The sequence below is a fragment of the Lithobates pipiens genome, unplaced genomic scaffold, assembly GCF_037356315.1.
Source record: "Lithobates pipiens isolate NorthernLeopardFrog02 unplaced genomic scaffold, aLitPip1_a1.2 Scaffold_18, whole genome shotgun sequence".
Classification (NCBI taxonomy): Eukaryota; Metazoa; Chordata; class Amphibia; order Anura; family Ranidae; genus Lithobates; species Lithobates pipiens.
Window position 1 is genome coordinate 644,737,961 of NW_027507758.1, and position 144,179 is coordinate 644,882,139.

At 46.5% G+C, this 144,179-nt stretch overlaps 4 protein-coding genes across 5 annotated transcripts; 1 reads left to right on the plus strand and 3 right to left on the minus strand.

Annotated features, from left to right (window-relative positions):
- Positions 1–14,327: 14,327 nt before the first annotated feature.
- On the minus strand, positions 14,328–17,211 carry LOC143989769 (uncharacterized). The gene is made up of 2 exons (XM_077490039.1): positions 17,016–17,211; positions 14,328–15,672 (listed from the first exon to the last, which is right to left on the minus strand). The coding sequence occupies exons 1-2, from the start codon at positions 17,143–17,145 to the stop codon at positions 14,678–14,680; spliced, it is 1,125 nt and encodes a 374-aa protein (XP_077346165.1). The 5' UTR covers positions 17,146–17,211; the 3' UTR covers positions 14,328–14,677.
- A 3,444-nt stretch (positions 17,212–20,655) lies between these two features.
- LOC143989840 (uncharacterized) lies at positions 20,656–71,221 on the minus strand. Its single transcript, XM_077490119.1, has 6 exons — positions 71,169–71,221; positions 21,955–22,082; positions 21,743–21,866; positions 21,529–21,626; positions 21,218–21,439; positions 20,656–21,138 (listed from the first exon to the last, which is right to left on the minus strand). Exons 3-6 carry the CDS (start codon positions 21,825–21,827, stop codon positions 20,842–20,844), a joined length of 702 nt encoding a protein of 233 aa, XP_077346245.1. The 5' UTR covers positions 21,828–21,866; positions 21,955–22,082; positions 71,169–71,221; the 3' UTR covers positions 20,656–20,841.
- On the minus strand, positions 51,290–58,264 carry LOC143989556 (uncharacterized). The gene is made up of 9 exons (XM_077489734.1): positions 58,106–58,264; positions 56,234–56,362; positions 55,973–56,107; positions 55,770–55,893; positions 55,556–55,653; positions 55,245–55,466; positions 54,959–55,165; positions 54,694–54,835; positions 51,290–52,670 (listed from the first exon to the last, which is right to left on the minus strand). Exons 1-9 carry the CDS (start codon positions 58,247–58,249, stop codon positions 51,574–51,576), a joined length of 2,298 nt encoding a protein of 765 aa, XP_077345860.1. The 5' UTR covers positions 58,250–58,264; the 3' UTR covers positions 51,290–51,573.
- A 1,525-nt stretch (positions 71,222–72,746) lies between the features above and the next one.
- Positions 72,747–81,675, plus strand: LOC143989606 (uncharacterized). Of its 2 annotated transcripts, XM_077489822.1 has the most exons (7): positions 72,747–72,819; positions 75,087–75,214; positions 75,303–75,426; positions 75,543–75,640; positions 75,940–76,149; positions 76,273–76,414; positions 80,222–81,675. In XM_077489822.1, the coding sequence occupies exons 3-7, from the start codon at positions 75,342–75,344 to the stop codon at positions 81,592–81,594; spliced, it is 1,908 nt and encodes a 635-aa protein (XP_077345948.1). In that variant the 5' UTR covers positions 72,747–72,819; positions 75,087–75,214; positions 75,303–75,341; the 3' UTR covers positions 81,595–81,675. The 2 variants fall into 2 exon arrangements, with proteins under 2 accessions (XP_077345948.1, XP_077345949.1); XM_077489823.1 differs by lacking the exon at positions 75,940–76,149.
- Positions 81,676–144,179: the final 62,504 nt, after the last annotated feature.

Here is a 144,179-nt window from a genome sequence, read left to right on the forward strand (position 1 = left end):
GTGTTCATTTCTAGAGGATTTTCTCATAAATAGGACGTCCCATGTGGTACAAAGTAGAGGAGACATTGCTGGAAGTGGCAGCAGAGGAGGTAATAAGATATTATTTTCTATTTACACCCAGTAACCCCCCCGTCATGTCCGTCCTCTTCCTCCATAGTCACTGTGATGTCTTTTATCTCCAGCAGATGATGATGCACACATATATGGTGTGGAAATGTAAAATAACCCTGTATATTACAATGAGGGAATTTATGGTCTGTACCACGAGGGGAGTTATTGATGTCAGTAAATGTCGGTTCCAGACATTGTATGTGGGGGGAATGAAATGATAATTAAAGGTTGGGATTAGGGAAGATTTCTGTAATATTTTACACCGGAATGATCAGCGCCCCTCCAGAGACACTATGATGAGTCTCGCAATAAGAGTCTGAAAAGGACTGGATTTTGGGGGATGAGATGGTGAACCCGAAGTGGGGAGTGAAAGGTATACTCCTTGGTAGGTACACTTCTGCTGGCCAGCCTCCCTTCAACCTGTAAAGAATGTACGAGCACTCGGAAATAAGACATCAAGACATGTGTGGTCTCTCAGTCTATATTCAAATTGAGACCAGTCAGGACAGCTTATATACAGTTCAAAAAGGGGATCTGACATTAGTCCCCAGACCAACTAAAAATATACATAGACTAGTTATGAGCAATGATCAATACATATATACGTCATAGAAAATAGTAGTGGGTCATAGGAAATAGTAGTGCACAAGTAATGACAATCTGAAACAATAGACAGGGTGTATGTACGTAAAAGGAAACAGATGTAAAACTAACTCAAGAAAGAGAGCCAAGAATAAGCAGAAGTAACTTGAGAACACAAATAATCTCAGGTTTTAGATAACAATTGGAGGAAGCTTACATCCTCGAAAACAGAAATGTCTGAGCTGCAAAAACAGAGCATTTCAGCAGAATTAGAAGTTAACGTCTAACTCCAAAAATTGATTAAGCATGACTATAAAACATTTAATATAAAGCATAATTTTTACAATCCCTCTCATTTGTCACAAAGTGAGAATTCTAAATCTTGTCTCCCATATGCATCATCTTGTGTTGCCTTTCTATAAATGCATTGGCCTATCTTTATCGGAAAATATATAAAGAGAAGCAATAAACATATTAAGATTAACATTCCGGCCTGTCTAATCCATGACAATATAGACTCCAAAACTTCCCAATACCTATAAAGGATTCCCACACGTCATTATCAGTTTTCCTGGCTTCTGTCTGAAGTCGTGCTACCTCCTTCCCATGCTGATTGATGACTTCATAATAATCAGGCACTTCCATACTTGTATTATGAATCCATGTAGAACACTCGTAATCCTCTGTTACTTCACAGAGACCAGTAAGTGAAGCTCCCATGGATTGAATTGCCGGCTCATGTAGCCTGAACTGTTTCCGTAAGGCCCTTTGTTCCCGATTAATCAGAGCAATGTCATCTGACGTTTTATGTAATACCTCATCCATTATAATTGAATACTTGTTTAATCTTTTCATTACTTCAATTCCCCATCCTGTCCATGATGGAAACCATGCCCATGCCATGTCTCCTTTATTAAAGAGTTCCCTCCTATTTACATGTTTAAGGGGATATTTTGGATGTTTACTTGCTTGTAATACATGGTGAGAACTCCCACTCCCAATTATCTCCATGACTGGAACCAGAGAGGCAAGATAGCACCATGTATAGGGATCCATGGGTAACATACCTTGCCATAACAGATAAACAAAAATAAAAAAAAAGGGGTTGTAAACCTTCATGTTTTTTAGGATGCATTAAGGTAAAAAAAACCTCTGACACTGACCGGCCCCCCAGCCCCCATTTTACTCACCTGACCACTTTGATCCCTCGGCGGAGATGCCAAAGGTCCTGGTAATGGATTTGGGGAGGGGGAACCCATGCTCTTTGTTTCAATGATTTTTATCTATATTGCAGAGACCCAACAATAGATTATACCCACGATCAATCTAAATGACTTTTTTTTCCTTCAGAAATGTCATTTTGCTCTCGGACTGTTCTAAACACGGGAAACATGCGCCACTTTACAGGCATACTATAGACACCCCCCAGGTACGAAATTTAAAGGAATGTTACACTTTTATTGTTTCACTTTAGGCATTATTAAAATAACTGCTCCCGAAAAAAAGTTAAAACTTTTTTTTGCATTGATAAATGTCCCCTGGGGTAGGACCCGGGTTCCCAAACACTTTTTAGGGCAATAACTTGCATATAAGCCTGTTCGCATTTTCTGGTGCAAACCGAACTGGGGGTGGGGGGGTGCTCAGCTCATCCCTAACGCTTTACACTAATCAGAAGTGACGTGATTGGAAATCTCGATGAATTCGCTATTTTGATAGAACACCGGGAAGGAGAACAAGCCGATAGGGGGAGGGGAACTCTGAAGGAAACAAGTCATTAATGGCTCCAAGAGAGATGAGGCAGAGTTGAAGTTGCTGGAATGGAAAAGTTGGGGGAATCGAATCGCTCCCCTGTCAGGCAGGAGAAGCAGCAAAAACTCCTAGTGCACCCCCATCAAAGATTTGGAGACCGCCCAGGGCAGGTGCCCCTCCCGCCCCCCTTGTAATAGCCCTGCAGCACACCACTCACATCACACACTTTAGGCAGTCTGCCCTAAATCATGTGTGCGGGGGTGGGGGGGCAGGGGAAGAAGTCATCACGCCAGGATTCATGATTGAAGGATCACTTGGGGATCCTCAGAAGTGTGTGGGGATCTCTTGTCTGCTCCACACTCCTTAGATCAAAGGGTGCCCAACCAGTGGCCCGGGGGCCCCATGTGGCCTGTGGAGCCCTCTGATGTAGCTTGTGACCTCCTGCTCTGGGATGGCAAGTCCAGATTGTGGGTTGCCGACCCACCATCCCAGAGCAAGAGTGTTATGAATGAAGCCGGTGGTAGAAGAAGCAATTGGTTGCGGAGCAGAGCCGCATAAGCTGACCTGAATGGAAGACTGTTGTTAAAGGTAAGTTTATTACTAAAATTGGTGTGTATGTGGGCATATCTGGGCTGCTTTCAAACTGATCCGCAGGTGCAGCGCAGAACACCTGCAGGTTACCTGCACTGAGCCATAGACTTCTGCTATTACTGGCGGGTTTGATGCACCTCCGAAAGTGCACCACCCCTGCAGGATATAATAAGCAGAGATAAGCCACAGATGCACTGCGCTGCCCCCTCAGTGTGGGGAAACCACAGCGCATCAGTGTGAGAGCAGCCTAAGAACATCCGTTCACTTCTATTGAACCGCAGATGTAAACGGACTTGTGGCCACTTACACCCACCTACCTCCAATCTGATAAAAAAAAAGACAGAAGGGGAGTGATCTGTCCCCTTCCATCTGGGCAGATCTCATCTGAGGGCCCATAGAGTTGAGTGGGCTGTGTCTGTGTCAGCTCTGCATATGCAGAGTGGACTTGGACCTGTCATCGGCCCGCTCATTGTGGCCCGTGACTAGTTACCAAGTTACTTAAGCGGCCCTCGCTCTTCAAAAGGTTGCGCACCCCTGCCTTAGATAGTATGAGATTGTATGAAAGACTTGTATCTGCCTGTGTGTGTCCAGACAGATAAATGTGGGAGAGTCTCCCTCCAGTGGTGGTCAGCAGTATCGCAGGCTGTGTCCACTCCACCAGAGTGAGACCTGGACGTGGCCACTCCACCACTGTGAGATCCGGATGTGTCCACTCCACCAGGGTGCGACCCGGACGTGGCCACTCCACCAGAGTGCGACCCGGACCTGTCCACTCCACCAGAGTGCGACCCGGACCTGTCCACTCCACCAGAGTGCGACCCGGACCTGTCCACTCCACCAGAGTGTGACCCGGACCTGTCCACTCCACCAGAGTGCAACCCGGATCTGTCCACTCCACCAGAGTGCGACCCAGGCGTGGCCACTCCACCAGACTGCGACCCGGACCTGTCCACTCCACCAGAGTGCGACCCGGACGTGGCCACTCCACCAGAGTGCGACCCGGACCTGTCCACTCCACCAGAGTGCGACCCGGATATGTCCACTCCACCAGAGTGCGAGAACCGTATCATAGTTGGTTTTATCTTCCCAGAGAAAGCCCTCCCCTCATCCTCCTCCACCAATCAAGACTCTCACTCCAGTTGGTAAGTCACCATGGGCATGATTTCCTTGACATCCATCATTGGTGTCAGTGTGATAAAAAAAACATTGTTGGTGTCAATGTGATACAATAAGTGCCTTTTTTTGTTGTCAGTGATATAAAATAAGCCCCAAAGTTGGTGACAGTGAGATAAAATAAGCCCCAAAGTTGGTGACAGTGAGATAAAATAAGTCCCATTGTTGGTGTCACTGAGATAAAATAAGTTCCATAGTTGGTGTCGGAGGGAGAAACAAGCTCCATTGTTGGTGTCAGTGAGATAAAATAAACCCCATTGTTGATGTCATTGAGATAAATAATATATAACATTCTCCACAATGCAGAGCAATCCCATCAGATAATGTGACAGTCCTTCATTCAAAACATTATAATGGTCCTTCAATGTCCAATAAATCGATGTTTCCTCCACCACGTGATGTGATTTATCGGTTCCTTCCTCTTCTATCAGACTCGGGGACACATGCACACACCCAGTGATAATATGTGATCTCCTTGTACATTGACCTCAATACAGATCAAGGTCACAACCCACCTGAGGCCTCCTGAGGAAGTTCTGGTACAGGAGGGAAACACGCACAGGATTTGTAGCCGCTCTGTGGGTATGAGATCCCTGGCTGTATTAATCACTATGACCCGTGTTTATTCATTCTGAGATACACTATATTACCAAAAGTATTGGGACGCCTGCCTTTACACTCTTATGAACTTTAATGACATCCCAGTCTTAGTCCGTAGGGTTCAATATTGAGTTGGCTCCGCCCTTTTTCAGCTATAACAGCTTCAACTCTTCTGGGAAGGCTGTCCACAAGGTTTAGGAGTGTGTCTATGGGAATGTTTGACCATTCCTCCAGAAGTGCATTTGTGAGGTCAGGCACTGATGTTGGACGAGAAAGCCTGGCTTGTCGTCTCCGCTCTAATTCATCCCAAAGGTGTTCTATCGGGTTGAGGTCAGGACTCTGTGAAGGTCAGTCATGGTCCTCCACCCCAAACTCGCTCATCCATGTCTTTTATGGACCTTGCTTTTGGTACTATAGCGTACATAGCACTGTGGGTACTTTTTAACCGGTTCCCTACCGGTGACCGCCAATGTACGTCGGCAGAATGGCATGGGCAGGCAAATGGGCGTACCTGTACGTCCCTTTAAATTTGCCACCCTGCCATCGCGAGCATGCCACCGGTGGTGCTCTCACGTGCTGGTCGGGATCCCCGTGAGTCCAGTCATGGGTCCTGCAGACTCGATCGCCGTGGGCATACCCGCGATCGTCTCACGGGGCGGCTGAATGGAGAGATGCCATTGTAAACAGCATCTCCCTGTTCTGCTTAGCAACTAGTGACGCTGATCTCTGCTCCATGGGATTGGAGCAGAGATCAGTGTTCACTAAATGAAAGCCCAACCCCCCCACAGTTAGTAACACACCCCTAGGAACACTTAACTAGAGGTCGACCGAGATGGGTTTTTCTCTGGCCGATGCCGATATTTAGAAATCATGGCGGCCGATAGCCGATATATGATGCCGATTTTTTGGGCCGATATGTTAGGCCGATTTTATTTTATTTATTTATTTTTAATCCCCCTTGATCTAACACACCTTTCCCACTGGGGCGTTTTTTAAGGCGCTTTTGGGCTAAAAATAGCGCCTGTAAAGCGCCTGCAAAATGGCTCCCCTGCAGTCTGTGTGAAAGACAGAGCGCTTTCACACTGAGGCGATGCGCTGGCAGGATCTTAAAAAAAAAAAGTCCTGCAAGCAGCACGTTTGGAGTGGTGTATACCGCTCCTCCACCACTCCTGCCCATTGATATGAATGGGCACCACTGCCGGAGCGCATGCAATGCGATTTGGCAGCGGTGCTTCATGGGCTCATTTAACCTCTTCCTTGGCCGCTAGCTGGGTTATATGTGCCCCACTAGCAGCCAAATAGCACCGCTAAAATGATGGTAAAGAGCCGCTAAAACTTGCGTTTTACCATCAACGCCTGCCCGCTCCAGTGTGGAAGCCGCCTTCATAAGTGATACAGAAAATTTCTTACATTTAAACATTTATTAAACAAAACAAACCTCCAATCAGTTTACTTGTATGTATGATTTAGATACAAAAAAAAAAACCTATATATTAAATAAAAACAGGTAGTCAAAACTTTTGGACAAAAAAAAATGGGCTAACTTTACTGTTTTTATTTTATTTTTATTTTTTGAATAGTGTATTTTTTTCCCAAAAAAATGCATTTGAAAGACCTCTGTGCAAATGCCGTGTGACATAAAATATTGCAACAACCGCTATTTTATTCCCTAGGGTCTCTGCTAACAAAATATATATAATTTTTGGGGGGTCTAAGTGATTTTCTGGCAGAAAATACAGCATTTTTACTTGTAAGCAACAAGTGTCAGAAAAGATTTAGTCTTTAAATGGTTAAACTGAGAACTTCTACACACTGAGATGACTTCATTCATTCAGAAGTGTAAACATTGGATCTTTATGTTCTTTTCTTGGCAGCCCAGAGAGGAGGAAAGGGTTGCTATGACGACTCAGTCAACTTGCACTGACTTCTATTACAGAAGTCATTTCAAAGTCCCGCTGTTCTAAATCGGCTTTTTATCAGCACAATCGGCCGATGCCGATTATTTAAAAAACTGCAAATATCGGCCGATATATCGGTCGACCTCTACACTTAACCCCTACACTGCCACCCACTGGTTAACCCCTTCACTGCCAGGGTCATTTACACAGGAATCACTGCATTTATATAGCAGTGATTACTGTATAAATGACAATGGTCCCAAAAATGTGTCAAAAATGTCCGATGGGTCCCCCACAATGTCGCAGTCACAATAAAAATCGCTGATCGCCGCCATTACTAGTAAAAAAAAATAATAAAAAATTATTAATAAAAATGCTATAAAACTATCCCTATTTTGTAAACGCTATAACTTTTGCGCAAACCAATCAATAATCGCTTATTGCGATTTTTTTTTACCAAAAATATGTAGAAGAATACGTATCGGCCTAAACTGAGGGAAAAAATTTTTTTTTATATTTTTGGGGGATATTTATTATAACAAAAAGTAAAAAATAATGCGTTTTTTTCAAAATTGTCGCTCAGCGTCACTAGTTGGTAGGTAGAATGGAGAAATGCTGTTTACAACGGCATTTCTTCATTCGGCCGCTCCGTGAGATGATCGCGGGTATGCCCACGGCGATCGAGCCCGCGGGTCCCGCGACAGGACTCACGGGGGTCCCGACCAGCGTGGGAGCGCGCCACCGGCGGTGCGCTCCCGATGGCAGGGCGGCAAATTTAAAGGGACGTACATGTACGCCCATTTGCCTGCCCGTGCCATTCTGTCGACGTACATCGGCGTGCGCTGGTCGGCAAGTGGTTAATCAGCCACATGCAGCTATTCCATAATTATTTGTGTATTATATATTAAGGTATATATCTATATTTAAAATTTTATTTTTTGTGTGGAGCGCAACACCATTCAACACACAAATAGGTGTAGTACAGTATATAGGGTTGAGTGCACTGCTGTGCTGGTGATTGCAGCAGCCTGTCTTTTGTCAGTGCAGGGAGGGACAGGATGCTGTGTGCAGCAGGGACAGTCAGTTTAATCACTATCTATTACTATTAGGTCCACAAAGGTCCTTTTAAGTTGTACACGTATAATATAATTTCTTCCAAATATAGAAAGAATATTATACTTGACTGCTGCCCTATTCTGCAGCAGTCCTTTATCAGTGTAGGGACTGAGGTACAGTCTGCAAATCACTAGCTACTAGGTCCACAAAGGTCCTTGTAAGGACTGGTATAGGTGTACAATATATAGGGTTGTGGTGCACTGCTGTAGATTACTGCCCTATTCTGCAGCAGTCCTTTATCAGTGTAGGGACTGAGGTACAGTCTGCAAATCACTAGCTACTAGGTCCACAAAGGTCCTTGTAAGGACTGGTATAGGTGTACAATATACAGTATAGGGTTGTGGTGCACTGCTATAGATTACTGCCCTATTCTGCAGCAGTCCTTTATCAGTGTAGGGACTGAGGTACAGTCTGCAAATCACTAGCTACAAGGTCCACAAAGGTCCTTGTAAGGACTGGTATAGGTGTACAATATATAGGGTTGTGGTGCACTGCTGTAGATTACTGTCCTATTCTGCAGCAGTCCTTTATCAGTGTAGGGACTAAGGTACAGTCTGCAAATCACTAGCTACTAGTTCCACAAAGGTCCTTGTAAGGACTGGTATAGGTGTACAATATATAGGGTTGTGGTGCACTGCTGCTGACTGCTGCCCTATTCTGCAGCAGTCCTTTATCAGTGTAGGGACTGAGGGACAGTCTGCAAATCACTAGCTACTAGGTCCACAAAGGTCCTTGTAAGGACTGGTATAGGTGTACTATTTGGTGTGCAGTATATAAGTGTGTAATACACATATATAATACTTGTACATATAGAAAGCATAGTATAGTGCATTTCCACTGTGCAGCATTGTGACTTCTGAGCGGTTCTGCAGCGATACTACAAAGAGTGACAAACGCAGTAAAAAAAGTATTATAACTGGTGTGATTGACCAGTGGCCCCCAAAAACAAGACTTTTGTCACAGGGTCATTTAAAAAATGACCGGCAGAGGAAGAGGCCACAGGGGTGGTAGGGGTAGGGCAGGAGCAACAGACTTGTGCCAAAGTGCAAATTGCGGAAGGTGCGTGCGATTACGTCAAAGGACGCTCCAGACTTGGTTGAGTGGCTCATTCAGCTTTACTCTTCTGCACCCTCCTCATTCTCTCGATCTGCATCCTCTTCTTCACTCTCTGCTATGTGCACCCCCAAAGACACTACCACCAACACCACCATATACCTTCTGCTTGAGTCACAGGAATTATTTTCTGATCCATATCAAGACATTTCTGATGCGCAGCCACTCTTGGCATTGTATCAGGAAGAGGAGGTAGCAACAACCACCACTCGGCAGTCTGACGACAGTACCCAGATCAGCCCAAGGAGGAGGTTTGTCCCCGCTGTTGCTGTCTACTCCGAGATCTCTAATTATAGTGGTGGCGAAGGTGACGTCGATGATGACATGTCTAGTGATGCCACGTGGGTGCCCACAAGAGAGGAGAGTTCAGAGGGAGATATGGATCAGCAGATAGGGAGGAGAAGCAGGAAAACTTAATTGCACAGGAGGGGCAAAGCAGAATGCGAATGTATCAGGAGCGAGTCATCGACCATGTACGGTCACATCTGGTGCTCCCAGGACGCCGGCACATGGCTCCGCAGTGTGGGCTTTTTTTAACGTGTCCAGTGCTGAAAATAGTGTTGCCATCTGCAATCTTTGCAGTCAACGCATAAGTCGCGGTAAGCCCAGCACTCACCTAGGGATGACCGCCTTAAGAAGGCACATGAGCTGCCATCACCGAGCCCAGTGGAAGCAAGGGAACACACAAAGCCACACTCCAGGCTCTCACCATCCAGCCTCGTCTTCTACTTCTCCCCTCTCCTCACAATTGTCCTCCACTCCACCTTCCATCATGCCAAGCTCACGTTTTTCTGCAAATGGCAGGCTTCCATGGGCCAAATATTTGAGCGTAAAAAAATTATGATGCCGGATAACCCTCTTGCCCAACGGTTGAAGGCTGGCTTGTCAGAACTGATAGTCTGCCAACTACTGCCATATAAACTGGTGGACTCGGAGGCCTTTCGCAAATTTGTGGCCATTGGAACACCAATGGAAGCTTCCAGGAAGGAAGTATTTCTCGCAGAAGGGCATCCCAGAGCTATATGGCCATGTTCAGCGGCAAGTGAATGTATCTCTGGCACACAGTGTCGGTGCCAAGATACATCTGACCACAGACATGTGGTCTAGCAAACACGGGCAGGGAAGGTATATCACTTTTACTGCCCACTGGGTGAACCTTCTGACAGCCATCAAGCATGTAACCCATGGCACCCGTGTAGATTTGGTTTTACTACCATGGATTGCATGCAGGCCTGGCTCTTCTTCTCCTCCTCCTCCTACTCCATCCTCCTCCCTCTCCTCCTCGGCTGACTCCTCCTTTTCCGCTGCTAACATCTCTTCCGCTGTGCCGCCCAAGCTCCCCAGAACCTATTCGACATGCTAGGTGAGACGTTGCCATGCCGTGCTGCGTCTGTTGTGCCTGGAAGCCAAGAGCCACACTGGCCCTGCACTCCTTTTAGCTTTGGATTCACAGGCAGATCAGTGGCTAACACCACTCAAATTGACAGTTGGTAAAGTGGTGTGTGATAATGGTGCCAATATGCTTAGCACATTGAAACAGGGCAAAATTCCTCACGTGCCATGCATGGCACACGTCTTAAACTTGGTCGTGCAGCAATTCGTTGTCAAATACCCTGGCGTCCAGGACATCTTGCGGCAGGCAAGCAAAATCTCGGCCCATTTCAGAAGATCTTACACGGCCATGGCTCGCTTTGCTGACATTCAGCGGCAACACAATCTGCCGGTCAGACATCTTATTTGCGATTGCCCAATGCGATGGAACTCAACCTTCTATATGCTTGATAGGCTGCTCCAGCAGAAACGTGCAGTTAACGTCTACCTGTATGAACTCTGCGGCAGAACAGGTTCCGGGGAGCTGGTTTTTTTTTCACCGCGCCAGTGGCTGCTCTTGCGCGACACATGCAGACTTCTGCGGCCATTTGATGAGATCACCAAAGTGGTCAGTCGCAGCCATGGCGCCATCAGTGACATGGTACCTTATGCCTTCTTTATGGAGCATGCATTGCGTCGTGTCATTGATCAAGCCGTGGAGGAGCAGGAGCGGGAAGATGAGGAAGTCGCAAGGCTGGATGAATTCCCAGGGGGGCTACTCTATCTGAGACAAGTCAACAACAGGAGTCTGAAGAGGAGTCAGAGGAGGATGTTGCTGGGGCGGATGAGGAGGACCAAGAAGAGCACGATTTAACCCTTTCTAGGATCCCTGTTGTTGTGCGTGGATGGGGAGAGGAGAACGAAGAGACGACATTATCCTGGATGATGAGCAGGAGCCTGGCCACCACACCGCTTCCAGTTTAGTGCAAATGGGGGCCTTCATGCTCCAGTGTTTTAACAGGGACCACGTATAAAAAGCATAAGGGTCAAGGACCTATACTGGGTGGCAACGTACTTAGACCCACGGTACAAACACAAAATGGCGGAAATGTTACCACCGTCACAGAGAGCTGTCAGAATGGAGCACTTCCAGGCCTTGCTTTGAGAAATGCTGCATTTTGCTTTTGTGTGCACTGGCAGAGGAGCAATTCCCACTGCCAGAGAAGGAGTTGCGGGTACCAATCCAACAGCGCCTGCAAGAAGAGGGCGGTTTGAAGATGTGTTGGTGACTTCTGATATGAGGTCATTCTTTCAGCTGACCCATCGACAGGTGTCATCCGGATCCAGCATCAGGGAACGCCTAGACCATCAGGTGTCCGACTACATCGGGTTAACGGCCGATGTGGACGCTCTGAGGAGTGATGAACCCCTGGACTACTGGGTGGGCAGGCTTGACCTCTGGCCAGAGCTTGCCCAATTTGCAATGGAACTGTTGGCTTGCCCCTCATCCAGTGTCCTGTCCGAAAGGACGTTCAGCGCAGCAGAGGGGATCGTGACCGATAAGCGCACTCGCCTAGCTCACGACAGTGTTGACTACCTCACATTTCTAAAAATGAATGAGGCATGGATCTCGGAGGAATTCAACACATGTGACCAGTAGACCATGTATATCTCTATAAACAATTTATTTAATCGAGCACACAGACCTTTTTTCTACATTTGGCTCACTTCCTTGTACAAAAAAAGCACACCGTACTATATGCCTGTACCCTCCTGTTTGAAGAGGTTGAGCAGTGTCATATGTTTGGGGCCCAGCAGCGAGTTGCTGGTATCAGTACTGCTGTCAGTGCTCTCTATCTTGGTGCTGGTGTCAGTGCACTCTATCACGGTGCTGGTGTCAGTGCTCTATATCACGGTGCTGATGTCAGTGCTCTCTATCTCCGTGCTGGTGTCAGTGCTCTATATCTCGGTGCTGGTGTCAGTGTTCTCTATCACGGTGCTGGTGTCAGTGCTGTCATAACATATACCTCAAAATATTATATTTTGTTATTCTTGTTTTAGTCTGGTAAAATCTAAATCAGCGATACCAAAGGAACACTTTCCCTTCCCATTGGAATTAGTTGACCAATTTATATGACCCATCGAAAAGCTGGACTGCGACAAACAAAAGTCTCAAGCTGACTCAGACTGAAGCCACAAAAACTTTTTATTCAAGGAAGGTTTAAATAAATAAATCTATTGTATCAGAGAGTGAACAGGTATCCTAAAGTCAACCTCAATATGGACTCAAATGTCAATGAGACAATGACTAAGATACGAGGTGGAGGTCTACCCCAACAGGACAGATAAGACACCTCTATTAGAAAAGTAAATGGGATTGTGTCCTGAATGTTCAAAGTTCATTTGAGACGCTGTAAGGAAACACTTAAAACTTAAAATATAGACATATATTCACATCCCCAAAATATAGAAAACACTCATTAAATAAAAAATATATATATATCCCTTCTTTTAACAAATTAAGTTGAATACACATTTGTTATCCTCAGGCACCCCCAGTGGCTGAAGATAATATTACAGTTGGTACCTGGCCGATCATAAAAATTTCCCCAACCAATGATGAATAAGCCGAACCTTCTGGGCTGAGCTCATGATAAATTTTATAGGTGTATTGCCCCAAAATGGTATAAAGGTTGGGAAAGCCCTAAGTAGAGGATCACAGACCCCACACCAGATGCACCTCCGACATCAAGAAGTCTGCTGATATTTGACCACTCCCCATCTTGCTGGGCTTTATGACTGAAACCTTTCGATGTTCGTAGATTTTGGCGGACATCTTCCCTTTTTGAGCTGATTGTTAAGATCCAGACCACACAAATTCTATTTTATATCCGCTCTTGTAAATGATAGGAATCATATTTTAGAGGTTATGTATTGATGTTTATTGACTGTCGAGGGGTGCATTATTATAACCGTGTTTTAAGGAATTTCAACAAAAATGTATATCAATTTAGATTTCTGTGATCCCAGCGAAGTTTTTTTTGCTCCATGTCATTTCTGAAGCTCTGTTGGTTTAATAATCAGTTCAAATTGGCATTATTGTTCTGCGGACTCTGAGAGATGTACTTCAAATTTCTTCCGGCCGGAGAAGTTTGGAGGACCACTCCCCTGAGCGACAAGCGATATTGTGTTCTTGAATATAAAAGGTGAATTACCACACATATTTTTCCAACAGATCAATCTGGACTCCCTTGAGTAATTCTATTAGTTTTCCTCAGTAAAAATATTGATGGTTTAATAATGTATGTGTGAAGTCTCAATCACCAGAAAATATATGTATGAAATTGTATGAATATACTCGCTAATTAATAAAGTCAAAATGATTTTACTTATTCATTTGTTGGGAGATATTATATACTTTGGTAAGAAAACCCCATAAATTAACTAACTCAGGAAAGGATTGTGATATGCACTGACAATCAGAATACAATGTATAAAATGACCGTAAGGTTGGAGGCACTGAGAATAATCGCTGAGATCTTCATTAAGATTCCATACCACACTCACAACAATATTAATTGGTTGATAAAGATGGAATAAGAATAATATACAATCCAACGACCTAAATAGAAAAGATGAGGAGAAAAAGGGGAAAGAAAAACAGGGGGGGGAGGGGTTTGGGGGTTTAGAGAGAAAGGGGGAAAGGAAAGGGAGGAAGAGAAAAAAGGAGGGAAGAGAGAGGGAAAGGGGGGAGGAAAACAAAGGGACTGATATATATTTTGGGGGTCTCTATACAGTTTTTCATTCTTTCTGTTGGATGGGCTACAGAAAATGTGACATTTTACAAAGGAAAAATTAATCAGTTTAAATTTACAGAAAATGACATTTTATTGCCGGCTTCTTTTTTTATAAGCAGCACAAAGACCCCCAAATACACAGAAGAACCTCAGGGGGGTCTGTGTGCTGCTTTGGTAACATTTCCTTTATAAATGTCACAACAACTGCACTCTTTTCTAATAAAATGTGTTTAGAATTACAAAGAAATGACCTCACAGTGGGAGGAATGAGTGCGACATTCATTCATTCATTCAACTATTTTATTTAAATATTTACAAAAGCTACAAAATGGATGAGAGGAAATGACTCCATTTTTATTTTTCTCCTGCTATCAATGGCCGACATGGTACAACACTTCATCCATGTCTTTGGTGATCTCTGATCTCCTTATCAACTGTTTCTTCCATGATGGAGATCAGCCATGGAGTATATCTGAGGTGTATATCAGGGTGTGCTTCTTCCCCACATGAGAGCTGTGATGTCCAGCAACATTCATATAGAAGACATTTCCCGCACTCAAGGCACTAATACACCTCGAGGGTTGTGTGGGATCCCTGATGTACAGGAAGACAGGACTTCAGTGAGGAACATTTCCCTCACTCAGGACACGAATACGGCTTCTCCCTCATGTGAGATCTCTGATGTTTGTAAAGACTGGACTTCTGTGAAAAACATTTCCCGCATTCAGGACAGGAATACGGCTTCTCCCCTGTGTGAGATCTCTGATGTGTATAAAGATTGGACTTCTTTGAAAAACATTTCCCACACTTAGGACACAAATGCGGCTTCTCCCCCGTATGAGATTTCCGATGTGTATAAAGATTGGACTTCTTTGAAAAACATTTCCCGCACTCAGGACACAAATGTGGCTTCTCTCCCGTGTGAGATTTCTGATGTCTGGAAAGACTGGACTTCTCTGAAAAACATTTCTCGCACACAGGACAGGAATGCGGCTTCTCCCCCGTGTGAGATCTCTGATGTGCGGAAAGAATGGACTTCTGTGAAAAACATTTCCCGCACTCAGGACAGGAATGCGGCTTCTCCCCCGTGTGAGATCTCTGATGTGTGTAAAGGTTGCACTTTTCTGAAAAACATTTACCACACTCAGGACAGGAATACGGCTTCTCCCCAGTGTGAGATCTCTGATGTATGGAAAGTTTGGACTTCACTGAAAAACATTTCCCACACTCAGGGCAGGAATACGGCTTCTCCCCCGTGTGAGATCTCTGATGTTTGGAAAGACTGGACTTCACTGAAAAGCATTTCCCGCACTCAGGACAGGAAAACGGCTTCTCTCCTGTGTGAGATCTTATATGCACATTAAGTTGGGATTTAGAAGGAAAACACTTCCCGCACTCAGTACAGGAAAAGCTCTTCTCTGTTGGAAGGACGGCCCCGTCCCGCACAGTCTGAGGTTCCTCAGGATAAGAGGAATACGATGGTCCATCTACACTGTGTGGTGCCGGATGGACATTTGAGGTAGTCGGGTTTTCTCCTGGACTATACTGTGTGATGTCCTCATCTTCTACTTTACAGTCTGGAGACAAAGTGAGACAATCCTCTGAGGTTTTCCTCATCTCCCGTCCATCTACTAAAATAGAAATACAAAGATTATTACTAGATATGAGTTGATTGGTTCCCCTAAATCAGGACTCCGCCCACATCAGGCAGCTTTGTCTCTGAGGATCTTACAATTCCCCCCTCAAGGTAACTAGTAAATGGGTCCTCTGATCTCCTACCAGATCATTTCTTTATTCATGGACCTTAGTCAGAGAGGGAGGAAACAACGAGAACTGTCTTTTATAGGAGTGACAGTGATGAGGGGATTATAGGACGAGTGTCCCCTCCCTCCTCTATCACTCATTGCCATCTTCCCAACACAAGAAGTCCTGACCTTCCTTATTTAGTCCATGATTTAGTCATGAATAACAGCGGGGCTGAGCCCCACCAGAGGTCAGAGAGTGAGGATGGGGGGAGAACAACAAAGATGAGGACTGGACTGATCCTGAAGACCCCCATCAGTGGGCTATTGACTCCTCCCCCATTATCACTTTCTGTTTAAGGTTCCAAAGTCTGAGGATGTTATCACATTATTATCACCATGTAAAAGTCTGTGCTCCAATCACATCATCCGATATAAAATGTCCAGCTGGTAGGAAATGGGTGCAAAAGAAGTCAGGACTATGTAATGTACAACATATTGTATAAGATACAACAGATAGGACTATATAGTATCAGAATGATGTAATGTACAATATAGAGTATAAAGTGCAGGGGTCAGGAGTATGTAATGTAGAATATAAAGTATATAGTGTAAGGGTCAGGAGTATGTAATGTAGAATATAAAGTATACAGTGTAAGGGTCAGGAGTATGTAATGTAGAATATAAAGTATACAGTGTAAGGGTCAGGACTCATAATATTGGTATTCAGTAATCAGTGGAAGATGAAATGATTACATGAGACAAGTTGCAGAGGTCCCACACCGCTGCCTCCCATCTCCTGAGACTGCACTCAGTGACTTGGGTCTGAGACTATACAGACATATCCCTCCACCCGGCACAGCCAGCAGACAACACAACAAGTAATCCTGGGGGGATTGTTCTGTCAGAGATCTTGTCATACCCGGGTATGGGGCAGAAGACCCAAATCACATACCCCAGGTGTCTAGATCTAGTAACATCTATGGTGAAAATGAACATTTTGCTGCCAGCTGATCCCCAGAATCTCCATAAATCCAGTCTAGATACATAAATTGTGTCGGCAGCACAGAGAAGGAAGATTATCGGAGAGAAATCCAGGAATACAGGACGGGGAACACAGCTCAGGAAAGTGACCAGGGGATTACAGGCTGATATCACCCAGCCCCCGCCCTACTCTGGACCAATCAGTGAGCAGTATGGGTGGAGGAATGTATTTAGTGTTAATGACCCACCTGTGCTGATCTCTGTAGGAGTGTCCTCGTCTATAAATGTCCCCGTTATTCCATCCTCCTCCATAGACTGCTGATCATCCCTCACATACCTCTCTTCTTCTTCTGATTTCACCTCAAATTCTATATCCATTGGATCTCCACTCTAAACCAAGAAAATGAGAGAGAATATCATCTGTAAGATAGAAGATTTATTATTGTCACATCACATAGAAAATACACACATGGGGGCTGATTTACTAAGATGAATGCGCTGTGCCGGTTCATACCGCCATTTGTACGCCAGATAAATTATCAACTGAGCGTATGAACCGGCGCAGACATAAGCACAACACATAATATGCCGGTGCAATTCATAATAGCGCGCGCCGTATCATTAACAGTCCATTCACACAGGGGCAACACGACTTCCAGAGCGACTTTGGGAGGCAACTTGGACACGACTTGAGTGTGAATCACAGGGCAACATGGGGCGACTTACAACATGAGCTTAAGTTGCCCCCAGGCCAGGCAACTTTAATTGAAAAAAAAAAAAGGCATGGGTTCCCCTCCAAGAGCATACCAGGTCCTTCAGGTCTGGTATGGATATTAACCACTTTCAGACCGGACCATTTTGCTGGTAAATGACCAGAGGTCTTTTTACAATTTGGCACTGCGCTGCTTTAACTGGTAATTGCGCGGTCATGCAATGTTGTACCCAAACAAAATTTGCGTCCTTTTTTTCCCACAAATAGAGCTTTCTTTTAAAGGTATTTGACTGACTCTGCGATTTTTATTTTTTGCGATATAATCGTAAAATGACCCCATTTTGGAAAGTAGACCCCCTAAGGAAATTGATAAGAGGCATGTTGAGCCCATTGAATATTTTATTTTTTTGCCTCAAGCGATTGAATAATGAAAAAAAAAAAAAATTTTTTTTTTTTTTTACACAAAGTTGTCACTAAATGATATATTGCTCACACATGCTATGGGCATATGTGAAATGACACCTCAAAATAAATTCTGCTGCTTCTCCTGAGTACGGGGATACCACATATGTGGTACTTTTTGGGAGCCTAGCCGCGTACGGGGCCCCGAAAACCAAGAACCGCCTTCAGGCTTTCTAAGGGCGTAAATTTTTGATTTCACTTCTCACTACCTATTACAGTTTTGAAGGCCATAAAATGCCAAGATGGCACAAACCCCCCACAAATGACCCCATTTTAGAAAGTAGACACCCCAAGCTATTTGCTGAGAGGCATGTTGAGTCCATGGAATGTGGGACTTTTTGGGAGCCTAGCCACGTACGGGGCCCCGAAAACCAAGCACCGCCTTCAGGCTTTCTAAGGGCGTTACAGTTTTGAAGGCCATAAAATGACAAGATGGCACAAACCCCCCCCCCAAATGACCCCATTTTGGAAAGTAGACACCCCTAAATTTAGGGGTACACTAGTGAGACTAGGTAATAAATGGCGGGTGCCCTGAAACTATAAAAAAATAACTAACCAACCAGCGTCACCTGTAACAGTTATATGGTGATCACTGGTGAAAGGGTTAACTAGGGGGCAATCAGGGGGCTTTATGCGGTAGTATATGGGGGTCCCTGGCACTATAAAAAGCTGCGGCGAACCTAAATACCTACCTGCCTAACTAGCGTCACCTGTGACACTAATACAGCGATTAGAAAAACTATCGCTTATTAGGCTGGGTTCACACTGGAGCGATGCGGGAACGCCACGAATCCGCGGCGGGTTCCCGCATCGCATGCCTCCCGGCGGCAGTTCACACTGCCCTATGCGAACTGCTGGGAGTGTCAGTGAAATGTTAATGACACCCCCAGATCAGTTCGCATATCGCAGTGCGATCTGCAAACTCGGATCGCATGGTGTGAACACCCATGCGATCCGATTCTGCTTCGGACCAAAAAAAGGGTCCCGTGCGAGTTTGCGGCGGGTGCGACGCAAATTCAACCATACTATCTGTATGGCTGAACTCGAATCGCACAGAGATCGGATGTGATTTGCACTGCAGTGCGAATCACATCCATTCTCATAAACTGCTGCAATGTGAACCCAGCCTTAGTGACACTGGCGACGGGGGGTGATCACGGGGTTAAACCTTTATTGGGGGGTTAGGGGGGTACATTAGAACTAAAGGGGGCTAACCCTAACTGCCCTAACAGTTATTACAGTCACAAATGACACCAATGCAAAAAAAAAAAAATGCAATTGGTGTCACTGTGACTGGGGGGGCAGGGGTAATTGGGGGGGGTGATGGGGGGGTGTGAGTGTGCCTGGCATGTTCTACTGTGAAGTGTCGTGTTGGTGCAACTCACCGATCCTCTCTCCTCGGTGCCGGAACGAAAAATACCGACACGGAGGAGAGATTACATCACTTCCTCTGCCTGTGTTTACATTACAGGAGAGGAAGTGATGCAATGCTTCACTTCCATTCGTCAAAAGCGATCGCGAGAGGGTGGCCATGAATGAATGGCCGCCTCCTCATCCCGGATCGCTCCTGCACGGATACCGACCGCCGCTGGCACCGGGGGGGGGCCCGATCGGGCCCCCCACCCGCGGGAAGGCAGGGACGTACAGGTACGCCCATATGCCTGCCCGTGCCATTCTGTCGATGTATATCGTCGTGCGGCGGTCGGCAAGTGGTTAAGGGGAACCCCATACCCAAAAAAATAAAAAATGGTGTGGGGTCCCCCTCAAAATACATACCAGACCCTTATCCGAGCACGCAACCTGGCAGGCCACAGGAAAAGAGGCGTGGACAAGAGAGCGCCCCCCCTTGAACCGTACCAGGCCACATGCCCTCAACATTGGGAGGATGCACCTTGTCTCCAAGAAGACTTTAATAAAGGAGTTGTCAAAAACTGTCTCTTGTCATTTTTAATACTTTAGTCACTTTTTTGGTGAAATGGTAGGGGTAAAGTACCCCCTTACCATTTCACACGGGCGGGCGGGATCTGGGGGTCCCCTTGTTAAAGGGGGCTTCCAGATTCCGATAACCCCCCACCCACAGACCCCCACAACCACCGGCCAGGGTTGTGGGGACGAGGCCCTTGTCCTCATCAACATGGGGACAAGGTGCTTTCGGGGGAACCCAGAGCATCCTCCCAATGTTGAGGGCATGTGGTCTGGATTGGTTGAGGACGGGGGTGCTCTCTCGTCCCCCCCTCTTTTCCTGCGGCTTGCCAGGTTGCGTACTCGGATAAGGGTCTGGTATGGATTTTGAAGGGGATCCCACACCTTTTTTTTGGCGTGGGGTTCCCCTTAATATCCACACCAGACCTGAAGGGCCTGGTATGGAATTTGCGGGGACTCCCACGCATTTCTTTTCTCTTAATGCTAACATGACCTGTGTGCAAATAACCTTAAAAAAAACCTATAGAAGTGAACCAGCGCAAAAAGAAAAAAAGTCAAGCTGAGAGGTGAGCCTGTTCAACTTTTGCAAATGAACCTACGTGGCTTGACATTTACTAAGATTTTGCCGGCGCAGTGAACCAGAGCACTTGAACGGGTGCAAATGCCACTTGCGCATGCGCAGTGCATAAATTGGCCTAGCACAGTTCCAAGTCTATTTGCAGGCGCAGCAAGCTTGCTCAGAGGAAGTTACTTTTCCGTTCTATTTTGGGCATATTTGTTACTTGGACAGTCATATCTATACTTCCTCACATCACCCCCATCATATTGGCACTTATAGCTTCTTTTAATTCTGAGTTGAAGAGGCCGTGCGCCAGGTCTATAGCGGTGCACAGATCGCGGCAACATGATAGTAAATGGGGAATTGCACTGTGTTACAGGCGCAATTGCTTTGTGAATACGAAAACGGACGTTGTGCGTCAGCGTGCGCCGCAACTCATGGCGCAAACCATTTGTAAATCAGCCCCATTGTCTCTATAAGTGTGTTTGATAACCTCCATCCCACCAACCTTGTAACAGTGGGGGATGGTGTGATCTTCCTGTGTGGAATCCCGGGAATACAGAGGACGGGGACATCTCTCTGGTGGGTTCCTGGTATTTGGTGGCTCCATCATATCCTTGTGTCCCTCTGAAAACTCCTCCATCACTCCATACTCCTCATCCTCCTCTTTATACTCTTCTTTAACATCAATATTATCATCCCCGAGGTTTCCACTCTGAATATATAATAAAACATTCATTGTAACAATCATGCTGTGTATAAATCAGAACTACCAATAATTGTCACTCATCTACCTGATGATGGTGGGGGATGGTGTGATCTTCCTGTGTGGAATCCCGGGAATACAGAGGACGGGGACATCTCTCTGGTGGGTTTCTATAGCTGGATGACTCCACCATGGTGTCCTGGTACAGATCTTTGTGTTCTTTTAGAGACTCCTCCATCACCCCATCCTCATCATCCTCCTCTTTTATCTCTTCTTTAACCTCAACTTTAGAATCTCTCAGGTTTACACTCTGAATATATAATAAAAATGACATCAATGGTAACAATGCAGATAATGTACAGATCCTAATGATACTATCAGTGATTGTTCCTCATCTACCTGATGATGGTGGGGGATGGTGTGACCTTCCTGTGTGGAATCCCGGGAATACAGAGGACGGGGACATCTCCCTGGTGGGTTCCCATTACTGGATCCATCTGTAGGAAACACACACACTGACTGAATACATTGTTTCTATGTGTTTATCAGATGATGGGGGATCTAGGTGGAGCCTCCGTACTGCTCTCTCCTTTACAATAAAGTCTCCTCTTACCCGGTGATGTGAGGGGCGGCTGATTGTCCATCATGACGTCCTTGTAGAGATCCTTGTGTCCTTCTAAATACTCCCACTCCTCCATGGAGAAATAGACAGTGACATCCTGACACCTTATAGGAACCTGACACACACAATGATACAGTCACCATCCAGACACATCCCTTGTCTGTTACTGGATAATGTCCCAGAATTCCCAGAATCCTCCTCACCTCTCCTCCATCATCTCTCTGGTGACTTCTAGAATCTTCTTTGTATTTCTCTATTCTATCAGGGAGGGAGGTGGAGGCAATGTGATGGTCATATGATCTCCAGACTTCACAGGAGGAAAACTCTAGATCTGAACACAAATAGTAAAATCAAATGATATTCCCAGAATCCTCCTCACCTCACCATTCAGGTCTCCATTTTATTAAAGCCCCACTTCAGTCTGAGATATAATTTACCCCACAGGACCCCCACACTATGCAGGACAAATCCTTGTTGCAGGCATTCTGACATCATTATATACAATGCAGGACCAACAGTCCCACTTTGCTAGTGAGGATGCCAAGAGTCCGCCCACATCCTAATGCCCCGCACACACAATCAGATATTCTGCCAGCAAAAGCCTAGAGGCGATTCAGTTCGCATTGTGCGCTATACAAGTATTTCATTCATTCAAAAGTTGGATGTGAGCTTTTGGTCAGAAATTTCGACCGTGTGTACGCTCCATCAGACTTTTGCTGGCAGAATTCCGGCCAGCAAAAAGATTGAGAGCAGGGTCACTATTTTTTCAGTATGAAAAAGTTCCTATCTGAAAATGCATTAGTCTGTATGCAATTCGGATGCGAAAATATCACGCATGCTCGGAAACAATTTGGTGCATGCTCAGAAGCATTGAACTTTCTCGGCTCGTCGTAGTGTTGTACGTCACCGCGTTCCTAATGGTCGAAAGTTCAGAGAACTTTTGTGTGACCGTGTGTATGCAAGGCAAGCTTAGCCACTTGAGACCCGCAATACGTCTATTGACGTCATGGGCTTCCGGTGGTTATATCTAAATGATGCCTGAGTCCACAGACATCATTCAGATATTGCCGTTTTCAGCCGGCGATTCCCTACACCATAAGAATGATCATAGCGGCTGTTCCGCCGCTTGATCGTTCTTACGGGCGGCGGGAGGGGACGCCCCCCCCTCCCGCCGCCCTCCGGTGCTTCTACCGACTCACTGTTTCCATCGGTGAGTCGGTCACAGGATCCGCCGGCCCCAGCATCTGATCATAGAGATTTCCGGTGGACTAGATTGTCCCCGGAGTCTCTATGATCGTTCGGAGGCCGGGCGCGATGTTATGACGTCACGCCCGACCTCGGTATTCAAATTAACGGCGCCAATCTGGCTAGGAAGCCAGGATCGTTTTTTTTTTTTTTTTTTTATTCTTTCCAGCCTAGAGGTGAGATATGGGGTCTTGTTGACCCCCCCCCCCATATTTCACTGTAAATAGGTCTGATCGTGCCATATTCCTATTACAAGGGATGTTTACATTCCTTGTAATAGGAATAAAAGTCAGCAATTTTTTTTTTTTTTTTTTTAAGTGTAAAACTAAAAAAATAAAAATAAAATTAATAAAAAAAAAAAAAAAAATTTTAAGCGCCCCTGTCCCCGTGAGCTCGCACACAGAAGCGAACGCATATGTAAGTCCCGCCCACATATGAAAACGGTGTTCAAACCACACATGTGAGGTATCGCCGCGAACGTTAGAGCGAGAGCAATAATTCTAGCCCTAGACCTCCTCTGTAACTCAAAACATGTAACCAGTAAAAATTTTTAAAGCGTCGCCTATGGCGATTTTTAAATACCAAAGTTTGGTGCCATTCCATGAGCGCGTGCAATTTTGAAGCGTGACATGTTGGGTATCTATTTACTCGGCGTATCCTCCTCTTTCATACTATGCAAAAAAATTGGGCTAACTTTACTGTTTTGGTTTTTTTTTTGAGCATGAAACTGTTTTTTTTCTGAAAAAAACGCGTTCGAAAAATTGCTGCGCAAATACCGTGCGAGATAAAAAGTTGCAATGACCGCCATTGTATTCTCTAGGGTCTTTGCTAAAAAAACATATATAATGTTTGGGGGTTCTATGTAATTTTCTAGCAAAAAAATTAGGAATTTTACATGTAGGAGAGAAATGTCAGAATTGGCCTGGGTCTCAAGTGGTTAGAGAGGAAGTAAACCCTGATGGGTGTTACTTCCTCTTTGTCTCCCTGCAAAGGTAAAGCATAATGGGCTACTATGCATCGCATCACATCACATCACATAGCATCGCATCGCATAGTTTCCCATCATGTATCACTTACCTGACACAGGAGCCGGCAATGTCACCGCTGTCCCCTTCTTCCGGGTATCACTGCTCTGGCAACTCACAGCGTCGGAGTAGCGATGGCGTCACTCCCGCGCATGCACACGGGAGCCGCCACTAACGGCATATCGTCATTAGCCATGGCATGCCCAGTGCGTCTGCGCACCGCTGTCTACTCCGCATGCATCGTAGACAGCGGTGACTGTCTTTTTGTAAATATCCCCTAAACCGTGTAGGTTTAGGAGATATTTCTTGGACCTACAGGGAAGCCTTAATCTAGGCTCACCTGTAGGTCAAAGTGGTCTCTAAAGGTTTACATGCACTTTAAGCGGAATTCCATCAGAAAAACCATCCAAGTTTTTTTCTGAAGGAAATTTCTGATTGTATGTATGGGGAATAAGAGCATCAGAGAAAAAACATAATTGGATAGAGGGACATTGGGAGGAGGAGCTGTGAGGTCAGTGTGATGTCATAGACATATAGACTCTGGATGGAGGGACATTGGGAGGAGGAGTTGTGAGGTCAGTGTGATGTCATGGTACATATAGACTCTAGATGGAGGGACATTGGGAGGAGGAGCTGTGAGGTCCGTGTGATGTCATAGGACATATAGACTCTGGATGGAGGGACATTTGGATGGGGAGATTTGTGGGGTCCTCTATATGAGGCTCCCATGAAAACCAAATCATTGTTACTGGGTGTGCCTTCCTCTCCTAAACTGAAGAGTGAACTTTGACCTTTATCATAGAGAAATCTGTTAGGAATCTGTGAAAGTAAACTCTCATGTGAGTGGGTGACGTGCGGGGTGCAGAATATGGGGTGAAGGGTGTAGGTCAACGCAGGACATGGGGTTCAGAATTCAGAACAGTAATCCAATCCCCCCTCCCCCTGTGTCCTCCTGCATGTCCTGTACATCTCCCCAGCAGTGTGTGAGAGCAGAGTGGATGGAGAGGACATCTTGTGTACATAAAGCAGCATGTCCCTCCCTGGCTGGTCTCTTAGCTGGCTGCTTTGCAGGCTTGTCCTGGTTCCTTCTGTGAGGACTCTGTAGTCCTGTTTCTCAGCACCTTGTGGGGATCTTTGTGGCAGTGCCGAGGTGGCGCCATGTTGGAGATTTGATCCAGCTTCTTCCTCTCTGTTCTGCAGGAGGGCACTGCAGACACACAGGCAGCTGTGGGTGGAAGCAGGAGCCGATGGTGACAGTAATGCAGCCACGGAAAGGAGAAAGATCGGCAGCGGGAGCTCAGTGAGATGAGTCCGCTCATGCCGCTGTCCTGTCCAGTCCACCCCCGACTTCACAGGTTGGGTGTCATCATCTCCTCCTCCCCCCCTCACCCTCCCGCCTGGCCCCTCTCCGAGCCACATTCCTGTCTGAATAATGTGTCCGAGCTTGAGGCAGAAACATTATTCAGACCAACAGTGAGAATGGGCTGACAAGAGCCCAGGGGCCAGGACGCCATTTCTAGTCACCATGGTGACCTGGGATTTGTTCAGACCTGACTTATGGTGACCATAGAGACATGGAAATTCAGCGGGTTCAGCAGGGATCGGTCACATTTCCATCCATGTGTGGTCACTGCCGGATAAAAGTCACTCCATCAGCGGCTGCAGCTAATAGCTTCATCACTGATCTGTGTATTCTGAGAGCGGAGGAGCGCCCCCCATTGTCAGAATACAATAGTGCAGCGGGGAGGATTCCCCCACCCCCCTCTAATGTGTGGATGGGGGAATCACTTCCGTTTTTTCCTCTCATCCCGCTGGATGAACGATAAAACTGAACCATGTATGGCCAGATTTGGAGGGAAGATATGAGACATTTCCTGATCTGTGTAGCTGAGGACCAGGAAATGTCTCACTGTCTGTGATTAGCGCTGTGCAGTGTCGGCTTCCTGGCGGGATCGGGAATGTGGGATTTCCAACACACCCGAGCCCATCACTATTCATCATCAACTGATCACCCTGAAGGGGTTATTCTAGGTTTCCACACTATATATGTGTATCATCATCTGCTGGAGATAAAAGACATCACAGTGACTATGGAGGAAGAGGACGGACATGACGGGGGGTTACTGGGTGTAAATAGAAAATAAGATCTTATTACCTCCTCTGCTACGTCTTCCAGCGATGTCTTCTCTCTACTTCCTCCCGACTCACCTCTCACCCGGAACTTCCTGTCTGTACCTGACATCACTTCCTGTCTGTATCTCACATCACTTCCTGTCTTCTGAGCTCCACCGTTGGCAGGAAGCATGTGGCCTCCACTCCACTTTTTTTCTTTTTTTTTTACCTGAACTTCATTGTGAATCTCTGCAGCTGGAGCTCCACTGTCACAGGAAACATGTGGCCTCCATAACTCCACTTTTTTTATTTTTAGATGAACTTTAATGTAACAACCAATAAATAGAGGATACTACAGGAAGTGGAGGTCACATGATTTCTGCGTAGAGTGGAGCTCCAGTAACTGCAGTCTGCGGATGTACTGATCCATTCTGTTGTTCTTACTCATTGAGCCGGGGATTTGCAGAAATACAAGAAGATATTTTTGGCAGGTTTTGTACTTTCTGTTAAAGTGCTGTCCTTAACCCCTTCAATACCGGGCACTTTCACCCCCTTCCCGCTCTCACACTTTGAATGACAATTGCGCGGTCATGCAACACGGTAACCATATGAATTTTTAATAATTTTCTTCACACATATAGAGCTTTCCTGATAGGCTCCATAGCTGCATATGTGTGGGTTAGCCCCGCCTCCATAACTACCCAATAGGACCCCTCTCCCATAAATCTTTGCTCCCGGCTGCTATCCGTGTTCCTTTTTTGTCCTCCTCCGTAGGACCAAGTGGTTCTCCTACCTGAAGATGACTTCACAGCGATCGATCGGCTGAATGGCGAGGTTTGTTCCTCTGATAGGCCCTGACTGTTAAGCAGGGTATGGAGTGTAAATGCAGAGTAGCGCTGAAGAAATGGTTTGACTTACCTAAAGTGCGCACGGCCTGTTTGCCTGTTGCTGTAGGTGGCCATTATCTGCTGGGAGGTCTGGTGTGTATGTTTCTGGGATCGTTCGGCCAGCTGATCGTTGGTGAAGTGGTGAGTCTGTATATTTCCATGGCAGCAGTGTTTTTGTGTTGTGCCTGTATCTGTATTTCTCCTGTGTTGTTTGCGCCGTTCCCATGCTGTTTGCTGGCGCTTCCGCGTTCCAGCAAACTACTCTCTCCAATTTACGGGCATCGCGGGCGTTCTGCGCACGTACGAACCTGATGTGAGTGCGAGGCTTGGTTTCCTGCATACGTTCGAGCGCCTTGAGTCTGACGTCGATGATGACATCATAGGTGCCACTTTTAAATCCGTTTGAGAGCTGTCAGAGCCCCGGAAATGATTGCAGAGGACACAGCAACTTCCCTGACAGCACAGCGGTTTAAGGTAGGGGCAATCCCTTATGATAGGGATATTCATATTTTCTTTATTTAAGGCTGAAATTGTATTTTTTGTTTGTCTGCTGCAGTGTCAAGTACTGGTGTTATGGATGCTTCACTGCCCCCTAGTGGCCAGCCCACTCATGTTAGGTAGGTCGCTGTGTTTTGTGTTTTTAAAATATTGGAGAGAGTTGAGCATAGGTAGCAAGTTTGACTATATCTCCCTTTCTTTCTGTCTTTCTGTTTCAGAGCCCTTCCAGGTCTGATCCACAACATAGCTCTTATAGACGCAGGGGATCCTCAAAATCACACCACCATAAATCCTCCTCAAGGTCCATCATAGGTCCGCTAGGTCTGAACAGCGTGACAGAGATTATTCTTGCCCCCTGTGGCTCATTCCAGTAAGAGGCCAGAAAAATCATGTTGGGGGTACAGGATGCCTGTTCCAACAGACAAGTCCCTATGTGATCATTGCTTCTCTAAAGCTGCAGATGAAAGAGATGGCGCAGACCAGCATTTAGAGTCAATGGTGAGGCGAGTTGTGAAGGAGTCCCTGCAGGAAAGGGAAGCTCAACAGCCATGTGAGTCCCCATCAGACCCATTAGGCCCTCCAGTGGGAGAAGGGTTGTTGCAAGAAACATGGGAATCCTCCCAAACAAGTCGCCACTCTGCTCCTGTCTCAGACAGCAAATCGGATCTGGAAGATCCAGGATTGGGTTTTGACTATGGTTTGGTTCCCTCCTTGGTCAAGGCAGTGAGAGAGGCTCTGATGTGGGAAGGCCCTATCACTTCCCCCCCAAAACAAAGCAGCTCAATAAGGAGCGACAATATTTTCCTTTTCTGTCTGAGTTGGGTGACATCATCTCGGATGAATGGAGCAAAATGGATAAAAAGAGTTCCATGCAATCAAAAATTCTGAAGCTGTGTCCTTTTAAGGAAGAGGATGTAAAGCACCTGGAGTCAGCTCCGTTGGTGGATGCAGCGCAAGGTGGATGCATTTGGTGAGATATGTAACTCTTCCCTTAGAAGATACTATGTCTTTTAAAGATCCCTTGGAAACACGGATCGACTTAGACTTGAAGAGGATTTACCTGACATCCGGAGTGGCGTGCAAGCCAGTACTTGCGATGGCAGCAGTCTCTAAGGCCATAGAATCCTGGGCTGACAATATTGAGGAATTCTTGAGAGGTATTTCTGTTGAAACAGCTAAAGATTCTCCTATCCAAGAAATTAGAATGGCTTCTGCCTTTCTGGGGGAGGCATCTATTGATATCATTTGCTTGATGTCCTGGGATATGTTAGTGGCTGTGTCAGCACGCCGTGCATTATGGCTCCGTCCATGGCTGGCGGATCCAGCATCTAAACAAGCTTGGTGCCGTATCCCCTTTGAGGGGACATCCTTATTTGGCAATAAACTCGATTCTGCTATATCCCGGGCCACAGGTGGGAAATCTGGGTTTCTCCCTCAAGACAGACGTCTTCAGAACCAAAAAAGTCCATTCCCAAGAAGGCAGAACTCTGATCTGCAATTGAGGGAAGCGAGAAGCTTCAGGCCTGGTCGGGAGTTCTCAAGATCATGGAAGTCTAGACAACCTTCCTTCAAAAAAGCCTGGCAACCAGGATTCCGCAAAGTCCTTTTGAAATTGGGCCCGCTCATGTCAGGTGGGGGCTCGTCTTCTCCCCTTCAGGCATGTTTGGGCGGCCTCAATTCTGAATTATTGGACCATCAAGACTGTATCGTCCGGTCACAAATGGATCTTCATCAACACCCCGAAGTTAAGATTTGTTCCCACAACTCTTCTTGGCTCAGAGGAGAAAAAACAGGTCCTATTGACCTACATGAGCTGTTTATTGGAGCAAGGCGCAGCTGTACCCGTTCCAGAAGATGAACGTGGTGAAGGCATGTATTCCCCTCTGTTTATGATACAGAAGAAAAACGGCACGTGGAGGCCGGTATTAGATTTGACCCATCTCAATTCCTTTATTCGCAAGGAAAAATTCAAAATGGAGTCCCTGCTTACCATTCAGCAGTCAGTGCACCTGAGAGACTGGTTAATAGCAATCAATCTGAAAGATGCATACTTCCACGTGCCCGTGGCAAAGGACTTTCAGCAGTTTCTCCTCTTTGCGGTAGGCGACCAACACCTGCAGTTTACATGTCTCCCCTTCGGGTTAACCACGTCACCCCAGCTCTTCTCCAAGGTTCTATTAGCAGTAGTGGCTCTTCTCAGAGTCAAAGGTGTTTGTCTCTATCACTATCTGGATGACTTGTTTCTGCTATCCCAGAACAGAGATCAGCTATTGGAGCACAAAAAGGTAGTCATCTCCACCCTGCAAGAGTTTGGGTGGCTCCTGAATCTGGAGAACAGCCTTCTAGATCCAACACAATCCCTTGTGTTTTTAGGGGCTCAGTTCAACACGGTGGAAGGCACTATCTCCCTCCCAGAAGAGAAGATCGGAGTGATCCTAGACAGGATTCACGCAGCCCTTGGGTCAGCTCACCTTTCTGCTCTCCAATGCCTGAAAGTAATTGGCACAATGACAGCTACCATTCCCATGGTTAAGTGGGCCCAATGGCACACTCGACCCCTACAGAAGGGGTTTCTGCAACAGTGGAATTCAACCAGCCAGACCCAGCGCATATTCCTCACCCCAACCATGAGGACATCTCTCCTCTGGTGGCTTCAAAGGAAGAATCTGTGCAATCACCATTCAATCATTCCCATTTCACGGTGACTTCAGATGCCAGCATCCAAGGTTGGGGCGCTCATTGCCTTTCGGATGTGGCTCAGGGCAGGTGGACATTCCCGTCTCAAAGGGTTGTCTCCAACATTCTGGAGTTAAGGGCAGCCTTTCAGGCACTCCTATCATTTTGCCATCTAGTGGAGAATTCGTCAGTTATGCTAAGGTTGGACAATACAACCGCGGTGGCTTATATAAGGAAGCAAGGTGGAACTCGCAGCTGGTCCCTATTACAGGAAGTGGAGCCAATAATGAAATGGTCTCAGAAGAACTTGGCCAACATCTCTGCGGTTTACATTCCGGGGATCCAGAATGTTCAAGCGGACTTTATGTCACGTGTCGAAATGGACAACAACGAGTGATCCCTCCACAGAGAAGTATTCGATTGGCTTCTGACCCTGGGAGTGTTTCCAGAGGTCGATCTGTTCGCTTCCCCGTGCAATTACAAGATGCCCAAGTATTATTCAAGGTTCAGGGACTTGCAGGCATAAGGGACAGATGCTCTCATAGATCGTTGGAAATTTCGGAAAGCCTACGCCTTCCCTCCAGTCCCGGTGACTCTGCAATTCCTTCAGAGACTCAGAAAAGAGAAGGTAGAGATTATTGCGGTAATTCCATTCTGGCCCAACAGGCCTTGGTTCCCTCTGTTGCTGCTCCTCAGCTATCAAGATCCAGTTCCCCTGCCTCTCAGGCCGGATCTATTATCCCAAGGCACGATGTTACACCCGTGCCCATCCTGTCTACACCTCAGGGCGTGGTTCATGAGAGGGGAAGGGTAAAAGCCCTTGGTTGTCCAGAAGAAGCTATTCCAACTCTTCTTAGTGCCAGGCGGAAGAGCACGAATAGAGTATACGAACGTATATGGTCTAGATTTATTGTCCACATGTCTTCATCAGGCTTAGACCACAAAGGAGACCCAGGTTCCCCAAATGGGACCTCCCTTTAGTACTGGACTTTCTGTCAAATCTTGGGAAAAATCTTGTTGAACTTTTGTCTGTAAGAGATCACACTCTCAAGGCAATTTTCCTAGTAGCTATAACTTTAGCGAAAAGAGTTTAGGAAATTAGGAATCTAGGTTCGGAGGAACCTTTTCTGAACTTCTTTGCGGATAGAGTAGTATTGATTCCCATGTTAGGGTCAAACCCGAAAGTGACCTCAGTCTTCCATGAAAATCAGGAGATTGTGCTCCCTACATTCAAGACCTCAGAAAATCAAGGTGTCCATCCTCTGGATGTAGGCCACACTCTAAAACAATATCTGGAGGTGACGGCTCCATTCAGACAAATGGAATTTCTTTTTGTCCTTCTTCATGGCAAGAACAAAGGAATGCGAGCTTCAGTCAGATCAATCTCTTATTGGATTGTGCATACTATTCAGAGGACATACAGAGCAAAGGGCTTGGCTCTAATCCTGAGGCAGTGATGGCTCATTCGATCTGAAGTATCTCGACCTCGTGGGCAGCATCTCGGCATGTCGCGCCTGAAACTATTTGCAGAGCGGCTTCTTGGTCTTCCATTACTACATTTGTTTCTCACTACTGTGTTGAACCAGATGCTCTGTCTTCTATTAATTTTGGTTTACAAGTATTGTCGGTTGACAATGTTAAATAAATTTTGGTTTTCTTTGCTCAACATTTTGCCCACCTGGGTGTGTTTGGTGAGTTATTTCCCACACGTATGCTGTCATAGAGCCTGTCAGGAAAACTGAAAATTTATGTCAAATACTTACCGTAATTTTCCTTTCCTGATAGGCTCCATGGCAGCAGGAGTTCCCTCCCAAATGTCTGGAGTAGGCTAGTTACAGAACACGGATAGCAGCCAGGAGCAAAGATTTATGGGAGAGGGGTCCTATTGGGTAGTTATGGAGGCGGGGCTAACCCACACGTATGCTGCCATGGAGCCTATCAGGAAAGGAAATTACGGTAAGTATTTGATATACATTTTTCATTTTCTTTTGGTGGTATTTAATCACTGCTGGGTTATTTATGTTTAACTTTTTAAAATAATTTCTTAGTTTCTGTCAGTACATTTTGTAAATAGGTATTTTTTCTCCTTCACTGATGTATGCTGATGAGGTTGCACTGATAGGAAGCACTGACTGGCATCACTAATGGGCACTGATTGGCGTCACTGATGGGTACTGATTAGGGTTGCCACATCATCCCTTTAATCCAGGACATACATCAATTACACAGATTCTGTGGCTGATTAAGGTGGTAATTAAACTCACTTGGTGCATTATCTGCATTAAATTAGCCTCAGAACCCGTGTATTTCATATATCCTGGATTAAAGGGATGATGTGGCAACCCTAGTACTGATTGGCGCCACTGATGGGTACTGATTGGTGATACTGATGGGCGTCACTGAAGGGGCTTTACTGTAATCAGGGCACTGATGATCAGTGCCCCTGATTACCTGTCCGGGTGTCCCCTGCGAGGAGATGCCACTGATCGGCTGTCCTCGCCACACACTCTGTCAGTGTGAGGCGATGAGAGCCGATTACCGGCACTTCAGCATTTACATTTGACCGGCTGTGATTGGACACAGCCAATCACATGGTTAAAGAGATCAGGGTCTCACAATGTCCTAGGAACACGGCGTGGCCCTGGTCACCGCGCTGCACACCCCGCTGCACACCCCGCAGGTGTGCAAGAGCAGCCATTCTGATGTGACTTCATATGACATCTACCCAGAATGAAATCCGCACCACTCCTGTCATTCGACGTTGGGTGGGCAGCAAGTGGTTAAAGCGGAGTTCCACCCAAAAATGGAACTTCCGCTTTTCCAGTTCCTCCCCCCCTCTGGTGTCACATTTGGCACCTTTCAGGGGGGAGCACATACCTAATACAGGTATTTTGCTCTCACTTCCGGGCATAGATACTTGAGTCACCCGCGGGTATCTACGCGACTTTCGGCGCCTTCTCCCTCCCCCCGCTGTCTTCTGAGAGACACACTGTTCCCAGAACACAACGGGGACCAGTGGGATAGCGCTGTGCAAGTCGCACATGCACAGTAGGGAACCAGAAAGTGAAGCCGCAAGGCTTCACTTCCTGACTCCCTTACCGAAGATGGTTGCGGCAGCACCCGAGAGCCAAGGGACAGATTGCCTTCAGATGCCGACATTGCGGGCACCCTGGACAGGTAAGTGTCCTTATTTTAAAAGTCAGCAGCTGCAGTATTTGTAGCTGCTGACTTAAAAAAAAAAATTGGCGGAACTCTGCTTTAAGTTAACTTTGTAAACTGGATTTGTTTTGTAAAAGCGATTATTTAACATTTACCAATTTACATTTTTGGTGATGATGGAAGTTCATGTTTATGTTGGAAGAAGAATAATAGGATTTTTAAAACAGCTTACATGTAAAATCCTTTTCTTCGATGTACATCAGGAGACACAGAGCCATAGTAATAACTATGTGGGTAATATCGGCATATCAGGTGCTGGACACTGGCACGCCCCTTAAGGTGTGAACTTCCCCTATATAACCCCTCCCATTACTGGGTTTTGTAGCCAAGCAATCAAAGTGTATAAGAAGAAGAAGGGAGGGACCTCTGTGTCCCCTGATGTACATCAAAGAAATGGATTTTACAGGTAAGCTGTTTTAAGAATCCTATTTTCTTTTCTTACATCAGGGGACACAGAGCCATAGTAATAACTATGTGGGATGTCCCATAGCAATGGCAACTGAAGGAGGGAGACAGAATGAAGGAAACAGGAGGCCAGAGGACTCATACTGCTGCCTGCAGTGTATGCTGTACCCAAAGGAAATATCCTCATGATCTTTAATATCAAGTTGCGGTCTTACAGACCTGAGCGGTCGCCTTTAAATAGATTCTGATCGCTCTTACTATATCAAGAGAATGTAGTGCTTTCTCTTCCCCAGATTAAGGCTTCTGGGGAGAAAGAAGGAAGAATAATATCTTGGTTTAAATGAAAACCTGTTACCACTTTTGGTAAGAGTTCAGGATGAAATATGGCTCTTAAAAGACGAAGCCGTTAGTTCTGATACTCTTCTAGCAGAAGAAATGGCAAGCAAAAAAGATTATCTTTCTGGTAAAAGAACCAAGACAATTTCTTGTAAGGTTCAAACGGCTGATTCAGCAAAGCCGAAAAGATTAATTTTAAATCCTAAGGATTTAGGGGTGCCTTGATAGGGGGAATAAACCCTGTTACCCCCTGAATAAGCTACACACCAAGAGTGGAAAGCAAGAGGCCATAGGAAAAGACATTGACACAGCCTGGATCTGGCTCTTGATAAAAGTTAAGGCCAGCTTCATTTCAGATCCCATATGCAGGAATCTGGAATCCTGCCTATTGACATACTTCCTGGGGTGCCAACCCCTGGATCCATACCAAGAAACCTATGCCTTCCAGAATCTATAGTAAGTGATTCCGGAAGCCGGCTTCCTGGCCTTAGTCAAAGTAGACACCACTGAAGGAGATCGCCCACAATCTTTTAAAGAGTGGGATTCAACAGTCAAACCTGTTAAACTCCTTGTCCGTAAAGTAGGATGAAATACCAGACCTTTGCAAGAAGGTCTGGCTATAATGGCAGAGTCCAAAGGACTTCTGCTGCCCTCTTTATGATCCTGATAAATTAAGATCTTCTAGGACCCGGCTGGGGCCACCAGAATCACCTCCTTCTGTTCCTGCTTAATCCTGCAGAGAAGGTGCAGAAGCAGCATAGCTGGAGGAAATGCATAGATCAGTGATAACTGATCCCCTGGGAAAACTAATGCGTCCATTCCGCCTGCTAGTGGACCCCTTGTTTGACAAAGTTGTCGACATTATTAATGAATCTGGACGTGAATAGGTCCATGTCCGGAGTACCCCCTCTGACATATTGCTAGGAAGATATCGGTGTGAAGAGATCATTCTCCCAGAAATAATTGTTGGCGTCTCAAGTAGTACGCCTGAAATATTAAAATTGCCGATAGGCAAGGAGTGTTGTGTTCTGCCAAAGCTAGAACATTATTCACCTCTTTTTGGGCTGCACGACTTCTTGTGCCTCCCCTGGTGATCAATATAAGCCACCGCCGTGGCTCTGTTAGACTGAATCCTGTCAGGACAGTCCCATAATCTGACTGCCAAGATTCTATGGCCAGATGGACTGCCTGAAACTTCCAACAAAGTTGATAGGCAAGGTCCTCTAGCCTGGACCATCTCCCCTGGACAGAATCTTCTTCCAGGGCTGCTCCCCAGCCTAGAAGGCTAGCATCTGTTGTTAACACCTTGCAGGATAAAGATTTTTCCTCATGCTGGATAACAACCACCAATTTGGGCTCTGACCTATGTTGGGAGCCAAGCGTTTTGGAAACAAACAAGGCCTGAATCCTCTTTATTCCAGACCGACAGGATGGTGTCTTTAAGCAGTCTTTGAATAAAACTGTGCGTAAGGGACGGCCCTGAAGGAGGCCACCATTTCCCCCAAAAATCTCCTGCAGCTGAATGAAGGAATTTTCCTTTATCCTGATAAGTTGAATTAGTCCTACAATGGAACTGATTCACGTCTGGGGTAAGAATACCTTCTTCTGTATGGTATCTATAACCAGCCCCAAGTAACCTCCTTGATGGTTTTAAGGAGAATCTTCCTAGGCTGAGAAACCAACCTAGAGATTTCAACTATCTACAGATGAGATCAGACTCTGGTTTTAGACCTGAGACTGAATGATCTATTCAAAGTAGATCTTCTAATAAAAGAAGGGAACAGGGGTGGTAGGTTGCGCTATGGAGCTTATATGTAAGTATAAATAAAATAAAGTGAAAATAGGTAGGAGCTGCCTCTATTAGTATCCACCTGGTGGGGTGGAGAATGTTAGATTGGGGGTTGCTATGAATAGATCTGGCGCTATACCTATATATAGAAGTGTGTCTCCAGGGACTTAATAGATTAAAGGTGTTATTATAGCCTGATATATAAGTGACAATGTGCAATATGCTATTCCAATAAAAAATATGTAAGTGAAAATTGAAAAATGTGTAAATAAATTATTTGTCACATTGGTAGATATTTGCCAGCGTGCTGGCTGTGAAATGAAATTATGTGCAAAGCCATAAATAAGTGATCATTTCTTATCTAAAACATATAAATACCCAAAACATATAAAGTGCTGCTGCTAAGTTTGCTTAATATATGGTGACGAGTATGAAATATAAACGCAGGTGCACAAATGTGACGGTGGAATATGCATGCAATAATAAAATACACAATAAATATATGATAGATATCAGTACATCAAATGGAACATGCCAAAAAATGGGAGTGAAAAAAGTGAAAAATTAAAAAAGGTAAAAATGGAAATGTTAAATATTAGTCCAAGAGAATAAAAATGTATAAAAAAAGTATAAAACGCATAAAAAGAATATATATGAGAAAAAAAGAGCAAGAAGTCTCTGGTGCAGTGCGATAAATGTGGTTTCTTCCGTGAATAAAAGGAGGGGATGTGGTAGATTCAAATCTATTCTTCATGCATTGTGGACACTTCTAGGTTGTACTCTCACCAGAAAAATAACCCCATCCGGGGAGGACCAGCCCCCACAGCACGAGCCACTGCGTCGCTCCCTGGCCCGCCTCCAGTGGACTGCTGGGGATCCCTCGTTATTTCCCGGTGGAGTGTGCCACAGTATGATATATGTTAAAAGAGAGGACCATCCATAGTGTGACACCGTATAAAACAATTTATTAATCAAATACTTAAAACTACTCACAATTTTCGATATAGGTAATGGCATAAAAGGTTTGCTGTATGAGAAGTCAGGAAGCTGCTGCGAGCGTTCCGTTCGGCTTCCACGCCGTTTGTGTTGAAAGTGTGTGTTCGATAAGGCGTGGCTTATCGAACACACACTTTCAACACAAACGGCGTGGAAGCCGAACGGAACGCTCGCAGCAGCTTCCTGACTTCTCATACAGCAAACCTTTTATGCCATTACCTATATCGAAAATTGTGAGTAGTTTTAAGTATTTGATTAATAAATTGTTTTATACGGTGTCACACTATGGATGGTCCTCTCTTTTAACATATATCATACTGTGGCACACTCCACCGGGAAATAACGAGGGATCCCCAGCAGTCCACTGGAGGCGGGCCAGGGAGCGACGCAGTGGCTCGTGCTGTGGGGGCTGGTCCTCCCCGGATGGGGTTATTTTTCTGGTGAGAGTACAACCTAGAAGTGTCCACAATGCATGAAGAATAGATTTGAATCTACCACATCCCCTCCTTTTATTCACGGAAGAAACCACATTTATCGCACTGCACCAGAGACTTCTTGCTCTTTTTTTCTCATATATATTCTTTTTATGCGTTTTATACTTTTTTTATACATTTTTATTCTCTTGGACTAATATTTAACATTTCCATTTTTACCTTTTTTAATTTTTCACTTTTTTCACTCCCATTTTTTGGCATGTTCCATTTGATGTACTGATATCTATCATATATTTATTGTGTATTTTATTATTGCATGCATATTCCACCGTCACATTTGTGCACCTGCGTTTATATTTCATACTCGTCACCATATATTAAGCAAACTTAGCAGCAGCACTTTATATGTTTTGGGTATTTATATGTTTTAGATAAGAAATGATCACTTATTTATGGCTTTGCACATAATTTCATTTCACAGCCAGCACGCTGGCAAATATCTACCAATGTGACAAATAATTTATTTACACATTTTTCAATTTTCACTTACATATTTTTTATTGGAATAGATCTTCTAATAGGCTAGGACCGCTATGCCTTGAGCCTTTAACCTGGCTAAAGGAGGTGCCAGAATCTTTCAGAACACTCGTAGTGCTGTGGCTAAGCCGAATGGCAGTGCCACGATTGACAAAATAATTTTATATTTCAAACCGCAGAAATTTCTGGTAAGCAGGAAACTGTGGCACATGGAGATATGCAACTCCCCTCCTTGCAGGATGGACACAGCCGATCGAATTATGAAAGGATCGGATGTTCAAGTGCCGATTGAGATCTTCAAGATCTAGAATGGGTCTTACCTCTCTGTTTGGCTCTGGAACCCTAAAAGGTTTTAGCCAAAAAAACCTGTTCCAATAAAGGAATCTCTGATATCACCGACTGGGATAACAGCTGATCCAGAAGCCAGAAAGAGAGACTTCTCTTCTTTTTTTTTTCCCCTGGAACCTTAGGAGGATTCTTTGAGGAGACGGACACTTTTGCATAAAGACTGCTGCATCAGCAGCCCCAAGGACCCCACAGGCTGCACCCAAACAGGACCCGAACCCCAAACCCTCAGATCGAAAAGCTGACTGGGCCATCCGGGCTCTTGAAACTCTAGATGTAACCTAGAGAATAAAAATTGCAGAAATCAATCTGCTTTAACATTGTTCCTGACAGACTTTGAGAATCGCAGGACCTTTCCCCTCACCCAAACGAGTGAGGGTGATCCTTCATGAGAAGGCCTTAGAATTCTGCTTTATGGGCTTTCTGCCCCCAAAATCCTGGTGCTGCCCCTGGGAACTTTCTCCTGAACCTGACGATTGAGACAGTCGATAGTGATGGACGAACTTCCGACGGGACGTTTCGCGAAAGCGAAATGCGAACGGACCCAAACGTTCGCGAAACCGAACGTTCGCCGCGGGCCCCATTGACTTCAATGGGAGGCGAACTTTGCAAACCTTCATGTCGAATTTGCGGCCACGTGGTAATTATTAGGGGGTAAAACGTAGTCCCACCATCTGGACAATGACATAATACATGTATGAGGTGAATTTGGGATCGATAACTACAAGCATTTTTATTTTATTTGGGAAATTGTTCTAACAATTCAGGACTATGGAGCTAATGAAGGCAATGGAGGAGAGGGAAGGTCAGGGACCAGGGTAGGCAAAGAAGAGGGTGCAGGAGATGATCACCAGCAGCGTGACATACCGGAATGACACATGCACCGTGATAGAGGCATCTGACAGCAGCACCGTAATACAGAGCACTGACAGCAGCACCGTGACATACAGCGCTGACAGCAGCACCGTGACATACAGCGCTGACAGCAGCACCGTGACATACAGCGCTGACAGCAGCACCGTGACATACAGCGCTGACAGCAGCACCGTGACATACAGCGCTGACAGCAGCACCGTGACATACAGCGCTGACAGCAGCACCGTGACATACAGCGCTGACAGCAGCACCGTGACATACAGCGCTGACAGCAGCACCGTGACATACAGCGCTGACAGCAGCACCGTGACATACAGCGCTGACAGCAGCACCGTGACATACAGCGCTGACAGCAGCACCGTGACATACAGCGCTGACAGCAGCACCGTGACATACAGCACTGACAGCAGCACCGTAAGCAGCCCCAGGAGGAAGTCAGCACAGCACAGGGATGGTGTGATCCCCTCATAATAAGAACCCCCAGGAGGAAGTCAGCACAGCACAGGGATAGTGTGATCCCTTCATAATAAGAACCCCCAGGAGGAAGTCAGCACAGCACAGGGATATCATAAGCAGCCCCAGTAGAAATATGACACCGCTCAACCTCTTCAAAGAGGAGGGTAGGGGCATATAGTACGGTGTGCTTTTTTGGGTCAAGGAAGTGAGCCAAATGAATTAAGAAGGTCTGTGTGCTTGATTAAAAAAATAGTTTATAGACATATACATGGTCTACTGGTCACATGTGTTGAATTCCTCCGAGATCCATGCCTCATTCATTTTTAGAAATGTGAGGTAGTTAACACTGTGGTGAGCTAGGCGAGTACGCTTATCGGTCACAATCCCCCCTGCTGCGCTGAACGTCCTTTCGGACAGGACACTGGATGAGGGGCAAGCCAACAGTTCGATTGCAAATTGGGCAAGCTCTGGCCAGAGGTCAAGCCTGCCCACCCAGTAGTCTAGGGGTTCATCACTCCTCAGAGCGTCCACATCGGCCGTTAACCCAATGTAGTCGGACACCTGACGGTCTAGGCGTTCCCTGATGCTGGATCCGGATGACACCTGTCGATGGGTCGGCTGAAAGAATGACCTCATATCCGAAGTCACCAACACATCTTCAAACCGGCCTCTTCTTGCAGGCGCTGTTGGATTGGTACCCGCAAATCCTTCTCTGGGAGTGGGAATTGCTCCTCTGCCAGCGCACGCAAAAGCAGAATGCAGCATTTCTCGAAGCAAGGCCTGGAAGTGCTGCATTCTGACAGCCCTCTGCGACGGCGGTAACATTTCCGCCATTTTGTGTTTGTACCGGGGGTCTAAGTACGTTGCCACCCAGTACTGGTCCTTGACCCTCATGCTTTTTATACGGGGGTCCCTATTAAAACACTGGAGCATGAAGGCCCCCATTTGCACTAAAGTGGAAGCGGTGTGGTGGCCTGGCTCCTGCTCATCATCCAGGATAATGTCGTCCTCTTCATTCTCCTCTCCCCATCCTCGCACAACAGGGATCCCAGAAAGGTTTAAAGCATGCTCTTCTTGCTCCTGCTCATCCGCCCCGGCACCATCCTCCTCTGACTCCTCATCAGACTCCTGTTGTTGACTTGTCTCAGATAGAGTAGCCCCCCCTGGGAATTCATCCAGCATTGCGACTTCCTCATCTTCCCGCTCCTGCTCCTCCACAGCCTGATCAATGACACGACGCAATGCACGCTCCAGAAAGAAGGCATAAGGTACCATGTCACTGATGGCGCCATGGCTGCGACTGACCAGTTTGGTGATCTCCTCAAATGGCCGCAGAAGTCTGCATGTGTCGCGCATGAGCAGCCACTGGCGCGGTGAAAAAAAACCCAGCTCCCCAGAACCGTTTCTTTCGCAGAGTTCATACAGGTAGACGTTAACTGCACGTTTCTGCTGGAGCAGCCTATCAAGCATATAGAAGGTTGAGTTCCATCGCGTCGGGCAATCGCAAATAAGACGTCTGACCGGCAGATGGTGTCGCCGCTGAATGTCAGCAAGGCGAGCCATGGCCGTGTAAGATCTTCTGAAATGGGCCGAGATTTTCCTTGCCTGCCGCAAGATGTCCTGGACCCCAGGGTATTTGACAAGGAATCGCTGCACGACCAAGTTTAAGACGTGTGCCATGCACGGCACGTGCGTGATTTTGCCCTGTTTCAATGCGCTAAGCAGATTGGCACCGTTGTCACACACCACTTTACCAACTGTCAAATTGAGCGGTGTTAGCCACTCATCTGCCTGTGAACGCAAAGCTGAAAGGAGTGCCGGGCCAGTGTGGCTCTTTGCTTCCAGGCACAACAGACGCAGCACGGCATGGCAACGTCTCACCTGGCATGTGGAATAGGTTTTGGGGAGCTTGGGCGGTGCAGTGGAAGAGACGCTAGCAGCGGAAAAGGAGGAGGCAGCTGAGGAGGAGAGGGAGGAGGATGGAGTAGGAGGAGGAGAAGAAGAGTCAGGCCTGCATGCAATCCGTGGCGGTAAAACCAAATCTACACGGGTGCCACGGGTTACATGCTTGACGGCCGTCAGAAGGTTCACCCAGTGGGCAGTAAAACTGATATACCTTCCCTGCCCGTGTTTGCTAGACCACGTGTCTGTGGTCAGATGTATCTTGGCACCGACACTGTGTGCCAGAGATACATTCACTTGCCGCTGAACATGGCCATATAGCTCTGGGATGCCCTTCTCTGAGAAATACTTCCTTCCTGGGACCTTCCATTGTGGTGTTCCAATGGCCACAAATTTGCGAAAGGCCTCCGAGTCCACCAGTTTATATGGCAGTAGTTGGCGGGCTATGAGTTCTGACAAGCCAGCCGCCAACCGTTGGGCAAGAGGGTTATCCGGCATCATCATTTTTTTACGCTCAAACATTAGGCCCACGGAAGCCTGCCTTTTTGCAGAAAAATGTGAGCTTGGCGTGATGGAAGGTGGAGTGGAGGACAATTGTGAGGAGAGAGGAGAAGGAGAAGTAGAAGACGAGGCTGGACGGTGAGAGCCTGCAGTGTGGCTTTGTGTGTTCCGTTGCTCCCACTGGGCTCGGTGATGGCTGCTCATGTGCCTTCTTAAGGCGGTCGTCCCTAGGTGAGTATTGGGCTTACCGCGACTAACGCGTTGACTGCAAAGATTGCAGATGGCAACGCTATTGTCAGCAGCGGACACGTTAAAAAAAGCCCACACTGCGGAGCCATGTGCCGGTGTCCTGGGAGCGCCAGATGTGACCGTACATGGTCGATGACTCGCTCCTGATACATTTGCAGTCTGCTTTGTCCCTGCTGTGCAATGTAAGTCATTGCTGCTTCTCCTCCCTATCTGCTGGTCCATATCTCCCTCTGAACTCCCCTCCTCTTCCTCTCTTGTGGGCACCCACGTGACATCACTAGACACGTCATCATCAACGTCACCTTCCCCACCGCTATAAGTAGAGATCTCGGAGTAGGCAGCAACACCGGGGACCAACCTCCTCCTTGGGCTGATCTGGGTACTGGCGTCAGACTGCTGAGTAGCGCTTGTTGCTACCTCCTCTTCCTGATCCAATACCAAGAGTGGCTGCGCATCAGAAATGTCCTCTTGATATGGATCGGAAAATAATTCCAGTGACTCAAGCGGAAGGTATGTGGTGGTGGTGGTGGTGGTCGTGTTGTTGGTGGTAGTGTCTTTGGGGGTGCACATAGCAGAGAGTGAAGAAGAGGGTGCAGATCGAGAGGATGAGGAGGGTGCAGAAGAGTAAGGCTGAGCGAGCCACTCAACCAAGTCTGGTGCATCCTTTAAAGTAATTGAACGCACCTTCTGCAACTTCCCACTTTGGCTCAAGCCTGTTGCTCCTGCCCTACCCCTACCACCCCTGCGGAAGGGCCTGCCTCTTCCTCTGCCTGTCATTTTTTAAATGACCCTGTGACAAAACTCTTAGTCCCTATACCGCTGAAGGACTGCTGCAGTATAGGTGAGCGGTCAGCAGTGGTGCACGTCAACCCTATCTATTGTGGACCTATAGCGGTCCTTACAGAACAGCAGACTGTACCGCACTCAAGCCTATGTACCGTAGCACCCTATACCAAGTTACCAGTCCTTATAAGAACTTTTGTGGACCAAGCAGGTTGTGTATTAGTGTTTAGCAGACTGTACGTCAGTCCCTATACCGCTGAAGGACTGCTGCAGTATAGGGCAGCGGTCAGCAGTGGTGCACGTCAACCCTATCTATTGTGGACCGATAGCGGTCCTTACAGAACAGCAGACTGTACCGCACTCAAGCCTATGTACCGTAGCACCCTATACCAAGTTACCAGTCCTTATAAGAACTTTTGTGGACCAAGCAGGTTGTGTATTAGTGTTTAGCAGACTGTACGTCAGTCCCTATACCGCTGAAGGACTGCTGCAGTATAGGGCAGCGGTCAGCAGTGGTGCACGTCAACCCTATCTATTGTGGACCGATAGCGGTCCTTACAGAACAGCAGACTGTACCGCACTCAAGCCTATGTACCGTAGCACCCTATACCAAGTTACCAGTCCTTATAAGAACTTTTGTGGACCAAGCAGGTTGTGTATTAGTGTTTAGCAGACTGTACGTCAGTCCCTATACCGCTGAAGGACTGCTGCAGTATAGGGCAGCGGTCAGCAGTGGTGCACGTCAACCCTATCTATTGTGGACCGATAGCGGTCCTTACAGAACAGCAGACTGTACCGCACTCAAGCCTATGTACCGTAGCACCCTATACCAAGTTACCAGTCCTTATAAGAACTTTTGTGGACCAAGCAGGTTGTGTATTAGTGTTTAGCAGACTGTACGTCAGTCCCTATACCGCTGAAGGACTGCTGCAGTATAGGGCAGCGGTCAGCAGTGGTGCACGTCAACCCTATCTATTGTGGACCGATAGCGGTCCTTACAGAACAGCAGACTGTACCGCACTCAAGCCTATGTACCGTAGCACCCTATACCAAGTTACCAGTCCTTATAAGAACTTTTGTGGAACAAGCAGGTTGTGTGTTAGTGATTAGCAGACTGTACGTCAGTCCCTATACCGCTGAAGGACTGCTGCAGTATAGGTGAGCGGTCAGCAGTGGTGCACGTCAACCCTATCTATTGTGGACCTATAGCGGTCCTTACAGAACAGCAGACTGTACCGCACTCAAGCCTATGTACCGTAGCACCCTATACCAAGTTACCAGTCCTTATAAGAACTTTTGTGGACCAAGCAGGTTGTGTATTAGTGTTTAGCAGACTGTACGTCAGTCCCTATACCGCTGAAGGACTGCTGCAGTATAGGGCAGCGGTCAGCAGTGGTGCACGTCAACCCTATCTATTGTGGACCGATAGCGGTCCTTACAGAACAGCAGACTGTACCGCACTCAAGCCTATGTACCGTAGCACCCTATACCAAGTTACCAGTCCTTATAAGAACTTTTGTGGACCAAGCAGGTTGTGTATTAGTGTTTAGCAGACTGTACGTCAGTCCCTATACCGCTGAAGGACTGCTGCAGTATAGGGCAGCGGTCAGCAGTGGTGCACGTCAACCCTATCTATTGTGGACCGATAGCGGTCCTTACAGAACAGCAGACTGTACCGCACTCAAGCCTATGTACCGTAGCACCCTATACCAAGTTACCAGTCCTTATAAGAACTTTTGTGGAACAAGCAGGTTGTGTGTTAGTGATTAGCAGACTGTACATCAGTCCCTATACCGCTGAAGGACTGCTGCAGTATAGGTGAGCGGTCAGCAGTGGTGCACGTCAACCCTATCTATTGTGGACCGATAGCGGTCCTTACAGAACAGCAGACTGTACCGCACTCAAGCCTATGTACCGTAGCACCCTATACCAAGTTACCAGTCCTTATAAGAACTTTTGTGGAACAAGCAGGTTGTGTGTTAGTGATTAGCAGACTGTACGTCAGTCCCTATACCGCTGAAGGACTGCTGCAGTATAGGTGAGCGGTCAGCAGTGGTGCACGTCAACCCTATCTATTGTGGACCGATAGCGGTCCTTACAGAACAGCAGACTGTACCGCACTCAAGCCTATGTACCGTAGCACCCTATACCAAGTTACCAGTCCTTATAAGAACTTTTGTGGAACAAGCAGGTTGTGTGTTAGTGATTAGCAGACTGTACGTCAGTCCCTATACCGCTGAAGGACTGCTGCAGTATAGGTGAGCGGTCAGCAGTGGTGCACGTCAACCCTATCTATTGTGGACCGATAGCGGTCCTTACAGAACAGCAGACTGTACCGCACTCAAGCCTATGTACCGTAGCACCCTATACCAAGTTACCAGTCCTTATAAGAACTTTTGTGGACCAAGCAGGTTGTGTGTTAGTGTTTAGCAGACTGTACGTCAGTCCCTATACCGCTGAAGGACTGCTGCAGTATAGGGCAGCGGTCAGCAGTGGTGCACGTCAACCCTATCTATTGTGGACCGATAGCGGTCCTTACAGAACAGCAGACTGTACCGCACTCAAGCCTATGTACCGTAGCACCCTATACCAAGTTACCAGTCCTTATAAGAACTTTTGTGGAACAAGCAGGTTGTGTGTTAGTGATTAGCAGACTGTACGTCAGTCCCTATACCGCTGAAGGACTGCTGCAGTATAGGTGAGCGGTCAGCAGTGGTGCACGTCAACCCTATCTATTGTGGACCTATAGCGGTCCTTACAGAACAGCAGACTGTACCGCACTCAAGCCTATGTACCGTAGCACCCTATACCAAGTTACCAGTCCTTATAAGAACTTTTGTGGACCAAGCAGGTTGTGTATTAGTGTTTAGCAGACTGTACGTCAGTCCCTATACCGCTGAAGGACTGCTGCAGTATAGGGCAGCGGTCAGCAGTGGTGCACGTCAACCCTATCTATTGTGGACCGATAGCGGTCCTTACAGAACAGCAGACTGTACCGCACTCAAGCCTATGTACCGTAGCACCCTATACCAAGTTACCAGTCCTTATAAGAACTTTTGTGGAACAAGCAGGTTGTGTGTTAGTGATTAGCAGACTGTACGTCAGTCCCTATACCGCTGAAGGACTGCTGCAGTATAGGGCAGCGGTCAGCAGTGGTGCACGTCAACCCTATCTATTGTGGACCGATAGCGGTCCTTACAGAACAGCAGACTGTACCGCACTCAAGCCTATGTACCGTAGCACCCTATACCAAGTTACCAGTCCTTATAAGAACTTTTGTGGAACAAGTGAGTTGTGAATGTTTAGCAGACTGCAGCAGAAGGGCAGCAGTCAAGTATAATATCCTTTCTATATTTGGAAGAAAGAATATTATACATGTACAAGCCTATTACTGTACCACTGATACCAGTCCTGAAAAGAACCTTTGTGGAACTAATAATAACAGCAAGTCTTTAAAATTACCCTCACTGCCTGACAACACTGCTTCCTTCCTGTCCCTATACAAATTGGCAAAAAAAGAGAACGATTAGTGGTTACTGGAACAGCTCTTTTGTGGACCTTGATAGTAACAGCTAATGATGATGATGATGATGATGATGATGATGAAAGACTAATCTGGCTGTCCCTGTAGCATACACCGTCCTTTCCCTTTCTCTAAACTAACAAAAGACACTCAGGCTGCTGCAAGAATCAGCAGCACAGCAAACCTATCAACACCTAACACCTATACCAGTCCTGAAAAGAACTTTTGTGTACCAAATAGCTAGTGGTTTATCTCTCCCTACTCCACACAGGAACCTGTCCCTATCGTAACAGAAGAAAGAATGTAAAATGGCCACCGGATCGGGTGTATTTATAGGTTAGGGGGAATGTCCAAGTGTCCATGTGCTGTCATGTCTCAATTGGCTGTCCTGTATCACATGATAAACGTGTCACCAAAGGTTAAAGTTCTTGTATACATTAAACACGTAAGTCCGCCGCGGCGAACGACGGAAAAAGGCGTTCGAACGTGCGGACCGCGAATGTCGGAAATTCGCCGCGAAACGACCGCCGGGCGAAACGTTCGTCCATCACTAACAGTCGAGACTGCCTAAAGGCAGATTCCCCAGGCATAGGAGAGGCTGCATGGTTAAAAGGATTAAAAGAGAGCTTTACCCCTTTTGGATGTACTTATCCACTCTAAAGAGTCGTACCCCAGGAAGGGACACAGACTGGCTCAGGGTTTTCACATGGTGCTTCGGCTGATCAATGTCTCAGCCACGGACCTCTGCAAAAATGCACCAGTCCAAGTATAAGCCAAAGAGCTTAAACGATTGAGTCCTTCATAGCATCTGTCTTTGAGACACAGTGCGTCATATACACCAGCCCCCTTGCCGGGCCTGCTGATCAGACAGAACTTTCAGGTATCTCACACCTGTTCCTTAACCCCTTGGAATCCACATTCCAATTCATTGGCGTGACTCAAAATGTGCTCCACCAAAATAGTGGAGCAGATGTTAAAGGGTTAATGGACTGAGCTACTCCAATTGCAGCCAGAACTGCAAAAGACATCTTGTCTTTAAAAGGAAAATCCAACCTTAACTTGCTGGATCCTTTAACATCAGTGCATTATCAACTGGACATGTGAGACTCTGCTCACTGAGGTGATTGCAGCATTAATAGCTGGGACCCCCCATTGCTTTCATAGAAATGTTCCCATTCAGAACACATAGCTATGCATCCATAGGAAAAACATCCCCAGGTGGAGGAGGTTCAAATGAACCATATTAGAGGTAGATACATTAAGAGCCTGTGCTGCAGGCAACAAAAGGGTTAAGTAAGGGAGTAGACAAACACCTGACTTGTGCGGCTACTCCCTCCCTGTTAGGATCCTCCGAAGAGGAAAAATAATTATCTTCCAATATTTGGGAAGATCTACCTGATCCCCAGCCTTCTGCACCTCAACAAAAGGGCCCTGAGGACCAGATAGAAATCTGCTATGTTTAGTCCTACTATGGAGAGACATCATAGCAATAATCTTTTCAATAGTAGAACAAAAACCTGTTTGTATGAAATATACAGGGACAGAAGTGTTCTACCCTTGATGGCTCATATGACTGGCCATACTTTTCTTTTTACCTCTCAGGGAGGAAGACATTTTTTTGGAAGGGTTTTTAGTTTATTGTATAACATTAACCCCTTAGAACCCTTAGCCCTTGTACACACGGTCGGAGATTCCGACGGAATGTGTCCTATTGGACCGTTTTGTCAGATATTCCGACTGTGTGTGGTCTGCATCGCACTGTTTCCATCGGAATATCCGATAGACCAAGTTTTCCAACTTGCCGGTAAAATTTTCCGACAAAATGCTCCTATCGGACATACTCCGATCATGTGTAGCCTACTCCGACGGACAAAGTGCCACACATGCTCACATCAAATTCCTAGACCAAAGCTATTGGCTACTAGCCTGAACGTAGTCCCGTCTAACGAAATAACGTCATCACATTATGTACAATCGGATTTTCCGACAACTTAGTCCGACCGTGTGTATGCAACATCACTTCTGGACCTCTTCCGGAATTAATCCGTCGGAATTACTCAGACGGATTTGGTAATCGGAATCTCCGACCGTATGTACAAGGACTTAGAGTAGTTCCTGGTCCCTTTGTCACTCATAGCTTACAGTACAAAGCAGAGGTAGTACCAGCAAAAGAATGTAATACTTGCTAGGCTATAGTACAGTATAATAACTGCTATTAATCCTAGCTATACAGTACAATGTTGTCAAAAGGGAAATGCCTGTGTCACCAAATCTGACCACCCTCCACCACCAGGCAGCAGCTTCTCTTGCAGAGCTCTAAACTACTTCCTACACGTGTGGCCGACGTCTGACGCCTTTTTGCCACGCCCCTCGTGCGAAAACGGTCCCCCTTCCTCTTTCAAACAGGGAAGTGAATCTCCTGCATGAGCACCAGCATCATGGCGGGCGGCAGGTAAATCCTCCGCTCGACAAGCGGCCGTGACTTTCCCCAAAAAAAACTTTTTTTTTAAAAGAAAAAGAGGCAGCTGGCTGGCATTCAAATAGATCAAAATTGCTAATTTGGGGGCCCAGGATGTGATCAGATCCTTCTTCTTACCTGAGGGTCTGAGCTGGCTTTAACGGAGAGGAGAGTGGAGCTTATGCTGTTTCCAGCGTCAGAATGGTGAGTGCTCAATACAGTCCCCAGTGGTGACACATAGACATGACATGACAACGCATAACAATGAGGGAGAGATTCCTTAGAAAATCTCCCCTACCTTCTTCCAGCAGCAGTGTTTATCAGAGATAAAAAAACAATCTTCACCCCTTCATGGTAGGCTCCGAGACCTTTAAAAGGAAACCTTCAGGAACCGGGGAACACTCAGGTTATCCCACAATCCTGGACCTGCGAGAAGACCCTGGCAGTAAACTTTTATTGGCCTTACTACCAAAACGTACTGGATCCCAGTGTCCAAATCTTAAAGCTGGGATCTCAAACTTGTGGCCCTCCAGCTGTTGTAAAACTACAAGTTCCATGAGGCATTGCAAGGCTGACCATTACAAGCATGACTCTCATGGGCAGAGGGATGATGGGACTTGTAGTTTCACAACAGCTGGAGGGCTGCCAGTTTGAGACCCCTGTCTTAAAGCATTCGCAAGCAAAACCTTGTGTCTTCGGGTGACAATGCCTGGGTACCATTCATTTAGTCCATTACGGAGACATCAGAACGGATGTGGTCAGGATGGCTGGCTCTCATCAAAGGACTACTGCCCGTGGAGCTCAGTACACACATCCCTACACGTGTCCAACCTTATAAGCCATAAGCTTATTAGACACTGGCAAAAAAACTGAGGACTCCCAGTAGTGGGAGGGGTTATATGGGGGAAGTTCACCTCTTAAGGGGCGTGCCAGTGTCCAGCACCTGATACGCTGATATAACCCACATAGTTATTACTATGGCTCTGTGTCCCCTGATGTAAGAAAAGAAAGACATTTTTTGCAGATTTCTTTTTTATCTTTCAAATCTCCCTCCACACGTTGTGCAGCCAGACACAGACTGAGCTAACAGTGAAGAGTAAGGTATGTGCATAGACTCCATTTGGTGGAGATTTCAAGGCATGACAACATTTTATCCTTTAATGGAAGAAATACATAGATGTTTTTAATACCCAAGTTTCTTCCCTTACCTTATCCTTGCTGCAGGATTTTGCTTAACAGAAAATCCAACCTTCACCCATCACGTCGGGCTGCATTTAGCTGTCTTCTTTTTATGGAGGAATTTAAATCCAGCATGGATCCCTCCTGGAGCTCCTCCTTCACTCGTGACCAACACCTTAGACACTGGCGAAAAAACTGATGTGCTCCTGAAGGAGAAGGGGTTATATAGGGAGTGAACTTCCTTTGATTAGATTTACTAGTTTTAACACCTGAAGGTGGCCTATAACCCATTAAGTAATTACTTAAGGCTCTGTGTCCCGTGATGTACGATAAAGAATTTTTTTTTTAAATGTGTGCAAAAAAATTAAAAAATGTCTCTGACAGTGAAAGGGTTAAAGGAAACATTCCCCTTCGGGAAGATGTCACATGTTCCTGTTCCTGCAGCAGCTCAGCGATCCGAGTCCTCTGTGTGACAGCAGTGCGGGGAGAAGTTCCCCATACCGGCTGTCACTTTATGAAAAGCCGTGCCATTCATTCACAGAGTTCTGTCCTTTGCTGATGTCGGCTTGTAGTTTTCATTGAACTCCCACACCGCTGCTGAGCTCTCTGGTAGATGGTTGATTCTTCCTGTCACTGTAACTGCCTTCCCGTATAATGTACAGACAGACAGATTACACGGACAGTCTGCAGGAGTCCTGCATAGCACCAGCCATCACCACATCATGGCTGCAATGCTTTCCAGGCTCCTAAAAAAATAGCAAATTAAAATTTCTTTACCTGCAGAAAATGTGCATTTATAATACTTTACCTTTAATGAAGAGGACACCGGAGCGTGATTTGTCTGCTCAGCATGCGCTTGTACTGAACACCCAAGATATACAATTCCCCGACATTCCTAAAAGCACCTCAGATTTATATACAGTTTTGGTTAAAATATTTTATTTTATCAGAACAAGGAGATCATCATAAGAGACGATAAGATTGTCATAAGAGACGAGGCGATTGGGACCCCAATTTAGTCCCTTAAACAAATAGTTTTGTTTTTAATTTTAAAAATAGCCCTTTAAGTGTTTGAGTACATTTTGTGGTGTAAAATTTCACAGTCAATGAAAGGTAATGACTCCATTTTTATTTTTCTCCTGCTATCAATGGCCAACACGGTACAACACTTCATCCATGTCTTTGGTGATCTCTGATCTCCTTATCAACTGTTTCTTATATGATGAAGATCAGCCATGGAGTATATCTGAGGTGTATATCAGGGTGTGCTTCTTCCCCACATGAGAGCTGTGATGTCCAGCAACATTCATATAGAAGACATTTCCCACACTCAAGGCACTAATACACCTCGAGGGTTGTGTGGGGTCCCTGATGTACAGGAAGACAGGACTTCAGTGAGGAACATTACCCTCACTCAGGACAGGAATATGGCTTCTCCCGGTGTGACATCTCTGATGTCTGGAAAGATGGGTCTTTCGTGAAAAACATTTCCCACACTCAGGACAGGAAAACGGTTTCTCCCCCGTGTGAGATCTCTGATGTGTGTACAGATTGGACTTCTGCGAAAAACATTTCCCACACTCAGGACAGGAAAACGGTTTCTCCCCTGTGTGAGATCTCTGATGTGTGTCAAGACAAAACTTCTCTGAAAAACATTTCCCGCACTCAGGACAGAAATACGGCTTCTGCCCCGTGTGAGATGTCTGATGTGCGTAAAGAAGGGACTTTCGTGAAAAACATTTCCCACACTCAGGACAAGAATATGGCTTCTCCCCCGTGTGAGATCTCTGATGTCTGGAAAGATGGGTCTTTCGTGAAAAACATTTCCCACACTCAGGACAGGAAAACGGCTTCTCCCCTGTGTGAGATCTCTGATGTGTTTCAAGACAAGCCTTCTGTGAAAAACATTTCCCGCACTCAGGACAGGAATACGGCTTCTCCCCTGTGTGAGATCTCAGATGTGTTGTAAGATTGGACTTCTGTGAAAAACATTTCCCGCAGCCAGGACATGAATATGGCTTTTCACCTGTGTGAGATCTCTGATGTTTTTCAAGACAAGACTTCTGTGAAAAACATTTCCCGCACTCAGGACAGGAATACGGCTTCTCCCCTGTGTGAGATCCCTGATGTGTTTCAAGACAAGACTTCTCTGAAAAACATTTCCCGCACTCAGGACAGGAATATGGCTTCTCCCCTGTGTGAGATCTTTTATGCACATTAAGATGGTATTTAGAACTGAAGCACTTCCCGCACTCAGTACAGGAAAAGCTCTTCTCTGTTGGAAGGACGGCAACGTCCCGCACAGTCTGACGTTCCTCAGGATAAGAGGAATACGATGGTCCATCTACACTGTGTGGTGCCGGATGGACATTTGAGGTAGTCGGGTTTTCTCCTGGACTATACTGTGTTATGTCCTCATCTTCTACTTTACAGTCTTGAGACAAAGTGAGACAATCCTCTGAGGTTTTCCTCATCTCCCGTCCATCTACTAAAATAGAAATACAAAGATTATTACTAGACATCAGCTGATTGGTTCCCCTAAACCAGGACTCCGCCCACATCAGGCAGCTTTGTCTCTGAGGATCTTACAATTCCCCCCTCAAGGTAACTAGTAAATGGGTCCTCTGATCTCCTACCAGATCATTTCTTTATTCATGGACCTTAGTCAGAGAGGGAGGAAACAACGAGAACTGTCTTTTATAGAAGTGACAGTGATGAGGGGATTATAGGACGAGTGTCCCCTCCCCCTCATTGCCATCTTCCCAACACAAGAAGTCCTGCACTTCCTTATTTAGTCCATGATTTAGTCATGAATAACAGCGGGGCTGAGCCCCACCAGAGGTCAGAGAGTGAGGATGGGGGGGAGAACAACCAAGATGAAGACTGGACTGATCCTGAAGACCCCCATCATTGGGTTATTCACTCCTCCCTCATTATCACTTTCTGTTTAAGGTTCCAAAGTCTGAGGATGTTATCACATTATTATCACCATGTAAAAGTCTGTCCTCCAATCACATCATCCGATATAAAATGTCCAGCAGGTAGGAAATGGGTGTAACAAAAGAGAATACATATTATGTGTATATATAGCAGTGGGGGGAGGGGAGAGAGCAGAAGTTAGGACTATATAATGTACAACATATTGTATAAGATACAACAGATAGGACTATATAGTATCAGAATGATGTAATATACAACATAGAGCAGGGCTCGACAAAACCCGGGCGCCAGGTCGCATTTGCGACTAGAATTAGCGAACTGGCGCCTGGGGCAGCACAGCTGGGGGTATGCTGTCTCCGCGGACCCCCCCGGCACGATCGCGTCGGGCCGCGCCGCCGGCGGCCGGTAATTTAGCTCCCGGCTTTGAGGCCTTCTACGATCCTATGGTTCCTTCTGGAATCTGGCGCCCTCTTGTGGTGGCCGTTGGAATTACAACCAGCAATGCTAATGGATGCAATGCTAATTTTCCCTGCCAGCCTATCTTCCTTCCCTTTACTCAGAACCCCTAAAAATTATATATATATTTTATTCTAACACCCTAAAGAATAAAATGGTGGTCGTTGCAATACTGTCTGTCACACCGTATTTGCAAAGCGGACTTACAAGCGCACTTTTTTGGGGAAAATGTAGTTGATAAAAAAAATAAAATAAGACAACAGTAAAGTTAGCCCAATTTTTTTTAATATTGTGAAAGATAATGTTGCGTTGAGTAAATCGATACCAAACATGTCATGCTTCAAAATTGCGCCCGCTCATGGAATGGCGACAAACTTTTACCCTTTAAAATCTCCATGGGCGACATTTAAAAAATTCTACAGGTTGCACTTTTTAAGTTACAGAGGAGGTCTGGGGCTAGAATTATTGCTCTCACTCTACCGATCGTAGCGATACCTCACATGTGTGATTTGAACACCGCTTTCATATATGCGTTCGCTTCTGCACGCAAGCTTGGCGGGACAGGGCGCGTTTAAAATATTTTTTTTTTATTTTAACTTTTATTTTTATTTTTTTCACTGTTCTTTAAAAAAAAAAAAAAAAAAAAAAAAAAATGTGTGTCACTTTTATTCCTATTACAAGGAATGTAAAAATCCCTTGTAATAGAAAAAAGCATGACAGGTCCTCTTGTATATGAGATCTGGGGTCAGAGAGACCTCGGATCTCATATTTACACTAAAATGCAATTTAAAAAAAATTTGTCATTTGAAAAAAATAAATAAAATGTCCCTGTAAGAGCTATGGGCAATGACTTGGAGACAGGTGAGGGGCTGGGGGCGCTATCTTCCCCTCACTCGTCTCCATGTCAGGCCAGGGACAGGTCCAGATCGCCGTCACGGACCCGGCTCCTAACTTTTTTAGCTGGCTCCTAGATTCCAAGCAAATTTGTCAACCCCTGACATAGAGTATATAGTGCAGGGGTCAGGAGTATGTAATGTACAATATAGAGTATATAGTGTAAGGACCAATCAGTGAGCAGTATGGGTGGAGGAATGTATTTAGTGTTAATGACCCACCTGTGCTGATCTCTGTAGGAGTGTCCTCCTCTATAAATGTCCCCGTTATTCCATCCTCCTCCATAGACTGCTGATCATCCCTCACATACCTCTCTTCTTCTTCTGATTTCACCTCAAATTCTATATCCATTGGATCTCCACTCTAAACCAAGAAAATGAGAGAGAATATCATCTGTAAGATAGAAGATTTATTATTGTGACATCACATAGAAAATCCACACATTATTTCTACAAGTCCATGTTCTAGATGCTCCATCCCACTAACCTTGTAACAGTGGGGGATAATGTGATCTTCATGTGTGGAATCCCGGGAATACAGAGGACGGGGACATCTCTCTGGTGGGTTCCTGGTATTTGGTGGCTCCATCATATCCTTGTGTCCTTCTGAAAACTCCTCCATCACTCCATACTCCTCATCCTCCTCTTTATACTCTTCTTTAACATCAATATTATCATCCCCGAGGTTTCCACTCTGAATATATAATAAAACATTCATTGTAACAATCATGCTGTGTATAAATCAGAACTACCAATAATTGTCAATCATCTACCTGATGATGGTGGGGGATGGTGTGACCTTCCTGTGTGGAATCCCGGGAATACAGAGGACGGGGACATCTCTCTGGTGGGTTTCTGTAGCTGGATGACTCCACCATGGTGTCCTGGTACAGATCTTTGTGTTCTTTTAGAGACTCCTCCATCACCCCATCCTCATCATCCTCCTCTTTTATCTCTTCTTTAACCTCAACTTTAGGATCTCTCAGGTTTCCACTCTGAATATATAATAAAAATGACATCAATGGTAACAATGCAGATAATGTACAGATCCTAATGATACTATCAGTGATTGTTCCTCATCTACCTGATGATGGTGGGGGATGGTGTGACCTTCCTGTGTGGAATCCCGGGAATACAGAGGACGGGGACATCTCTCTGGTGGGTTCCCATTACTGGATCCATCTGTAGGAAACACACACACTGACTGAATACATTGTTTCTATGTGTTTATCAGATGATGGGGGATCTAGGTGGAGCCTCCGTACTGCTCTCTCCTTTACAATAAAGTCTCCTCTTACCTGGTGATGTGAGGGGCGGCTGATTGTCCATCATGACGTCCTTGTAGAGATCCTTGTGTCCTTCTAAATACTCCCACTCCTCCATGGAGAAATAGACAGTGACATCCTGACACCTTATAGGAACCTGACACACACAATGATACAGTCACCATCCAGACACATCCCTTGTCTGTTACTGGATAATGTCCCAGAATCCTCCTCACCTCTCCTGTCAGCAGCTCCATCATCTTCTTGGTGACTTCTAGAATCTTCTCCATGTTGTGTCTCTCAGGTTTTAGGGAGTCACATGGAGGCACTGTGATGGTCATATGATCACCGGACTTCACAAGAGGAAATCTCTGTATTGGGAACCAATAGGAATATCATGTTAGACTCCCAGAATCCTCCTCACCTCTCTGGTCAGGTCTGTGTTTTATTAATAGAGATAAGAGTGATGTCATGTGACCCCCCAGAATCCTCCTCACCTCTCCGGTCAGCAGGTAGATGATCTCCAGGGTGAGGTTTAGTATCCTCTCAGTCATGTGACTCCGGTCCTCCTCCATCCTCATTGGTGCCGTCATTTGATCTATACAGGTCTCCTTGTAGATTGATAACTTTGGGAAATGAAAGTAAGAATTATTTGGATGGTGTTGGTCACACAATAATATGATGTAAATGTGAGGGGGAGGTAATAGGAGGGTTGCTGGACATTTAACAACTACTCCCCCCATGGGAACACATTTAGTTTGGACTGTTTGCTACATGTTTGAGGTGTGGGACCCTCTTGGCTGCTGGATCAGATATTGCCTTTTCTCTGTTGGGTTTGTTGGTTCCTGAACTGGATTTGTTAAATTTTAGATCTGCAGAAAAGGAATGATAAATACGATCCTTCCTTTGACTTGTTTGCTCTGAGGCAGTGCTGTGAGGACAATGTCGGGTCATCATGATGTCCAGGAAGGGGAACTTGCTGACTTTTGGTTGGAGTTGTCGGCTAATCAGGATAATTGCCAGAACTCCGGCTGCAAGGCTCCAATCTCCGGCAGCCTGCTGACTGATCGGAGTGATGTCACTGTCACTCTCTGCAGTAAGAGAAGGGATGGGATTGGATAGCAGGAGGATGCTGCTGGTGGAGTACAGAACTGTGGGGGAGGAGTTAGTTTTGTTCTCTCCAATAGCAACCCCTCTGCCATCTATGCTGATTATGAAGATTTTAACATGTAAGTGTACTATTTGTTTTTATGGAATAAATGACTTCATCATTCTAATGAGGATCTCGCTCTGTCATTTCTTTGTTGTTTGAGCTCCTTGGATCTTCCCGGATCTTTATCTGACAAGCTGCAGGACCCTTGTATGTTGGAATGAACATTTGTCCTCATCATGCTGTTACCATAGACTGCTGTCTGTTGGGCTGGACCTTGTAGTGCACATTACTGGTGTGTGTGTTTTATTTCAGTGCTGGTAGGAGGACAGCAGGGGGGAGGGGTTTGTTCTCTTGGTCTATTTTGTATCCTGTAACATATTTCTAGAACGGTGAAATGGTGAGGTGAAGGCTTCCTTCACTTGCTGGCAGAAGGTCTTTAAAAGAGAAGTATGATTTATTTTTCTTTCAGATTCATACTTACCTAGGTGGATGGAGCATCGGTCCCCCGGCGCCTCTTCACTGAGAACCGAGCGATCTAACATCTGCGATGGCTCGGTTCTCACAGCTCCGCCCCCCGCGCTCACTGGAGCTGTGGAGGGGCGGGGACTGCCCGTCTCAGTCTCTCATTGGCTCGCTGAGAGGCTGAGATGGCCATCAGTCCAGGCACCTGGAAGATCTAGACTTCATTGTCGTGATGATGCGGTGCCTGGACTGATTCCAGTGATGTCACCAGAGAGCCGACTTCAGCCCGATCTCTGCTGAAAACAGGTCACAAGAGTGCAAAACGACCTGCACTCCTGTAACCCATAGGAGAAGCCCAGCCAAGCCATCTCAGGCTGGACTTCTCCTTTATGGAGGTCAGAAAAGTATGTGCAGGTGGGTGAGAGGAGCATCAGAGACCAACAGCCTGTGTAGTGTAATAATTGTCCTTTGTAGGCCATGTATGGTCAGGATGGTCATTGTCTTGTCTATTTATTGTCAGAGATGTTTGTTTAGAGGAACATATTACTAGAATTTATCTCTGAAATGAAGAGAATGTCCCGGCCCTGTAAGTGGGGAAATGTTCTGCCCCTGAAGGGGTTAATCTAGGTCTCCACACTATATATGTGTGTATCATCATCTGCTGGAGATAAAAGACATCACAGTGACTATGGAGGAAGAGGACGGACATGATGGGGGGGTTACTGGGTGTAAATAGAAAATAAGATCTTAATACCTCCTCTGCTGCGTTTTCCAGTAATGGCTTCTCTCTACTTCCTCCTGACTCACCTCTCACCCGGAACTTCCTGTCTGTACCTGACATCACTTCCTGTCTGTATTCCATAGAGACTTCCTGTCTGGGTCGAAGTAAGATCACCATCTTGTGGATTTCAGAGGATCTGCAGCCCCAAGAAACGTCTCATAATGATCAGTCCTGTATAACAGGGCAAAGATAAAAAACATAACTCCCAAAATTGATCTTTTTGGTGAAGAAATTGCAAAACTATATCAAAAAGCATATATATATATCTCAATCAGTCCACTCATAATGAATATGTTAAACATAAATTGCAAGGATGTAATGTTTACATAGAAATGTTGGTGGAGATCTCTCCAAGTAAGAACACTTCCTCGTATATGCTAATTTAGTGATGTGATCATTTCTTTGCCCATTTACCAAGTGTATGCTCTTGTTATGCAGTGTTTGTTTGCCCTTTTCCAATATGATTGCTATGCTCTCTCTCTCACCGAGGATGAGGTCATCAAGAAGAGCAGAGGCTGGCGAGGGGTTTTGTGGGTAAGTGGGTGGAGAGAGACATGTGGAGAGAGAACAGTGAATTCCTGCTAAGAGAACATGGAATGTGTAAGTGCTGCAGATTCACCTCACTGAGACATACATAGAGACTGTTAATGATTTCATGTTCCTGTTTGGAAAATACTTTATGTTGGATGGTTCACTGAATGTTATTTCCTCAATACATGGACTTTCAAATACAACGCTGTGTGAATTACTGTCTATGTGGAGATATATTTCTCAATTGGGATTTCACTTGCTATTCACAAGCCCCAATTAAGTGGAGGCACTGTGCTTGTTAGAGATCCTGTCCTGATCACACAGATTATGAAGACTCTGCTCCTAAATACTATACAGGTGGCGCCATCATATCTCAGTAGCCGCAGAAAGAGAAAAGAATAGTGCTACATTTATATAAATAAAACAACTAATCCTGGAGTGAAAAAAGCTGTAAAGCAATAAGTAATATATAAACTGGGTCATCCACTTCATACATAAAGACATTGTGATTCCAGATCTTCTAGATCACATAGAAGGAGAACTCATCGATGATTTCATACATTTGTTTGGAAGGATAGAAGAATCCTCAGAAGGGATCATGTAGGATGACAGGAAAGTCTCCTGACTGGTGAGATCATCCAAACATACTGATTATATCCATGAACTGCTCGTAGGGGTGATAAAACCAATCTGTAAACACTTTGTAGATGTTATCCAAGACCTCAGCACACTCCAGTCAAGAAATCCTCAAGATGGTTTTATCCTGTCATTTATCATAAGTAGCCTCATCTCTTCAGGGAAGCCTAATACACCTCCAACTCTTGGATTAGCTCACAACCCAAAATCTAAGTTTTTTTCCTAAAACTTCCCTTCATGGTAATAGTGAGGCTGCATTAAGGCACTGGTGGGGCTGCATTCATGACACTTGTGAGGCTGCATTCATGGCAATGGTGAGGCTGCATTCAGAGGCTGCATTCATGTCAATGGTGAGGGTGCATTCATGCCAATGGTGAGGCTGCTTTCATGGCAATGATGAGGCTGCATTCAGAGGCTGCATTCATGGCAATGGTGAGGCTGCAAATGGGTACTGATTAGGCTGCATTGATGGCACTGACCCCTATTTTGCTTCACATTTCTTTATTTAAAATTTAATTTTTTTCCTTATACTTCCCTCTTAACCATTTGCCGACTAATGTCAGCACATATACTGTACGTCAGCAGAATGGCATGGCTGGGCAAAGTAACGTACCCGTATGCTACTTTGAATTTCCCTGCATGCACACGCACATCTGCCGCAAGCTTTGTGACCGTGCCCGCGGGTCCTGTGGACTAGATTGCTGAGGAATGGGGAGATGCTGATGTAAACAGCATGTCCCCAATCTGCCTAGTGACAGCACACTGATCGTCTGCTCCCTGTCATCGGAAACAGCGATCAGTGTGGTGTCACACACAGCCACACCCCCAGACAGTTAGAAACACTCCGCTAGGAACACTTAACTCCTCCCCCTAGTGGTTATCCCCTTCACTGCCAGTGAAATTTTTACAGTAATCAATGCAATTTTATAGCATTGATCGCTGTATTAATGCCAATGGTCCCAAAAATGTGTCAAAATTGTCTGATGTGTCCACCATAATGTTGCAGTCATGATACAAAATCGCTGATCGTCGCCATTACTAGTAAAAAAAAAATAATAAAAATGCCATAAAACTATCCCCTATTTTGAAGACGCAATAACTTTTGCGCAAACCAATCAATAAACATAGTGAAACCAGGGAAGGGAGAAAGGGGGGGAAAAAGAAAAAAGGGGGATTTTTCAGCGGTGCTAGATATAATGCAACTTAAACAGAAAATATTAAAAATTCATAATAATTTATTGATGTACATTAAAAAACACTATGACATCGCATATAGTACACAGGAATATAGAAAACAGTATACGCATTGCTAGTCGTCAAGAGGAATCCCAGATGACAGGCTGACAGCACTTGTTCCCAACATGTTTCGCAATGAGCTTCCTTGGGGGAAATGTGCGACTAACAATAAATTTAATAAAGAATTAATTAGTATACAACAGACAAAGTGTTACAAAAAACAAATTAACATATGATGAAAAAATACATATAATGACCCCAGTGTGGTGACCCCGCCCCCTTACGATGTCATAGTCCCCATGTGACATCAACCCATGTGACCAGCCCATGTGACATATACCATGTGACACCGCCCCATTGTCACTATATAAGTGGCCGCGCAGCGCGGCTCTGGCATTCCGGCCGGAGAGATCTTCGAGGCAACATCTCCTGGAGAAGAAGAAGAAGAAGAAGAACGGAAGGCGGCGGCGACAGAAGACCGGGCCACCGCCTGTAAAAGAGCTATAAGAAGGCGCGGTGGCCCGGCAGAAGAACCGAAGAGGGGGACAAGACCCCCGAAGTCGGGAGAAGAGGCCGGCGGGGAGGAAGAAAGCCGGACTCCTCCGCTAGCAAAAGAGCTACAAGAAGATAGCGGAGGAGTCCGGCGAGAAGACCCCCGAAGACGGAAGACCCCCGGAGCTGTGCAATAAAATATTTTAACCCTGTGTTGTGTTTTTTTTGTACTTTTTTTCACAGGTGAATGGGTAGGGGTACATTGTACCCCATACTCGTTCACATAGGGTGGGGGGCCGGTATCCGGGGCCCCCTTATTAAAGGGGGCTCCCGGATTCCGATAAGCCCCCCGCCCGCAGACCCCGACAACCAACGGCCAGGGTTTTCGGGAAGAGGCCCTTGACCTCATCAACATGGGGACAAGGTGCTTTGGGGGTGGGGGGGCGCGCGGCCCCCCCTTCCCCAAGGCACCCCCCATGTTGAGGGCACACGGCCTGGTACGGCTCAGGAGGGGGGGCGCTCGCTCGACAAGGGTCTGTTGTGGACTTGGGGGGCACCCCCACGCCGATTTTTTTCGGCGTTGGGGTTCCCCTTTAAGTCCATACCAGGCGGCGGGGCCAGCGACGTCTCCGTCGTAGGCCCCGCCTACCTGGATACCCGCTCGAAATGAGCGGACTTTTCTCCGGGCGGGAAAAGTCTGCTCATTTCAAAAGTAGGGCGGACTGGCACACACACGGGCGGACTGTCCGCTGAAATGCGAGTCCGACGGACAGTCTTTCCAACATTCTGAAAGACATATGCCCCGTACACACGAGAGGACTTATGTCCGACAGACCTCCAAAGGAGTTCCGCCGGAGTTCCGACGGAGTTCTGGCGGACTTTTCGACCGAACGTACTTGGACACACACCATCATACCAAACTCCGACGGAGTCGAACGTGATGACGTACGACTGGATTCGAATAAGGAAGTTCATAGCCAGTAGCCAATAGCTGCCCTAGCGTCGGTTTTAGTCCGTCAGAGTAGCATACACACGAGCGGATTTTTCGAAGGGGACCGGGTCCGGCGGAGTTCCGTCGGGAAAATTTGAAGCATGCTTCATTTCTAAAGTCCGTCAGACTTTGGCGAGTCAAAAGTCCGTTGCAGCCCACACACGATCGGATAGTCTGACGGACTCGGTCCTTCGGACTTTGGATGTTGAAAAGTCCGCTCGTGTGTACGCGGCCTTAGTCCGCCAGACTGTCCGCTGAAAAAGTCCGCTGAAGCCCACACACGAGCGGACTGTCCACTGAAATGCGAGTCCAACGGACAGTCTTTCCAACATTCCGAAAGACTTAGTCCGCCAGACTGTCCGCTGAAAAAGTCCGCTGAAGCCCACACACGAGCGGACTGTCCGCTGAAATGTGTTTCGGAGAACTAAGTTGGGCAGACAGTCCGCCCGTGTGTACGCGGCCTTAAATGTAAAAGGATATGGAGGATCTATGATGGAAAAGGACCAGGCTAACAAAGCAGACAGAATATTGGCATTAAAAAGGGATCAACTCCAGAGATAAAATGAAAATTCTCCCCTCTACAAGACTCTGGTCCAGCCGCACCTGGAGTATACTGTCAAGTTCTGGGCACCAGTCCTCAGGAAGGATGTACTGGAAATGGAGCGACTACAAAGAAGGGCAACAAAGCTAATAAAGGGTCTGGAGGATATTAGTTATGAGGAAAGGTTGTGAGCTCTGAACTTATTCTCTCTGGAGAAGAGACGCTTGAGAGGGGATATGATTTCATTATATAAATACCGGACGGGTGACCCCACAATATATAAATACCGGACTGGTGACCCCACAATATATAAATACCGGACTGGTGACCCCACAATAGGGAAAAAAAAATTCTGCAGAAGAGAGTTTAACAAGACACGTGGCCACTCGTTAAAATTAGAAGAAAAGAGGTTTAACCTTAAACTATGTAGAGGGTTCTTTAATGTAAGAGCGGCGAGGATGTGGAATTTCCTTCCACAGGTGATGGTCTCAGCGGGGGGGGGGGGGGGGGGCATCAATAGATTCAAGAAACTATTAGATAATCACCTGAACGACCGCAACATACAGGATATACAATGTAATACTGACATATAATCACACACATTTGATGGACTTGTCTTTTTTCAACCTCACCTACTATGCAAGTATATGAGGAGAGATGAGGAGGAGATCCAGGAATCAGGATAAAGGTCAGGACAAGCAACAGATGAGCGCATCCAAGAGATGAAGCCGGGGTCACTACACAGAAAATCAATCCAAGGAAACAACAGGCAGGACGAGGAATAGCAAGAAGGAGTTCAGAGACAAATGAGAATATTGCTCAGCCAATGGGAGATGATCTCAGCATGACTTACATAATGAAGGAGATGAGGGGGAGGGGAGGAAGTCACTTATGGTGACCATTAGTGATGGCCGAACGGTTCGCCCGGCGGTCGTTTCGCGGTGAATTTCGGCCGTTCGCGGTCCACTCGTTTGCTCGACTATTGGCGTTGTTCGCCCCGGCGGACTTACGTGTTTAATGTGTAAAAGAACTTTGACCTATGATGACACATCCATCATGGGGTACAGGACAGCCAATTGAGACATGACAGCACATGGACACTTGGACATTCCCCCTAACTTATAAATACACCCAATCCGGCGGCCATTTTACATTCTTTCTTCTGTCACTATAGGGAAAGGTTGCTGTTTGGAGCAGGGACAGATAAAACGCTAGATATTTGGTACACAAAAGTTCTTTTCAGGACTGGTATAGGTGTTAGGTGTATATAGGTTTGCTGTGCTACTGATTCTTGCAGCAGCCTGAGTGTCTTTTGTCAGTTTAGAGAAAGGGACAGAGCGTTGTGTCTGCTGCTATTTTAGGGACAGCCAGATTAGTCATCATCATCATCATCATCATCATTAGCTGTTACTATCAGGTCCACAAAAGAGCTATTCGAGTGACCAGTAATTGTTCCAGTCTCCTCTGTTTTGCCAGTTTGTATAGGGACAGGAAGGAAGCAGTGTGTCAGGCAGTGAGGGTCAGTTTAAAGAGTTGCTGTTACTATTAGTTCCACAAAGGTTCTTTTCAGGACTGGTATCAGTGGTACGGTAATAGGCTTGTACACGTATAATATTCTTTCTTCCAAATATAGAAAGAATATTATACTTGACTGCTGCCCTTCTGCTGCAGTCTGCTAATCATTCACAACTCACTTGTTCCACAAAGCTCTTTATCAGGACTGGTAACTTGGTCTGTGTAGGGTGCTACAGTACATAGGGTTGAGTGCGGTACAGTCTGCTGTTCTGTAAGGACCGCTATCGGTCCACAATACATAGGGTTGAGGTGCACCACTGCTGACCGCTGCCCTATACTGCAGCAGTCCTTCAGCAGTATAGGGACTGACGTACAGTCTGCTAATCAGTCACACACAACCTACTTGGTCCACAAAGGTCCTTGTAAGGACTGGTAACTTGGTGTAGGGTGCTACAGTACATAGGGTTGAGTGCGGTACAGTCTGCTGTTCTGTAAGGACCGCTATCGGTCCACAATACATAGGGTTGGGGTGTACCACTGCTGACCGCTGCCCTATACTGCAGCAGTCCTTCATCGGTATAGGGACTGACGTACAGTCTGCTAATCAGTCACACACAACCTACTTGGTCCACAAAGGTCCTTATAAGGACTGGTAACTTGGTGTAGGGTGCTACAGTACATAGGGTTGAGTGCGGTACAGTCTGCTGTTCTGTAAGGACCGCTATCGGTCCACAATACATAGGGTTGAGGTGCACCACTGCTGACCGCTACCCTATACTGCAGCAGTCCTTCATTGGTATAGGGACTGACGTACAGTCTGCTAATCAGTCACACACAACCTACTTGGTCCACAAAGGTCCTTATAAGGACTGGTAACTTGGTGTAGGGTGCTACAGTACATAGGGTTGAGTGCGGTACAGTCTGATGTTCTGTAAGGACCGCTATTGGTCCACAATACATAGGGTTGAGGTGCACCACTGCTGACCGCTGCCCTATACTGCAGCAGTCCTTCATCGGTATAGGGACTGACGTACAGTCTGCTAATCAGTCACACACAACCTACTTGGTCCACAAAGGTCCTTGTAAGGACTGGAAACTTGGTGTAGGGTGCTACAGTACACAGGGTTGAGTGCGGTACAGTCTGCTGTTCTGTAAGGACCGCTATCGGTCCACAATACATAGGGTTGAGGTGCACCACTGCTGACCGCTGCCCTATACTGCAGCAGTCCTTCATCGGTATAGGGACTGACGTACAGTCTGCTAATCAGTCACACACAACCTACTTGGTCCACAAAGGTCCTTATAAGGACTGGTAACTTGGTGTAGGGTGCTACAGTACATAGGGTTGAGTGCGGTACAGTCTGCTGTTCTGTAAGGACCGCTATCGGTCCACAATACATAGGGTTGAGGTGCACCACTGCTGACTGCTGCCCTATACTGCAGCAGTCCTTCAGCAGTATAGGGACTGACGTACAGTCTGCTAATCAGTCACACACAACCTACTTGGTCCACAAAGGTCCTTATAAAGGACTGGTAACTTGGTGTAGGGTGCTACAGTACATAGGGTTGAGTGCGGTACAGTCTGCTGTTCTGTAAGGACCCCTATCGGTCCACAATACATAGGGTTGAGGTGCACCACTGCTGACCGCTGCCCTATACTGCAGCAGTCCTTCAGCGGTATAGGGACTGACGTACAGTCTGCTAATCAGTCACACACAACCTACTTGGTCCACAAAGGTCCTTATAAGGACTGGTAACTTGGTGTATGGTGCTACAGTACATAGGGTTGAGTGCGGTACAGTCTGCTGTTCTGTAAGGACCACTATCGGTCCACAATACATAGGGTTGAGGTGCACCACTGCTGACCGCTGCCCTATACTGCAGCAGTCCTTCATCGGTATAGGGACTGACGTACAGTCTGCTAATCAGTCACACACAACCTACTTGGCCAACAAAGGTCCTTATAAGGACTGGTAACTTGGTGTAGGGTGCTACAGTACATAGGGTTGAGTGCGGTACAGTCTGCTGTTCTGTAAGGACCGCTATCGGTCCACAATACATAGGGTTGAGGTGCACCACTGCTGACCGCTGCCCTATACTGCAGCAGTCCTTCATTGGTATAGGGACTGACGTACAGTCTGCTAATCAGTCACACACAACCTACTTGGTCCACAAAGGTCCTTATAAGGACTGGTAACTTGGTGTAGGGTGCTACAGTACATAGGGTTGAGTGCGGTACAATCTGCTGTTCTGTAAGGACCGCTATCAGTCCACAATACATAGGGTTGAGGTGCACCACTGCTGACCGCTGCCCTATACTGCAGCAGTCCTTCATCGGTATAGGGACTAAGAGTTTTGTCACAGGGTGATTTAAAAAATGACAGGCAGAGGAAGAGGCAGGCCCTTCCGCAGGGGTGGTAGGGGTAGGGCAGGAGCAACAGCCTTGAGCCAAAGTGGGAAGTTGCAGAAGGTGCGTTCAATTACTTTAAAGGACGCACCAGACTTGGTAGAGTGGCTCACTTAGCCTTACTCTTCTGCACCCTCCTCATCCTCTCGATCTGCACCCTCTTCTTCACTCTCTGCTATGTGCACCCCCAAAGACACTACCACCAACACCCCCACCACCACCACCACATACCTTCTGCTTGAGTCACAGGAATTATTTTCCGATCCATATCAAGAGGACATTTGTGATGCGCAGCCACTCTTGGTATTGGATCAGGAAAAGGAGGTAGCAACAACCGCTACTCAGCAGTCTGACGACAGTACCCAGATCAGCCCAAGGAGGAGGTTGGTCCCCGGTGTTGCTGCCTACTCCGAGATCTCTACTTATAGCGGTGGGGAAGGTGACGTTGATGATGACGTGTCTAGTGATGTCACGTGGGTGCCCACAAGAGAGGAAGAGGAGGGGAGTTCAGAGGGAGATATGGACCAGCAGATAGGGAGGAGAAGCAGGACTAACTTACATTGCACAGGAGGGACAAAGCAGACTGAAAATGTATCAGGAGCGAGTCATCGACCATGTACGGTCACATCCCGCGCTCCCAGGACACCGGCACATGGCTCCACAGTGTGGGCTTTTTTTAACGTGTCCGCTGCTGACAATAGCGTTGCCATCTGCAATCTTTGCAGTCAACGCATTAGTCGCGGTAAGCCTAACACTCACCTAGGGACGACCGCCTTAAGAAGGCACATGGGCAGCCATCACCGAGCCGAGTGGGAGCAACGGAACACACAAAGCCACACTGCAGGCTCTCACCGTCCAGCCTCGTCTTCTACTTCTCCTCTCTCCTCACAATTGTCCTCCACTCCACCTTCCATCATGCCAAGTTCACATTTTCCTGCAAAAAGGCAGGCTTCCGTGGGCCTAATGTTCGAGCGTAAAAAAATGATGACGCCGGATAACCCTCTTGCCCAACGATTGATGGCTGGCTTGTCAGAACTCATAGCCTGCCAACTACTGCCATATAAACTGGTGGACTCGGAGGCCTTTCGCAAATTTGTGGCCATTGGAACTCCACAATGGAAGGTCCCAGGAAGGAAGTATTTCTCAGAGAAGGGCATCCCAGAGCTATATGGCCATGTTCAGCGGCAAGTGGATGTATCTCTGGCACACAGTGTCGGTGCCAAGATACATCTGACCACAGACACGTGGTCTAGCAAACATGGGCAGGGAAGGTATATCACTTTTACTTCCCACTGGGTGAACCTTCTGACGGCCGTCAAGCATGTAACCCGTGGCACCCGCGTAGATTTGGTTTTACCGCCACGGATTGCATGCAGGCCTGACTCTTCTTCTCCTCCTCCTCCTACTCCATCCTCCTCCCTCTCCTCCTCAGCTGCCTCCTCCTTTTCCGCTGCTAGCGTCTCTTCGGCTGCACCGCCCAAGCTCCCTAGAACCTATTCCACATGCCAGGTGAGACGTTGCCATGCCGTGCTGCGTCTGTTGTGCCTGGAAGCCAAGAGCCACACTGGCCCTGCACTCCTTTCAGCTTTGCGTTCACAGGCAGATCAGTGGCTAACACCGCTCAATTTTACAGTTGGTAAAGTGGTGTGTGACAACGGTGCCAATCTGCTTAGCGCATTGAAACAGGGCAAAATCACGCACGTGCCATGCATGGCACACGTCTTAAACTTGGTCGTGCAGCGATTCCTTGTCAAATACCCTGGGGTCCAGGACATCTTGCGGCAGGCAAGGAAAATCTCGGCACATTTCAGAAGATCTTACACGGCCATGGCTCGCCTTGCTGACATTCAGCGGCGACACCATCTGCCGGTCAGACGTCTTATTTGCGATTGCCCGACGCGATGGAACTCAACCTTCTATATGCTTGATAGGCTGCTCCAGCAGAAACGTGCAGTTAACATCTACCTGTATGAACTCTGCGAAAGAAACGGTTCTGGGGAGCTGGGTTTTTTTTCACCGCGCCAGTGGCTGCTCATGCGCGACGCATGCAGACTTCTGCGGCCATTTGAGGAGATCACCAAACTGGTCAGTCGCAGCCATGGCGCCATCGGTGACATGGTACCTTATGCCTTCTTTATGGAGCGTGCATTGCGTAGTGTCATTGATCAGGCTGTGGAGGAGCAGGAGCAGGAAGATGAGGAAGTCGCAATGCTGGATGAATTCCCAGGGGGGGCTACTCTATCTGAGACAAGTCAACAACAGGAGTCTGATGAGGAGTCAGAGGAGGATGGTGCCGGGGCGGATGAGGAGGAGCAAGAAGAGCATGCTTTAAACCTTTCTGGGATCCCTGTTGTGCGTGGATGGGGAGAGGAGAATGAAGAGGACGACATTATCCTGGATGATGAGCAGGAGCCAGGCCACCACACCGCTTCCACTTTAGTGCAAATGGGGGCCTTCATGCTCCAGTGTTTTAATAGGGACCCCCGTATAAAAAGCATAAGGGTCAAGGACCAGTACTGGGTGGCAACGTACTTAGACCCCCGGTACAAACACAAAATGGCGGAAATGTTACCGCCGTCGCAGAGGGCTGTCAGAATGCAGCACTTCCAGGCCTTGCTTCGAGAAATGCTGCATTCTGCTTTTGCGTGCGCTGGCAGAGGAGCAATTCCCACTCCCAGAGAAGGAGTTGCGGGTACCAATCCAACAGCGCCTGCAAGAAGAGGCCGGTTTGAAGATGTGTTGGTGACTTCGGATATGAGGTCATTCTTTCAGCCGACCCATCGACAGGTGTCATCCGGATCCAGCATCAGGGAACGCCTAGACCATCAGGTGTCCGACTACATTGGGTTAACGGCCGATGTGGACGCTCTGAGGAGTGATGAACCCCTGGACTACTGGGTGGGCAGGCTTGACCTCTGGCCAGAGCTTGCCCAATTTGCAATCGAACTGTTGGCTTGCCCCTCATCCAGTGTCCTGTCCGAAAGGACGTTCAGTGCAGCAGGGGGGATCGTGACCGATAAGCGTACTCGCCTAGCTCACGACAGTGTTAACTACCTCACATTTCTAAAAATGAATGAGGCATGGATCTCGGAGGAATTCAACACATGTGACCAGTAGACCATGTATATGTCTATAAACAATTTTTTTAATCAAGCACACAGACCTTCTTTCTTCATTTGGCTCACTTCCTTGTCCCAAAAAAGCACACCGTACTATATGCCCCTACCCTCCTCTTTGAAGAGGTTGAGCGGTGTCATATTTCTACTGGGGCTGCTTATGAGGGGATTACACCATCCCTGTGCTGTGCTGACTTCCTCCTGGGGGTTCTTATTATGAGGGGATCACACCATCCCTGTGCTGTGCTGAGTTTCTCCTGGGCCTGCTTATTATGAGGGGATCACACCATCCCTGTGCTGTGCTGACTTACTCCTGGGCCTGCTTATTATGAGGGGATCACACCATCCCTGTGCTGTGCTGACTTCGTCCTAGGGGTTCTTATTATGAGGGGATCACACCATCCCTGTGCTGTGCTGACTTCCTCCTGGGGCTGCTTACGGTGCTGCTGTCAGTGCTGTATATCACGGTGCTGGTGTGAGTGCTTAATGTCACGCTGCTGTCAGTGCTGTATATCACGGTGCTGATGTCAGTGCTGTATGTCACGCTTCTGATGTCAGTGCTCTCTATCACGGTGCTGCTGTCAGTGCTGTATATCACGGTGCTGATGTCAGTGCTGTATGTCACGCTTCTGATGTCAGTGCCCTCTATCGCGGTGCTGTTGTCAGATGACTCTATCACGGTGCAGGTGTCATTGCTGTATGTCACGCTTCTGATGTCAGTGCTCTCTATCACGGTGCTGCTGTCAGTGCTGTATATCACGGTGCTGGTGTTAATGCTTTATGTCACGCTGCTGATGTCAGTGCCCTCTATCACGGTGCTGTTGTCAGATGCCTCTATCACGGTGCATGTGTCATTGCTGTATGTCACGCTGCTGGTGATCATCTCCTGCACCCTCTTCTTTGCCTACCCTGGTCCCTGACCTTCCCTCTCCTCCATTGCCTTCATGCGCTTCACAGTCCTGAATTGTCAGAACAATTTCCCATATAAAAAAAGAATGCTTGTAGTTATCGATCCCAAATTCACCTCATACATGTGTTATGTCATTGGCCATGTGGTGGGACTATGTTTGCCCAGCTAATAATTATCTTGTGGCTGCAAATTTGACCTAAAGGTTTGCAAAGTTCGCCTCCCATTGAACTCAATGGGGCCCATCCCAAACGGTCGGCCTCGTTCGCGGTCCGCGTTCGCGAAACGTCCCGTCAGAAGTTCGTCCATCACTAGTGACCATAGAGACATGGAAATTCAGCTGGTTCAGCAGGGATCGGTCACATTTCCATCCATGTGTGGCCACTGCCAGATAAAAGTCACTCCATCAGCAGTTGCAGCCAATAGCTTCATCACTGATCTGTGTATTCTGAGAGCGGAGGAGCGCCCCCCATTGTCAGAATACAATAGTGCAGTGGGGAGGATTCCCCCATCCCCCTCCAATGTGTGGATGGGGGAATCACTTCAGTTTTTTCCTCTCATCCCGCTGGATGAACTATAAAACTGAACCATGTATGGCCAGATTTGGAAGGAAGATATATTCATCATCAACTGATCCCCCTGAAGGGGTTCATCTACATATTACCTCCTCTGCCACCAGATCCAACAAGGTGTCCTCTAACACATGGAACTTCCTGTCTCTAGCTGACTTTACTTCCTGTCATGCCTGACATCACTTCCTGTTTGTATTCCATAGAGACTTCCTGTCTGGGTAGAAGTGAGATCACCACCTTGTGGAGATCAGAGGAACATTCATATATAATGTGCTGGGGGCTCAAATAATATTCTCTGCAGATCTACTGCTTTCACTTTACACCTACTTCATTGATCTTATGGTGTTTATCAATAAATGAAGTAAACTGATCCATGTGCAAATTCATATACAATATAAAGGGCTTTGTGCTCAAGATGCTGTTCCCTGCAGATCTCCTGCTTCCCACTTTGCATCCACTTCTTTAATCTTATATTTGCTGCTATAATAAATAAACTGAAAATCTGTGCAAATTCATGTCAATATTTTGTGCCCAATATAGTGTTCTCTGCAAGTCCACTGCTTCCACTTTGCATCTACTTAAACAAACTGATTTTGCTAAAAAAAATCCACAAATCAATAAAAATCACCAGTAAGGGGGCGCCCTCATCATCCCGCGTGTAAGAGGGGGAAGAAGGCGTGGCTACATTACAGCTGCCACAGTTTGGTGCACCGAGAACTTTACACCTTATCAACTTTTCATTGATTGGTGGATTTATTTTGAGCTAAATAATATAATAATAATAATAATAAGTTCATTGAAGTAGATGCAAAGTGGAAGCAGTGGACTTGCAGAGAACACTTTATTGAGCACAAAATATTATATGATTACATGAACTTGCACAGATTTTTAGTCTATTTAATATAGCAGCAAATATTATACGATTAAAGAAGTAGGTGCAAAGTGAAAGCAGTGGATCTGCAGGGAACAGCATCTTGAGCACAAAGCACTTTATGTTGTATATGAATTTGCACATGGATCAGTTTACATAATTTATTGATAAACACCATAAGATCAGTGAAGTAGGCGTAAAGTGGAAGCAGTAGATCTGCAAAGAATATTATTTGAGCCCCTAGCACTTTATATATGAATGTCTCCACATATTTTAGTGTATTTGTGATGATTTATGTGCACACACAATAGGACAGCGCTGTAGTTGCTCTTCTAGTTGATATAAAGGGAATACTTACCTTTGTTACAGCAGCAGTCCGGTATAAGTTATTTCTGTAGGTATTTGAGTTGTTACACATAGTGCGGGTTTTATTCTATTTATATTGGTAACATAATTGCCCAAATCTGGGGATCAGGAGCCATTTCCACCCTTTACTCTCTGCTGGGGTTCTTTGTATCCATATAACAGATGTTCTACATGACTAAATCTGACATCAATTTTACTGCAAAATCAAAGGGGCCAAAATGTCTCCCCCCCCGAGCAGTAATATATTTCTATCCCCCTTGGTGGGAGTGGAGATGACCCATCTATAAGGATATACAGTACAAGCACAAGGCCGTGTTCACACTACCAGATGTTTCTCAGGGCTGCAGTTCCTCTGATCTCCACAAGGCTGTGATCTCACTTTTACCCAGACAGGAAGTCTCTATGGAAGACAGGAAGCGATGTCAGGTACAGACAGGAAGTTCCGGGTGAGAGGTGAGTCGGGAGGAAGTAGAGAGAAGACGTTGCTGGAAGAAGTAGTAGAGGAGGTAATAAGATCGTATTTTCTATTTACACCCAGTAACCCCCTATAATGAAGGTCAGAAGTATTAGATGTTTGTATTTAGTTTTATAAAATGGACAATCTCTAATCGGGATACAATGTATAACGCAGTCAGTGTATCGGTATAATGTGGAGTGTGAGTTCCGGGGTCCCCACAGGGGGAGGACATGAGGCTCCCTCAGTAAGAAGCACATAAATGATTGTATATTGTGTCAGGATAGAGCCAGACACCTCGGCACCACCTGAATCTGAGGGGAGGTCTCTGGCTGAATTCACAACACAAAGAAGGGGGTGAGTCTGGTGAGAGTCGCCTTCCATGATGGACACAGAGAGGAGCTGATGGCTGCAGACCTCACTGGAAGGTGCTTAGAACTGCTGAGTCTGATGGGTCAGTATGGACTGGGTGCTGCTCTCTGCACCCTGGACATATAGTTCTGTATTGTCTGTGCTGCTGAGCTGTGGTCAGACCCTCCCAACCCCCTCCAAGGGCCCATGGACTTCACCCTGCCTGCCCTGCTTCAGCTACCAGCCCCTACCCCTGTTGGCCTGGATATCTGCCCTGTTCTGGACTTCACCCTGCCTGCTCTTCTTCAGCTACCAGCCCCTACCCCTGTTGGACTTGATATCTGCCATTTCCTATACTTAACCCATCACACCCTGATCTCTGCCCTTTTTTGGACCTGGATCTCTGTCCCTGAGTCGGGCCCATTTCCCTGGCCATCCTACGTGGACTACCTGTGTGGTGTTACATTGTTATCTGGTGGAATTTTTCATTGTACTTTGTCTTGCTACCCTATGTGCCAACTCTGCTCTGCCCTGTGGACTATCACCCCTTTGCTGTCCTGAGGAGCACTCTTCATTTCTGTGCCTTCTGTTTGCCCCGTTAAAATAACAACCCTTATCTGTCCCATATTACCCCCCTGAGGATCGCTCTTCATTGCTGTGTCTATTGTGTGTTCTGTGGACTAATTCTCCTCCTGCCTGTACCCCGAGTCCCCCAATAAATGCCCCACATGTCGGGTTCCTGGTGATTCGCCTCTGTGTGCTCTCTCTCTGCACTCTTCATTCATCACACTCCCGTCATGTCCGTCCTCTTCCTCCATAGTCACTGTGATGTCTTTTATCTCCAGCAGATGATGATACACACATATATTATTATTATTATTATACAGGATTTATATAACGCCCACAGTTTACACTGCACTTTACAATATAAAAGGGAGACAATACAGTTATAATACAATAAAATACGAAAGGTTTAAGAGGGCCCTGCTCAGAAGAGCTTACAATCTAATAGGGAGGGGCAGGTGGTACAAAAGGTTGTAACTGTGGGGAGGAGCTGATGGAAGTGATAAAAGATCAGTTGGAGACGTGATCGGCTTCCCTGAAGAGATGAGTTTTCAGGGGTCACCTGAAGGTAGCAAGAGTAGGGGATAGCCGGACAGGTTGAGGTAGCAAGTTCCAGAGGATGGGAGAGGTGTATATATATATATATATATTTATATATATATATATATATATATATAGTGTGGATACCTAGATTAACCCCCTTCAGGGGGATCAGTTGGTGATGAATATATCTTCCTTCCAAATCTGGCCATACATGGTTCAGTTTTATCGTTCATCCAGTGGGATGAGAGGAAAAAACAGAAGAAAAAACAGAAGTGATTCCCCCATCCACACATTGGAGGGGGATGGGGGAAATTCTCCCCGCTGCACTATTGTATTCTGACAATGGGGGGCGCTCCTCCGCTCTCAGAATACACAGATCAGTGATGAAGCTATTGGCTGCAGCCGCTGATGGAGTGACTTTTATCCGGCAGTGACCACACATGGATGGAAATGTGACCGATCCCTGCTGAACCAGCTGAATTTCCATGTCTCTATGGTCACCATAAGTGACTTCCTCCCCTCCCCCTCATCTCCTTCATTATGTAAGTCATGCTGAGATCATCTCCCATTGGCTGAGCAATATTCTCATTTGTCTCTGAGCTCCTTCTTCCATTTTTTCAGATGTTCTTAGGATGTGGGCGGACTCTTGGCATCCTCACTAGCAAAGTGGGACTGTTGGTCCTGCATTGTATGTAATGACATCAGAATACCTGCTACAAACTTTTATCCTGCATAGTGTGGGGGTCCTGTGTGGGGTAAATTATATCTCATTCTGAAGTGGAGCTTTAATATAATGGACCCCTGAATGGTGAGGTGAGAAGGATTCTGGGAATATCATTTATTTTTTCTATTTGTGTTCAGATGTAGAGTTTTCCTCCTGTGAAGTCTGGAGATCATATGACCATCACATTGCCTCCACCTCCCTCCCTGATAGAATAGAGAAATACAAAGAAGATTCTAGAAGTCACCAGAGAGATGATGGAGGAGAGGTGAGGAGGATTCTGGGAATTCTGGGACATTATCCAGTAACAGACAAGGGATGTGTCTGGATGGTGACTGTATCATTGTGTGTGTCAGGTTCCTATAAGGTGTCAGGATGTCACTGTCTATTTCTCCATGGAGGAGTGGGAGTATTTAGAAGGACACAAGGATCTCTACAAGGACGTCATGATGGACAATCAGCCGCCCCTCACATCACCGGGTAAGAGGAGACTTTATTGTAAAGGAGAGAGCAGTACGGAGGCTCCACCTAGATCCCCCATCATCTGATAAACACATAGAAACAATGTATTCAGTCAGTGTGTGTGTTTCCTACAGATGGATCCAGTAATGGGAATCCCCCAGAGAGATGTCCCCGTCCTCTGTATTCCCGGGATTCCACACAGGAAGATCACACCATCCCCCACCATCATCAGGTAGATGAGGAACAATCACTGATAGTATCATTAGGATCTGTGCATTATCTGCATTGTTACCATTGATGTCATTTTATTATATATTCAGAGTGGAAATCTGAGAGATTCTAAAGAGATTAAAGAAGAGATAAAAGAGGAGGATGATGAGGATGGGGTGATGAAGGAGTCAGAGTTTCTAAAAGAACACAAAGATCTGTGCACCATCCCCCACCATCATCAGGTAGATGAGTGACAATTATTGGTAGTTCTGATTTATACACAGCATGATTGTTACAATGAATGTTTTATTATATATTCAGAGTGGAAACCTCGGGGGTGATAATATTGATGTTAAAGAAGAGTATAAAGAGGAGGATGAGGAGTATGGAGTGATGGAGGAGTTTTCAGAAGCACACAAGGATATGATGGAGCCACCAAATACCAGGAACCCACCAGAGAGATGTCCCCGTCCTCTGTATTCCCGGGATTCCACACAGGAAGGTCACACCATCCCCCACTGTTACCTCAAGGTTGGTGGGATGGAGCATCTAGAACATGGACTCCTAGAGATGATGTGTGGATTTTCTATGTGATGTCACAATAATAAATCTTCTATCTTACAGATGATATTCTCTCTCATTTTCTTGGTTTAGAGTGGAGATCCAATGGATATAGAATTTGAGGTGAAATCAGAAGAAGAAGAGAGGTATGTGAGGGATGATCAGCAGTCTATGGAGGAGGATGGAATAACGGGGACATTTATAGAGGAGGGCACTCCTACAGAGATCAGCACAGGTGGGTCATTAACACTAAATACATTCCTCCACCCATACTGCTCACTGATTGGTCCAGAGTAGGGCGGGGGCTGGGTGATATCAGCCTGTAATCCCCTGGTCACTTTCCTGAGCTGTGTTCCCCGTCCTGTATTCCTGGATTTCTCTCCGATAATCTTCCTTCTCTGTGCTGCCGACACAATTTATGTATCTAGACTGGATTTATGGAGATTCTGGGGATCAGCTGGCAGCAAAATGTTCATTTTCCCCATAGATGTTACTAGATCTAGGCACCTGGGGTATGTGATTTGGGTCTTCTGCCCCATACCCGGGTATGACAAGATCTCTGACAGAACAATCCCCCAGGATTACCGTATTTATCGGCATATAACACGCACTTTTTATATGCGGATCCCCACTTTCTGTGAGGCTAAAATACTGAGCGGCGCCGAAAAAGACAGAGCGCCCCCGAAAAAGACCGAGCCGTCTGCTCGGCTCCGCTCGTAGTCCCGCCTCCCTGCTGTTTCTGGAGCGAGCGCTGCCGAAACAGACCGAGCCGACTCTACTGTGTACTCAGCGCTCGCTCCAGAAACAGCAGGGAGGCGGGACTACGAGTGGAGCCGAGCAGACGGCTCGGTCTTTTTCGGCACCGCTCAGTCTTTTTCAGAGCCGCTCGGTCTTATTCGGCGGCGCTCGCTTGGTCTGTCTCAGTGGTGGGATATTTAAACATGGGCAAGGCTGCAAACGCCGCTGGGCGAGCTGGAAATGACACTGGCAAGCTGCAAATGACACTCTGCAAGGCTGCAAACAGCGGTGGGCAAGCTGCAAATGACACTGATCATTCTGCAATTATGGACAAGGCTGCAGATGCACACTGATAAGGCTGCATTGACGGGCATTTAAATGTAAGGTTTTTTTCTCCCTTAACCACTTCGGTACCGCGCTATTGCCAAATGACAGCATTAGCGCGGACCTACATTTCCGGGACTACGTCTATTGACGTCGTCCCGTGTACGAGCGGCCTGCGCGCCCCCTGAGGGGCGCGCGCGGCGCGCTCTGTGATCGGCGAGTCCATGAGACTCGCCTGATCACCGATCCGTGAAAGGGGTCGATCCCGACCCCTTATCACGTGATCAGCTGTCAGCCAATGACAGCTGATCATGTGATAGAACGGAGCCGGTAATCGGCTATTATTCCTCGCGCTGACAGCGCGAGGAGAAAAAAAAAAGCCGATCACCGGCGGCCGTGATCGGGACATCAGTCCCGATCACGGCCAATAATCTAAGCGCTCACCTGCCCCCTGCCAGTGCCCACCTGCCCCCTGCAGTGCCAGTTTAATAAAAGTTAGTGCCCCCCCATCAGTGCCACCCAGCAGTGCCCACAGTGCTACCAAGCAGTGCCCACAGTGCCACCCAGCAGTGCCACCCACAGTGCCCACAATCTGCCTCAAAGGTGCTGCACCCCAGTGCCGCCCATCAGTGCCCAGCAGTGCCGCCCATCAGTGCCCAGCAGTGCCACCTATCAGAGCCACCTATCAGTGCTACCTATCAGTGCCCATCAGTCCCATCTTATCTGTGCCCATCTTATCTGTGCCGCCTTATCTGTGCCCATCTTATCTGTGCCGCCTTATCTGTGCCCATCGGTGCCGCCTTATCTGTGCCTATTAGTGCCGCCTTAACTATGCCTATCAGTGCCCACCAGTGCAGCCCATCAGTGCCCATCAGTGCCCACCAATGCAGCCTATCAGTGCCGCCTAATCAGCGCACTTCAATGAAGGAGAAAAATGACCCGTTTGCAAAATTTTAGAACAAACTATTAAAACATGATTTTTTTTTTTTTTTTTTGCATCTTTTTTTGTTTGTTTAGCAAAAAATAAAACTCCGAGCTGTAACTAAATACCACCAAAAGAAAGCTCTATTTGTGGGAAAAAAATGATAAAAATGTCATTTGGGTACAGTGTTGTATGGCCGCGTAATTGTCATTCAAAGTGCATCAGCGCTGAAAGCTGAAAATTGGTCTGGGCAGGAGGGGGGTTTAAGTGCCCAGTAAGCAAGTGGTTAAACTTCCCTCCAAAAACTTTTTTCCTTAAAATGCCCTCCTAAACTTGGGGTGCGTGTTATACCCCGATAAATACGTTACTTGTTGGGTTGTCTGCTGGCTGTGCCGGGTGGAGGGATATGTCTGTATAGTCTCAGACCCAAGTCACTGAGTGCAGTCTCAGGAGATGGGAGGCAGCGGTGTGGGACCTCTGCAACTTGTCTCATGTAATCATTTCATCTTCCACTGATTACTGAATACCAATATTATGAGTCCTGACCCTTACACTGTATCAGTTATATTGTACATTACATACTCCTGACCCTTACACCAGGGCTCAAAATTTCAAGTCCTGAGCTACTAGCCAGGCCTTAATGGTTACTCGCCACCAGTTTCCCCACCCAACCCAACCAGTCTCCACCCCTAAACACACCCTCATAAATTATCTCATGAAATGAACCTTAAATGTTTTATGCAGAATTAAGTTACAAAAATAAATATTAACAACAACTTTATTGGTGCCCCTCAGTACAGTCTCAGCTGTGCCCCTCAGTACAGTCTCACCTGTGCCCATCAATACAGCCTCACTTGTGCAGAGGAAGAGTCGAGCTGGCCAATCATCAGAGAGCGGGTATTGGCCACTGTAACATGTTTCATTTGAATTGCTGGGTTCCCGGTGCCGCTCACCATCAAATACAGTCCTGCCTCCTCACCGCTCACATCACACAGTCCCGCCCCCTTGCCCAGGACATCCCAGCATTGGACTGCTGTTCTGTCTACCCAATGCTCTGGACAAGGAGGCGGGACTGTGTGATGTGTGCGGTGCTGGGTGAAGAGGTGGGGCTGTGATGGTGAGCGACCCCGGGAACCCAGTATTTCAAATGAAAGCTGTTGGCCAATCCCCGCTCTCTGATGATCAGCCAGCTCGACTCTTCCTCTCCTCTCTTCCCCTGGTTGGGAGAATGGCTCCTGTTCAACCCCCACCTGCCGGCGCTGCTTGCCCCCTCCTCCCAGGCAGCCCACGCTTGCCAGCAATCATTTTGCGAGTGGAAAATTTGAGGGCTGCCTTACACCATATCATTTATATTGTACATTACATGCTCCTGACCCCTGCACTATATACTCTATGTTGTATATTACTTTATTCTGATACCACATAGTCCTATCTGTTGTATCCTATATAATAAGTTGTATGTTACATAGTCCTGATTTCTTTTACACCCATTTCCTACCAGCTGGACATTTTATATCTGATGATGTGATTGGAGGACAGACTTTTACATGGTGATAATAATGTGATAACATCCTCAGACTTTGGAACCTTAAACAGAAAGTGATAATGAGGGAGGAGTCAATAACCCAATGATGGGGGTCTTCAGGATCAGTCCAGTCTTCATCTTGGTTGTTCTCCCCCCATCCTCACTCTCTGACCTCTGGTGGGGCTCAGCCCCGCTGTTATTCATGACTAAATCATGGACTAAATAAGGAAGTGCAGGACTTCTTGTGTTGGGAAGATGGCAATGAGTGATAGAGGGGGAGGGGACACTCGTCCTATAATCCCCTCATCACTGTCACTCCTATAAAAGACATTTCTCGTTGTTTCCTCACTCTCTGACTAAGGTCCATGAATAAAGAAATGATCTGGTAGGAGATCAGAGGACCCATTTACTAGTTACCTTGAGGGGGGAATTGTAAGATCCTCAGAGACCAAGCTGCCTGATGTGGGCGGAGTCCTGGTTTAGGGGAACCAATCAGCTGATGTCTAGTAATAATCTTTGTATTTCTATTTTAGTAGATGGACGGGAGATGAGGAAAACCTCAGAGGATTGTCTCACTTTGTCTCCAGACTGTAAAGTAGAAGATGAGGACATCACACAGTATAGTCCAGGAGAAAACCCGACTACCTCAAATGTCCATCCGGCACCACACAGTGTAGATGGACCATCGTATTCCTCTTATCCTGAGGAACCTCAGACTGTGAGGGACGGGGCCGGACCATCGTATTCCTCTTATCCTGAGGAACCTCAGACTGTGCGGGACGGTGCCGTCCTTCCAACAGAGGAGAGACTTTCCTGTACTGAGTGCGGGAAGTGTTTCCGTTATAAATCCAAACTTAATGAGCATAAAATATCTCACACAGGAGAGAAGCCGTATTCCTGTCCTGAGTGTGGGAAATGTTTTTTACATAAGGGCAATCTTTACAGACATCAGAATTCCCACATAGGGGAGAAGCCCTATTCATGTGCTGAGTGCGGGAAATGCTTTTCACAGAAAGCCAATCTTTACAGACATCAGATTTCCCACACGGGAGAGAAGACATATTCCTGCCCTGAGTGTGGGAAATGTTTTTCAGATAAGTTGAGTCTTTACAAACATCTGAGATCTCACACGGGGGAGAAGCCATATTACTGTTCTGAGTGCGGGAAATGTTTTTCACAGAAGTCTAGTCTTTACACACATCAGAGATCACACACAGGGGAAAAGCCACATTCCTGTCCTGAGTGTGGAAAATGTTTTTCACGTAGGTACCATCTTTTCAGCCATCAGAGAGTGCACACAGGAGGGAAGCCGTATTCCTGCCCTGAGTGTGGGAAATGTTTTTCACAGAAATCCGGTCTAAACACACATCAGAGATCTCACATGGGGGAAAAGCCGCATTCCTGTCCTGAGTATGAGAAATGTTTTTCAGGTAAGATTGGTCTTTCCACACATCAGAGATCTCACACGGGGGAGAAGCTATATTCTTGTCCTGAGTGTGGGAAATGTTTTTCACAGAAGTCCAGTCTTAGCAGACATCAGAGATCTCATACAGGAGAAAAGCCACATTCCTGTCCTGAGTGCAGGAAATGTTTTTCAGATAAGTCCGGTCTTTCCACACATCAGAGATTTCACACGGGGGAGAAGCCGTATTCCTGTCCTGAGTGTGGGAAATGTTTTTCACATAAGACCAGTCTTTCCACACATCAGAGATCTCACACGGGGGAGAAGCCGTATTTCTGTCCCGAGTGCGGGAAATGTTTTTCACATAAAACCGGTCTTTCCGCACATCAGAGATCCCACACGGGGGAGAAGCCATATTCCTGCCCTGAATGTGGGAAATGTTTTTCACAGAAGGCCAGTCTTTCCACACATCAGAGATCTCACAGGGGGGTGTCAGGGACTTGAACCAGACAGCTGGATAACTTCCACCGGGATCCTGTGGATACCCAAATGACACACACATGAGATGAGGTCAAAAACATGTCTGTTTATACAAAATAAAGGAAGGGTGGATTACAATATATTTAGGGTTTGGTTACAGAGAAAAAGGATGGCAATTCTAAGAAAAGATGTTTACCTCCATATGATGTGCAGTCTCATAATATTTTCGGTAAAAAGTACAGGTCAGGCCGTCTTTGGCCTGAGAAACCAGCCATGCCAATCTATTAGCCAAAACATATCTAGCAAGTAGACACATTCCAAGTCAAACTCAGATCCGTCTTTATAGTACAAACCAAATAGCAATTGTTCAGGACTTGTATGACCAAAATAATAACACAAACAGCAAGTGGGTAGAGGAAAGTTTTCACCACCTCACTTCCTGTGGGTGACCAACCTGTGAACACATTATACCACGAATGATGGGTGTCTTGTGATAACTGAATAGTGGCTGCTTTTACCTCTCATAATGGTAGTTAGGGATGGGCTGTCTGTTTGCGTCGAACATTGGCTGTTCGCCCGTTTGCCGAATAGCGAACAATTTGGGGTGTTCACGGCAAATTCTAAAGCCACGGAACACCCTTTACAAGTGGGAGAAATCAAAAGTGCTAATTTTAAAGGCTTATATGCAAGTTATTGTCATAAAAAGTGTTTGGGGGCCCGAGTCCTGCCCCAGGGGACATGTATCAATGCAAAAAAAGTTTTAAAAACTGCAATTTTTTTCGGGAGCAGTGATTTTAATATTGCTTAAAGTGAAATATTCCTTTAAATTTCGTACCTGGGGGGTGTCTATAGTATGCCTGTAAATTGGCGCATGTTTCCCGTGTTTACAACAGTCCGAGAGCAAATTTACATTTCTAAAGGAAAAAAAGTCATTTAAAAGTACTAGCGGTAGTGTCGGCTATTAATGAATTGTTAGGTCTCTGCAATACACATAAAAGTCATTGGAAAAAAAACGGCCTGGGATTCCCACGCAGTGCATTACCAGGCCCTTTGGGTCTGGTATGAATATCAAGGGGAACTCCAAAACAAAATTCTAAGAAAAACATGCGTGAGGTTCCCCCCAAATTCCATACCAGGCCCTTCTGGTCTGGTATGAATATTAAGGGGAACCCCGCGCCAAAATTTAAAACTAAAATGGCATGGGAGGCCCCCTAAAAATCCATACCAGACCCTTATCCGAGCACGAAACCTGACAGGGCGCAGGAAAAGAGGGGCGGACGAGAGAGTGCCCCCCCGAACCGTACCAGGCCACATACCCTCAACATTGGGAGGATGTCCCCATGGGCCTCACCCCCACAATCCTTGCCCGGTGGTTGTGGGGGCTTATCGGAATCTGGAAGCCCGCTTTAATAAGGGGACTCCCAGATCCCACCCCCACCGTGTGAATTGGTAATGGGGTACAAATGTACCCCTACCATTTCACAGAAAAAACATGTTAAAAAAGACAATAGCCGTTTTTTGACAATTCTCCTTAATATCCATACCAGACCTGAAGGGCCTGGTATGGAATTTGGGGGGACCCCCACGCTACCGCTAGTACATTTAAATGACTTTTTTGCATTTATAGATGTCCCCTGGGGCATGGCCTGGGTCCCCAAACACTTTTTATGACAATAACTTGCATATTATGCTGCGTACACATGACCGGTCTTTCCATCGGAATAAACTCCGATGGTCTTTCCGACGAAGTTCCACTAAAACGGTCTTGCCTACACACAATCACACCAAAGTCCGTACGGTGACGTACAAAATGTACGATGGATTAGAAAAAAGGAAATTCAATAGCTGCCGTCTCATACTTGCTTCAGAGCATGCGTCGTTTTTTGGTCCGTCGGAACAACCCGATAGGAATTGTTTCTGTCGGAAAAATTGTTCTATTTCAAGGTCCGCGAGAATTTTTGAAAAAAAAAGTCTGATGAGGCCCACACATCGGAATGTCCAATGCAAAGATTCCGTCTGACTTTTTCTGCCGGAAAGTCCGACCCTGTGTAGGAGGCATAAACCTTTAAAATTAGCACTTTTGATTATTCATGTTCGTATCCCATAGTCTTTAATGGTGTTTGCGTGTTTGAACAAATTTTTGGGCTGTTCGCTTGCTATGCTGCAAACCGAACAGGGGGGTGTTCTGCCCATCCCTAATGGTAGTTTTTATGATTTCCTGATGTACTGTCAAATTATATGTCTTAAGATATTGCAAAGATGTCTTTCATTGTTTGAGTATTTCTACGATTGGGCCTATGGGCAATGAGAAATCACCCATTGGGAGTGCATCTGGTCTCCAGGAGATTCTGTGGACGTGTTCTGTGACTCCTTCTAACATATCATTTTTCCCATGGCAATGCAAAAGTGAAACATTGTGTATGCAGCCTGAAAAGGGCAAACGAGCATCCACTTCAGTGATGTTTACTCCTACCTCCGTTGCTAAGCATACCTGCTGTGAGCCTACTTCTATAAACGCATTATAACCCTGTGGATATAAAGTCCAAATACACATGTTAACATTTGGCTTAGATAATAGGCAGGGTTCAAACACAGGAGACCTATGTGTACAAATGAGACCCCTATCAGCTTTCTGGCAGTCATCCAAGCTTTAAGTGTTGTTTGAACCCACAGCTATATAAGCCCCATCATACCTTGGTTCCCACCATGCAACAGTGTCAGTGATTACCTCTGGGATAGGGAGAATAAATAATTTGCACATAGCGATTCCATAATCTTTAGGGACGAACACCTTATAATGTCCCATACAATAAAAACAAGTTACCGTATGTTGCTAAACATCTTTTTGTGACTGAAATATCTTTAAAAGTCTGAGAAGAGATAAATTCCCTGTCTCTGTACAACTAGGTGCCAATACAACTGTGCATGCTTGTTACTCTCCATTTCACAAAAATCTTTACCCAATCTCACACAGGTGTCTTTACAAACCACAAAAAATACCTTTGCTGGTGCAAATGTAAAATATGTCACAATTTTGTATGTTTTTTTTATTATTTCCAAATAATCAGAATTTAAGCCCTAAAAATGGGATATGTGTACCACGATCAGAAATCAAAATGTAATTCCCCAAAATTAGAGGGTAACATCACTATTCTATACTCACACACCAAGAACCACCGAATATCACAGAATAAATCAAGAAGAATAACTCTTGCATAATGTAGATCACCTATATGTCCAAAGAAATGCAATATATGTGTATTTATTTGTAGGAGGTTTCCATATGCAGCAGCTCTGTGGCTTAGAGGTTAGAACTTCTCCTTAGCATCCTTGAGGGCCTGGGTTCCAATCCCAAGCATGTTGCTTCATGTAGAGAAGTTGTCTCATCTCCCTATGTTATTAAGCATAACTCCTGTCTCAGGTCCTAAAATGTAGTATTTATGTGTAGGAGGGTTCCACCACCATTGTAAATCTTGCCAGATACACTATTTAACCAAAAGTATTGGGACACATGACCTTTAATGGCAGCCCAGACTTAGTCCGTAGGGTTAAAATTTGATTTGGTCCACCCTTTGTAGCTATAACTGCTTCTGGGAAGGCTGTCCACAAGGTTTAGTGTGTCTATGGGAATGTTTGACATTCTTCCAGAAGTGCATTTGTGAGGCCAGGCACTCATGTTGGAGGAGAAGGCCTGGCTCACAGTCTCTGCTCTAATTCAGCCAAAAGGTATTCTATCGGGTTGAGGTCAGGACTCTGTGCAAGCCAGTCAAGTTCCTCCACCCCAAACTCATCCATGTCTTTATGGACCTTGCTTTGTGCACTGGTGTGCAGTCATATTGGAACAGGAGCGAGCCACCCCCAAACTGTTCCCACTAAGTTGGGAGTAGGAAATTGTCCAAATGCTGATGCCTTAAGAGTTCCCTTCACTGGAACTAAGAGGCCAAGCCCAACCCCTGAAAAACAAGCCCACATCATAACCCCCCTCCACCAAATGATTTGGACCAGTGCACAAAGCAAGGTCTATAAGGACATGGCTGAGTGAGTTATGCCGCGTACACATGATGGGAATTCTTGTCGGAAAAAGCTCTGATGGTTTTCCGACGGAATTCGGCTCAAGCTGTCTTGCCTACACACGGTCACATCAAATTCCGATCGTTTATAACGCGGTGACGTACAACACGTATGATGGGACTAGAAAAAGGAAGTTCAATAGCCAGTAGCCAATAGCTTCTGTCTCGTAGTTGAATCTGAGCATGCGTGATTTTTGGCGTATTGGAATTGCATACACACGATCGGAATTACCGATAGAAAGTTTTTCCATCGGGAAAATTGAGAACATGCTATCAATTTTTGGCTGTCGGAAATTCAGATAGCTAAATTCCGATGGAGCATACACACGGTCGCATTTTCTGATGAAAAGCTCTCGTAGGTTTTTTCTGTCCGGAATTCCGATCATGTGTATGCGGCATTAGAGGTAGAGGAACTTGACAGTCCTGACCTCAACAGAACACATTGGGGATGAATTAGAGCGGAAATTGTAAGCCAGGCCTTCTTGTCCAACATCAGTGCCCGACGACACAATTGCACTTCTGGAAGAATGGTCAAACATTCCCATAGACACACTCCTAAACCTTTTGGACAGCGTTACCAGAAGAGTTGAAGCTGTTATAGCTGCAAAGGGTGGGCCAACTCAATATTGAACCCTATGGACTAAGACTGGGATGCCATTACAGTTCATGTGCCTATAAAGACAGGCGTCCCAATACTTAGGCCAATATATTGTATATTGCTTGTGACACTGAGCATGGCTATGGACTTAGGGCTGGTTCACACCACAGAGATTCAGAGAACATGTGTGAAGCTGCCTGCTGGCTTAGTGGGCAGCACTTCTGTCTAGCAGCACTGGGGTTGCTAGTTCAATTCCCCAACATGCTAATGCTTGTGTTGAAGTTTATATGATCTCTCTGTGGGGGTTTCTCACCACAATCCAAAGACATGCTGTCATTTTATTTGCCTCCTGTCTAAATAGTCTCTAGTGTAAGAAAGTTAGTTTGGAACTTTAGATTGGAAGCTCATTGCAGCCAGGGACTGATGTTAAAGTTTGTTAGCACTAATCATGCCCAGGGACTTGGATATTTAAAATTGTAGGGTTTACACTGCACAGGTACATATGCTTAGAAAACGGTTGCTTTGTTTATGTGCATGCAAATGGACTTTGATCTTTGGCCTGTAGTTGGAGATTTGATGCACATAGCCAAGGGCTAACACAGTTGCAAATAGTATTATGTGTTCCTGCTCATCAGGTGCAATCACTTTAGACACACACGAAGAGACAAATTGAAAGATACTGGTGGGCGTGTACTTCTATTGGGCGGGTATCAGTGTGCTAACAATACAACCTCTCTTATATGAAGGGCTGCAGTAGGGGGGGTTTGTTTGGCCTGAGAAGGCCAGGTTTTTTGCTGTGATTTGTGGGGTAGAAGGAATGATATTGTGCATATTGACAAACGCCCAACTAGGGCTGTTTGTTTGCTGAAATTCTCGTTGCTTTTTTTCAATCAAAAGTGGGTTTATGTGGCCATGCTGTCAATGCTATGTGTGTATTGTTCCTGTCTGACCATGCAAACATAGTTTGGAAGCATCTGCTGACCTTCTACTCTTTTGATCTCTTTGCTTAATCATGTACACAGAAATACAGCTTCCAGCAGAACATGGGCACCAATGTATGTGGATGTGGATTGTGGGGTGGTGGTGGGTGTTATGTTTTGAATAAGTGTCTTAATATTATGTTGGAATACTTTGTAAGAATAATGACTGTTAAGTATGTTTCTATAATCTTGCAGATAAAAATGTGAGGTGTTGCCCGTTATACACTGAAAGTAAAGCTGTGTCCACTCTCCTATGAGCAGGGCCCTTAAAATACAATTGCTAAATGTAGCACCATATATCCTGTCCAAATTTTTTTTCTAGCTAGTAAATGAATGTACTTTTTTTTTTTTTGTTTCTGCTGGTAAAATAAAAGTTCATTATTGAGCTTTGTTGTGTTTTTTTTTTTCTTCTTTTCTTTCTTTTTAGTTTTTGGGGGTGGTGGTGGTTTTGGGGAAGCGCAATATCTTGTTATATCTTATCATTTCTATATGTATTTGTGCACCAAAAAACAAATCTCTTCACCCTGGATCACATTGATGCTACTTTGAAATCGGGCTACTTCAAGTGAAGTAGCTCGATTTCAAAGTAGCAAGGTCAGCGTGATTTCAGGTGCTACTTGATAGACATCTGTGTGGCTTCATATACAGATTTCTAAGTTTTCAAAAAAGTTTTATTAAAGCTATTAACAGAAATACAAAGTCAGCAAAAGGAATCATATTTCAACATTAGCATAAGTAGTTGGATGACAAGATTACAGGGAGGTGATAAACAAATAACAGAACACCGCAGGTCAAACCACAGATTACTGGTTAACAGTATGGGTCTGACATCCAACAACAGGTCATAAAAAAGAAAGAGAATGACACGTTCAATGTGCTGACCAACATAATCAAAATACATAAGAAAGATCATGTCAAGAGAGAGAAGGGAAAGAGAGCAGAGAGAAACAAAGGGAAAAGAGGAAAAAATGCAGACAGAAAAGAGAAGAAATATGAAAAACCCAAGGTGTGATCACTTTAGTAAGCGGAATAGGAACCATGGGTTCCACTTAAGGTCATATATGCGCGTTGTGTCCTGCAGAGTGTGGAAGATCTTTTCAGACAGCATCACTTGGTCAATACGTGAGAGAACCTGTGCTAACGGTATCGACTGGGATTTCCAGTGAAGTGCTATAGTCCATAGCACAGCGACACACATAGAGTGCACTAACCTTACAAAGTGTTTAGGAGTGTCAGGGGGGGTCTGGAAGAGAAGACAGTGGTGATAAGTGAGGGACAATGCTCGGCCAGCGAACCCGTCCATCAGCCTTAAGACCTCCTGCCAGACTGGGCGAATTAAATCACAATCCCAAAAAATGTGAATAAAAGTGCCAGGGTGATTGCATCCTCTAAAACAGTTGGGGGAAGTGAGGGGATAAATCTGGCGCAAACGTACCGGGGTGTAGTACCACCTGGTGAGAACTTTGATGGCCGTCTCTCTAATAGTCAGGGATCTGGTGCATTTGCGCATGTTGTTCCAACCCTCCTCCCAATCCACCACTCCGGTCTCCAGAGCCAACTCCTCCTCCCAACGCGATATATATCGCAGAGGCTGACACACAGAATGTCCCTCCAGAGCCCTGTATATCAGGGAGATCAGGCCTTTTTGGCGTGGGAAATTAAAACATAAGTCTTCGAAGATAGTGAGCTGTGCCTGGGGCCGGAGCCCATAACGGGAGAGAAAGAAGTGGCGGATTTGTAGGTATCTAAAACGTTCAGCATCCGGGAGTTGGTGCCGGGTCTGCAGTGTCGAAAAAGGAACTAAGCCAGAACCCGTCACAAAGTCCTTCAATTGGGTAAGCCCACATTGGACCCACATACCAAAAGATTCAGGATGGAGATAAGCTGGGGGAACCTAGGATCACCCAGGAAGGAAGCACCCATAGAGCAACCCAGGGCGAGGTCGTATTTATGCTTGAAGCGGTGCCACAGTAGGAGGCTGTCCGCCACTATAGTATTAAGGGTGGTTAAAGTCGAGTGAGGACGATGATTCGACCACATAAGTCCAGGGAGATAAAATGGAGTAATCGAGTCACTCTCAAACCTCACCCAGGGGACCCTAGAATTAGGGATCGACCACTGTGCTTGTTGAGTAAATCTGCAGGAAAGATAATACAACCAAATTTGAGGAACCCCCAGACCACCATTTTTCATAGATCTGTAGAGTACCCCCCTCGCAAACCTGGGAGATCTATTGTTCCAAATAAATCTGTTGAAATGGGATTGAAGGTTAAGGAGAAAATATTTGGAGAGCTTAACCGGTAGTGAGCGAAATAGATACAATAGCCTGGGGAGGATGACCATTTTGAGCGCTGTGATTCTTCCTATAAAGGGGATACGTAAAGAGAGCCAGCCTTTTAAGGTGTTTTTAAGTTTGCTAATCAGTGGGGGATAATTGACCCCAAAGAGGTCACGGAAATTCCCGGGCAGTCCCACTCCCAAGTAGGGAATGTGGGAGGCAGCCCAAGTAAAGGAGTAGTTTTGTTTAATAAGGGCCAAGTCATTGGGAGTAAAGCCTATAGGGAGGGCTACAGATTTGGAAACATTAATAGAAAGACCAGAGACTTTCGCAAAGTGAGACAGTGTCAGAAAAAGGTTGGGAAGGGAGACATGAGGGTTTGTTATAAACATCAAAACATCATCAGCATACATGCAAAATTTGTACATTTTGTTACCCTTAGTGTAACCAGTAATGTCAGGATGTCTCAGGAGGGCAATCGCAAGGGGCTCTAGGGCTAAAGCAAAGATTAAAGGGGAAAGGGGGCACCCCTGTCTAGTGCCTCTACCTATGGGGAAGAAATCTGAGCTACAGCCAGGCAACTTAATGTGGGTCATAGGATTATTGTAGAGGGCTTGGAATCCCACCAGAAAGCTGCCCTGAAAGCCCATGAGTGGCAATAGTGTGTCTAAGTAGTTCCATGTAACACTGTCAAACACCTTCTGTATGTCTAGGCTCAACAGGAGGAGCTTACGGGAGAACAGGTTGGCATCTTGAATAACGTTTGAGGCTAGGCGGATGTTGTCTGTGATAAAGCGATGTGGAATAAGCCCAGATTGGAAGGGGGAAATCAGGGAAGGGATACATTTTGCCAGTCTGTCCACTAAGATTCTACTAAATATTTTGATATCGTTATTTATAACCGAGATTGGCCTAAAGTTTTGAGGTAAATTATGATTTTTGTTGGGTTTAGGGATCAGTGACATGTTAGCTAACAGCATTTCTTCCGGGAAGCTATCGCCTAACAAAATTGAGTTGAAGAGTTGCATCATTCTAGGGGCTAAGATCATGGAATATTTTTTGTAATAAAGAGCCGAAAAGCCGCCCGGACCCGGGGCAGAACCCAATTTTAGTGACTTGAGAACCCCTAAGATTTCTGGGACCGTGATAGGGGCATTCAGTGCCTCCGTTTGTGAGGGGGAGAGTGTCGGAAGAGGGATGTCATGTAACCAGGACAGGTCAACGGGAGAAGGAAGAGTGAGGGGGGATTCTAGGAGTTTGGTATAGAATTGCTCGAAGATCTTGAGAACTTCTTTGGGATGTGACGATATAAAACCGTCTCTATTAGACAGCCGGTATACATGAGGCAGGCGAAGTGAGTTAGACAACTTCCTAGCAAACGAGGTCGATGCAGAGTTGTTGAATAACAAACTGCGGGCCTTGGCCCAGCGTAGTGTCTTCTCAACCTTGGATGACAACAAGGAGTCCAGTTCCAGGCGCTTCTGGTCTATGGAACGCCTGGTTGAGTCCAAGTGCAACAAGGACGAGTCTTTATATAAGTGATCTAATTCTCTGGTTAATTCAACTATCCTAAGTCTGTTGGATTTGTTACGGGCCGCAGAAATACTGATAAGTCTTCCTCTAATGACGGCTTTATGTGCCATCCAGAGAGTCGAGGGCTGCATATCTGGGCGAGCATTCAAGGAAAAATACTCTTCCAGAGACTGAGCTACCTGGGCTTCCACCCCTGCATCCGAGAGAAGGGATTCATTCAATCTCCAGGAATGGGGCATGGGGACGAGTTTAATAAATCCCGTAGTAAAGGAAATAGCCTGATGGTCTGACCAAACACAGGGATGAATGGAGGCATCCAAAGAGTTAGCAAGTATAATTGGGGTGGAGTATATGTAGTCTAACCTCGCATAACTATTATGCGGGTGGGAAAAGAAAGTGTACTCCCTGCAGCCTATGTTGTGGGCTCTCCAGGTGTCAGTGAGTTGCAGGTCCCGTAGGCCTCTAGAGAGCGACCTCGGGAAAGCTCTAGAAGCGGTCGAAGTCGACGAGCGGTCTAGAGTGGCGTTGGCTACTGAATTAAAATCGCCACCCATGATCACATGGGGGGAGTGGTATTGTGCCAATTTCTCAAAAAATAACCCAAAGAAAGTAGCTGAGCCCTCATTGGGTGCGTAAATACTGGCAATGGTAAGTTCCCTGTTGTGGACAATGCCCTGAACAATAACATATCGACTTTCGGGGTCTCTGAATATATGCTTAACCTCCATCGGGAGGGAAGAGTGGAGAAGTATGGCGGCACCCCTGGTCTTGGACGAGTGGAGCGAGTAAAAGGCCTGAGGAAAATCCTTATGGAAAAATTTAGGGTGGGAGGAGCGGGAGAAATGGGTTTCTTGGAGTAGAAGGATTTTAGCTCCAAGACTTTTATAAAAGGAAAAGGCTTTACGCCGTTTGGAAGGTGAGTTAAATCCCTTAACATTATGGGAGATACATGTTATTGCCATGGTAAATGAGAAATAACAACGGTAGTTGAGAGATCAAATCTGGTAGTGGGGGGGGAGGGGGAAACTCTCAAGGAATACTCGTCCAACAGGCGCAAGATAAACAGGGGGACCCTCATATCGTCACCAAGGTAACAGAAAAATAAGGTACAGTACAATAACACCAAGCGTAGCATGAGAACACTAATCCTGAGTATAAAAGGAGCCTGAGTTGCTGAAGGAACATAGGACATGAAAAATGATCGACCTAAATGGGAGAAAATCGAAAAACATAAAGTAAGAAAATAAACATTAGAGAAAAAAAGCCCAGAACCTAACCTAGGACTGGGACACAACATTAATGCTAAACGTGGTAGCGTGTGGGAAAGAATAGCCACACCAAAATTACAGTCTGATACCGAGACTACAAGGTCTCGCGACCAGTAGGGTTGCGCAATGGTAGGGGGCACCCACCAGAGAAGCAACCAACCACTGGAAAGGGGAGCCATACAACAGCTCCTAGGGACTTGTAAATGACCAGTGGGATGGGTAGGAAACACTGGAAAACATATAACCCCCCTCTCCCACCCGCTCCGCCACCCCCCAAAAAGATGGAGGCGCGGAGCGAGCGGGAGAAAAGAGGAAGAAAAAAGTAAAAAAAACAAAAACCCAAACAAACTCTACCCTCGAAAATGTAAACAAGAGCACTTTATATAAGTCCACTGGGAATTATAGCTAACCGCAGTCAGAGCCTCAAGATGAAGCAGAGAAAAGTATCATCAGCGAGGGCTATCTTCCACCCGATCCTCAGCACCATATCTGATCCTACGCCTGTCCCTCCTGGTCGGGGGTGTTTGCCAAATAGGTGTCGCTCTGGGAGTGGAGGGCAGTCTGCGAATCATAGAGGCCTCCAAAAGGCCAAGCTTCACCGGGATTTCCTGACCCTCCAGGACAGAAGTGGCAGAGTATGTCGAGCCATTATGAGGAATCACAAGACGAAACGGGAACCCCCAACGGTATCTGATGCGGGCTGATTGCAAGACTGTGGTTATCTCCTTCAGATTCCTTCTCCGCTCCAAAGTCGCCGGGGCGATATCCGGGAAAATTTGGATTACTTTGTCATCGAGAGTTATCCTCTGTTTGTTACGGGCTGCTCTCAATATTTCCTCCTTGACCAGAAAGTCTTTCATGCAGAGGATGACATCCCTGGGTGGTTTATCCTCTGGGGGTTTGGGACGTAGGGCCCTATGTATCCGATCACATTTGAACATGTTGGCTTCATGGTCAGGGAGCAAGGATTTAAACAACCTAATCACCACCGGAATGAGCTCAGATTCGGACTCAGGGATTCCACGGATGCGCAGATTATTGCGCCTGTTTCTGTTATCAAGGTCTTCTATCTGAGACTGTAGTAGCTGGACCGTGGAGGATAGGGCCTCATGTTCTCTGCTAAGATCATTATGAGCTATTGCCAACTCATCATGTTTAGTCTCTAGCCTCTCAGTCCTTGCGCCCAGAGCAGAGATTTCTTGTGAAAGTGCATGTGAAGTCTTTTGTAGTTCCGACCTTCTTCGGATGCGGTGAACGTCCGGATGCACGGGAGCTGAAACTTGGATGCCAATCTGTTGTACATGGATTCCAGACTGTCCTCCAGATCTGCTTTTGAGAGGGCACTGGGACTCCCTCTATTCACCAATGGAACAGGTGAGGTTGGACCCAATGAGCGTGGTGGGGTGGCGGGGTCAGGGGAGAGGCGCCCCCCAACTGCCCCCTCACGCTCCATACTAGATTGTTCCTGAGAGCGTAAAAGGTACTGTGTGAGGGTCTTTTGGGCGGTGCTCCGTGCCTTCTTTTTTTTCACCGGCATACACCAAGGCTCTGCGGGTTAGGAGGTGATGTAAAAAAAAAGGGGGTGAAACGTGGTGAAAATGCACCTCAGAGATAGGCTGAAGTCCGGGACGGAGCTAATCTGGAGCCTCAAACACCCATTTCGTAACTAGCTGCGGGTGCTGCTGCAGTGAGGGGGGGTGTGTTGAGACAGGAGCAGCAAGATTAGTGTCAGTTATCTATCTGTGGGCTTGCTGGGGCTTGCTGTACCACAGACTGATGCTGATACCCGGCAGCTACCGGACCCAATGAGACAGGTGGAGGGGAACACTCCCCAGGATAAACGTTCAAGGGGGGGTCAGGGTACCCGGCAGTAGCCAACACCAGGGGGGGGGGGCTGTGTCTTACTCACTGCGAGTCCAGGGGGAAATGTAGCGATAGCCGAGGCCAGGGACACTGCACACCGCAAGCACTTGAGGTGAAAACTTGTGATAGTGTCCAGGAAGTGGTGAGAAGCGGTGGCAGGAAAGACACAGTAGGCCCCAAATAGCACTCGCGGCCAGTCCGATCCACCTGTGGGCTGATTATTGCAGGAGGGGCAGAGATGGCCCCCACAAGTTACAAAGTTGCCCCACTCCGCCCGAGGGAGCTGAACCAGGTAGGGGCGCCTCACCAGCGGCAGAAACAGGCACCAGAAGCGGGGATGAGAAGTTGCGGCCTGCTCCGGGTGTACCAAGATGCCCGCCGGCCGGCACTTCGGATCACCAGGCCCCAATTCTCCAGGCGCTCGTCTCCTACCAGCCACGGCCACCCGGTCCCAGGTGGGGACGTCTCACTGTGTGGATGCCGGGCGAAAGGACCTTCTTCGGATGCGGTGAACGTCCGGATGCACGGGAGCTGAAGCAGGCCACAAGATGGCGGCGGAGCGCCACTCGTGCTGACAGCAGCCTCTGGACGGACTTAAGCTCGTAGGCAACCCGGGGTCACTCCAAAAGGCCCTTGATCGACAGCGGGCAACCACAGCGGACCGTGTGGATGGAGGAGAGGTCCCCTTGCAAAGCCTGGAGTCCGGATGGCGGTAGATGAAATTAGGCCGCCGCGGAGCTCTCCCTGGAAGCGACCGTCCGCTTCAACTTCCGGCCACGCCCCCCCCATATACAGATTTCTATTGAAGTCACACCTGAAATTGGCAAAAGTAGTGCAAGATCTACTTTTGCAAATTAGTGCGGCGCCGCAAAATCGGTGTCGCATCTTTTGGAACAGTGCCATTGCCGGCAATAGGCTGTGACTTGTCATGTGATATTTATGTAAACCTAGGCTTCAGCACACCTGCAAGTAAATGATAAAGGTGGAATCTTTATATATAACCGCTGTGGAAAATTGCAGGTAATGAATTCAGCTGGTGGATAGGTAGTGTTGTGTCAGCTCTGGTTCACATTGGTGAGATTTGACATGTCAAATCGGTGGCAATTGCACTGTTTTAAGTGGTGTGACTTTGGGGTGCGATTTGTATTGATATCAGTGCAGAAACCTGAACAGATGTCTCTGATATTCCCCCCGCAGTCGGGACTGACATGTGGGAATGAAATTGTGTGAGTTCAGCTGAATGATTTCCTCCCGCTGTCGGTGTGAACCAGGACTCAATCTGGGCCTTTGTCTTTGTAATTCACCTACTGCTCTCCCAGGGACACCATTTCTTATCAAACTCTATTAAGTTTACCTTGAAATATCATCATATGTAGAAATACAGATTTGCATATCTGCAAATAAACGAAAATAAAAAATATTAATCGTGGTTGCGATAAAATATTCCCAGCTGTGATCAAAAGAGCGTGGTTTCACCTTCTGTCCCAGAGATGAGTCATTGTATGCGCCCGGAAGTTCCTGTGTTGGTCAGGATCTCCATCTAGGTGGACATGGCGAGGTCCCTCTTTAGCAAAGTGGAGGTGCTGCTGATTGGCCGGGTAAGTGTAAGATATGTACTTACTCAATGTGGGGTGGATGTAGTAGTTAGATTTGGTGGGGGTGGGGTTCATTGATTTGTTTGGCATCACCACACATTTGCTCCGTCCCATGTGTACATCACTTCCTGCATTTGTTCTGCTGATGTAAATCAGTAAGGACTATGCAAGTATAAATGAGAGCTCCTTTAATTAAAACATATATGACTTATTTTACAGTTGGGTGACTTTTCCAGCAAATTTGGACCTCCAAATTGTATGACAAGTTCTACCCCATGATTCTCAATGATAACCTCATATCTGTGCTACTTCAAGTTGCAACAACTTCTAAGTAGTCCCTGTACTACTTTGATGTGACTTTCATGTGACTTGAGGTACATAGGACTCAATATTACACAGGCATTCCCAGAAGTTGGGGCCAAGTTGCAGTAGCAAAGGGGCAGCAAAATAATGTGACTTTCAGGTGGCAGCAGTGTGACTGAGATTCATGGATAATACCTTTGAATTAGGCCCTATTCTCACTTGTGCATCCTGCAAGTGGGTAGAATTTGTCCCTGCACTACTTTGGTTTGACTTTGATGTGACTTGAGGTCCATATACCGCAAGATAACCCAGGCATTGGTTGCACAAGTGCAAATGGGGTTTTATCAATGAATCTCATTAGGTTTCTTTCACACTTGGCCAACTTTTCCTACAACTTAAGGTCCATAAGTTTTCGTGTTCTGCCTTGTGACAGGACACTGATCTATTGCTCCCTGTTAGGGATGAGCTTTATGTTCAGGTGGAACATGAGTTCGACTCAAAAGTTGGCTGTTCGTCCGTTCGCCGAATAGAGAACAATTTGGGGTGCTGCCGGAAAATTTGAAAGACATGGAACACCCTTTAAAAGTCTATGGGAGAAATAAAAAGTGTGAATTTTAAAGGTTAATAAGTTATTGTCATAAAAAGTGTTTGGGGACCCGGGTCCTGCCCCAGGGGACATGTATCAAGGAAAAAAACTGTTTCAAAAACAGAAGTTTTTTCGGGAGCAGTGATTTTAATAATGCTAAAAGTGAAACAATAAAAGTGTAATGTTCCTTTAAATTTTGTACTTGAACCTGCAAAATCCAAAGTTCTCACTGAAGGCTTATATGAAAGTTTTTGTTGCCAAAAAAAGTGTTTGGGGACTCGGGTCCTGCGCCAGGGGACATGTATCAATGCAAAAAAAAGTTTTGGGGGGCAGTAATTTTAACAATGCTAAAAGTTAAACAATAAAAGTGTAATATTCCTTTAAATTTTGTACTTGGGGAGTGTCTATAGTATGCCTGTAAAGTAGCGCATGTTTCCCATGTTTAGAACAGCCTGACAGCAAAATGACATTTCTAAAGGAAAAAAAGCCATTTAAAACTACTTGTGGCTATAATGAACTGTCGGTCCAGCAATACACATAAAAGTTAATTGATAAAAACGGCATGGGGGGGGCGTGGCAAGATGGCGACCTGAGCGGACGTGTGTAGAGGGAGCTCCGCACCGCATTGGTTTAATTATCCGCCTAGAGTTACTTTTAATCACCCTTATATTCCCGGACGGGTGCCACTTTGTTCCGGGAATGCGCAGAGGCAACCCTGGCTCGCAGAGGAAGCGGCAGCAGAACCTGAAGACCCCACTGGCTGTCCAGGACGCACGTGCATGCTCCTCCAACATGGCGTCCCAGACTGATACCCCGGAGGCGACGGAGGCGACGGCCGCGCTGGGGAGTGAGCAATTCACGGCTCTTATGCAGGCCATTGCGGGGTGTCAGACCACGTTGACAGCCAAGATCGACCACATGCAGCTGGAGATGGGTCTAATTCGCAGGGACATGGATAAATATAGAGAACGCCTGACTGAAGCTGAACGACGTGTGGGAGACACGGAGGATACCATTCACAGGCATGGTGAATCTATCCGGACTCTGCAGGTGAAGATGAAGGTGCTGGAGTCCCGTGCAGAAGACCAAGAGAACAGGAACCGGAGGAATAATCTCCGCCTGGTGGGCCTCCCGGAGGGGGCAGAGGGCCGCGACCCGGCTACTTTTGCTGAACAACTCCTGCGTACCCTCCTGCCCCAGACAACCTTCTCCCCGCAATTTGTGGTCGAACGGGCGCATAGAATGCCGTCGGTGAAGGGACCGCTTGGGACGCCGCCGAGGACCTTTAACTTCAGGCTTCTGAACTTTCGTGATCGGGATCTTGTGCTACGGGAGGCGAGGAAGATTGAGGAGCTGCGGTATGAGAACGTTCGGATTATGATCTTCCCGGACTACTCAACCGAGACCCAGCGCCTTCGTCGTACGTTCGACCATGTGAAGGGACAACTTCGTGCAAGAGGCCTGAAATACAATATGTTGTTCCCGGCTAAGCTGCGAGTCGTGGACGGAGAGTCCTCGAAATTCTTCACTGCTCCGGAGGATGTGTCCCGCTGGCTGGAGTCGCTGCCCCGGGATCGCTAGCCCATTTCTTCTCTCCCCTGAGGTCAGTGCTGTCCCTGTCCGCCTGTCCCCTGTGTCCTCCTGCCACCTGCTCTACGCCCTGACTTTCTAGGCCTACTTCTCCTGGTGTGTCCCCGGTGGATGCCCGCTCAGTGGGCCCCCTGGTTTCCCCTTCCCCCCCCCTCCTCCCGCTGTTGCCGGTTGCGGAGGGGCTGCACGGGACGCTGAGCTATGGCGGGTTGCTGCCTCTGCAATACATCGACCCTGGGCTGCATCATGAGGGGGACACGGCTGCCTATCTCTGGACGGGTGCAGGGCAGTTTTCTGACTTTTCCTGGCTTTGCACCTTGGTGCGGCATGTCTTTATGTCCTTGCTCCTTGTCCCCTGTATGACTTCTCCTCCTGCGGCTGGGGGAGCTGGGACCGGCGGGTGAGACACGAGTTGAGAGACTGGGTGCAGTTGTTGGTGGAATGCGACCGCACATGTTCTCCTCAGTATACGGGACTGCTACGCTCTACTATTGCAGACAATTTTTTTTCTCTTTTTCTCTTTTTGGTATTTTTTATTTTTTATTTCATTTTATGTGGTGCGGTGTGGGGCTCCCTGGCTCCTGCTTTTTCCCCCCCCATTTGGTTCTCTTTCCCGGTGGGGGTTGGGTCCTTGGGGTGCTGACTGTGCCATATTCCCCCCCCAGGAGACATTCCTAATTAAGACTCTTGGTTGGTTTGGGTATGCAAACACCCTCTGCTATGTTTGGCGGGGTGTGGGGTGGGAGTGGTTGGGTGTTTAAGTTTTTGTTCTGTTTTGTTTTTAGCGTGCAGAGTTGCTCTGTCGTTTTATTATATGCCAGACAGTTCAGAGGTCGTGAATACATGTGGTTAATATGCCTGGGGGATGCCTTGGGGCTCCGCCCCTGCTGTAGCAACTGGGCGGGAACTGGTAGTGTCTTGGGTGGGGGGTCGCCTCCCCGGGGCCTGCCTAATTTACCATCCCCTGTGAGTTATCTCATATTATATGGGTTATGGCCCAGTTAAAAGTTCTCTCGTGGAACGTTAGGGGGCTTAATAGCAAAATTAAACGTTCCCTTGTATTTGAGTTCCTTAAAAAGTATAACCCCCATATTTGTATCTTACAGGAAACGCACTTGGTGGGCAGCAAAATTCTCAGTCTCAAACGTCCATGGGTGGGGAGACACTTCCATGCGACCCACACGGCGTACTCCCGGGGGGTCAGCATTTTAGTACATAAACATCTTAATTTTGAATTGCTGGATGTTAAGCTGGACCCCGGGGGTCGCTATGTCATACTGCACGCTCTTATTGACACGGTGGAGATGGTGGTGGTGGGCTTGTACCTGCCCCCTCCAGCGGACCTGTCCCTGCTCTATAGTGTGGTCACCGTCCTGGCTCAATACACCACGGATAATATCCTGTTGGCGGGGGACTTTAACATTGCCCCAAATCCCTCCTTGGATAGAGCTGCCCCGGGTTCCTCCAGCGAGTCTCACTTATCTAAATGGGCGGGTGTGTTTGGCCTGGAGGATGTGTGGAGATGGAAGCACCCCTCGGAGCGCTCCTATACTTGCCACTCTCTCCCCCATAATTCACTGTCACGCATTGATCTTGCCTATGCTAGTGCTGCCCTGCTTCCTAGGATTGGGGAGGTCACCACTCTCCCTAGGGGTATCTCGGACCACTCCCCCCTGCTTTGTAGTATACAAACATCTACCGCCCCCTCAGATAGAATCTGGCGTCTCTCCAGGTTTTGGGTTAAGCACCCCACTATAGATTTTGAAATGGCTGCACTGATACAACATTATTGGCGGTTGAATGTGGGTACAGCCTCGGTGGGTAATGTGTGGGACGCTTTCAAAGCATACGTACGGGGGTGTTACCTCTCGGCCATTGCGAGAGAACGCAAGAATGACCAGGTTACCCTAGAGGTGGCCGAGGCCAGAGCCCTGTCCTTGGAGTCCAGGTTTGCCACTACGGCCAATCCGGTTACGGGACAGGACATGAAGGTGGCTTACAGGGAGGTAATGCTCCTGAGGGTAGCCAAGGTGCATAAGTGACAACTGGCTCAGACACAAAGAATTTTTGAGCAGGGGGAAAAGACTGGGAGACTGTTGGCCTGGTTGGCTCGGGAATAGTCCCCCCTCTCCACTATACCTAGGATACAGTCTGATAATGGGACCGTTATCACAGACCCAGTTGGCATTAATAAGTGCTTTCAGGACTTTTACACTAGGCTGTACTCCTCTAGGGTTGGCTACTCTACTGCACAGCTGCACAATTTCTTAGATGGAGTGCAGTTTCCAACCTTGTCCCCTGAGGCGCAGCGGGCCCTAGATAGCCCCATTACACTTGGGGAGGTACGGGGGGCGCTGGGCTCTCTTCAGTCAGGCAAGACCCCCAGTACGGATGGGCTTCCACCTGAATTTTTTAAGCAATACGTAGATGATTTGGCGCCCAGACTTTATGACATGTTTACACAGACGTTGACTGACGGTGAGCTTCCCCACTCTATGGATCAAGCTATTATTGTGGTCATACCTAAGCCGGGGAAGGACCCCCAGCTCTGCTCATCCTATAGGCCTATCTCCCTTCTTAATTCCGACGCAAAGGTTTTGACTAAAATCCTCGCCAGGCGTCTCAATGAGGTGATACTTACCCTAATCCATGAGGATCAGTCGGGCTTTATGCCTGGAAAGGGGACGGACATCAATCTTCGGAGACTGTATGCGGTCTTGTCCTCGGGGGTCGGGGATGTTGACAAAGCGGTGGTGGCTTCCCTTGATGCGGAAAAAGCCTTTGATTCCGTGGAGTGGATCTATCTCTGGGAGGTCCTCCTTAGGTTTGGCTTTGGTCCCGTCTTCGTCTCCTGGGTTCAGGCTGTGTATAGGTCTCCGACTGCTAGGGTGCGTACGGGGACGGTCCTCTCTCCACCCTTCCCCTTGCGGCGGGGGACGAGACAGGGTTGCCCTCTGTCGCCGGGGCTGTTCGCCTTGGCGATAGAACCTATGGCTATCCTCCTCAGATCTGAGACCCGGGTGAGGGGAATAGACATAGGTCCCCAGCAGGAGAAGGTGTCGCTCTATGCAGACGACACTCTGTTGTATCTTAGAGACGATGGCTCCTCCCTGAAACGGGCCCTTGAAGTTATTGACGGATTTGGGAGATACTCGGGGGTCTGTATAAACTGGGGTAAGTCAGTATTATTTCCTCTTCATTCAGCGGTGGGCCCAGGAGAGTTGGATGGACAGCTCAAGCGGGTCTCCCGGTTTAAATATCTAGGAGTGGAGATCGATGGTGATCTTGGGAACTTCGTTGCGCTTAACCTCGCCCCAGTGGTGACTCGGGTTACCCAGCAATGTGCGGTGTGGAAATCTCTTCCCCTTTCCCCGGTGGGTAGAGTCAATTTAATTAAAATGTCCGTCCTACCCCGTCTCCTTTATCTCTTTAGACAGACCCCCGTTAACATACCTATGTCCTTCTTTAGGAGATTGGACAGTGTGATGGTGTCCTTTATCTGGAATGGGAGAGCACCTAGGATAGCGAAAACTACGTTACAGCTACCGGTCGCATTGGGGGGTCTTGCCCTCCCGTGTTTTCTTAAATATTACTGGGCGGCAGTTCTAGTGACAGTCAAGTGGTGGTTATCCCGGGAAAGGGTGAATCCGGCGTCGGTGGTGGAGGCAGCGTTACTGGGGTCGGGCGAGACACTTCGGAATCTAATATTTACTGGACCAAGAGCTAATACGGGGGTGACGACACCTATGAAGACGACTGTTCGGGTATGGGACACGGTGACCAAGAAATTGGAGGAACCTGACGCGTGGTCCCCGGAGACACCGTTGTGGGATAACCCGAGACTCCCCCACTTTCACTCGATCCCGGACCCAGTGGTATGGACAAGGCATGGGATTGCCACTCTGGGGGATATAGTGTCCCAGGGGCAACTCATTACGTTTGATGCTCTGAAGGCCCTTAGGGGCCTTCCGAACCGGATGTTTTTTAGGTACTTGCAGGTGCGCCACGCATACAGATCCCAATTTCCCCAAACGATCACCCTACATATGTCGGCTTTGGAATCAGAGCTTCGTTCCCCGGAGCAACGTAAAACCCTATCGACCATCTACAATATGCTGACTCTATTAGACACTTCTAAGGTCTCTCAGTTGTATGAGACTTGGGGACGGGACATAGCGGACCTGACGGGGGAGGAGTGGGAGGAGGGGCTCAGTACCTGACCTTGGCTATTTCCTCGAGGGATAGATTTGGCCAGCTCAAGTTCCTTCATCGGGCCTACTTTTCCCCGCTGAAGTTGGCCAAAATGTATCCGGACAGATCGGCGGCGTGCCCCAGATGCGGAGTGGGGGAGGCAGACTTCTTCCACACGGTTTGGTCGTGTCCGCCGATCAGGGAGTTCTGGCCAGAGGTCCTGGATGACATCAACTCTGTAGGGCAACTGAATGTACCCTGCAGTCCAGCCCCCCTCCTCCTGGGTATTTACTCCTTCCTCGAGGCCCCCCAGCGAAAAAAGCTATTTGTCTTTTACACCTGTATGTATGCTAGGAAGGCTATTCTCTTGAAATGGAATCAGGCTCAACCCCCCACTAGGCAGCTCTGGCGGCAACTTATTAATAATTCGTTGCCTTTATATAAATTAACTTATATGGGGAGGAATTGCCCAGGGAAGTTTGATAGAATATGGGCGGATTGGGTAGAGGCTAAACAACTGACTATTGGATAGCCGGGTGCACTTCTCCGGATTGATGGGGCCTGCTGTGGACTTGGGGCTTCTGGGTGGTGGTCGTGGGGGGCGGGGGGGACGCTGTGGGCCTGGGCCCCTTTCTCCTCCCCCCTCCCCCTCCCCCCCCCCTCCTCTAGGGGTCCATTTTACTCAAGTGCTATATCTGTATACTAGATGCTGGTGGGCGGCAAGGGCTGAGAGTGGGCTTTGCCCCACAGCAATACCCCGATTGTCTATGTATATATTTGATTATGAACAGGGTTATTGATTGTGCAACATTGTCTGGCTAAACTCGGGCGGCACAGTGGTGTAGTGGTTAGCACTCTCACCTAGCAGTAAGAAGGTCACTGGTTCAAATCCCAACCATGACACTACCTGCCTGGAGTTTGCATGTTCTCCCTGTGCCTGCGTGGGTTTCCTCCGGGTACTCCGGTTTCCTCCCACAATCCAAAAACATGCAGGTAGGTTAATTGGCTTTGTCACGTACCTGATGGTCGAGCCTGGAGTGCAGGGAGCGGCCCCTCGTATCCCCTGGCTATTGAACTCCTGAAGGTGGAGACAGGTATTCAACAGTCCAGAGGGCACAAGTGCCTGGTAGGTGGTATTAGTCCGGGAGGTCAGCTGGGCACAGGTAACAGGCTGGTATAGCGGATGGTACTTGACTGTTGCTGGCAGGCACAAGTGCGGGAACTGGCTGTGAGCAGATGTTCCGTAAAGCAGGAACTCAGGTGGGTAGCAGGAACAGCGGAATCAGATACAGGCCGGGTCAGCAGGAGACGATCAGCAAGGTACCAAGGGATGAGGCAGAAGACGTGGTCAAACAGGCAGAGGTCGTAGGCAGGCAGCAATCAATCAGAGTCAAGGAACAAGCCGGATGTCAGGAATCAGATAACAGGTTTAGGATACAAGCAGCACGGATCACGGACACGCTGTAGACTGGACAGCACAGATGGAAGGGAGCCAGTGACTAAAGAAGGCTTCAGGGCGCCAAGCGAACGTACGACGGGTCAGCGCGCCCTCGCACGTAGACGTGCACCCGTTCGTGACCTACGTGTGCGCGTGCGCGCGTTCGTGTCGACGCGAGTGCGTTCGTTAGCTCTGACGCGCGTTGACGGGGAACGACGGACTCTCCACGACAGGCTCCGGCGGGTAAGGTTTCTATGTCTAGTCGAGACGTTAGGGCGATCGTGACATTGCCCCCCCCCAAGGGGCAGCCCCCGGATGCCCAACCGAGCCCACTTGTTCGGGTGAGAGTTCTTGAAGGCGCGGATAAGTCTCTTGGCATGAATATTAGCCTCTGGCTCCCAGGAATTTTCCTCGGGTCCGTAGCCCTTCCATTTAACTAAGAATTGGACCTGGTTTCCTCTTCTCCTACAGTCCATGATGGCCTCAACTTCGAACTCGATCTCTCCATCGACCAACACCGGTTCCGGAGGGCAGGAAGTCCTGTCAGAGAAAGGATCCTCAACTGCAGGCTTGAGGAGCGATACGTGGAACACCGGGTGAATGCGGAAAGACTCAGGGAGTCCCAACTCAAATGCCACATCATTTAGCTTCCTTTTGATCGGGAAGGGACCCAGGAATTTTGGACCCAATTTCTTGGAGGGACAGGTTAACTTGAGATTTAAGGTGGACAGCCAGACCCTATCCCCGGTCTTGAGATCCAGCTCCCCTCTTCTTCTTCTGTCAAAGACTTTCTTATTATGTTCCTGCGACTTAGTCAAGGTTTCCTGTAAGAGTTTATTATTCTCTTCAAAGAAAGTAAGTCTCTTCTGAAGCGCTGGCACCGGACATTCAGGAAGATCGCCAGACAAGAACAACGGATGGTACCCGAGATTTGCATAAAAAGGGGACTGTTTGGTGGCTGAATGGACGGAATTATTGTAGGCGAACTCGGCCATAGGTAGCAGGGAGACCCAATCATCTTGTGAGAAGGACGAGAAGCAACGCAGGTACTGCTCTAAGGTCTGATTCGTCCTCTCGGTCTGACCGTTGGTCTGCGGGTGGTAGGCCGAGGACATGCAGAGTTCGATCTTCAGAGTTGCGCAGAGTGCCTTCCAAAATCGAGATGTGAACTGCACCCCCCTGTCAGACGTGATATTGGTGGGGATGCCATGAAGCCTTATAACTTCCTTTATGAAGACGTTAGCTGTCTCCGCGGCAGAGGGAGTGCCCTTCATGGGCAAGAAATGAGCCATCTTCGTGAACCTGTCGACTACGACGAAGATCGTTGTATGGTTCTCCGAAGGGGGGAGTTCGACGATAAAATCCATGGAGATCATTCTCCATGGTCTATCAGGGACAGGTAGAGGTTTTAGTAAGCCCCAGGCTCTGGACTTGTTGCCCTTACTCCGAATGCAGGTCGTGCAGGTCTGAACGTAACTCTTGCAGTCGTTCTTCATCTTCGGCCACCAGAAGTTACGCCTGAGTAATTCTAATGTTTTGAACGTTCCAAAGTGGCCAGCCATGGGATGATCATGACAGGAAGCCATAACTAAGGTCCGAGCTGTCTGGGGGACGAAGATCCTGTTCCCATGCCACATAAGATCATCGCTGGAGGACAGCGGGATACCGGGTGGAGGTGAGGCGCCTCTGGAAGCCTGTTTAACTTGGGAGACCACATCTCCTTGGAGTAAGAGGAAGTTTCCAGCAGGAAGGATGGTGTCACTGAGAGGTGGATCTTCCGGCTGGCTAAACATGCGAGATAAAGCATCTGGCTTCGTGTTTTTGGATCCGGGGCGGAAGGTTATGTGGAATACGAACCGTGAGAAAAAGAGTGCCCACCTGGCTTGACGAGGCTTCAACCTTTTAGCTGTCTTCAGATATTCGAGGTTTTTGTGATCTGTATAGATCAGGATTGGGTGGATAGCCCCTTCTAACAGATAGCGCCACTCCTCCAGTGCCGACTTAATTGCCAGTAGCTCACGGTCGCCCACGTCATAGTTTCTCTCGGCTTCGGATAGTTTGCGGGAGAAGAACGCAACAGGGTGGAGCACGGACTTAGGTCCCTGCCTCTGGGACAGCACAGCTCCGACTGCCACCTCCGAAGCGTCAACCTCAAGGGTGTACGGCAGGGTAGGATCAGGGTGTTTCAGAATCGAAGCTGAAACGAATAGCTTTTTCAGGGCTTCGAAGGCCTCTTGTGCCTCAGGTGTCCAGCGGAACTTGGTGCCCAGCTTGGTTAACCCGGTAATGGGGGCGATGATGGAGGAGAATCCCTTTATAAATTTGCGATAGAAATTCGCGAAGCCCACAAACCGCTGAACTCCTTTTCTATCGGATGGGGCAGGCCAGTCCTGGATTGCGGTTATCTTCTGGGGATCCATCTCGACCCCTCGAATCGAGATAATCAGACCAAGGAACTGGATACTTTCCTTCTCGAAAACGCATTTTTCTGGCTTGGCATACAGGCCGTGAGAGCGGAGGCGAGTCAGGACCTTCTTGACGTGTTCTCTGTGGGTGACTAAAGTGGAGGAAAAGATTAGTATATCATCCAAATAAATGATAACAAACAAATCTAAATAGTCTCTGAAGATGTCGTTCACAAAATGCTGGAACGTAGCCGGGGCGTTACATAACCCGAAAGGCATCACTAAATATTCATAGTGCCCGAAGCGGGTACGAAAAGCTGTTTTCCACTCATCGCCTTTTCTGATACGGACGAGGTTGTAAGCCCCCCGAAGATCCAGCTTGGTAAAGAGTCTAGCGGAACCCAGTCTCTGGAAAAGCTCAGGTACTAATGGCAGAGGGTAGCGATTTTTAACTGTGATTTTATTTAGTGCCCGATAGTCCACACACGGACGTAAGGATTGATCCTTCTTCTCGACAAAGAAGATCCCAGCGCCAGCTGGGGAGGTGGAAGGTCGGATGAACCCTTTTCTAAGATTATCGTCCAGGTAGGTCTTTAGAGTACTTAATTCGGATTCGGACAGTGGGAAGATCCTTCCGAACGGAATTTCTGCCCCCGGGAGCAGTTCAATAGGGCAATCATAAGGCCTATGCGGAGGGAGAGTCTCTGCGCCCTTCTTGCTGAAAACATCGAGAAACGCATGGTATTGCTCGGGTACAGCCTGTCGGGTTTCTTCATCCGCATCCAGACAGAGAAGGACTGACGAGTCACCATTGGGAGTCGGACAACAATGCTGGTGGCAGTAGTCAGAGGGGAACTTGATTACTCCGGTGGCCCAGTTGATGTGCGGATTGTGTGCCCTCAGCCAAGGCATGCCTAGGATGATGGGGAACAGGGGAGATTGGATGACATCCAGGCAGAGGAGTTCTTGGTGGGACCCGGCGATGATGGCGGGTAGAGGACTGGTCTCCTGAATTACTGGCCCAGATTCCAGAGTAGACCCGTCAGCCAAGTATACCGAAAGCCCCTTTTCTCGTGGTCTAAGAGGAATCCTGTTCATTCGGGCGAAAGATGAGTCAATAAAGCCACTGCATGCCCCGGAATCAATTACCGCGTGGGTTGATATAGTCCTTCCTGGGAGCTGCAAGAGAACAGGAACAGCTAGATGGGAGATGTTATCTGGCAACATAGGAGACGAGACAGGTGGAACACGGAGGCACTTACGCATCTTCGCCGGGCAGGAACGAACAAAGTGCCCTGGTTCCCCGCAGTATAGGCATAGGTTATTGACCCGACGACGCTGGCGTTCTTCCGGAGTCAGGGACGGGCGTAGTAGCCCCAGCTGCATAGGCTCCGGAGCGTCCGATGTGGATGCAACTGGAACAGGCAGAGGTGGGTGACTAGGCACCCGTGGTAACATCCAAACCGGACGGGAAGTCGTGGTGGATCGTTCTTGGCGGCGCTCCCTCAAACGCCTGTCAATCTGGATAGCAATGTCAATCAGGGCCTCCAAGGTCTCAGGAACACCCACTCGTGCCAGCTCATCTTTCAGGGCCTCGGAAAGCCCCATGCGGAACTGGTACCGCAGGGCCGCATTGTTCCAGTCCGTGTCTGCACTCCAACGTCGGAATTCGGAGACGTAGTCTTCTACGGGTCTGCGTCCTTGTTGTAGGGCATGTAGGGCTGCTTCGGCAGTGGCGGCTAGCTGGGGGTCCTCATAAAGCCTGGACATGGCCCGGAAGAAGGTGTCCATGGAGTCTAGGGACGGATCCTTCTGTTCCAACAGTCGGTGAGCCCAGGCCTGGGGTTCATTGCTTAATAGGGAGATGACGAACCCCACCTTCGTTGCCTCAAGGGAGAAAGTTCTGGGCTGTAGGGCGAAGTAGAGTTCGCAGGAGTTGCGGAATGCCCTGAACTTGCTCCGGTCTCCTGTGAACCGTTCCGGGGTTGGGACCCTGGGTTCCGGTGGCAGCATTACGACTGACGGCGGGGCATGGGCCCCAGGAGCCGCTGGTGCAGAGGCAGATAGCGCCTGGATTTGTTCCTCCAGTCTGCCGTAGCCCTCTTGTAGATTCTTAACTGCCTGTGTAAGGCCGGCCAGATGGTGGCAGAGTTCATCCATGGGGGAGGCTCCCTGCGCAGGCTCGGACATGGCTGTCCAGTACTGTCACGTACCTGATGGTCGAGCCTGGAGTGCAGGGAGCGGCCCCTCGTATCCCCTGGCTATTGAACTCCTGAAGGTGGAGACAGGTATTCAACAGTCCAGAGGGCACAAGTGCCTGGTAGGTGGTATTAGTCCGGGAGGTCAGCTGGGCACAGGTAACAGGCTGGTATAGCGGATGGTACTTGACTGTTGCTGGCAGGCACAAGTGCGGGAACTGGCTGTGAGCAGATGTTCCGTAAAGCAGGAACTCAGGTGGGTAGCAGGAACAGCGGAATCAGATACAGGCCGGGTCAGCAGGAGACGATCAGCAAGGTACCAAGGGATGAGGCAGAAGACGTGGTCAAACAGGCAGAGGTCGTAGGCAGGCAGCAATCAATCAGAGTCAAGGAACAAGCCGGATGTCAGGAATCAGATAACAGGTTTAGGATACAAGCAGCACGGATCACGGACACGCTGTAGACTGGACAGCACAGATGGAAGGGAGCCAGTGACTAAAGAAGGCTTCAGGGCGCCAAGCGAACGTACGACGGGTCAGCGCGCCCTCGCACGTAGACGTGCACCCGTTCGTGACCTACGTGTGCGCGTGCGCGCGTTCGTGTCGACGCGAGTGCGTTCGTTAGCTCTGACGCGCGTTGACGGGGAACGACGGACTCTCCACGACAGGCTCCGGCGGGTAAGGTTTCTATGTCTAGTCGAGACGTTAGGGCGATCGTGACAGGCTTCTGTCCAAAATTGGCCCTAGTATATGAATACGGACCTTGGATTATGGGCTCGAGGATAGGGACCAATGTGGGTGTAGAAATGTACAGGGATAGGGAAAATTGTGGACACTTACTCAGGTTGAACTGGATGGACTGGTGTCTTTATTCAACCTAACTAACTATGAAACTGTACTGATTCTGGATTGTATTACTTGTGTGTTTTTTATGGTTAAATAAAATTTATGTTAAAAAACGGCATGGGGATTTACCCACAGGGAAACCCCAAACCAAAATTAAAAAAAAATGTGTGGGGGTCCCCCCAAAATCCATACCAGGTCCTTCAGGTCTGGTATTGATATTAAGGGGAACCCCGCACCAAATTTTTTAAAAAATGGCGTGGGGCCCTCCCAAAATGCATACCAGACCCTTCAGGTCTGGTATGGATTTTAAGGGGAACCCCGCAACAAACGTGAGAGCGCCCCCCTCTTGAAACATACCAGGCCACATGTCCTCAACATTGGGAGGGTGCTTTGGGGTAGCCCCCCAAAGTACCTTGTCCCCATGTTGATGGGGAGAAGGGCCTCATCCCCACAACCCTGGTCCGGTGGTTATGGGGGTCTGCGGGTGGGGTCTTATCAGGAATCTGGAAGCCCCCTTTAACAAAGGGATCCCCAGATCCCACCCCCCCCATTTGAAATGGTAACGGGTACATTGTACCCCTACCATTTCACAAAAAAGTGTGAAAATGGTAAAAAAAAACACACACCTTGGGAGAAGTCCTTTATTAAAAAATAAAAACAATCTAACTGTCCCACGTAGTCCATTCACCTCCGCACACAGACTGAAAAAATAAATAAAGAAGCCATATGACGCATCCTCGCAGGTGACAGCTCTTTTAAAATGGTGGGCGGGGCCACATGGTGTCGTCGCCGGGTGTCGCCGCCCTCCTCTGACGCATGGGGACCTCCCCGTGACCCCGGCCCCTCTGACGCACAGCAACATCCCAGTGACCCCGTCCCCTCCTACGCTACGGGGGAAGCCATGTGGATGTCTCTGTGTGTCAGAGGGGGGTGGGGTCACCTGGTGACGACATCGTGTGACAGTTTTATTTTTTCATTTTTTAATAAAGGACTTCTCCCATGGTGTGTGTTTTTTTTTTTTTACCATTTTCACACTTTTTTGTGAAATGGTATGGCTACAATGTACCCGTTACCATTTCAAACAGGGGGGGATCTGGGGGTCCCCTTGTTAAAGGGGGCTTCCAGATTCCGATAAGCCCACAGACCCCCACAACCAACGGGCAAGGGTTGTGGGGATAAGGCCCTTCTCTCCATCAACATGGGGACAAGGTGCTTTGGGAGGGCTACCCCAAAGCACCCTCCCAATCTTGAGGGCATGTGGCCTGGTATTGTTCAGGAGGGGGGGCGCTCTCTAGTCCCCCCTCTTTTCCTGCGGCCAGCCAGGTTGCGTGCCCGGATAAGGGTCTGGTATGGATTTTTGGGGGGACCCCACGCCATTTTTTTTTAAATTTTGGCGTGGGGGTTCCCCTTAAAATCCATACCAGACCCTTCGGATTTTTAGGGAGACCCCCATGCCATTTTTTTTAATTTTGGTGCAGGTTCCCCTTAATATCCATACAAGACCTGAAGGACCTGGTATGGAATTTGGAGGGACCCCCACACATTTTTTTAAAATTTTGGTTCGGGGTTCCCCTGTGGGGAAATCCCCATGCCGTTTTTATCAATGAACTCTTATGTGTATTGCTGGACCGACAATTCATTATAGCCGCGAGTAGTTTTAAATGGCTTTTTTTCCTTCAGAAATGTAATTTTGCTGTCAGACTGTTCTAAACACAGGAAACATGTGCCCCTTTACAGGCATACTATAGACACCCCCCAGGTACAAAATTTAAAGGAATATTACACTTTTATTGTTTAACTTTTAGCATTGTTAAAATTACTGCCCCCCAAAACTTTTTTTTGCATTGATACATGCCCCCTGGCGCAGGACCCAAGTCCCCAAACACTTTTTTTGGCAAAAAACTTTCATATAAGCCTTCAGTGAGAACTTTGGATTTTGCAGGTTCGAGCCCCATTGACTTCCACTATTCCCGCATATTTGATCTGACAGGCATTATTGGCGGCAATAGCGCTGCTTTCCATTTGCATTAGCGCTCAGCTTCTGAGAGCTGAAGTCTTTTTGGCCTTTTTGAGCGCTATTTTTTGCCACTGCGGGAAAATTTTTCAGTGCAATAGTAAATGACCCCCATAGTCATGTTTCCTTAAATGTTTAATGTTAATTTAGATATACAGTATTTATCGGCGTATAACACGCACTTTTTTCCCCTTAAAAGCAGGGGAAAATCATGGGTGCGTGTTATACGCCGATCCCCCGAAATTCTGAGCCTCTTGGCGACTTTCAGCCGCCTTCGGCTCTTCAAGGCAACTTTCGGCCGCCTTCAGCAATTATCGGCGGCTTTCACCCGCCTTCGGCTCTTCTTGGCAGCTTTCGGCAGCCTTCGGCCGTTCTCTGCAGCCTTCGGCCGTTCTCGGCAGCTTTCGGCCGCCTTCGGCTCTTCTCGGCGGCCGAAAGCTGCCGAGAATGGCTGAAGGCGGCTGAAAGCTGGCGAGAAGAGGCCTGCCGAGATATACCGCACGCCGCCGAGATACACATCCGGCTCTGTATTTTAAAAAAACAAATAGAAAATAAAATAGACAAGGCTGCAATGAGGGACAAGACTGCATAAGGCTGCAATGAGGGACAAGACTGCATAAGGCTGCAATGAGGGACAAGACTGCATAAGGCTGCAATGGGGGACAAGACTGCAATGGTGGACAAGGCTGCATAAGGCTGCAATGGTGGACAAGGCTGCATAAGGCTGCAATGGTGGACAAGGCTGCATAAGGCTGCAATGGTGGACAAGGCTGTATAAGGCTGCAATGGTGGAAAAGGCTGCAGATGACACTGATGGGCATATAAATGTAAGTTTTTTTTTTCCCCCTTAAACTTCCCTCCTAAAAGTTTTTTTCCTTAAAATTCCCTCCTAAACTTGGGGTGCCTGTTATACGCCGATAAATACGGTATGTGTGCAGATAACGGAACACTACTTTGTAACTCCACATTTGTAATTCTGTTGTAACCCCCTTTTTGGTGATCTCTGTAAACGGATGTATTGTATGCCATTTTACAGTTGTCACAGTGCAAATGCTGCTTATGGTGCTTAAGGTGTTTCAGGAGTTAAAAAGATTAACCTCTGTGGTGTTCAACCCTACTGCACACCTTTGAGACAAAAGAATAAAAGTACTGCACCCGTCAGAAGCTTTCCTCCCGTTATTTACTCAAAGCCAATGAGACCACTACACCGGTGTTCTTTAATTCTTACCTAGTTAGGTGCTTTGCTAGATCAGTTGTCTCTGAGGATCCTAAAGGGACATTTCTGAAGGAGGACACATGATAACCTAAGTCATGTGATGAATGTTGAGGGTTAACATTGTCTTTGCTTTCTTGAACGTGCACCCTTGGTGCTGGGACATTTTCAGAATAAGACCTCATGCACACTGGATGTTTTTACAGCAGCTGTTTTTGGCTTCAGGCATTTTTTTTCCTGCAGCCAGTAAGCACTGGAGGGCAGCAGGAGGGGGGATGTTCTGTAAGAACGATCAAGCAGCTGAACAGCCACTATGATCATTCTTATGGTGAAAAAGAAGATACCTGAATGATGTCTGTAACTGCACCCATTATTCATATATCACCGCTCAAACCCGATGACGTCATATGACGTTGGGCAGGTGGGAGGCGGTTTTAAAGAGAATCTGTCACCAAAAAATCATCACATATGGGACTTTTTGTCCCCTATGTCAGTGCCCTCAAGTACCCCCAACAGCCCATGTTTGCAGGTTTTTCTTTATCTTGCACAGGTGCTTTAAATCACAGTCAATGGCTTGGGATTTTGGACAGCTATTTTATCTAAGAGAAATTCCCAAAACATGGTCTGTTGGGGTACTTGAGGACAGGGTTTAGAACCACTGCTCTATGTGATGAAAAAAGTTAAGTAAAAAAATGTTTTTTAATTGTACAAAATTTAAGTTAAACCCAGACACATAAACCCCCCAAAAAAGTTTGAGGCCCCACCCCCACATATACAAACATAAACTCCCTCATTGGGGCGCCTACGCCTGAAAACATTACACTACACTGATGACCTGTAGGGGGCTTTTAAAGCAGTGCCTATAGAAAATATAGGGTATGGAAGTGTGTCTTCATTTCATCAGTGCACACAAATTGAAAGTGTTAATTCACCTTTACAGAAAAATCTGTAAGGTGAACGTACACAGGTCCCCCTCCTCCTGACAGAGGACGTTTTGGACATTCAGCTGAGAGGATTTCTAAGCCCCGGACACCTGGCGTGGATATACTGGGGCTTAGAACCAGAGATTACTGTGGTCCAAGTCAGCGGGACCGAGGGGGCGAGTTGGGGGACCTGAGTAAGTTTACCTTACAGAGTTTTCTTTAAAAGGTGAACTTACCCTTTAAGGTTTGACATGTTGGTTATCTATTTACTCGGTGCAACCTTGGCTTTTATATTTTACCAAAACATTGGGTAATTTATTGTGTTTTTGTGGCCCTGAAATGAACTTTAGTGTGTTTTTTACTGAAAGTTTGCGATAATTTTGCGTTTCCTAGACTTTTGCGATAATATCGTGTGACATAAAAAATTGGAACTACCACTATTATATTATTTATAATCTGCATGCCTAAAATTATTTTTTAACTCCATTATCCTGATGGATGTCATATGAAGTCCAGAAGAATAAGCTGCTTGGGCACACTGCGATTTGTGGTTTGTTGTGTCGCTCTGACACACTGCATCTCCAATCTTGATAAAGAGTCTATGATGTAGGCGTTTTACCATGAGATCAGCTGTGTCCAATCAAAACTAATCACATCGTAACCATGAAGTGTAGGTTATCGGCTTTCCTTTATTCATGCTGACAAGGTGCGAGTAGAGGAGAGCCAATCAGAAGCTCTCCTGTCAGGGGGGATCTGCACTGATATTCAGCATTGATCAGCACAGGCCCATCAGCGATGATTGCCAGTGATGACCACCAATGCCCCACCATATTACCAGTATTCATATAAAAGAACATTTGGGTAGCAGTGACCATAGAATGATTTCATTTAATGTTAGCTGTAAGCAACAAACACATACTAGAAATATAAAAACACTTAACTTTAAGAGAGCAAATTTTCCAAGGATAAGGGGTGCTCTCTAGGACTTAGATTGGGAAGGAATATTGGCATCAAAGGACCAACGGAACAGAAATGAGAATTATTCAAAGTGACTGTATGTAAACTCACTGCAAAGCATATTCCCATGAGCAATACGTTTAAAAGGCTAAAAATAAAACCTATGTGGCTCACGGACAAAGTTAAAATGGCTATAAATAATAAAAAGAACTTTTAAAAAATATAAAAATGAAGGAACACTATCATCATTTAAATGTTACAAAGAATATAACAGAATATGTAAAAAGGAAATAAAGGATGCAAAAATTCAAAATGAACTAAAGATTGCAAAAGATAGTAGGACAAACCCCCAAAAATTATTCAAATATATTAATAGTAAAAAGGTCAGATGTGAGCATGTAAGCCCTTTACAAAATAATCTAGAGTAGATGACTTGGGACAATGAGAAGGCAAATGTATTAAATACTTTCTTCAGCTCTGTGTATACTAAGGAGCATGGGGGAGCTCATGTCCATAATGGGGGTGGTAGTGATACAGCACCAAATGATCCATAATGGCTCAAAAGTGATATAGCTCAGAAATATTTTGACAGAATAAAGATAGATAAAGCACCTGGACCAGATGGCATCCACCCACGGAAAATAATTGAGCTCTGTCATTTTTAAAGCCATTGTTTCTCATTGGTAGGGACTCGTTGACGACTGGAGTGGTACCACTGGATTGGTGCAGGGCCAATGTGGTGCCTATATTTAACCACTTGCTTACTGGGCACTTAAACACCCTTCCTGACCAGACCAATTTTCAGCTTTTGGTGCTCTTACAATTTGAATGACAATTACTCAGTCATGCAACACTGTACCCAAATGAATTTTGTGTCCTTTTTTTCCCACAAATAGAGCTTTCTTTTGGTGGTATTTGATCACCTCTGGGGTTTTTATTTTTTGCGCTATGAATCAAAAAAGACCGAAAATTTTGAAAAAAAAACGCATATTTCTTTGTTTCTGTGATAAAATTTTGCAAATTATAATTTTTTTTCATAAATTTTGGCCACAATTTATACTGCTACATATCTTTGGTAAAAATAACCCAAATTAGTGGATATTATTTGGTCTTTGTGAAAGTTAGAGAGTCTACAAGCTGTGGTGCGAACCATAAAAAATTGATCACACCTGATGTACTGGTGGCCTATCTAATTTCTTGCGACCCGAACAAGTCAGGAAAGTACAAATACCCCCCAAATGACCCCTTTTTTGAAAGTAGACATTCCAAGGTATTTACTAAGATGCATGGTGAGGTTTTTGATGTTGACATCTTTTTCCCACAATTCTTTGCAAAATGAAGATTTTTTTTTTCTCACAAAATTTTCAATGTAATAGGTTATTTCTCTCACATGGCATGTGTATACCACAAATGGCACCCCCAAATATGTTCTGCTACTCCTTCTGAGTATTACGATACCAAATGTGTGAGACTTTTACACAGCCTGGCCACATACAGAGGCCCAATATTGAAATAGCACCATCAGGCGTTCTAGGAGCATAAATTACACATTTCATTTCTCAACCACCTATTACATTTTTGAAGGCCCTGGAGCACCAGGACAATGGAAATGCCCACAAAGTGACCCCACGTGGCACTGACAACACATGGCACTGACGACACGTGGCACTGACAAATGGCACTGGAGGCAGGTTCGCACTGGAGGCAGATGGCACTGGAGGCAGATGGGGCTGACAGATGGGGCTGACAGATGGGGCTGACAGATGGGGCTGACAGATGTCGCTGGCAGATGTCGCTGACAGATGGCACTGGGGCTGGCACTGGCAGATGGCACTGGCAGATGGTGCTGGCTATTTGCTCTGGCTAATTGCTCTGGCAAACGGGGCTGGCAGATGGCACTGCGGCTGGCAGATGGCACTGGTGCTGGCAGGTGGCACTGGCGCTGGCACTGGCGCTGGCAGGTGGAACTGGCAGGTGGCACTGGCAGGTGGCACTGGCACTGGCGCTGACGGCACTGGGGCTGACGGCACTGAGGCTGACGGATGGCACTGGCGCTGGCAGGTGGCACTGGCGCTGGCAGGTGGCACTGGCGGCACTGGGGCTGACGGCACTGGGGCTGACGGATGGCACTGACGCTGGCAGGTGGCACTGGTGCTGGCAGGTGGCACTGGCAGGTGGCACTGGCAGCACTGGCACTTGCGGCACTGGCAGCACTGGGGCTGACGGCACTGGGGCTGACGGATAGCACTGGCGCTGGCAGGTGGCACTGGCACCGGCGGCACTGGCGGCACTGGGGCTGACGGATGGCACTGGCGCTGGCAGGTGGCACTGGCACTACTGGCAGATGGCACTGGGCTGACAGATGGCACTGGCAGGTGGCACTGGCACTACTGGCAGATGGCACTGGGCTGACAGATGGCACTGGGCTGACAGATGGCACTGGCACTGGGGCTGACAGATGGCACTGGGGCTGACAGTTGGCACTGGGGCTGACAGTGTTAGTCACAGTATACAATTTATGACTCACAGATCCTCTCTCTCCTCACATGCTGCCTCTGTGTGAGGAGGGAGAGACACTGCAATGGGAGATGATCTCATATGTTTACATTTGAGATCATCTCTGAATTGGCAGCTGCGATCGCACTGTGAACGGCCTTTTTGATTGGCCGTTCACGGCGATCTATGTTTGCCTGTCTCCGGGAGACACGGCGAATACAAAACTTCCGCGATGCGTGCCCCCGGCGGCGCGCATTGCGGAAGTAAACACAAGGACATCCAGGGACGACTGATCGAAAGAACCCGCCTGCTCTACGGCCGTCATTCGGCTATAGGGCGGGCGGGAGGTGGTTAAAAAGGATCAAAGTCTTTACCAAGTAACTATAGACCTGTTAGTTTAACTTCTATAGTCAGGAAGATACAGGATAGTTTAATAAAAGACCACATAGACGAGTTCTTGCTGTAAAAAAAAATATTTTAAAGAGTTCTGTCGAATAAAAATAAAAATCAGAAACTACAAATACTGCAGCTGCTAACTTTTAAAATAAGGACACTTACCTGTCCGGGGCGCTCGCAATGTCCTCACCCTAAGCCGACCCGTCCCTCAGCTCAGTAAGCGAATCAGGAAGTAAAGCCTTGTGGCTTCACAGCGTGGTTCCCCACTGTGCATGCATGAGTCGCACTGCATGTCCTGACTCTGGTCCCTGCTGTCTTCTGGGATGTATGTGTCTCCCAGAAGACAGCGGGGGGGGGGGGTCAGAGTAGGGGCCGGACATGGCGTAGATCGCTGCTGATTCTGTCTATCTGATCTATCATCAGAAGTGGGAGCAAATACCTGTATTAGACATATATATGTCTAGGTTCTGCTCCCCCCTCCCGCATGAAAGGTGCCAAATGTGACACCAGAGGGGTGAAGGAACCAGATAAGTGGAAGTTTTATTTTTGGGTGGAACTCCACTTTAAGCAACAGACAGCATGGTATCATGAAATTCAGAAGTTCTCAAACAAACTTGATTTATTTTTATGAAGAGGTAAGTAAACATTTAGACAGAGGTGTGGCGGTGGACATGGTATACTTGGATTTTGCAAAAGCATTTGACACACTTCCCCACACACAGCTAAATGGTAAGGTAAAGTCTACAGGCTTGGAAAGATCAATTTGTAAGTGGATATAAAACTGGCTAAAAGACAGAATTCAGAGAGTCGTGGTTAATGATTCTTACTCTGAATGGTCTAAGGTTATCAGTAGTGTACTGCAAGGTTCAGTGCTGGGACCCTTACTTTTTAATATCTTTATAAATGATATTGGGTCTGGGATTACAACAACCATTTCAGTCTTTGCAGATAACACCAAACTATACAGTGGAATAACGTCCTCCAATTTACAAGCCAACCTCAATCCTCTAATTGGGTAACTATGTGGCAGATGAGGTTTAATGTTGATAAATGTAAAGTTCTGCACTTGGGGGCTAAGAATATGCATCATACATACTACGGGAATACAACTGGGGGAATCAATGGTGGAGAAGGATCTGGGGGTTTTGGTAGATCATAAGCTCAATAATAGCATGCAATTCCAAGCTGCAGTTTCCAAAGGGAGCAAAGTCCTTTCTTGTATAAGAGAGGTATGGACTCCAGAGAGAGAGACATCATCTGTACAAATCATTAATAAGACCTCATCTGGAATATGCAGTTCAGTTTTGGGCACTGGTTCTCAAAAAGGATATCAGGGAACTGGAGAAAGTGCAGAGAAGGGCAACCAAACTGATAAGAGGCATAGATTTTTTTCCTTCCTCTGGATCAACTGTGGGTATAGGATTGTGTATATGGGATTGCATTAATATTTTTTTTTGTTTGAACTAGATGGACTCTTTTTCCAACCTGAATAACTATGTAACTATGTAACCAGGTATGCCAATCGGTGCCCATCGGGGATGCTTGTCGGTGCCTCCTCATCAGTATCCATCAGTGAAGGAGAAAACTTGTTTACAGAATTTTATAACAAAGAAAAACGTACTTTGTTCATAATTTTCTGTCTTTTTTTATTTGTAGCACAAAAAATAAAACCCCTAGTGGTGATCAAATACCGCCAAAAGAAAGTTCTATTTGTGTTGAAAAAAATATACAAATGACATATGAGTACAGTGTTGTAATTGATATTGAAAGTGTGAGAATGCTGAAAATGAAAGTTGGCCTGGGCAGGAAGGGGGTGAAAGTGTCCGGTATTGAATTGTTTAAACATGTTGGCAAAAAAAAACACAAAAATGTCTCTGGCAGTGAAAGGGTTAAAGGAAATGTTCACCTTCGGGAAGATGTTACATGTTCCTGTTCCTGCAGTGGCTCAGCGATCCGAGTCCTCTATGTGACAAGGAAAGAAAAAGATCCTGGACGGCCGCACACCAGAGAAGGCATCTTTATTGATAAGAAGAAATAAAATCCAAATGCAGTCATCTCATGTATAGGGAAGAAGAGGAAAAAATATCGGACGTGTTTCACGCCCTATCATGGCGCTTATTCATAAGCGCTATGATAGGGCGTGAAGCGCGCAAGGTATTTTTTCCTGTTCTTCCCTGTACATGAGGTGACTGCATTTGGATTTTATTTCTTCATATCAATAAATATGTCTTCTATGGTGTGCGAAGACAGGACTTCAATGAGGAACAATTCCCTCACACAGAACAAGAAAGTGGCTTCTCCCCCGTGTGAGATCTCTGATGTCTGTAAAGATTGGACTTCTGCAAAAAACATTTCCTGCACTCAGGACAGGAATACAGCTTCTCCCCTGTGTGAGATCTCTGATGTCTGTTAAAACTGGAATTGTTTGAAAAACATTTGCCACACTTAAGACAGGAATACGGCTTCTCCCCTGTGTGAGATCTCTGATGTTTGTAAAGACTGGACTTCTCTGAAAAACATTTCCCGCACTCAGGACAGGAATACGGCTTCTGCCCCGTGTGAGATCTCTGATGTTTGTAAAGATTGGACTTCCGTGAAAAACAATTCCCACACTCAGGACAGGAATACGGCTTCTCCCCCGTGTGAGATCTCTGATGTGTGTAAAGATGGGACTTTTGTGAAAAAAAAAATATTTCCCGCATTTAGGACAGGAATACAGCTTCTCTCCAGTGTGAGATCTCTGATGTATGTGAAAACTGGAAATTACTGAAAAACATTTCCCACACTCAGGACAGGAATACAGCTTCTCCCCTGTGTGAGATCTCTGATGTTTATAAAGACTGGACTTCAGTGAAAAACATTTCCCGCACTCAGGACAGGAATACGGCTTCTCCCCTGTGTGAGATCTCTGATGTTTATAAAGACTGGACTTCACTGAAAAACATTTCCAACACTCAGGACAGGAATACGGTTTCTCCCCTGTGTGAGATCTGTTATGCACATGAAGATGGGATTTAGAAGGAAAACACTTCCCGCACTCAGTACAGGAAAAGCTCTTCTCTGTTGGAAGGACGGCACCGTCCCTCACAGTCTGAGGTTCCTCAGGATAAGAGGAATACGATGGTCCGGCACCGTCCCGCACAGTCTGAGGTTCCTCAGGATAAGAGGAATACGATGGTCCATCTACACTGTGTGGTGCCGGATGGACATTTGAGGTAGTCAGGTTTTCTCCTGGACTATACTGTGTGATGTCCTCATCTTCTACTTTACAGTCTGGAGACAAAGTGAGACAATCCTCTGAGGTTTTCCTCATCTCCCGTCCATCTACTAAAATAGAAATACAAAGATTATTACTAGACATCAGCTGATTGGTTCCCCTAAACCAGGACTCCACCCACATCAGGCAGCTTTGTCTCTGAGGATCTTACAATTCCCCCCTCAAGGTAACTAGTAAATGGGTCCTCTGTAGGGCAGCAACTAATAATTATTTTCATAATTGATTATTCAAAACAATAATCGGCCAACTAATCAATTATTTGGATAAAAACCTCAAAAAAAGGTTGGTGTATAATTGAGTTAATATTCTTGAATATCTATATAAAGCAGTAAATATAAATATCCAGATATACAGTTGGATATTTAATCCACTCTGAGAATAACAGACAGATAGATGTATTATTAGAGGGAGAATCTGCTACATATCAGAATCAGAGATCAACATTATTAAAGTGTAAAAAAGAGATAAAACGCTGTTTTGCAGATGATCAGACAGGAGTGTAATATAATATGATGGATGACAGACTCCCTTGTCATAGACAGGTAGGTGGGTACAAGCTCCCTGCACCTGATGTCACTTATGCTGGCCGAACACAAACACATTTTTCTTTCAAAAAAACATTCATCCAATTTTCTAACCATTAGTGGGTTCAAATCGGTGTTCATTTTCCACCACAGTGACTGGAAAATTCAAAGGAGCAGAACAGAAAACTTCTCTCCATCGAACAAATTTTCACATCGTGTATGTGGTTTTTGCTCAGAAGTTACATTAATTTTATAATTGAATGTTAAAAGCAAGTGGAATTTTTGAACTACACTCGTCCATTCATCGAATGTACAAATAATTTTCATACAAATATTTGTGGGAAAATTCTCGTCCAAAAATGGATCCATGTATGGCCAGCATAGGAATTTAGTAGCATCAGCATGATTTCTTTTTTAAATCATCTGTTATGATGGGGTTACTTAAACAGGGCTATTATCTGTTAACGCTCTTTTCCAGGACAGCTTACAGAGAAAGAGGCTCCTCCCACCTAGTACAGGAAACACATGATCCACATTTTAAAAGACCACCCATAGGCCATGGCCCCTCAGTTAACAAATAACTGAAGGCGCAGGTAAAATAATAAACACTTCCATTGGTGCAGCCACCTTAGTGTTACGTAATTATTCCTATGAAACAAGGGGGGCTCCGTCCTGGAACACTCCTGGAAAAGAGCGTTAACAGGTAATAACTCACAGTCATCTTCCAGGATGGCTTACAGAGAGGACCAAATAGAACTAACTGATCAAGGTGGGACCACAGCCTGCAGCACTTTCCTGCCGAAGGACTGTTCTTGATTTGCAAGAAAATCCAGCCTATAGTGCTTTACAAAGGTATGAAATCTGGACCAGGTTGACGCTTTGTATATCTGGAGTGGCAAAGCTCCAACCCTTTCAGCCCAAGATGTAGATACGGCTCTTGAAACGAGCATTGACTCCTGTTGGTGGTTGTAGAGATGCTGTCTTGTATGCTTCTATGATTGCCGACTTCATCCACCTGCCGATAGTATTTTTTGATGCCCTTTTACCTTTGTTGGGACTGGCGAACTGTACGAACAGACTGGTGGAGGATCTCCACTCTTTGGTGCACTCCATATACGCAATCACCTTATTTTTAGGATTACCACAAAAAGACGGGATTACCATTTCTTCCAATCAGTGGAAGCTACTTTAGGCAGGAAAGCAGGGTCAAGAGAAAGGATAATTATGTCCTGAGATATTATGCAAAATGGTTCTGCCATTGAGAGGGCTTGAATTTCTCCGACCCTCTTTTGAGACGAGACGAGTGCCACTAAAAGGAGTGTTTTTAAGGTGAAACGTTTTATGGAGCAGTCTTCCAGTGGCTCAAATGGCTCCCTACAAAGACTCTGTAGTACCACAGATATGTCCAAGAGGGGAACCACCTAGATTTGGGAGGCCTTCTTCAACTTTTGGCTGTGTGAAACCTTTTGATTAGGGGTTCTTCTACTAACCTATGATTCAGGAAGCTCGATTTAGGTCTGCACCTGCTTGGAGGAATTCTAGAACCACTGGTATCATAGGGCCTGGGATTATGTTGTTGATTGTACACCAAACTTTTTCCAGATCTTGTTGTATATAGTATTGGCTTTCCTGCTGCTAAGGATAGTATCTATTACTGTTCCTGACAACCCCTCTTTCAGTAGCTAGGCCATCAGAGAGAGATGGTCCACCTGCGGATGATTCAGTGTTCCCTGATGAATGAGGTCTGGCATGGAAGGGAGTCTGCAAGTGGTGCTGAGTTTTAACAGTCCTGGGAACCAAGTCCTCCAAGGCCAAAATGGGGCAATTAGAATGACTTTCACCCTTGAGGCTCTTATCTTCCATAGTATTTTTGGTATGAGCGCAAACGAAGGGAACACATACGTTAGGTCTGTTCCCCAAGGTTGTGATGGTGCATCTAGGCCCATACTGAGCTGATCTCTTTGAAGGGAGAAGAACCAGCCCACTTTCCTTTTTACACTGGTCACTAACAGGTCTATATGGGGCATCCCCCATTTTGCTACGATCCGTTCGAACATGGTTTGATTTAAACACCATTCCATCTGCGACAGAGATTCCCTGCTTAAGGTGTCTGCCAGTGAGATTAGTTCTCCTTTCAAGTCCACAGAAGATGGAAGATTTACTTCCGTCCATCCCAGAATCTTTTCTGCTATAATCATTAGGTCTGCCAGTCTCGTACGCCACTGTTAGTTGATATAGTTCACGGTAGTTATATTGTCCGAAAAGACTTGCACGTGTTTTCCTATCAGGAAAGGCCCTCTGTACGGCTTTTAGCTCTTTCGCATTGGAAGAGAGGTTGGTTAATTGATTGCTTCAGACCCCTTGTACCATCTGGTTGCCCATATGGGCCCCCCTTTCTTGGCCACACGCATCTGTGGTGACTGTCACTGGACGATGCTGTGACCAAAGATGACCAGCTGAGAGATATTTTGCATTTAGCCACCACCTGATTGAGTTTTATTTCCTGAGGGATCTTCACCCTGCTTGAGATGAACTCCTTCTTCCCCTCTCAGAACTGTCATGTGAATTTGGGCCCATTGAACCCCTGGGATGGCCACCATCATCAATCCGAGAATCCTCATCATATTTTATATTGAGGTCTCCGGGCTTCCGCAGAGGTCACTCGCCTCTGTAATTATCATCATGATTTTTTCTTCCATCAGAAAGATTTTGGATAAGTCAAATGTATTGTGTACCCCAGGAATGTTATCTTCTACCCTTCCTTTGATTTGTAGGGAAGTAACTTATCATGTCTTCCTCGAGCATATTTTGAAGGCGAGAAGACATGGCTACCACTTTATCTTGCTCTCTTGGTAAAATTGTAAGAATAAAATTTTGAGGACAGCCCACTAATTCTATTCTGTATCTGTGATTGATAAGATCCAAAATAAAATTGTTGCTGTAAATGGCCTGTCATTGTGGGAAGAAGGCTCCAAAATCTTCCCCCATCCTGCCAGCTGAGTGCCTGAGAGGGGTCCTTAGACTGGGGGGGTTTAAAAGGGAAGCCACCTTTTCCTTCCCCCTCCTATACTTATATCCTTTTCTCTGATTCTGCCTCTTTTGCATAATTTTTGTCCTGCCCACATCGGTCACCTCTGCTGCCATTTGTCCCTTTAAAGGGATGAAAATTCCTTTTTTTGTTGCTGCTTTTTGGGGATAGGAAACCCCTTTTTCCTGTCGGTTTACCTTTCAAGTACCGACTCCAACTCCTTCCCGAACAACAATTCGCCTGAAAAAGAAAGAAGACAGAGCTTCATTTTTTAGATGGTGTTCCCTTCCCAGGATATTAACCAGATAGCCCTCCTGGCCTCATTATCTAAGGCTGTAGCTCCGGCCGCAAATCTCACAGATTCTGTGGAAGCGTCCACTATATAAGCCACTGCCTTGTTTAATGTTGGTAGGGCCTCCAGGATCTCTTCTTTTGGAGCATCTTACTCTAGAAGTGAGCGGAGCGGTTTTAACCACAAATTCAAAATACGGGCTACACAGGTAGTGGCTAGAGCAGGTTTAAAGTTCGCTGAACAGGGCTCCCATGCCTTTTTCAAGTAATCTTCAGCCTTCCTGTCCATGGTCTCTTTTTATCCTAAAAAGAGAGTTCTGCTCCCTTTTGAGACCTTCGATAGGGAGGCATCTAACTTGGGACACTTTTCCCATAGACTTGTATCCTCTTCTTTGAAAGAAAATCTCCTTTTGAGGTTTTCGGGGAGAAGGATTATTTTTTTCTGTTTTTTCTGGTACACCGCCCCATAACTTCCGGCGACTGCATCACTTCCTGCCTGTGCACCGCCCATGCTGGTGAGACGGATTTGGCCACACGATGATGCCAGCATGGAGACAGGCTTACCGCGCTCTCCATGCTCCAACACTGGCAGGAATGAGAAGCAGGCTACCCCCTGCTCTGACACACCAGCCTGCTGTTGGCATGCTACCACCAGGGATGGACTCATCTGAGCACACATCCTCCTGCACCAAGAAGGCACCCTACACTGAAAGTATAACTGACAGGGAGATGAGAGGGGGTCCCTTCTTACACATCCATGAGTCCCTAGCAGAGGGGCCCAGGATGACTCAAGCCAACCAGCTTCCCTGAAGCACTGCTTCTGTTAGAGGGACCTGGCCACCGGGAGGCCCATTTCTTATTTTTTCTGGCCTACATTCTAAGTAACAACTTGCTTGAAGTTCCTGTCTGGTCAAAGGAAACGCAGAACACTGAGGGGCCATAGCCTATGGGTAGTCTTTTATAATGTGGATCATGTGTTTCCTGTACTAGGTGGGAGGAGCCTCTCTCTCTGTGAGCCATTCTGGAAGATGACTGGGAAAAAAATAGTCCTTTATAGTACAAACAGATAATCACTACTATAAGGGATTAATTTATACTGTGAAATTGTGAATGTAATTTATCTTATATCATATATATAATAATAAATATACCCAGAAGTAGGATACATGGGGATTTTACCTGGGAGTCACACAAGAAAGAAATATGCAGGTTGGGGGGGGGGGGGCTTTTATATTAAAGTAATACTGAAAGCTGAGACTTTTTTTCATGGATATAATAATTTTATATATAATGCACAGTACTAGTAAACTTTTACTTCATATAATAGTAATGCCTTCTATCACCTCTAGTCTATCAGCCTCCACCTTATCTGGGGTAAGATGCTGATCTTCCCTGCACAGAGCCCTTAAAGTCATTGTAAATATTGCATTTCTTTTTTAAACAAACTTGTCATACTTACCTTCTCTGTGTAATTTTTTTCTGGATAAAGTTCCCCTATAGGAAGCCCCAAAATATAGCATAGAGTTCCCCTATAGGAAGTCACAAAGTATAGTATAGAGTTTCCCTATAGGAAGCCACAAAGTATAGTATATAGTTCCCCTATAGGAAGCCACAAAGTATGATATAGAATTCCCCTATAAAAAGCCACAAAGTATAGTATAGATTTCCCCTATAGGAAGGTAAAGGTCTGCCTTTAGAATCACTTGCTTCCTTCTCTTTCCCAGGACTACATGTCCCATGATATATTGCTCCTCACGCTTTCAAGTGCTCAGGCATTTACGGACATGTATGGATGGTGTACTGAGCTGTATTTTCTGCTATGTAAAGAAACAATACATTCTGTATGCAGGCCTATTAATCGACTGATCAACTAAACGATTATAAAAATTGTTGACAACTATTTTCATAATCGGTTATAATCAAATCATGATGATTAGTTGTTTCAGCCCTACATCTCTGAATCTCCTAGCAGTTCATTTCTTTATTCATGAACCTTAGTCAGAGAGTGAGGAAACAACAAGAACTGTCTTTTATAGGAGTGACAGTGATGAGGGGATTATAGGACGAGTGCCCCCACCCCCTCTATCACTCATTGCCATATTCCCAACACAAGAAGTCCTGCACTTCCTTATTTAGTCCATGATTTAGTCATGAATAACAGCAGGGCTGAGCCCCACCAGAGGTCAGAGAGTGAGGATGGGGGAGAACAACCAAGATGAAGACTGGACTGATTCTGAAGACCACCATCATTGGGTTATTGACTCCTCCCTCATTATCACTTTCTGTTTAAGGTTCCAAAGTTGGAAGATGTTATCACATTATTATCAACATGTAAAACTCTGTGCTTCAATCAGATCATCAGATATATAATGTCCAGCTGGTAGGAAATGGGTGCAAAACAGGTAAGACCTATGTAATGTACAACTTATTATGTAGGATACAACAGTTAGGATTTTATAGTATCAGAATGATGTAATGTACACCATAGAGTATATAGTGCAGGGGTCAGGAGTATGTAATGTACACCATAGAGTATATAGTGCAGGGGTCAGGAGTATGTAATGTACTCCATAGAGTATATAGTGTTAGGGTCAGGACTCAGGACTCATAAGATTGGTATTCAGTGATCAGTGGAAAATTAAGTGTTTACTGGAGACATCCCACACAGCTGCCTCCCATCTCCATGAGACTGCACTCAGTGACTTGGGTCTGAGACTATACAGACATATCCCTCCACCCGACACAGCCAGCAGACAGCAGAACAAGTAATCCTTCGAGAATTGCTCTGTCAGAGATCTTGCCATACCCAGGTATGGGGCAGAAGACCCAAAACACATACCCCAGGTGCCTAGATCGAGTAGCGCCTATGCTGAAATTAAACATTTTGCTGCCAGCTGAAACCCAGAATCTCCTTAAATCCAGTCTAGATACATAAATTGTGCCTGCAGCACAGAGAAGGAAGATTATCTGAGAGAAATTTAGGCATACAGGACGGGGAACACAGCTCAGGAAAGTGACCAGGGGATTACAAGCTATCACACAGTCCTTGCCCTACTCTCGAGTGAGCAGTATGGGTGAAGGAATGTATTTAGTGTTAATGACCCACCTGTGCTGATCTCTGTAAGAGTGTCGTCCCCTAGAATTAGCCTCATTATTCCATCCTCCTCCATAGACTGCTGATCATTGCTAACATAAGTCTCCTCTTCTTTCACCTCAACATTAGAATCCCTCAGGTTTCCACTCTGAATATATAATAAAAATGACATCAATGGTAACAATGCAGATAATGTACAGATCCTAATGATACTATCAGTGATTGTTCCTCATCTACCTGATGATGGTGGGGGATGGTGTGACCTTCCTGTGTGGAATCCCGGGAATACAGAGGACGGGGACATCTCTCTGGTGGGTTCCTGGTATTAGGGGGCTCCATCATATCCTTGTGTCCTTCTGAAAACTTCTCCATCACTCCATACTCCTCATCCTCCTCTTTATACTCTTCTTTAACAACAATATTATAATTCCCAAGGTTTCCACTCTGAAAGATATAATAAAACATTCATTGTAACAAACGTGCTGTGTATAAATCAGAACTACCAATAGTTGTCAATCGTCTACCTGATGATGGTGGGGGATGGTGTGATCTTCCTGTGTGGAATCTTGGGAATACAGAGGACAAGGAAATCTGTCTGGTGGGTTCCTGGTATTAGGTGGCCCCATCATATCCTTGTGTCCTTCTGAAAACTCCTCCATCACTCCATACTCCTCATTCTCCTCTTTATATTCTTCTTTAACTTCAATATTATCATCCCCGAGGTTTCCACTCTGAATATATAGTAAAACATTCATTGTAACAAACATAATTGTTTAAAAATAATCACAAGTTATTGTTCCTCATCTACCTGACGATGGTGGGGGATGGTGTGATCTTCCTGTGTGGAATCCCGGGAATACAGAGGATGGGAACATCTCTCTAGTGGGCTCCCATTACTGGATCCATCTGTAGGAAACACACACACTGACTGAATACATTGTTTCTATGTGTTTATCAGATGATGGGGGATCTAGGTGGAGCCTTCGTACTGCTCTTTCCTTTACAATGAAGTCTCCTCTTACCTGGTGATGTGAGGGGCGGCTGATTGTCCATCATGACGTCCTTGTAGAGATCCTTTTGTCCTTCTAAATACTCCCACTACTCCATGGAGAAATAGACAGTGACATCCTGACACCTTATAGGAACCTGACACACACAATGATACAGTCACCATCCAGACACATCCCTTGTCTGTTACTGGATAATGTCCCAGAATTCCAAGCACTGCTCACCTCTCTCTGGTGACTTCTATACCTCTTCTTTTTATTTCTCTATTCTATCAGGGAGGGAGGTGTAGGCAATTTGATGGTCATATGATCTTCAGACTTCACAGGAGGAAATCTCTAGTTCTAAAATCAAAAAGTAAAATCAATTGATAGTCTCAGAATCCTTCTCACCATTCAGGTCTCCAATTTATTAAAGCCCCACCTAAGGCTGATGTATAATTTATAATTTACCCACAAAGGACCCCCACAGGGAGGATGCCAAGGGTCTGACCACATCCAAAAGTCAGATGGAGGGACATTGGGAGGACAAGCTGTGAGGTCAGTGTGATGTCATAGGACATATAGACTCTGGATGGAGGGACATTGGGAGGAGGAGCTGTGAGGTCAGTGTGATGTCATAGGACATATAGACTCTGGATGGAGGGACATTGGGAGGAGGAGCTGTGAGGTCAGTGTGATGTCATAGGACATATAGACTCTGGATGGAGGGACATTAGGAAGAGGAGCTGTGAGGTCAGTGTGATGTCATAGAACATATAGACTCTGGATGAAGGGACATTGGGAGGAGGAGCTGTGAGGTCAGTGTGATGTCATAGGACATATAGACTCTGGATGGAAGGACATTGGGAGGAGGAGCTGTGAGGTCAGTGTGATGTCATAGGACATATAGACTCTGGATGGAGGGACATTGGGAGGAGGAGCTGTGAGGTCAGTGTGATGTCATAGGACATATAGACTCTGGATGGAGGGACATTTGGATGGGGAGATTTGAGGGGCCCTTTTTATGAGGCTCCTGTGCAAACCAAATCATTGTTCCTGGATGAGTCCTTCCTCTCCTAAACTGAAGAGTGAACTTTGACCTTTACCATTGAGAAATCTGCCAGGAATGTGTGAAAGTAAGCTCTCATGTGATCAGGTGACGTGAGGAGGAATGGAGTGTAAATAGCAGATAATTTTCTCCAGAGCTCCTAAAGGTGGGGATGGATTTTTCTGAGTGCTGGTGCCAAGTTTCCACCCCCCAGGATCACTGCAGGTGTGGAGAAAAGCTGTGTTAGCCCTTGTACACACGGTCGGACATTCCAATGGAAAATGTCCGATCGGACCGTGTTGTCGGATAATCCGACTGTGTGTGGGCTCCATCGGACTGTATTCGTCTGAATATCCCATGGACAAAGTTTTAGAGCTGGGCTTAAAACTTTCCGACAACATGATCTGATCGGACTGTGTCCAATTGTGTGTAGAGAATTCTGATCAGACAAAGTGCCACGCATACTCAGATCAAATAGACCAATAGTCTAGACCAAAGCTATTGGCTACTAGCCTGAACGTAGTCCCGTCATAAGGAAATAACGTCATCACGTTACGTACGATCGGATTTTCCGACAACTTTGTCCGACCCTGTGTATGCAACAGCAGTTTCGGACAAAATCCGTCAGACAAAATCCAACGGATTTTGTTGTCGGAATGCCTGACCAAGTGTACAAGGGCTAAGAGGATATGGAGGGGAGATGAGGAGGAGATCCAGGAATCAGGATAAAAGTCAGGACAAGCAACAGATGAGCACATCCAAGAGATGAAGCCGGGGTCACTACACAGAAAATCAATCCAAGGAAATAACAGGCAGGACGAGGAATAGCAAGAAGGAGCTCAGAGACAAATGAGACAATGGGAGATTATCTCAGCATGACTTACATAATGAAGGAGATGAGGGAGAGGGGAAGAAATCACTTATGGTGACCATAGAGACATGCTGGTTCACGGTCACATTTCCATCCATGTATGGTCACTGCCGGATAAAAGTCACTCCATCAGCGGCTGCAGCCAATAGCTTCATCACTGATCTGTGTATTCTGAGAGCGGAGGAGCACCCCCCATTGTCATAATACAATAGTGCAGCGGGGAGGATTCCCCTATCCCCCTCCAATGTGTGGATGGGGGAATCACTTCAGTTTTTTTTCCTCTCATCCCGCTAGGGTGATCACATTTCCAAACTGCCATTCAGGGACAGCCGCCCCCCCCCCCCCCCCCCAGATGATTTTTGATATTTTTTTGCTGATTGACGGGCCAGGGGCATATGAAATTATGAAATCAGCGGGCCCATGTGGAAGATCAAAAGTGGGCCCTAGGCATCAAGAAGAAGAACAATATGGCATGTAAAGCATGTTGTGGTGAACAGTGGTCTTAAATTGCGCAAAATATTGGGTTAAAGGGGGTGTTGTTAAAGAGAGTGAGATGACCTATACAGTGCAGAATGTGGTAATGTTAAATAGGGAATGCAGAGTGTATGGTGGGGGGTAATATGTACAGGAGAGGAGTGCAGAGTGTATGGTCAGGGGTAGTTGGTGGAAAGAGGAGAAGGAGGAGTGCAATACCACCCCCTCATAGTCTGTCAGACACTGCTATACCACCTTGGTGGTAGGGCACTCTGAAGGATGAAAGGGGGCACTCTGGAGGAAGTAAAGGGGCACTCTGGAGACACTAAGAGGGTACCCTGGAGGTTGTAAGGGGAGATGTAAGGGGGCACTCTGGCGGTACTAACTTAGTCAGAGCCCTTACATCCTCTGGGGTGCGCCTTACATTCTCCCGAGTGCCCCCTTATATCCTCCTCCAAAATGTCCCCTTACATCCTAATCCAGAGTGGTCAGGGGGGCCGCAGTGTAGTCAGGGGGACCGTGGGATGGACAGGGGGACCGTGGGATGGACAGGGGGACAGTGGGATGGACAGGGGGACAGAGAGATGGACAGGGGGACAGTGCAATGCACAGGGGGACCGTGGGGTGCACAGGGGGACCGTGGGATGCACAGGGGGACAGTGGGATGGACAGGGGGACAGTGGGATGGACAGGGGGACAGTGGGATGGACAGGGGGACAGTGCAATGCACAGGGGGACCGTGGGATGCACAGGGGGACAGAGGTATACACAGGAGGACACTTACCCATACAGATCTGTCTCTGACTGTCTCCCCGACCTCTCGGTTCTCACTTCTTCCTTTCCAGTAGGCTGTTCCCTGAAGCCTGAGCTCTCCCTGCCGGACTGTTCTTCCTCCTCGCTGTGCTGGAGCGAGGCAAGCATCCCCTCCACACCCCCTGTCTGCCATGTCAGACAGTGAGAAGAGAATCCGTGGGGCTGTACTGGAAACTACACTTCCCAGCATGCAGGCAGGCTGGATCCTTACCAGCAGTAAGTATGGCTCTGTCTGGTGGTCACTCTGGTGTGGTGTCTGTAGCGGCTGGCTGCTCTCTCTCTTTTAGGGCAAAGGGGGCACTGCTCAGCCGCAGCCCGTAGGGTGCAGGTGCCCACTGACTGCCCACGTGTCAGCCCTCAGCTGACATCATGTGACTGGTTGCTAGATGCAGGATGGCCCTACTAGCCTAGCAACCAGTCAGTCAGTTATGCATATGATGTGTGTTGTTACAGTGTGTATATTTATAAGGGTGGCGGACTAGCGACAGTGGCGGTGTGTTTTATTTTTCATTCCGGGACACTGTATTGTCCCGGAATGAAGGTGCCCGGGACACGGGACAAAAATCTCAAATAAGGGACAATCCCGGACAATCCGGGACATGTGGGCACCCTACATCCTGCTGGCTGAATGATAAAACTGAACCATGTATGGCCAGCTTTCGAAGGAAGATAAATTAATCATCAACTGATCCCCTGAAGGGGTTAATCTACATGTTACCTCCTCTGCCACCAGATCCAGCAATGTCTCCTCTCTACGTCCTTCCAAATGGAATGTCCTGTGTACATGACATCACTTCCTGTCTTTACTTGACATCACTTCCTGTCTGTATTCCATAGAGTCTTCCTATCTGGGTAGAAGTGAGATCACTACTTTCTGGAGCTCAGAGGAACTGCAGCCCCGAGAAACGTCTGGTAGTGTGAACACGGCCTTGTGCTGTGTGTGTATGTACTGTATATCCTTCCCCTTTCTCACCTCCCTGAGTGTGTATGAAGAGGCGGAGCTCTGAGTGTGAATGAAGAGGCGGTGCTCCTGAGTGTGTATGAAGAGGCGGAGCCCTGAGTGTGTATGAAGAGGTGGAGCTCCTGCTGGAACAGCGGTTGGAGGAGGAGTCTAGGAGGGAGACTGACAGAAAGCACAGCAGACTTGCAGGAGTGAGCGAGGAGGATCCGGTTCCTTTGCCATCGGAGGTGAGGTGAGTGTGAAGGATGTTGGTCACTCTGGTAGATGAAAAGCTGGGAGTCATATTGCTCTGGTGAGTGGGGAAGCACTACAAGGGGGCGCCCTCACCATCACGTGTGTAAGAGGTGGAAAAAGGCGTGGCTACACTACAGCTGGCACAGTTTGGAGCACCGAGAAATTTACACCTTATCAACTTTTCATTGATTGGTGGATTTATTTTTATTTTTTTAAAATAGGTTCATTGAAATAGATGCAAAGTGGAAGCAGTGGACTTGCAGAGAACACTATATTGAGCACAATATTGTATGATTACATTATTTGTTTCACAGGTTTCTATTTTAATATACCAGCAAACATTATGAGAGTAAAGAGGTAGGTGCAAAGTGGAAGCAGTGGATCTGCAGGTAACAGCATATTGAGCACAAAGCACTTTATGTTGTATATGAATTTGCACATGTATCAGTTTACTTCATTTATTGATAAACACTATAAGATCAGTGAAGTAGGTGTAAAGTGGAAGCAGTAGATCTGCAGAGAATATTATTTGAGCCGCTAGCACTTTATATATGAATGTTGCCACATATTTTAGTGTATTTGTGATGATTTATGTGCACACACAATAGGACAGCGCTGTGACACATAATGCTCTTCTAGATGATAAAGGGAATACTTACCTTTGTTACAGCATCAGTCTGGTATAAGTTATTTCTGTAGGTATTTGAGTTGTTACACATAGCGCGGGTTTTATTCTATTTATATTGGTGACATAATTGCCCAAATCTGGGGATCAGGAGCCATTTCCACCCTTTACTCTGGGCTGGGGCTCTTTGTATCCATAGAACAGATGTTCTACATGACTAAATCTGACATCAATTTTACTGCAAAATCAAAGGGGCCAAAATGTCTCCCCCCCCAGCAGTAATATATTTCTATCCCTCTTGGTGGGAGTGGAGATGACCCGTCTATAAGGATATACAGTACATACACACACAGCACAAGGCTGTGTTCACACTGTGAGCTGTTTCTGAAATTCCTCTGAGCTCCACAAGGTGGTGATCATCTCACTTCTACCAAGACAGGGAGTCTCTATGGAAGACAGGAAGTGATGTCAGTTACTGACAGGAAGTTCCAGGTGAGAGGTGAGTCAGGAGGAAGTAGAGAGACGACATTGCTGGAAGACGTAGCAGAGGAGGTAATAAGATCTTATTTTCTATTTACACCCAGTAACCCCCGTCATGTCCGTCCTCTTCCTCCATAGTCACTGTGATGTCTTTTATCTCCAGCAGATGATGATACACACATATATAGTGTGGAGGCCTAGATTAACCCCTTCAGGGGGATCAGTTGATGATGAATATATCTTCCTTCCAAATCTGGCCATACATGGTTCAGTTTTATCGTTCATCCAGCGGAATGAGAGGAAAAAACTGAAGTGATTCCCCCATCCACACATTAGAGGGGGATGGGGGAATCCTCCCCGCTGCACTATTGTATTCTGACAATGGGGGGCGCTCCTCCACTCTCAGAATACACAGATCAGTGATGAAGCTATTGGCTGCAGCCACTGATGGAGTGACTTTTATCCGGCAGTGACCACACATGGATGGAAATGTGACCGATCCCTGCTGAACCAGCTGAATTTCCATGTCTCTATGGTCACCATAAGTGACTTCCTCCCCTCCCCCTCATCTCCTTCATTATGTAAGTCATGCTGAGATCATCTCCCATTGGCTGAGCAATATTCTCATTTGTCTCTGAGCTCCTTCTTGCTATTCCTCGTCCTGCCTGTTGTTTCCTTGGATTGATTTTCTGTGTAGTGACCCCGGCTTCATCTCTTGGATGCGCTCGTCTGTTGCTTGTCCTGACCTTTATCCTGATTCCTGGATCTCCTCCTCATCTCACACCCAACATAGAGAATGGAATTTGTGATCCAGGAGGCCACATTTATTTTTTTATTTTTTTGATAAAAATTTTTTATTATTCAGATTAACTTCGAGTGACAAGCAGTCGATAAACATAGACAGTAGGAGTAGAAGCAGTACATAGAACATATACATGGTTCGTATCAAACAACAATATGCCTAAAAACCATACAAGCATAACGGTGTGTATAGGAGCGAGAGCACGGTTTACCACTGAGCACGTAACATAACAACATAAAGTCATCACAAAATTATATCTAATACTCATCACGTATTACCAACAAGTCAGGGGGGTTTCTCCCTAGTTGCCCTATTGGGTATCTTCAGTACGCCCAAAGAGTTAGTAATATCCCTTTTGAGATACCATTCTGTGTATCGGAACGGCTGCATAGTCGTGTGTATGTCCTCTTTAGAAAAAACATGCTCCATAAATTTGCGCCATCTCGAAAAGAAACGTGTGGTGGATTTAAAGCTTAGCAGGATGGTATCCAAGCGTTCGAGATAAAAAAGAGATTCCAGGGCTTTTTTCACAGCCTGTAATGAGGGCGGTGAAGTTTTGATCCATTGTGTTAGGATAGTTCTTCGTGCGACCAGAAGACATAAATGAACCCATTGAGGTATATCCGTAGAGCTATCCACCAGGCGAGGTTCAGCAGATGGGGTACAACCGAATAAGCATAAGAGGCGGTCCCTGGGTAGGTCAAGGTTAGCCACATCTCGACTAAATCGCAACACTGAGTTCCAAAAAGTCGTAATATGTGGGCATTCCCACAAGCGATGGAGAAGCATGGGACGTAGTGTTGAACACCATGTACGACTTTCCTGGTTGGGATCAGTGCGGTTAGTACGGAAGGGGTAGTAAGCCCTGTGTAGAATCTTGAATTGGGTTTCTCTCCATGTTTCGGAGATCGTAACATGTCTAACTCTAGTGTACCCATCTAGTAGCTTCCCGGAGAGATCCATATAATCGAAGATGTCTGCCCACTTTCGAAATGGTTGTAGATGGTATTTGGCGGATTGATAGTCAATAAGAGAGATATAAATGGAAGAAATAGAGTAGTCCCCATTTTGCAATATCATATCTATAAAGGATTTCTGAAACTGATTCGTTACGTGTCTATGTCTGTCACCCAAATAACTAAGGAGCTGGCGGTAGTAGAAGAAATGGGTTAACGGTAAGGAAAACTCCCGCGCCAGCACCTGGAAAGGCTTAGGTTTACCTGAACCGTGCAAGTAAACATCATATACCTTAGTGAGACCTTTCGCAGCCCAATAGGCAAATACACTATGCATTGTGGACGGAGGGAACATTGGATTTGACTGGATAGGCAAATAGCGGGAAATATCGGACGGTAGCCCCAACAGTTTGCGTGTCTCCCTCCAAGCTATCACTGTGTCTCTAATCAATAGATTAGATCGGAGGTGGTTAGGTAACTTGTTTGGGTTCGAATGGAGGATAGCTGAGAGGGCAAACGGCGAAACTGCTGCGGTTTCTAACGAATGATTCGAATACCTGGACTTTCCTAATAGCCAGTCGAGACCCTGTCTAAGTAGACATGCTAGGTTATAAAACCGTATATTGGGCAGGCTCACTCCTCCCTCTATCTTCAGGAGGCACAGTTTATTCAAAGCAATCCTCGGCTTCTTCCCGGCCCATAAAAATTTCGTTAATGCAGAATGGATCAACCTGATATCCGAGTGCTTAACTAAGAGAGGAATAGTTTGCATTGGGTATAGTAATCTAGCAAATGAAACCATTTTAAAGAGATGACATCTCCCGAAAAGCGAGAGAGGAAGAGCCGCCCAAGCCTCTAGCTCCTTTACAACTTTCGATATTACCGGAGGAATATTAAGTGAGTAAATGGTTGAGGGCGTCCGGCCAATACGTATGCCTAGATAGGTAATATAGTGGTTCGCTATTGCCAAGGAGGAGTTAGAGGCCCAAGCAGTGGCCAAGTTAGGTCGAAGGGACAAAATTTCACTTTTATCAAAATTAATACGTAGCCCAGAGTAGGACCTAAGCGTTTGGACTATGTCCGTAAGGTGCCCAAAGTCTCCCGCCGGATCCGTGGAAAATAGTAAAATATAGTCCGCAAAAAAGGCAGAGCAGAGCGTGTGATCTCCCAGCGTTATCCCACTAATCCCGTTAGTCGAGTTAATCAATCTAGATAACGGCTCGATGGCTAGATTGAACAATAAAGGGGACAGAGGGCAGCCCTGTCTCGTCCCTTTTGTCAGGGGGATTGTGTCCGATACGAAGTCAGGTGTCACTAAACGCGCCGTCGGAGATTCGTACATATGGCGTAGGAAGTTCAGGATCGGTCCAGAGAATGCTAATTTTTCCAGCACTTGAAAAAGCCAAGACAAACTAATATTGTCGAAGGCCTTTTCGGCATCCAATGACATTATGGCTACATCCTGGTCGGGGCGTAATTTGGCATTTTCTAAAACAGTCAACACTTTACGAATATTTAATGTAGCCGAGCGCCCTTTAACAAACCCCGATTGGGCTGGGTGCAGAAGGGATGGGAGTAGCGACGCAAGACGAGTTGCAACGATTTTAGATAGAATTTTCACATCCACGTTTATCAACGATATTGGTCGATACGACCCTGGGAGAGTAGGATCCCTATCTTTTTTACTAATAAGCCGTATGTACGCCTGAGTTCCCGTAGGGAGATATGGGCCACCCTCCCACATTGCCCTAAAGATGGTTTGTAAAGTAGCCGGAATGAAGTCCTTGGTCAGTTTATAAAATTCAGCAGTGAGGCCGTCTGGGCCCGGAGCTTTAGACGATGCCAACGACTTAATCGTGACCTGAATGTCCTCAATCGAAATGGGTTCGTTAAGGGCATCTAGAGCCTCAGTGGTGAGCTCAGGTAAGTGCAATTGATTCAGAAGGGTCGCCGCTCCCTCCTGATCTACCGGATCCGTAGAGTATAGTTGGGTGTAATATTCCGTAAGAATTTTGCTAATTTCATCGGGGGAGGTGTGTAATAAGCCCGTAGTATCTTTCATGGACATAATACGCGTAGGTTTTTTAGTTCTGGCGCACATCCTGGCGAGCAGTTTACCTGCCTTGTTACCGAATTTGTGGAAGTAGAGAGTGGAGTATGACGCTTTAGCCGATTCCTGTTGTTCCGCCCAGAGATCAAACTCCCTCTTGGCTGTCGTCCATGTTCTAATATTAACAGGCGTACGGTTGGATATTAGTCGTTCATGCGCTAACCGAAGAGTCTCGCCGTAATATATTGCCTTTTGGCGTTGCGTTTAAATTTGGTAGTGTACGATATAATCTTACCGCGCAGAAATGCTTTACCAGCCTCCCAGAATAGATTCGGGTTAGAAAGGTGTTCCAGATTATTAGAGGTATATTCCGTCCATGCCGATTCCAGCACAGAGTGAAAATCCTCGTTGTTCGCTAAGTATGAGGGGAATCGCCACATAGGTGGCAGGGTTCCCGCACGTGTATCTAGCAAGTTAAGAGCTATTGGGCTATGGTCCGAAATCCTAGGGTCGTGTATTTCAGGGTCTCGAGTCAGTTGGAAAAGCGCTTGGGAGACAAATAGATAATCTATACGGGAAAACGAGTCATGAGGAGGGGAATAAAATGTAAAGTCACTGCCTGTCGGGTGAGCTATCCTCCACGGGTCCATCAGTCGTAGCTGTTCGATCGTTCTAGCCAAAAGCGTCGGTGGGGAGATAGGTTTGTCTCGAGCCGACCCTCCCGCAGCGGGCCTGCCCGAACGATCGAGGGTAGGTGACATTACCGCATTAAATTATACTCCCAAAATGTGCAAAGCCTCCGGTACCATCGACGTCCAGGTAGTCAAGTCCCGAAAAAAGGTAGAGTCAGGTGAATTAGGGGCATAGACATTGGTAATTGCAATATCCGAATGGGCTAATTTGAGGGAAATTGTGACCATGCGGCCTTGCTGATCTAGTTGTACATTTTTAACAGCATAGTTCAGCTTTTTATGTAATAAGATCGCTACCCCTGCCTTACGACCATCAGAAGAAGACCCAAAAACCTCTCCCACCCACAATCTACGGAGACGCTGCACATCATCTGCCGAGAGGTGTGTCTCCTGTAACAGAGCCACATCCACTCGCAGCCTCTTCAAGTGTCTAAGGATCATCATCCGCTTACACGGAGAGCGAAGCCCCTTAACATTCCATGACACGATTTTCAAGTGATTCCCCTCGATTGACGAAGCCATAATCGAAATGATTCAGAACTCAACATTAAGAGACAGGGGGGAAACCTTCCCCATAGTCTCGATCCATCAAAGAGGGGGACTCTCGAAGACCGTGTCGCTCCTAGGTTTACAGGCATATAACACTCATGCAAACAAGTAATAAAGAACATCATGCATCAAAAGGCATAGCGTGAAAGAAATAAAAAACAAACTATTAACCAGAAGGTATCAAAACAATCTACCATGAACTTCCCTTTTTTCCACATCCAGCCATATGCGGAAACTGACCCTCCCGCCCCCCCCCCGATGGCCAAATATTGTCCAGTAAGGATCGAGAGCTGGGTCTAACACCCCGTGCGGGGGACGGTGTAGGTGTCGATATGGGGATAGCCCAGGCTGATGGCGACAAAGGTTCCAAGTTCCTTGCGTAGTACAGTTTCAAATATTGAGTGCAAGTCAGTGTCGGATAACACCAAAGTAGCGGGCCAAGGAAAGTATCCGCCTCTAGGACGTGGCGGTCCAGCTCGAAAGAGTAGGCTACAACAGCAGTAGTAAGTAGGGTAGGTGCAGCTAAACAGAACATATTCGACCTCGTTATAGTCGTATCGACCCAGCAGGGGCCCTGAGCCACAAGACCATATGACTGCTATCCTGATGTGGACTACAGGAGTGTGGGCAAATAAAGAGGGAGAAGAGTAAGATTATACTTATCAGGTCATGTCTGTCGTTAGTACGATCAGCAGTAATTCGACTACATCGTTTCTCAAGCGTCCGACTTCAGCGGCCTCGATTGCCCTCACGATTCGACAGCTGGGTGAGGCGGGTGCGTTTATACGGCGGCTTGCTAGGGCTGGAGCGCGGTCTGCGATCTTCCGACGAAGAGTGACGGCGGGATGGAGAGCCGGTCGAGGCATCTGTGTGATCCATTTCTGTGGCAGCGTGGGCCAAGTATCGTGTTGCTTCGTCCGGTGATGTAAAAGTTAGTCGTTCCCCCGAAGGGGCTTCCATTCGTAAAACAGCAGGGTAGGCCAGGGAAAACTTCACTTGTTGTTGGTGCAGCGTGGTACACACCGGAGCGAATGCTTTCCTACGTTTCATAACCTCTACCGAATAGTCCGCAAACAGTAGTAGTTTCGCTCCATCGACGACCAAGTTGCGGTTGCGCCGAAAAGCTTGTAGAATCGCTGCCTTGTCATCATAATTAAGATACCTCACCATGACGTGTCTAGGCTTAGTACGGGTTTCCTCATACTGACCAATGCGGTGTGCGCGTTCGACAACACAGGGTATGCGAAGACCCAACTGCTCCGGTATGACTTTAGCACATATGTCAGCGAGGTGATTCGTAGTAACAGCTTCCGGAAGACCAATGATTCGTAAATTGTTTCTCCTGGAGCGATTCTCGAGGTCATCGATCTTATCCCACAGGTCTCTTGTCTCCGCCGAGAGACGGGCAATCGTCGCCGATTGGGCAGTAGTGTCATCTTCCAGGAAAGATATCCTATCTTCCGTCTGGGTAATTCATTGTGCCTGAGCTTGTAATTCTATATGGAGCTGTTCCAGACCCTTGTGTACGGCCGCATCCACCGTGGCTGTCAGAGTAGGGCCTAGGAGGGCAACAACTTCTTGGGCTATGTCCGCTGGTCGTTGATTTTCCTGCATCGCTACCGTTATCTACGGTCCGATCTGGTCCGCTGGCATTGCGGTCGCCATCTTGGCCGTGTCGAAGGCCGCGTCTTCTGCAGGGGATGGCGTTGTCAGGACAGCCCGAGCATATGACCGCTCCACAAAGCGGTCCATCAGTCCCCCTGTAAGTGCGGTGGAATTTGGGGATCACCCCCGGAGCTTTAGCAGGTTTGCAGGCAGCGAAGTAGAGGGGATCAGCGGGAGCTGTGTCCGCTCACAGCCTGCTCATGTGGCGCCAGAACCGGAAGTGAGGAGGCCACATTTTACGAGACTCCCGGACCCCAAGAATCATAGTGAACACTAAACTGTCCAGATTAAATATTTTCCCACTGGGGACCATAGTGCTTAACCACTTCAGCCCTGGAAGGATTTACCCCCTTAATGACCAGGCCATTTTTTGCGATTCGGCATCGCGTCACTTTAACTGACAATTGCGCGGTCGTGCAACGTTGTACCCAAACAAAATTGACAACCTCTTTTCCCCACAAATAGAACTTTCTTTTGGTGGTATTTGATCACCTCTGCACCTTTCTTTTTCACGAAGAGTGACAATTTTGAAAAAAACAAAAACAAATTTTCTTTACTTTTTGCTATAATACATATCCCCAAAAAATATAAAAAACAAATGTATTCCTCAGTTTAGGCCGATATGTATTCTTCTAAATATTTTTGGTAAAAAAAAATTTGCAACAGGCGTATATTGATTGGTTTGCGCGAAAGTTATCGCATCTACAAAATAGGGGATAGATTTTGGGACCTTTTACTACTAATGGCGGTGATCTGCGATTTTTAAGGAGACTGCAACATTGCGGTGGACAAATCTGACCACAAATGACACTTTTTGGGGAGCAGTGACATTATCACATTTATCAAAGCTATAAAAATGTACTGATCAGTGTAAAAAACGACACTGGCAGGGAAGGGGTTAACACCAGGAGGTGATCAAGGGGTTAATATAAAGCGCCTTGAGGCGATTCAGTTTGCTTTGTGCGCTATACAAATCATTCATTCATATAAAGTGTATAATAACAATCTAAAGTGCAACAATTATAACAAATAAAAATGATAATAAAATAACCACCACACACATTTTACACAGTTCTTTTCTTATACGGGCGGTACAGTGGTGTAGTGGGTAGCGCTCTCGCCTAGCAGTAAAAGTTGCTGTAGTGTCGCTGGTTCGAATCCCAACCTCGACACTACCTGCCGGCAGTTTGCATGTTCTCCCTGTGCTGGCGTGGGTTTCCTCCCACACTCCAAAGACATGTTGGTAGACAGGGGCATCGTCAATACATTTGTTTCGTATTAAAATGAATTTGTAATTCGTGTCTGAAATTCAATTCGGATTGGTACGAAATACAAATTTTCATTTAACGAATGTTCGTCATGATGAATTTATCATTATGAGGGGCTCCCACCATTCCTGTGCTGACTTCCTGGGTTTTTTAACTTCATCAAAACTAATAATTCGTATTTTGGATCCTCCCGAATGTACACATTTAATTTTTTTTCTATTCGTAGAAAACTAATCGCACATGTCTACATGTTGTTAGGTAATGAGATGCTGTCTTTAAAATTAATCAAACCTCAAATTTGGTTGGGCTTTTTAAGGCAATGTAAAAAATGTACTAGTTGTATATAAAAAATATATTTTATTATAAATACAAAAATAAGAAAACATTACTGTTATATATACAAAGAAAGTCCATAATATGACAATGTTGCGTTGGCATACAGTAAAGCATAAAACAATACCACATGCAAAAGTTTATGCGACAAAGCGAGCGGCTATTTCTCCTACGCGTTTCGAAAAAGTATATGTAAATAGTTTCTTCTTCAGGGAAGCCACTTTCTGTGAACACATAACACACAATAAATATATCGAAAATACATTTACAAAATAACATAATAACATTCAACCTCAACACTTGACTACTCACATGTTTGTTTTTAACATCAAAAGGACATTTCTCTTTCTTGGCACCGCTCCCAAAACAAAAAATACGGACCAAAGAGGAAAAATAATAATAATAATAATGATGATCTGCTGAATTGTCACCACACTACAAAGCCCAGGAGTCTGGAAGACTCAACAATAGATGGGAACAAAATAGCTTCTTTAGTACATGTCCAATGGCTCATCAAGTGAGAAAACCCACGTTATATGAGCCCTCGATAATCAGGAGGACCTAAGGCAGAGAAAAAACCAAGGAATATTTTAATTTTTACTCCCATCTTATCAATTTTCTTTAAAGAGAGAGATCACTCAATTATTGCTTACCGCAGTATTAGAGTCCAACATTCATAAACCAAGTTCCTTAGTTTTCCTGCCAATACAATCAAATCCTGAAAATCCTAAGGACATGTGAAAGATTCCCACCTGTTAGGGCTTCTGGCGTTTGCCTTAAATAGCCCAGGTCTGATTTGATTGGAGGACTCTTTGGCGCCAATCAAAATGATAACTCCTCCTAACTACTAATAAACTCCATTAATAGGAGGTCTTACTTGAAAACTATTCCAATCACAAGGCACCCTCATTGCCCAAACAACAGCGTCATCACTGTTGTTGTGTACACATCCAGTGCGCCAACCACAACCGGAACCCGAGATAGCGCCAACCGGAACCTGAAAGTAGCGCCATCCTCAACCGGAACCGGAAGTGGTGCTCATCCAAGACCTCCGGACGTGACGACATCTCCACAACCGGAAATGACGATGTCACACATCAGACGGCTTAGACGGATGCCACAAGAAAACCAAATGAGGAGATGGCGGCGTCGTCACCAAGGAGACGGCACTGCTTATCTCCCCTACATAGATAGAACAATACCTGAAAGGGCAAAGAAGAGAGAATAGACCATCCATCGCTTGGTACATTTAGATCTTTTTTAAACTCATTTTGTTCCATTGAAAATGATTACCACATTTAAAGGGACCCTTCCTCAATCAAGTTGTTTTAATGGGCATATGGATATTTAATCCAAGAAGGGTGGCAAATTTAATCACAAACAAATCCCTAATGTTTTTATCAGGTGTGATATGCCATCCAAGGCAAGAACTAAAACCACCGACACAGGAAAAAATTGGATAAGTCTGAGACAACCACATAAGGGGCCGACTAAGAACGAATCCAAAGCCCATACAACAACTCCCAATCAGGAATGGATGGGGAAAAGAAAAAAAACCCATAACCTCTCCTCTATGGAGTCATGTAAATGGGCACACCTGTGCCGGGAGTGTGGTGACAGCAGATCCTATCTATAAGAATTATGCCCATGTGTTAGCAGTGTCAAATGTTGTTCACAAAGAATGGGTACAAATATATTTCATATGGAAAACCCATTCTAATAAAATGCAAATAAATAAAATAGAATAACCTTCAAAAAAAAGGGGGGGGGAAACATGAAAAGGAAACTCAATTACCTCTACATCTCTACACCAATTCATTAGTCAGTTTTTCCCGAAACATAGCCATC

Bases quoted from the DNA above. Each gene is read 5' to 3' on its own strand.
- LOC143989606 (XM_077489822.1), top strand. From the start codon at position 75,342: ATGGAGGAGTGGGAGTATTTAGAAGGACACAAGGATCTCTACAAGGAC. The intron at 75,427-75,542 runs GTAAGAGGAGAC...TGTTTCCTACAG, and splicing joins GCCGCCCCTCACATCACCGG to ATGGATCCAGTAATGGGAAT. The intron at 76,415-80,221 runs GTGGGTCATTAA...TTTCTATTTTAG, and splicing joins TCCTACAGAGATCAGCACAG to TAGATGGACGGGAGATGAGG.
- LOC143989556 (XM_077489734.1), bottom strand. From the start codon at position 58,249: ATGGTGATCTTACTTCGACCCAGACAGGAAGTCTCTATGGAATACAGA. The intron at 56,108-56,233 runs GTGAGGAGGATT...TTCCCAATACAG, and splicing joins TCTACCTGCTGACCGGAGAG to AGATTTCCTCTTGTGAAGTC. The intron at 55,467-55,555 runs GTAGATGAGGAA...TTATATATTCAG, and splicing joins CCATCCCCCACCATCATCAG to AGTGGAAACCTGAGAGATCC.
- LOC143989769 (XM_077490039.1), bottom strand. From the start codon at position 17,145: ATGGATATAGAATTTGAGGTGAAATCAGAAGAAGAAGAGAGGTATGTG. The intron at 15,673-17,015 runs GTGGGTCATTAA...TTTCTATTTTAG, and splicing joins TCCTACAGAGATCAGCACAG to TAGATGGACGGGAGATGAGG.
- LOC143989840 (XM_077490119.1), bottom strand. From the start codon at position 21,827: ATGGAGGAGTGGGAGTATTTAGAAGGACACAAGGATCTCTACAAGGAC. The intron at 21,440-21,528 runs GTAGATGAGGAA...TTATATATTCAG, and splicing joins CCATCCCCCACCATCATCAG to AGTGTAAACCTGAGAGATTC. The intron at 21,139-21,217 runs GTAGATGAGTGA...TTATATATTCAG, and splicing joins CCATCCCCCACCATCATCAG to AGTGGAAACCTCGGGGATGA.